This window comes from Cryptomeria japonica, chromosome 4 (assembly GCF_030272615.1).
Source record: "Cryptomeria japonica chromosome 4, Sugi_1.0, whole genome shotgun sequence".
NCBI classification, from domain to species: Eukaryota; Viridiplantae; Streptophyta; class Pinopsida; order Cupressales; family Cupressaceae; genus Cryptomeria; species Cryptomeria japonica.
This window is the reverse complement of record NC_081408.1, coordinates 369,407,106-369,551,284: the sequence shown is the minus strand read 5'-3', so window position 1 is coordinate 369,551,284 and position 144,179 is coordinate 369,407,106. Positions and strand designations below refer to the sequence as shown.

At 36.6% G+C, this 144,179-nt stretch overlaps 2 protein-coding genes across 6 annotated transcripts; both read left to right on the top strand.

Annotated features, from left to right (window-relative positions):
- The first annotated feature begins 16,440 nt into the window (after positions 1–16,440).
- On the top strand, positions 16,441–17,178 carry LOC131047786 (uncharacterized). The gene has a single exon (XM_057981572.2). It carries the CDS (start codon positions 16,441–16,443, stop codon positions 17,176–17,178), a length of 738 nt encoding a protein of 245 aa, XP_057837555.2.
- A 27,607-nt stretch (positions 17,179–44,785) lies between these two features.
- Positions 44,786–120,075, top strand: LOC131047225 (thioredoxin-like 3-2, chloroplastic). Of its 5 annotated transcripts, none has more exons than XM_057981095.2 (5): positions 44,786–45,468; positions 60,947–61,021; positions 61,169–61,235; positions 119,494–119,511; positions 119,669–120,075. In XM_057981095.2, exons 1-5 carry the CDS (start codon positions 45,146–45,148, stop codon positions 119,693–119,695), a joined length of 510 nt encoding a protein of 169 aa, XP_057837078.2. In that variant the 5' UTR covers positions 44,786–45,145; the 3' UTR covers positions 119,696–120,075. The 5 variants fall into 5 exon arrangements, with proteins under 5 accessions (XP_057837078.2, XP_057837091.1, XP_057837084.1 ...); XM_057981101.2 differs by having other exon boundaries at positions 44,791–45,468; positions 119,659–119,761; XM_057981088.2 differs by having other exon boundaries at positions 44,793–45,468; positions 119,737–120,075.
- Positions 120,076–144,179: the final 24,104 nt, after the last annotated feature.

The window sequence follows — 144,179 nt, the reverse complement described above, 5'->3', positions numbered from 1 at the left end:
TGCGGCAGCCATTACTGAAGAAGTGCTTTCACAAATTCGAACTGTTTATTCCTATGTTGGGGAGTCTAAGGCCATGGCATCTTATTCAAAGATGTTAAAATTTATAGTTAAGTTGGAGTACCAAGAAGGACTGGTTAAGGGTGTTGGAATGGGTGCTATAATGGCCGTATCTTATAGTTCGTGGGCTCTACTTTGCTAGTATGGAGGGATCCTAACGAGGAAAGGCATTTATAAACCTGCAGATATGTTGCTTTTGTCAAGCTCCAATGATGAGGGACTCTGCGACATAGAGACATCCAATCTTGATGGTGAGTCAAATCTTAAAACGCGAAGGGCTCTAGAGAATACTTGGAAGTATGCTACTCCATATGAAGCCCAAAATTTTAGAGGGGAAATTCACTGTGAGCATCCAAATGATTCGTTGTATACTTTCACGGGAAACCTTGTAATGGATGAAGAAACATTTCCTATTTCAACTGAACAAATCTTGCTAAGAGGCTGCAGCTTACAAAACACCAGTTGGATTATTGGAATTGTGACTTTTACAGGACATGAAACAAAGGTCATGATGAATGCCTTGAATGTTCCTTCAAAGAGAAGTAGATTGGATAAGAAGATTGATATACTCATATATTTCCTGTTTGGGATGCTTTTCGTGATGTCAATGATTGGGGGAATATCTTGTGTTCTTTTTATTAATCCCCAACTCTAGTACCTAGAGCTTCAGATCGATATGGAAGATATCTTCAGTGCAAGCCCCAAAGCTATGATAATAAAATTTTTCCAAAGCACTCAATTCATCAACAAGGATCTAAATATGTACCATGAGGAGACAAATATGGGAGCACAAGCAAGGACATCAAACTTAAATGATGATGGAGTGACAGTCGCTTCCATGGATGTGCTTGTTTCAAAGGTAGGAGTATTGATGTCTGGAAGCCAACGAGAGGAGCGATATGAAGTTCTTGAGAAACGATTGAATGAACTTGGGTTGCCATTGGGCCATCGTGCATTTTCTGACTGTCATGCAATTTTGCAACAGAACCAAATTTTCACCTTTCACAAACATTGAAGACTATCATGTACATGCCAAAGTAAAAACGATGTTTTCTCCCAGCAATTGGACCAATCTGGCAATCAGTTTCTTTTTGTGGGTTTCGTAATGATGCAATTGTCACTGTTGAATATAAGAAGTGGAGAATCAACACAGTTTGCTAGCATGGTGTTCGGAATATGGAGGGAGGATGAGAAACTTTCAACCAAATCGCACTGGCAAATGAAACTTCCAGGTAGTCACTCAGAGAATTCTTAAAAGTGCAGACACAGGCTTAACATCATTATCCCACATGTACTGGGAAATGTTCTTTTTTAATGTTTATATGCAAAAGCGCACAGTAACATAATGTCTAAGCCTCAAAGGCTTTTGACACAAGATGCCCATGGGCGCTCAAGGCGGGCCCACACGCACGAGCACACTTCCCAAGGCGAAGGAAGAATTGACTGGACGAAGACAAAGTGGACCCCATGCAGGCATGCTTCTCGAGGCAAAGAGGTGAAATTTTGCAGACGAAGGCCAGGTTAACGAGCGAGCATGTTCGAGAGAGATCAACGGCTCGCGCTATTTCGCTAAGGAAGATGCACGAAGTTTAAACCCCGCGAAATAGCGAGAGTGAACGAGAGCCGTCCACGTGGCACGTAGGTGGCGGGTACAGTCAGCAGTTTAGCAGCGGGTGCGGGTCCCGGTGAGGTGGCAGTCCAGTGGCGATGACGTGGCGGCCAGGTGGCAGTGACGAGGCAAATGACAGGGCGATGATGAGGTGTCATCCCAGGTGGCGTCTGGTCAACCCCATCGACCAATCAGATCCCGCCACGTGGCAAGGCGTCAGAGCACAAATGGAGGCAAAAATTTAAATTTAAAATTGTTTATTATATAGTTTAGACTATATTAATAAATGAAAAATTTAAATGTTTAAGCATATTAGGGAATTAATTCGCCCAGGACTTAATTTTTGGCCAAGGTATAAAGTGTTATATATTTTCGGAAAGCTCTCGGAGCGAGGAATCCGATTATGAAGTTAATTTGGACAAATGTGGGATATTTTAGAAGCAGTTTCCATGGGAACAAAATTCAGTTAGAGAGGAGAGACACTTGGCAGTTTTCAGTTGTGGATTTGTTTTTCTTCCTTCCTCTTTTTATTCCCCATTCTTCTCAGTTGTAAGGGTTCCAGAATTCTGTGAGGAAGTGCTCCAGTTTTCATGGCTTCCATTTTCTGAAATTCTTGACCCAAACTTGTAAAGTTCTATGGATCTATTCAGGGTATAGAGGCTACATTGCAGGATGACAGATTGTTTTCTAGTTGCAGGTTTTACTTGTGTCGGGCATGAGTAAATTTCCCATGATATTGTCTCTGTGATATGTTTTTTCATTATTATGAATTCAATCCTCAAGGAGGATGAAATTTGTCATCTCAAGGAGATTGTGTGACTGTTGTAGGTATCCTTCAAGGAAGGTTTTAAATTCTATAGTCAGTCATAAATGATGAAATATATTTCCAGATATGATAAAATTGTGAATGAATCAAATAGTGCATTAATATAAGGTATTGATGCATGAATATCTTGTTTAAGGAAAATAAGCTTGCATCTATGATTCATATTTGTAGTTATGTCTGTGACTCTGTTGCCCAATGAACAAGGCACTGGTCTTGCAAGTTTGGGGATGTTTTCAGATATACATTTTAAAAGATAAATCTATTTTCCCTTCATGTTTAGGGGTGTTTGTATTCCATTCTTTCCAAGCTCTGTTTCATCCTATTGTTTATACAGATCTAGCCAATCTGTAATGTTTCCTAACCTGTTGAGCTTGTGAAATGATCTATCTACTTAATGTTGATGCAGTTACGTGTCTGTAATTGTTGTATTTAGTGCATCAAGAGGGTGTCCCCCCCTAGGTCTAGCAGAACCTGAAGTGCAGGAGGATCAATTAGGATCCTATGTTATGTTGTCCAAGCCCTGATGTGTTTTGTAGACTGAAATTGTTCATTTCATAGAAAGATTTGCAGTTGTTCTTGGGTTATCACTTTTGGTGAACAACACATTCTTCGAACGTGTTTTTCCAAATGCCACACCTCCATTCGGCCTCTAGCTATCCCGTTCACCACAATCTGAGAGTCTCCCTCCATATGGAGTTTCTTCACTCCCATTTTCTTGGCCATTAGAATGGCCTCTAAAGCCGCTTGGCATTCAGCCTCATTATTCGATCCATCCACCAATCTTTTTGCTCCTATGGCTAGTATGTTACCACAATCATCCTGGGCTATTACCCCGACTCCATAAACCCCTGGATTTCCCCTCAAAGCACCATTAAAATTTACCTTAGTCCAACCCTTATCTAGCGGGTCCCACTCCTGTCTTCCTTCACCCATCCTCTGAGGATTAACCCTCAAAAGCCCATTAGCAGGCCTTAATTAAATTTATTTTACCCTCATTAATATTTTGGAATATAAAGGTTAATTTTGTTAAAATTGAGAAAATTAGAAATTAAATGAGGAAGAGGCATTTTGTTTTTTCTAAATTAGAAATAAATTGTGTAAAAGTATTTTTATTTTAAAAATGAGATTTCTGGTCAAAAAAACTTTGCCATTTAACCTAGGGTTGGAAAAATATTTTGGGAGAAAATGATTTTTGGAAAAATATGGCCGGGAGACATTTTGGAAGATGTTTTGCTGGAGAAATTTTGGGGGAAAACTTTTATGGAAGAGAAGAATTGATCTGAAGCTTGCAAGTTGGGCTCTCCTTCAATCTCTCCAGGATTGCAGAATAAGGTAGGTTTCTGGTTTACTTCTGGGTTTATTTGCTAAATAGAGATTTATGGATCTTGAAGTTTTCTGGTTGTTTTTGTGATAAACTCCAGATTAAAAGTTTGATTGTTATAAAATTTGTTATATCCCCATTGAATTTTCTCTTATTAAGTTTCATATTGGAAATTTAGTTGAAGTTTGGCATATTGGGGAATAGATCTGTGAGAAATAATTTCATGCTCAAATATGGCTTTGTTTGAAAAATATTTGTTTATTTGGATGGTTATTCAACAAATATTTACTATTTAGAAAACCATGGTATTCTGGAAAATTTGGGTTGTCTCTCTGTGTAAGACTGTGAATAAATCAACTGGGGTTTCATATCCTTTCAAATTTTTAAGAGAAAAAAATTAATTATATATTTAAAAAATAAAAAAATAAAAATTTGAATGATATAAATCTCTGCGAATGCCAAAGACTGGGTATTTTGTGTGTTTTTAAAAATAAAAAATAAAAAATAAATAAATTACTTTACCCCCCCATGTGGCAGGGTTTTCCCCCACCACGTGGAAGGGTAGCTCCTGCTACCTTCGGGTAGCATCGCTACCATTTGGTAGCGGCTGCTACCCTATGGTAGCAATGCTACCATTTGGTAGCGACTGCTACCTTCGAGTAGCAGTGCTACCAAAGGGTAACGCCTGCTACCATTGGGTAGCAGCGGTATCAATGGGTAGCAGCACTGCCAAGACAGCAGCCTCCACTCCTCGTGCTGGGACGTGGGTCCCACATTGGCCTCTTTTTGCTAATTTTAAATAAAATTAAACTTTAGTTTATTTAAAGGTTTTTAATATTAATTATTAAAAAGGTTTTAAATAGTATATTGATATAATGATTAAATTATTAATTTGTATATATTTTATTAATTATAAACTTATATATATATATATAAGTTTATATTTAATTTGTATTTATGTTCGTAGATACATATCTATGAAAGGGCATTACCTGATTTTTGAAAGGTTAAAATTAGGTATTTCTGTTTGAGAGAAATAGAAATGCTTATCTATATTAGTTTCTTTTAATCTGAATTTTCATATTTTGAAAAGTGTAACTCAGTTCTGGGAAAAGATAAGCTTAGATAATTGTTTCGTTCAAGTATGGAATAATGATTTTATTTTGGAAATTAAATATCAAATTTTGGGTTAATTAATTTATATTTAATTATATCTTTATATGTTGTGCATATAATTACAATTATATTATTGTGTTACAGCTTGCAAACTCATGAGGAAGTATTCAAGTTATTTTATGTTGCAACGAACTTAAGGGAGTTAGATAACCATGAATGATCTGTACCTAGATAAGGTAGACAAACTGCAATCAAACTTAGATCCTTTAGAAAACTGGATCAATTTTTAATGTTTAATCAATAGGAAAGAAGATTGTCTTTCCCAATCTATGCCTATGCATGTTTAATTTTTTGTATTCGCATTTGCTTAAGAAATGGCAAGTCTTTGATTTTGTTTGTTGGATCATGTCATAAGTTTGAATTGGGTACCTGTTTCTATCCTCGATCTCGAGTTTTGACTGTTGTCTTGTGGTGGTGTTGTAACTGGTCATGTCCCTTATGCGGGTGTTGAATGTTGGTTTGTGGTTGACCATAGCTGGTCAGGTCTCTAGTTAGAGTACCATCAGCCAGTACACCTTGTATGAAGTCTTGTTTAACTGAGTAGGTATTCCTACCATGTTGAACTCTGTTTACTTGACCTTGTGTATTCCTTGGTTTAGGAGTTCGTTTGAGTATAGTCTAGTGTCATTTGGGAAAGTGGCTTTCGATTGGGGGCCGCGTCCAAAGTGGTTGTTGGGTAACCCATCGAAAGTGTGTCTAAATAAGTGATAATCTAATAGCATATTAGAGAGTTAGTTAATGAATCACTAAGTAAGACAATTGTGCCTCACGCATGGGATGAGTGCTAGCATAGACTCGGCATGCAGTGAGAAGGCCTGAAATGGCAAACCGTCAACATTGTCTTCACGAAATGTTGTGTTGGGTCCACCTGAGGCTTGGATGGGCCAGAGGTTCAAAATAGGTTGTCAGGGTAAACCAGTGGATGGGGCCAGAACCTATGAAGACTTGCCATGGTAACCATACCAGGTTATGTGATGACACTTGTCCCTTATGTTCGCTAGTGTGTTGTGTTGTTGTCTTGATAGGAGCATTGTTGAGCAGTTGTCCTGATGTTTATGCCTCATGAGAACCTGATATCATGTTAGACCTTGGCTTGCAAAGATTTAGTTTCGTTGATGCTCCAATTGATCTTTTGTTATTGCTTCTTATTATGTTCAGTTGGATCCTTTCCTATTAAGGGATCATTCATGTATTTATTTGACCAATAGGGTCGTATGTATTGTTGGTTATGTTCGTCTTGATGGGATGATTGTAAATGATGTGAACCTTATGTATTCTTCTCTATTATTTAATTATCAGAGGGGTCTTGCAATTGAGCAAACCCGAAGATGTAGCCCACTAGGGGTGAACTCCAATATCAATTTGGTGTTATGTGATGCTTATGTTCTTATGTTTCCTTTTTAGTGTAGCATGTATGGATGGAATTATGTTAGAATGTATAATCTGGATTAGATGAAGTTAATCTTAAAAGCATGGATGTAGTCATCTTATTAAATGCAGTAATTTGGATCATGAAAGAATGTAGATTAGAATAATGGAATGTATTCAATTATTGATAATGCAATTAAGTATGCATGGAAAGTAATCATTAGTTAGGATGAAATTTAAGTATGTTATGAAATTAGATGCATGACTTAAGTTTTAATGAAAGTTTGAACGTAATGTATGGTTAAATTTTATTGGATGAACCTCAATCATGTTATCTATACTTTTAACCTCAATGGATGAACCTTATCATGTTATCTATATTTTTATCTTTACCTAAATAAATTTATCCTTGTTTAAAGTATTATCTTGTCATTAAGGTAATCAGCTTAATTGGATTAATTAGTGTGAGTTGAGTTAATTGTTGAATTAAGTAATCACGTTGGGAAACTCTTTAGGTGTTAATTGAAGTCTTCCGCTGTGTAATCTGAACTTTGATAACTCATTGTATCATCATGTTGTGTTTAATTTTTTTTTAAAATTATTTGCACTCTATTCTTGTGTTTTAGCTTTATCCCTTCGGGATTTCCTAGCGGGTCATTACAGCTTTTTAGGCAATAGTAGGTTCATTTCCTGCCCTGGAAAACTCTGCCTTCTCCTCTGCCAATTCCTACTCTTCCTATACTGAGAGTTGCCACCCTGCTGGCCCTGAAACTACTTCGGTCTCGGCGGCTGCTACTGCTGACCACCCTTAGCGGGTACCTGAGGACCCCTAAAAGGTGCAGCAGTCTAGGACTGATTCCCTCTCACTCTAGACCTACTGAAAGGAACACTCCCAATCTGCACTCCAGACTGACTGCCCTGCGCACGACCAAGATTCTACTACACCAGCCTGGCTTTTGCCACATCTACCTCTACTGAAGCAGGCTCAAACACTCTCACTCCTCAACTAATGCGGTCATTTAGACCCCTCAAGAAGTGCTGAACAAGCATCGCCTCATCGTTGCCAATACTGGCATATTGTTTCAGCTCATAGAACCTGTGCTCAAACTAATCCATTGACAAACCAAACTGGCACAAAGCATAGAACTCGTCTTCTCGCGACTGCCTCCACTAAGGTGAGAGAAATCGTGCCTTGAATCTCTCCAAAAAGATCTCCCATGATACGGTGTTAATGCTCACACCGATCCTCTCCTCCTCTAATCACCACCAGATGGATGTGAAACCCTCGAGACGCATGATAGTGCATCTCGCCTTGGTGTTGCTACCATATGGATACATGGCGAAACACCGATATAAATTGATAAGCCAGGTCTCTGCCTTAAGACCAGTACCTTTACCGTCAAAGAAAGGAGGGTCAGGCCTCATCAAGTTCCTCATGTGACCCATGATAGCTAGATCCTGGTCCACTGGGACCACTAATCCTAGGAGATCTCTCTCTCTCTCTCTCTCTCTCTCTCTCTCTAGAACCTGCTGATGTGACTCCTCAACCTGAGCATGGAGGGGATGATCAACCTTAGGTCTAGGGCCTAGTCTAGCTAGAACCTCCTGAAACATCTATCGCAACTCTTCCCTTTCGGGAACCTGCTCTCCTGCATGTTTCTCATCCTGATGAACAGATTGATCCTAATCCACACTTGTAGTGGTGGTGGTGAAGGACTATGACGGTCATAAACTTGACCCCGTCCCCCACCTCTACCTCTATTGCGACCACCAACACGACCACTACCCTTGGTTGTCCTAGCCATGACCTAACACTGCACAAGAGATAAAGGTTCAGATCTACAACAAGGATAAAACAAGGAAATCACAACCACTAAGACCCAATCAAAAGGTCTAGCTGAATGGGCTCACTACAAACCCAGAGTACCCAGTGTTGAAACATGGGCTCTGATACCAAATGTAATGCCCATGCCAGGAACCCTAAAGGAATACCACATCTAAGGGTGAAATAAAATTTTTTTAAAGTATAAATCATATTAAGTGCATAAATTACTACAATAGCACTATAATAACACAAGTGGAAGACTTACACCAGAATTCCTTAAAGGGTTACCAACGAAGAATAAAACTAAAAGTTAAATTCCATAGTTCTGATTAATCCAATTAACCATCAATTACTCAAAGAACATAATAATCCATGAGCAATAACAGATACACCATTAAAGATTGAAAGGATACAATATAATTTCTCTTCAACAAAGCATTTACACCAATCATATAGAAATTTGATACATAACATCCAAAACTTAGGATTACATTGATCTTCCAATACATGGCTCTCAATACATTCAGAGTTTACAACTTAACCAAATACAAGGTTACATAAATTCATTGATACAATTGACCACATAGGTCTCCAAATAAAAATCTCCAATATGAGATAGAGCATGAATCACGAACCACATGAACACCTATGAAGCCAATCCTCGCATGAAGGTATGAACAAGAACATCCGATGGGAAGTGGCACTACCACTCGACCATGTAATTCCCAAAATGGAATCACCCCACCATGCTAGGAGATAGTAGAGGACCCTCAAGCAGGCATAAGCATGACATGGTCGACACAACAATACGACTCCATGACAACACAATATGACTCTACAATATTCCAGGTGACTCAACATCACAATACTCAAGTGACTCAACATCGCAATATACAAGTGACTCTACATCACAATACACAAGTGACTCGACATCACAATACACAAGTGACTCGACATCACAATACACAAGTGATCCTAAAGAGAGAGTGTCATCACATAGCTTATGATGGTTACCATGGTAGGCCTCCATAGGTCCCGACCCCCATCCTAGGTTATCCTGGTAAGCTTTCCCGAACCTCTGGCTCCAACTAAGTCTCATGTTACCAACCCTTCATGAAGACAAGGTGATTGGTTTGCCATTCCAGGCCTTTCCACTACATCTTGAGCATATACGAGCATTCAACCATGCACGAGGTACAATATCTTTTATAATGTTATTATCTACCCACTTCAGGCACGGCCCCCACTCAAAAGCCACTCTCTCAAAGGACACTAAGAAAAAATAGTCACTCCTCGAGGACCCTATGGCGAAGCAGACGACCATAACACCAATATCCAAATACAAGTAGTCAAATCAAGTACATACTGACTCTTGGTTAACCATAAAGAAAGACACTACATGGTTAAGGCAACGAGATCATCATCCATCACTTGATCAAAAGGTACCAAGTACGCCACAATAGGACGACTGAACCACAGACGAGAAATAACTACAAATAATACTCTTTGCAAGGAAATCTAGTTTCACTAAGTCCGCGCTCAGACAATCTTTGAGAAAACAATATCATAAACACTTGCAAATACCATTGATTGAAACTTCAATAAAAAAAACCTCTATTTAATGCGTCATTCGAAAACATCATTCATTTCAATATAATTTCCAATTCAATATTTCAACAAGAATAAAATCCATATTAAATATTCAACCGAATAAAATATGAATTAATAATAAATATTTAATCCATTTCCCAAAATACATCCAAATTTACCAATTTGAATTAATAATTCCAAAACCTTGATTTCAATAAATAAATTTATTAAATAAAAATAAAAATCACTTTATAACTACCATTAACATTTAATATTAAATCTAACTTAAATTTCATAGTGTTTAATAAAATAAATTAACGACACGTTAAATCATACCGCGAAGGGTAAACGACATGCGGTGGGACCAAGCCCCTACCCGTGGGTAGTGTTGTTGCCAGTGGTAGCAGACACTGCCTGCCGGTAGTGCTACTACCACATAGAATCCATATCGACTGGTAGTGCTACTACCACGTAGCAGCCCTACCGACCGGTAGTGTTGCTACCTATGGGTAGCAAGACACTATCGTCCCATGTGGTGGGGCTTAGCCCGCCATGTGGGCAAGGATTATTCTACTAAAAAATAAATTTCCTATTTCTATTTAAACAATTAAATCATAAAATAAAACCTCCCCTGTTCATCGTTTTCACGAGAGCACATGCATAGTATAAAAATCCAAAAATATGAAAGGATTATTTACCAATAAGGTAAATGGTGAATTAATAACACACAAGAGCCCCAATTATAAGGATATTGGGCAATAATAGAAGAATTTGAAAGATAGGAGAAGAATTAGACCAATTTCTTCACTTCCATTACATAGGAAGAATTCATTGCATCTTGCAAGAGCAAATAACCAATTTTTGCCAACATAAGCCCCAAATCTTGGGCAAATAGATACTAGAAAACACACAGCAAACTAAATCTAATTCTTTCTATTCCAAATAGAAGAGATAATTCAAGAACTTGATTTTCAAGAACAAATAACAAACAACAAATAGAAAGATGAACCATTTCTTTCCCATATGCAAACATTTGATATGAATTCAACAAAATAATCAATAACAAACACTCTTTCTTTCATTTCCATCATTCAACAAGAATTTATATGGAGATTTTCATTTTTCCAACACACAGGAGGCAACTAAAACATTCAAAATTAAATTGCAAAAACAAGAAGAGGTTATCCAACCTTCAATCAAACCAAGAAGCAAATTGATGGAAGAATCCCAATCTTGCTAACCAAATCCAACTCCAGCTCCTCTTCCAAAATAGTTTTCCAAATTTCTCCTTCAAAATTTTGCCTCTCCTCTTCCCGTGAACTTCCAGGATTATATGGGAAAATAATATTTCAACCTAAACTTTCTAGGTTAAAAGTTTTCTCCACCAATCATATTAAACTATTTAAAAAGTAAAAACAATCAAATTTACCTTTTTCCATAAACAATTATTTTCCAACAAAATAAAATACAAAAGTCAATTGGAAAGGTAAAAGGAAAAGCTTTTATTTTTATTTCATTTTTTATTTCTACATGATAATTTATTTCCACATAATCATTTCACATTTAAATGGCAAGGCAAATACTTATTTTCTTTCACAATATATTAATGCAACTCGATACAATAAAATAAGCCAATTTAACCATTTAATTCTAGCAATTCATTAATTTAATTAAATCAATAGACTGAAGAGAATAATAATCAACTAATTACGCCAACACAAAATAGCATCATCCACTCAATTAAATAACTAGATACATGCAAAACAAGGAATGCTCAAACGACGACTCACAAGACGACAATACCAAAGCACTATGACTCGCATATTGGTCAAACAGAAAAGACGAACCGACTGACAACACTCACACGAGTGTAACTATGGGTCAAGTTAGGGTTCAACAACTATCTCCTCCACTCCCATCGGACATATAAGGCACGCTCAGACCTGTGAAACCAGGTGGAGTCGATACCCCGTACCTACCAGGTACTAGTACCTGCAATGTCTTGCACCAAAGAACCACACGTGCATATAGACAAATATATAAATAGACACAAAACGCACACCGACGAAGGAGAATCGTGACACTCCCTGTCTCACCGGAGTGACTGAAGGAAAATCATCCCCTCGCATCCCATACACTTGCAAACACACAACATATAAATAACACATCGCATATATATAAAGTAAAAGTGTTAGTTCATGATAATGATCCATAAAATAACATTAATCATAAGCACTGAGATACTGCATAAAAGCATACACCACAAATCCATATAAAGAATGAAATAACATCGCATAAAGTCTAAATCAATATACAATAATGTTCCACTGAATAGTCAACTGAAGTCAAACATAGATACAAAAAGAGTTTGATCGAGGAGGGGTACTACACCACTTCCATCAGATCAGTAAGGTACACTCAGACCTATGAAGCCAGGTGGAAACGATACCCCCTACCTACACGACACTTGTACCTACAATTCCCTGCGTCAACGAACCACATGTGCATATATATACAACCACATAAAACACACCGGTGAAGGAGAATTGTGACGTTCCATGTCTCACCAAAGTGAGTGAAGGAAAATCATCTCCTCACACCCCATACACTTACAAAAATGAAACATGTATATAACTCATCGTGCGTATAAAATGAATATGTCAGTCCATTTTAGTAATCCAATAAAATCGCATTTAAACATCAATAAGGAAATATTGCATGAAAAACATACACTGCAACTCAAATTAAAGCATATCACAACATTACATAAAGTCTAAGTAAATATCACAATATAATTTATCCACTGAAAAAGTCAACTAAAGTCAACACGAGTCTAAAAAGTCTGATCGAGGAAGGGGTACTACAGTGGGGAAAGTGGACCATGCCCCCCTCGCCATTAATAGCAATTTTTAAATAAAGAAACAACTGTCGATAAGTTATAAAAAAAATCAATTTTTATTTTATATATATATATATATATATATATGATGTTTTATTAAATTCGCCTAATTGAATTATATAGGGGATAAATAATTTGAAAACGATTAAACACAAGGGAATGAATTTTTTTTTTCCAGAGAACTAATTAAACACAGAAAATTAATCTAAGAGATGATTAAATTTAGTGAGTAAATTTAAGGGGAAAACAAAATTAATACATCAGAGACAAATTTTATCAGGGGTATAGATATACAAAGAGTTAAGTATTCACGGGGATAATTTTTTTTTAAGATGGAACTTCTCAGGTTAAATGTACACACAAAGAGATATCCCCAGAAATATATATAAATTTACACAGAGATAATTACATCTCAGGGAATAAATTGTTTGGAGAAATAAGTTTACACAAGGAAACTATTCATAGAGGATTAAATAATAATCACAGGAAATAAATTGTTGGAGAAATAAATTTACTAGAGGATTAAGTATTGAGGGATAAATAATCTAAGGAGGTAAAACATTTTAAAGGAAAAATAATTTAGAGAGAAATATTTATTCTAAAAGATGAACAATCACAGTGAGAAGAATTGATTAGAGAAATAATTTACTCAGTAACCAGAGAGTTGGACAATTATTTCACAGAGAATTAATTTTGCATGTTCACTGAGGATTCATTCACAAAGTGTTTATTCTCAGAGGGTCTAATTACAGAGAGTTATTCTCATAGATTTTAATAGAATAAGTGTTGGATAAAAAAAAGGGTTCATGAGAGGTAAATTTCTCGGGGAGATAAAAATGTTTATTAACAAGAGGTAGACTTCACATAGAGGTGAATAATATTTATTCAACATATTGGAAATAAATATCATATAGATGCTTAATCTATTCCCAAAAATCTGTTTTTTTAATCATTTTTCTTAAAATTTCTAGAAAAGCAAAAAGTAAAAAAAAGATATGTTTTTCTTTCTTTTCCACTAAAATAAAAATATGTGTATGCAACATTGAAAGGAACCTCTATCAAATGCGTTTTTCTATTGATAATAGCTTTTCTTATTTGATTAATCTATCTAATTAATTAAGAGATGATTTCTTGCATTTCTCTATTGATGATAGATTTTCTTATTTGATTAATCTATCTAAATCTTTCTTTTTATTATTTTATTATTATTATTTATTTTTCTTAAAGAAAATTAATATACATATATTCCTAATAAATCTCATTCTTTTATTATTATATATATATTTTTTAAACAAAAAAAAAAATCTTGAAAAGAATAGAATCCAAAGCAAGAAAATAAGAGCGTTTAAAAATGTTTCTCATTTTCAAATTTTTATCCCCTTATTGTATATAAATTTTCACTATCAAAACATATACAAATCCACTATAGAAAAATCCATGCAAGTAGAATTCTTTCTCTTTTTCTTTTAAGTACATAAAATTTCTTCTTCTTTTTTTCAAAACAAGAAATAGACAAGGAACCTGGATCGATGTAATCACTTGATGTTGAATCACCTCCAAATATTCCTAAGTATCCTTTTTCAATTATTCCTTCAATCTTGGTAAGATCTCCTCAAAACTTGAAGAAAACAAAAAAACAAAAAAAAACAATCTCCTACAATACAATTATCTACAAAAATCTTCCTACTTCTAACATGTTTTTTTTTTTCAAGAACTCAAGAAATTACTTTTCATCAAAAATGTCATAGCCCCCTTTTTGAAAGTTAACATACATTATATAGAAAGATGCATCATTTTCCACTATCAAGAGAATTAATGCATTTTAAAGATTCTTTTCCAAAAATTGATCTATGCAAAATTAATTACCGACAAAGTGGGGGTTACATGCAAGATAGTGGAATTTTGAAATCTACTTCTAGAAGCTTCTCATTTTCTCCTACGACATGTGCTCAATTGGAATTTTACATAAATAATTAATTTGCCCATAGAATTTATGATTTTCAAGTGTGTGTCTCTCCATCATTTAATTCCTTTTATTAAAAATAATTTCAACCTTAATAAATAAAACACTTCTAACAATATTCACAAAATAATATGAAATATAGTAACAATAGTAGCGATTTTTTTATCAAGATAGAGAAATAGGGTTATGACACCTTTCGAAGTGCTGCATTTCAGTGCTCCCTCTTGATGGTGTTATGATTTCCACTCCATGTTCAATTTTCTTGGTAGGACATTCATCTCCCTACTTGTTGCTCCAAAATTAGAGTTTGGAGAGGACTTTCCTACTCCTTGTCCTGAGTTTGTTGATTTTGAGTATGGGTTTTCTTTTATTATGACTCAAATAAGGAAGAAAAGTATTCTAAAGTGCCTCTCAAGCCAAAGGGTGTTTGTCATTCTAAATCCAACACTGAAATTTTATCGTTATTTATGATAAACTTACTACAGCTATTATTTTTTACTACTATTTGTTCACCAACTTTATTGTAAAAGAGTTAGGTTCCTTTTAAAAACACACTTAATTAATAAAAATGACTAAATATTTTAATTTTTAAATATGTCTAACTAACTTGAACAAATATTTTAAACTTTATAAACTTAATATAAATATTTAATATGTGTCTCTTTAAATATATTATTTCAATAAAATTAAAATTAATGTTTTAACAAAATAATTATTAATCTATTAATTTAAATAAATAATATTTTAAAATTTTGATTTGAACCCAATTCAACTTTATATATTTTCTAATTTCATCATCAAAAATTTAAAAAAAAAACATATTACAACATTAAAAGAAATCCCTAATAATAAAATAATAAACTTTAAAAAAATTATATAAAATAATATTTTTTTAAAACTACATCCCAAATATGGATAGAACGATACAAGTAGCGACGATACAACAAGTGAGGGTTCAACAATTGGAAATAACTATCAACCTCTGTCATTCGCAAATGCAAAGTTAACCTAAATATCCAAGGAATGTCTTTGAACTCTTACTCAAGAACCATAAAAAAATATCTATTACTTTTATTTTAATATGGCTTAAGCCTATATTAGGCCAAAACCTCCGACATGGTCACAACCTATGTAGGAGGCCGCAAACCCTTAAAATGGGGGAGGCATTTAATAAGTTGAAAAAAATATTATTATTATTAAAAGACACTTTCTTCATTTATTATGAATTTTGTAGTTAGAATATTAATTTATTTATATATATATAATTATAATTTACTCACATATAATCAAATAAATGGCAAAGCGGAGCAGGTTCACGGGCTTTCGGAGGCATGAGGGTTTTACTTACAGAAAAGACGTAGAGAGGAGATGGCCTTTCAAGAGAAGTCACGGCCACGGATGGAAGGCGTCTAGTCGACAATCCCAGCGACCAGGCTCTTGGGCATGGAAGGCTCCGAGGAATGTCGTGCCCTGGAACCGAAGGCAAGAAGTGGACCCCAATTCACCATGGAGACAAAAGGCAAGTTCCTTCGCGGATATCGTGATCTCGGAACCGGTCCAAAAGTGGACTTCAGATTGGTGCAGGAGAAGTTTTGGCGGCCAAAGATTTCCACAGAAGCGGCGAAGACCCTAAAGGTAAACCCTAATGCCGAAATAAATAGATTTATGACATTTGAACTTTCAAATGAGGCCTGTAAAGAATCTCTCGACTTTCTTAAAAATAAAGGCCTTTTTGTTAAATGGGTTGGGAAATGGCCGGCTTTTTCCAAATTTAGGAACTGGTGTGACTAGATCTGAGGGGAAGGCATGGACTTAAGAACATTTGGCAATGGGTATTATTTAGTAGTCTGCCCATCAACTCAGGATAGAGACTGGATTTTAGACAATGGCCCCTTTTTTATTGAAGGAAAAGGTTTAAACATTTCTGTCTGGTCCCCAAACTTTAATCCATTTGAAGCCACAATAGAAAAAACCCTCATTTGGATTAAGCTTCCGGGGCTACCACAAGAGTATAAGGATGCGGAAACCCTGAAACAAATAGGTAACCATTTGGGGGAATTCGTAAAGTCAGAAGAGCTTGTTGACCCATCAGATTTCAGTATGATTTCTAGATTATGTGTAAATTGGCAGACAGTTCATAACCTGCCAGACACACTCGAGATTAAAATAGGGATGAGAATATGGAAACAAAAGATAGAGTTAGAGGAAGAAATGGAATCTTGTGTGAAATGCCCCAACAGAATGCATCCTCTGAGTTTTTGCAATCCAGACACAAAAGGAAAAGAGAACATGCAACATCATCTAGAAAAGGAGATTATTAGATTGATAGAAGGTTTTTATGGTGAAAGTGAGTGGATAGAAAAAGATTGGGAGATAAACTCATCTGGAAAATATTATGGATATGGTGAAAAAGGGGCACAGATGGACAGTATAGAATATCAAAAAGTTATCATTGATGAGACTTTTATGGTAGAGGCTCAATCCGTTGCTCATATTAACAGGAAAAGGTCTCAGAGAAAGGCAGGGAAGAATGCTTCCTCCTAAACACTGGGATGTAAGGAAGTTTGGTAGAGATGGACACTCAGGAAGGCGGTTGGAGGGAGACGACTTCAAGAGAGGAGGGCAGCAAACATCACCCTCAGGAAAACAAGGCCCCTCTACAAGAGGAGAACACATCAAACTCCCTAATGTGCATGATAAATGACAAGACTACAAAACAAGGGACAACGTTAACTAATCTCTCACCCAATGCAACGAACTTAATGGAGGACAGCATAGTCCGACCCAATCAGGAAATTGAATCATATTCAGAACAAATGCAATCTATGGGCAACTCAGAAAAGACAGGAAGAAGTTTAGACCCTCCAGGGGAAGAACCAATATTCAAGGATATCCAGATATCCCCAATCAGAAATCTAAACAACTCTTTTGAAGGGGTAGAGGATAGTGGTGGAAATTTTATTGGATCAGATTACGACTATGAATCCTCAGGATTTCAGGATGAAATGGATGAGCTAGATCTGACAGCAGAAGAAGGAGTACTAGAGAAGCGATCTTTGGAAACCACTCTATCCCTCCAAACCAAAGCTCAAGTTGGGGAGAAAAAGAAAAGAGGTTGAAAGTCTCAAAAATTCAAACTGGAATTAGTGGGTAATGCAGCAGGCCAAAGCAAATTGAGATCAGGAAAAGGCTATGCCTTTTCCCGAGGGCAATGAAGACCCTCTCGTGGAATGTCAGGGGCTGCAATGCCCCTGACAAGATTCACTTGATCAAGCGATGTCTTGGTCAAGTGATGTCTTGATCAAGTGAGACCGGATATTCTTCTCTTACAAGAAACAAAGATCAAAGAGGAGGATTTTAGTTTATTTTCTAGGAAATTTCAATCATGGAACTGTAGTTTGGTAGGAGATCAATGCGCTTCTGGAGCTCTAGTCTTGCTCTGGAAGGGTTCAACTGTTGATGTGACTGTTGTTAGGGCCACTCGCTGGTGGCAATGGCTGAAAATTGAATCAATACAATTGCAGACAAGTTTCTTCCTCTTCAACATCTATGGGCCAATTAACTCAAATCTGAAAAAGCAAGTGTGGAGTGAGTTATTTGAAATTTTGTCTAATAACAAGGAAAATGTTTTTATTCTAGGAGGTGATTTCAATGCACTAATCAGACCTTCAGACAATAAAGGGGGCATGGAGTGGAACAAGCAGAGTCAAAGAGATTTCAGCTCCTTTGTCACAAGTTCAGGTCTAATTGAAATCCCTTTTAAAATGGGAGAATTCACATGGACCAACAGGAGGAGTGGATTCCTAAATATCGCTGAAAAATTAGATAGGTTTTTCATAGCAGGAGATTGGTCGAAGAGTCACTGGACCAGCAATGCGGAGATCTTACCTTTCACAGGATCAGACCATTATCCAATATGTCTAAGCTTGCAGGATGATAGTGCTCCAGAGCGGTGTCCCTTTAAATTTGAGGCAATGTGGCTTTGGGATGGCAACATCAAAAATCTCATAGACCAATGGTGGCAACACAAGCCAGAAAACCCAGGTAATAAAGCTTTCACTTTTAGAAATATATTCAAAGACAAGATTATTTTAGAGAAAGATCTAAAAAACTTACATGAGCAAATTGTTAACAATGGAATGGATGAAGACCTGTATAAACGAGAAAAATCTCTCAATAACCAATATGCAAAAGTATTAGCTAGGGAGGATATTTATTGGAACAAAAATCAAGAGAAACCTGGTTGAAGGAGGGTGACAGAAACACAAAATTCTTCCATGCCTCAGTTAAAGTAAAAAGGGCTGACAACAAGATCTTCTCAATTAAAAACCGAAGTGGAAACATACTCACCGATCAAAAACAAATTAATCAGGCAGCAATATAGCATTTCTTTGAGATTTTCAACAGGGTAGACAATTAGGTGGAACACATGCCTCACATTCTAGAGGTCATTCCCCCATGCATAATGGAGGAACACAACAAAAGGTTAATGGAGAAGGTTTCAATGGAAGAGGTTAAAAAGGTTGTCTTTAGCTTAGGAGCAGACAAATCACCTGGGTCGGATGGTTTTTTTGCTCTGTTCTTTCAAAAGTTTTAGGACATATTGGCGGATGATATTCATGGAGTCATAGAGGAATCAAGGAGGGGAGGATTCATGTTAAAAGACTTCAATAACACCTTCATAGCTTTGATTCCAAAAAAGGCAGAAATCAACTCTTTCAATGACTTTCGCCCAGTTTCACTCTGTAATTCCATTTATAAAATCATTACAAAAGTGATTTCCAATAGGTTAAAACCAATTTTAGACCTAGTGATCTCGAATGAACAGAGTGGATTCGCACCAGGCAAGTCTATTTTTGAAGGTATTATTCTGGCCCATGAAGCTGTTTGCTCCATTAGGAGAGCTAAGTCAGAGAAGATGATGGTTAAGGTTGACATTAAGAAAGCCTATGATGAGGTCAATCAGGACTTTCTGATAAAAGTCCTTCAGAGGTTTGGTTTCAGTGAAGCTTGGGTCTCCTAGGTCAAAAGTTGCATTAGCTCCCCGAGATTCTCAGTCCTTGTAAATGGCAGCCCCCAAGGTTTTTTCGAATCTAAAAAAGGTTTAAGACAAGGAGATCCTCTATCACCGTTCTTATTCATAATAATGGCAGAAGTGCTCGGACGTCTTATCTCGAAAAAATGGGAATTAGGTGTGTGGAAGGGGGTCCGAATAGCAGTTGGAGTAAACCCCTTAACACATCTACAATTTGCAAATGACACCTTCCTAGCAGGAGATGCATCGTCTAGGGAAGGAAGGGTCATGAAAGAAACCCTAGATCTCTATGAATCAACCTCAGGTCAAAAAGTCAATTGGCACAAGTTTGAGATTTTTTTCTTTAACTGCAAACCTGGCAAACAAAGGGATATATGCAGACTCATGGGAATGAGAGTGGGATCCTTACAAGGCAAATATTTAGGAATACCCTTCTTTGGTGGAGCAAACAGGTCAAAGTTGTGGAAGAAACTAATAGATAGCTGCATTAATAAAATGGAAGGGTGGAAAAGTAGATGGCTAACTTCAGCAGGCAAAATTTTAATGTTGAAAACAGTTGTGTCAGCCATCCCTATTTACTCCATGATGTGCCTTAAAATCCCGAAAAAGGTCATCAACTCTATTCAACAAAAGATGAGGAATTTTTTTTGGAATGGGGCAAATGATCAAGAAAAAATCCCACTTTTGGCATAGGATAAAGTTTGTCAAGCCAAGGAAAGAGGAGGGGCTGGTCTGAGGGACTGGCAAAAAATGAACAGTGCCCTAGGAGCAAAACTGGTCTGGAATATATACTCAAACTCAAATCAGATGTGGGTTAAAGTGTTGAGAGCAAAGTATCTTGATTCTGCAGAGGATCACACAATCTTCACGATTTGAAACCCTCCCAAAGGGTCAACAATTTGGAACTTCATCTTGGAGAGTCGCAAGGTTGTAACAGATCATCTAACATGGCAAATTGGGAATGGGACTAAGGCCAAATTTTGGGAGGACTCTTGGGCAAGACTATCGGCTTTGAGAGAGCTAGAAGATTTCACAGAGGCAAAGGAAGTGTTAATGCAGTTATAAAGTAAAGGACTACATGCAGAGTTCTGAGGGTGACCTAGGAAAAGAATGGCATTGGAAAGCTTTATCCTCAATAGGCATATCTGCTCAGCAGCAACAAAGACTAAGAAATGTGTTGAATCAGAGGAAGGTTTTCCTCACAGGGAAGGAAGATAAGGTGATTTAGTGTGGGGCTAAGGATGGTAAGTATTCAGTCAAACTGGGATATCAACTGATAGAAGGTAGGGAGGAGGCTCCCTCAAAAACATGGACCCTTTTCTGGAGTAAAGAATGCCTCCCAAAAGCAAGTGCTTTTGCATGGTTGGCAACGAAAGGCAGAATCCTAACAGGGGAAAGAAGGAAGAGACTTGGCTTGGAGGGACCTTCAAAGTGTGTTATGTGCAATCAGGCAGAAGAATCAGTGGACCATTTGCTCTTAACTTGTAAAGTAGCTCAGAAATGTTGGTTCGAACTTCAGAGGAATTTAAATTGGCAGGGGCTACTTCAATGCTCAATAAAAGAGGTTTTTGAGAGCTGGCCAAAACAACCAAGGAAGTCAACCCTCTCATGTGTTTGGAAAATAAGCCCATCTATAGTTGTTTGGGAGATTTGGAAGGAAAGAAACCAAAGAATATTTCAAGACAAGATAGAGGATGAGAATAGATTGTTATCAAGAATCAATAGAGCTATTGAAGAGGTGGTGGGATCAATAGCTTCACAATCCTTCTCATTATCCAAACCCTTTTCTTTAATGGACAGAATTATTCAAAAAGCATAGTCCGGAATCAAAATCAGACATGGATCAACATCAACAAGTAAGAGAAATAAGGGAAACTTAGAAAAGGTCCAATGGAAACCACCTGAGAAGGGGTGGGTAAAAGTAAATTTTGATGGAGCAGCACAACAATCTAGGCAGTTAGCAGGGGCCGGATTTGCATTATGGGATGACAATGGAAATCTTTTAAAATATGGAGCTAAAAGACTTCAAAGGAGCACCAACAATGAAGCAAAAGCCCAAGCAGCCCTACTAGGTATAGAATTAGCAAAAAAAGAAGGGGTTAGAAACCTGCACTTAGAAGGAGATTCCTTGATCATAATTCAAGCAATTATGAATGGGGAAAGAAGTGCTTGGCATCTTCAAGGCCTCTTAGCAATAATATTAGACAAAATTAACTATTTTGAAAAATTCAAAATCAGTCATATTAGAAGGGCGGGTAATCATACAGCGGACAGTTTATCCAAATGGGCCTTGTCTTTTGATGTTGAAGGTATTTTGAAAATGGACGACTTTTAGGAATCATCACTTTTTGGGGAGATGACAAGTTAATGATTGGAGAGAGGGATTGGAAGGAGTGATATCAAGTAGGATGACATCAATCTCATATGAGACTCTGTGAGTGGAACGGCCGAAATGAAAGTTCGCACAAGGGAAGCCCCGCAATCTCAATAAAAACACATAAAGGAAAAAGCTCAAAGCGGCGACAATTCAGGAAAGTAGCATTAATAATGATGAGTGACCCCTCGACACGCATGAAATAACATTAGTGTTTGGATTGCATAAGTAGAGTTTAAATGTTTCTAACAGGGCTTTTGAAGAAACATGCGGATGCATTATCAGATGGTTAACATGCCATGCTCATAAATAGGGTAAATGCGGGGTTTAAATCAAGAGATGCAATGTTTGCAGCGACTATGGAGAAATAAATTAGGGTGAAAGTTTTAGAGTAGCGACAGCCATGAAGGAAATAGGGTAAGGAGGAGCTGCCACCATGGAAGCAACGTTTATAGTCACCACTAAAAAACAGCAAAAAGGATTAAAAGGGGCAGTGAGCAGGGATAGAATGGCAGAGCTCCTCCGTTTTAAAGAAGAGGAAATGATAAACACTATGCTAAAGGTGGTCTGCCCCTTTTTTTATGGAGAATGTGGCGCGTTGGAAGGTAAACTTGGATATCATATCAATGGTGATAGCATGGGGCTTAGAACTTGGAGAAGACATTGACGCGGTGAAATGGGTTGCAACATCAATTTTTGATGATGCTATGTTGGAAGGGCTCGATTCCATCCCGGAATGGGCAGTGCCCGAGGTAGGATTTGATTACTCAGAAGGGTTTGCAGAGGCTAAAGACGCTGAAGAGTTTGGACTGGTTCCCTTTGTTTGCTGGATAGGGAAGGCAGATAAGGAAGGTTATGTGCTGGAAAAGGCGAAAGCATGGGAGAACCTGAAGAGGTTGATTCAGCAACATGAGATGGAAGAAAATGACTTGGTCATAGCATGGCCAAAGGCTCCCCCTAAAGGAAAGCACAGAGGATTGAGGAAGCGAAGGATATTCCAAGGCAATTGGCTGCAGCTGAAGAACCTTAGCGGATATCCGACTAGAGATTGATGAAGGCGAAGGGCTTGGTGGGTGTTATTTTTTGTTAAGTAATGAAAGCTATTTTTTAAGATCAAATAGGGATTACAAGAGTAACATTATCAATGTAAACCCGTTATGGGTCTGATTAGTAGAATTAGATATCAATAATAGGATCATATATCATCCTATGGGTTTCGGGGGAGATGACTTGGTGTGTGGTTTTTTTGTTATTTTGGTGGTGTTATGGTTGTAAATGCCCGAAGCGCGAGGCTCTTGCAGGTTTATAAGTTTAAATATCAGGCTAACTGGACATATGAAAGCCTGAAATTTTGATGATGTATGAAAGATATTATATAATAAAATAAAATATTATTACCGACCAAAAAAAAAAATTATAATTTCAATTTTATCTTGACTTAAAATACTTAGAATATTAATTATATATATATATATATATATATATATATATATATATATATATATATATATATATATATATATATATATATATATATATATATATATATATATATATATATATATATATATATATATATATATATATATATATATATATATATATATATATATATATATAATTATCCTCTTTAGATTTAAGAAATCCTTTCATATATTTTTCAATTGTATCCAATCATTAAGATTCTTATTCTTTTCAAAAGAAACACTAGATTTTCAAGATCATTTCCCTTCTTCGTTGAATCAAGCTCCTACTTCCAAAGTCCTTCCTTCAAGCTTCTTCCTACTAAAATCAAAGAAATCTCTTCCAAAAAAACCTATATACTCTATTCTTCATTCATTAAAAATTCTCACAAAATTTCTCCAAAATTAAAACTAACTCCTTAAAAAAAATCAAAACTTGTTCACACCTTTTTTCAAAACTAAGACTAACTTCATAACATGAAATTCATTACATGCTTGTATGTATTTCTTTAACCTCCTTATATACAAACTAGATGAATATTTTTTTGTTTTAAAACTAATTAATATTGTTGGAAGTTTTCATTTGAAATCAACTTTTCCCTAATATTAAGTTTCACTTCTATGGAAATTTCCTAAAGATAAAACTCCCACATTTTGACAATTGTCTAGAGATAAAAATTAAACTTCTATTTGTTCGTGAAGGATAAACTCTCACTTCTTTGACAATTTTTCTAAAGATAAAAATTCAACCTTTATTTGTTTGTTTGTGATAAGCATGCAATGAATATGCAACTTCTAATTGTTTTTTATATTATGAGCAACAAAAACAAGGGTGTTGTCCCTTATACAACCACAACCCAAAGGCATCAAAGTTAAACAACAAAATCAGAGCACAGTCACAGTTATTCAATAGTAACCATAACTAACCGGAAGGAAACCATAAACTATAGTAACTATCTACCATAATAACATATAAAGTTTATCAAAGGAGTCCAGCTCCTAGAAACAAAAAAATAGTAAAAGGAAAGACAACTAAATAGCTAGACATTTCAAGATTTTTTAACCCCTTGGCCAACTTGCAACATGGTGTTGTTCCAGTCCTCAGTTAGGAACTTGAACATAACCCTATGAATGAGCTCTTCACCCGCTACGTCACCGAGAACTTTTTCTTGCATAAGACAAAGGGAAGTAGAAAAGTTGTTCATGACTCTGAGGCCAAACTTGCAAATACTCCCCATCTTCGATTCTAACTCATTTAGCATGTCTTTAAGTCTGCAAAGCTCCTCCCTCATCTCCCTCAACTCTTTCTCAATCTTCTAGCATCCCCTATAGTTCTCATCCATAATGTTCATCTTCTTGTCCTCTTCCATCACCACCTCTTCTTTCTTGTTGTCTTGTGTAGGCCCCTCCTGTTCAGCCCAACTATTGTTGACTAACTTTTTAGGATTGTCTTCTAGATTTTCAAGGTTTCCTTCTAAATTCTTAGGGTTCTCATCCAGTTGTTCCCCTCCACCATTAACAACTTCTAAATATAATAATAGATATTTCCTCCCTTCTTCTTTTTTAATTCCGTTTTTAAATATTTTGAGATTTAATAAATGATATGCCATGTATAAATTATTTTATTTATTTATTTATAGATTTGGTCTACCTTTTAAATGTTTAATAAAATTTTTCCAATTATTTGTTTTAATTTTGTTTAATTAAATTTTATTTTCTTTGTTTAATTTTACATAATCACATTAATAATAATTATTATTTTTTTATATGCAAGAAAATTCTTCATTCCACTCCATAATTTATACCTAAAAACACTATCAAAAGCTTTTTAAAATTTGACAAAACAACAATAAGCTTCTCATTCCCATTTTTTTAATATTCATAATGATTCTATAATCAATTATCCAATGCTTTGATGTGAAATCTACATACCAATTAATTTTTTCTTCTTTTTCTTCCAATCACTTTCTAACTTTGTGCTCAACCATAGTACTTCGAAACACTTTCCAAACAAAAAGAATTGATCATAATTTATAGACGAGTAATAATGGAACAATGGTGATTGAATATACAAGTCTGAGCACTCAAGAAACCAAATTTTGATTTTAAATACAAAGCCTCTAAGGTTCTTGGAAGAGAAAATTGCTACAAAAAAGCCTTTTTCTCGATCTATGAAAAATACTCCATTTGCTCCCTACCAGTGGTCACCTACCCATTTGAACAAATTTTTTTTTATTAGGAGTGAGATTCTAAAGTATACAAATTATTGCTTGTTCCCATATATCTTGAATTTGTGGCTTCAATGTCTCTTTAGAGAAGGTTACTTTTAGATTCTCTTTAAGGATTTTTTTCCCTATGGGCATTTTGTTGGGGAGCTCTACTTTGGTCTGGGTGTTTTGGCCTTTTGGAATCCATTGACATTTCTTTTTAAGAACCCTTAGCTACTTCCTTTGGAAGGTCTTGAAGCTTTCTCTACCCTAATGTTTCCTTTGTAAGGTCTTGTTGTTTTCCCTACGATGGTGCTTCCTCTAGAAAGGATTTATGCTTGCTATATGTTGCCCTATATTTTTTCTTTTTGTATTGAAGGGAGACCCATCTCTATTTTGAATGTATCGAGGGGTAAAGACAAAACCCTCATTTTCTAAAGGAACCCCGTTAGTGTTATGTGGTCCCTTAGAGTGAACAATAGGTCCATGTGAATGGTTTTCACTAGGATAATAAGATGTTTTTGGCCAACTAATCTAAAATGTTTGACACTTCTTTAGGATAAGTGGGTTAAAAGGTGTACCCGAGGGGCAAGGGGGGAGGATGGAAATTGAATTCAAAAATGTTGTAGGGAAGCACCGAAAAATGTCAAATGTTTGATAGTGATTATGATGATGCGAATTTTGATTTTGAAAAAGTTCTAGGGAAACACCGAGAAATGCCAAATGCTTGATAGTGATTATGATTACACAAGTTTTGATGTAGCCCAAACACTATGCAAGACACTACCAAAACCTACAATCCATTTGTCTTCCTAGTTGAGTAGATTCTAGTTGTTTTGCAAGTCCATAATTTAAAATTATTTTTTTACGTTTCTCCCACCCAAGCTCCATCAGGCTACCAATTTGTCATTCTTATAAATCAAAAGGATCAAATAAATGAAAAATCAACATAAAAGGGTCAAATAAATATACAATATTTTCAAATTTTATTTCTAGTCCTATCTTCCTTATGGCTCATGTTCATACTTTTTTAAGAAAGATAATATTTGGTAAGATTTAGGTAAATCAAAGTAATAAATAATATTAATTATACTACAAAATATAAATTCACAACATACAAATTTACATGGTTAACCCAATGTGGGCAATATCCATAGAGAAACAATTGTCCATTTTCTTCTATTATCTAGCAAAAAAATTATAATATCATACCTTTTCACATTCCACAATCACTTATTTATCAAGCCTTTTTTGCAGTTTACAAAGGTTGGCTTACATACCAAAATGACAACATACTCCTTTATTAAATAATAGGCAATTTTGGCTTTGAGGGAGTTATCCTTAAGCCTTGAACTATGGGTGTTGCCCCTAGTGGCTTTGGGTGAGGGTGTTGTCCCTAGATCCCTACTCTTGGCCTTGCCTCTAGGCCCCTTCCAAGGGGATACACTCTCTAGGGCCTACAAGAAGGTATTTTCTCCCCTGCACTACCCCATAATTAATTTGAGGGGAAAACATGGTTGTGAATGTCACCAAAATTTAAGCCCAACTACATGACCAATCTCCACATACCAATAGATGGCATGAACTCCAATTATAGTCCTTTTGTCAATCCCACAAATATGGTTCATATGATGCAACCATTAAATTTATAAAAAATATATTGAAGGTAGAACTATGATAACAACCACAAATATGTCTAATACCATTGCAAAAGCTGAAAACATAAGAGACTCCTTCAACCCCAGATTTGAGAAAATAGAGAAAGATCTACTGGAAAGGAAAAATCTTGCTGATGCTAATGATCAAACTATCTCGGGTACCGCTAGTAAAGTCATCAAAATTGAGGAGTGCCTGAAGAGTATTGCTAAACAGAGTTTAAGCATCCTGAAGATTTTTGCTAGCAACACTAATACTCTCATCAGCAAACTGGACGAAGAGAAGGAGACCCCGGATATTGACCCGGACACTGAAGGCACAGGGGATGCTCAAGGACCCAGAACCCAAACTAGAGGCAAAAAGAAAGAAAAGAAACCTAACAAGGACCTGGAAGATCTCAAAGTTGTTGGGGCCACCTATGACCAGTTGGTGAAAAAGGTGGAGGACCTGCTGAAGACTATAGTTGTGTAGTGATTTCCTTGTTTCTTTGTTGTTTTTATCTTTAGCTGTCTTTTTGGTTTGCTATCTTTTTTGCTAGTCATTTTGTAAGCGGTTTATAAGCTCTGGACTTTTTATTGTCTTATCTTAATCTCCTTTGATAAAGGTTTCAGGTCCTGAAAACCTGTTTTTCTTAATTAATTAGAACAACCACAAATATGTCAATATGCAGACAAGGAAACCTAAATCCATTTTTTTTGCCAGTCATTTTGTAAGCGGTTTATAAGCTCTGGACTATTTATTGTCTTATCATAATCTCCTTTGTTAAAGGTTTTGGGTCCTGAAAACCTGTTTTTCTTAATTAACCAGAACAACCACAAATATGTCGATATGCAGACATGGAAACCTAAATCCATTTAATAATTTTAATCAACCCTTATAAGTATCACATCTACAACTTGTATATATACTCTTCTTTCCATGTAAAGCAGCCATTAAGATCAATATATTGTTGATGAATGATATGTTGAATCAAATTCTCTTTCTTTAACAAAAAAAGATATTAGGAAGCTATGCAAGTTTACAACGTTGTACAAAGAAAAAATTTAAATGACAACTTGTAGCATCCTAAATTGTACTCCCTTACAATTTAGTCCACATTTTGGGCCCTCACCTTAGTGTGTGTCCCCCAATGCCTAATTAAGTCTTGATTATGCCTTCATCATGCAAATATGGCTTCATTTTCATTTCATGCATCACATGGCCCATTAGCCCAGCCCCAAAATAGGGTAGGACTAGGGCATGGCGCTCTGGTCCTCATTCAGACAAGGGCACCACGCTCTGATCCTCCTTAATTGGGCCCTCTCTTGGCCCCCTCTTACATTCTCAAATTTGAGCAGGAAACCCCTCCCTGTGTCGGACTATGTCAAAAAAGAAATACATTTTTCGACAGGCAAGTATATAAGGAGGTTTTCCCCTCTCATTTGATCACCATGTCATAAGCATACAGGGGAAAAATTATAATCATCAAGAATTAAAGCATTCATCATCAAGCATTTCTAGAGGTCTTCAAGGCTACAATCTTCATCATCAATTGTGGAGCAACATTACATCATTCATATGAAAGCATGTGTGTGATTAGGGTTTGGTCATGTTCATACCATTTCATACAACACATTTGATTACATTTAAGAAGAAAAGTATCATTATCAGTCATTGCAGATCTAAGGTATATCTTTCAATTATTTATTTCAGTATTTACAATATTTCAATCAAGGTTAATTCCTTAATTGGGGTTTGACTTAGGCAAGCTAGTATTCCCAACCTATTTCCCTTTCTTTCTATGTGCAGGAAATAGGTACGGAGTTGTGATCCTCATAATCAACATTATTTGCATAGATGAATCAACCCCTTTTGGTGTGGGAAAATTTAGAAGGACCAAAGCAACAGGTGCTCCGGTCCTGACATTTTTGGAGGTTTTTCAAGGATCGGGTCTAAATCTGCTTATATTTCTCAGATCCAGGTGCATGCCTCAATTTGACAACTGCAGCTCACTATTTTTGCATTTTTACCTTCATTTTCAATACTTTTCCCAAATTTCAGCAATTCAACTCACAAAAGAGGGTAAACAAATTAAAAACCCCTTGAATCTGATTAGTATTCAGTCCTTATCAATACTGGTTTGTGATTAAATCTATTGGATCCACCCCTCTTTTGAATGTGATACAAAATTAATGGTTTTTACTACATCCAATGGTGGAAATCCTAAATTTTTCACCATCACACAACTTATCCTCGTTTACATTTCCCATAGTGGTGTGTGTTTCTCTAGATGAATATCACCGAGTTTGTCCTCCTCATTTGATGACATTCCATAAGATTCAATATTGATCTTGGGTTTTGATGATTGATGTGAATTTGCATTACCACCCAACTTTGATTGCTCGTTTGTTTCATGTGTACCTTTTGCACAACTAATTGACATGCTTGACACATGTGATGCAATACCATAAACACTCAATTAGAAACATCATTTGTACCATAAGGAGGCATGTATGAACAACGTCCAAGTAACCTAGATACAAGTTATATTTTTGTTAGTTGTCATTATTATACATTAAATCAACTAATGGTTCCAATTACTTAATTACTATTGTCCTTTGAATTTATAAGTTGTACATGTTTACCTTTCTAACATATATTTTTAATGTCATAAATTGTAACCCTACACAATTTACACCACCTTTTGTGTCCCTACTTTAGTGTGTCCCATCTTAGCTCTCACCTAGGTCCATTTCTAGCCTTTTTACATCAAAATTGATGCCATATTTTTGCACAGTAATCTAAATGTTGGCATTGGGTTGTGTGCCCTTGATTTCCCACTTTTTTGCCCTATATTTAGTGGACAAGATTGCTTGTGGTTCCCTTATCTAGACAGGGGTTCTCGGGGTGTCCCTGTCCTCCTTAAACCGAACCTATTTCAAATATGTTGGTGCACTTCCCCTTCCTGATGATTTTGGATCTTGATGTCTCTATTTGCGCATTGGAAGTTAGCATAATTGGTAAATTATCCTAGTGTAATAGGATGAAAAGCAAGAATTAGGGTTTCACCAAGTAAAATAATAAATGTAATCACAAATGTTGAATTAGTGGCATGACAAACACATGGACATGAAAAACCCTAATCACACACACATGCTTGCATGAAGATTGATGTAACTTTGCTCCACAATGCTTGAAAGATGAATATGCAGCCTTGAATCTTTGAATATGCTTGATGATGAATTCTTCATGGATGCACAAATACTTTAGGTAGCTCATGGATGTCAAAATGAATTGATAGGATGTCTTTATATAGGGTTCCTTATTTAAATTACTGATTAGGCCAACCTCCAATGGTCATGTGTAGCCTTGGGGATCGAAAACCATCAGAGAGGTAAAGGACCAACCCCATTTCAAATTAGGGCTTGTTTGAGGGGGACTAAGGTGTTTTGGAGTACCCTTGTCCAGACTAGGGTGCTCCACGCCCTGGTCCTCCAGCAAAAAGGACAACTACAAAGAGAAATGGGGGAAGAACCTCCAAGATGCGGCCTACCAAATGTTGTTCATGACATAAAAGTTGGAGACTAGGGTCAAACCAGACCTAGAGAGGTGATGGAGATAGGACACACTAAAGTAGGAGCACAAACATGAGGTGTGAATTGGACCAGTTACAATTTATGATGCCACATTTATCCCCCACTTTAACAAGAGTATGTGCCTACACAAATATTCATAGTAAAGTAGAAAGATGAGAGAGAGGATCAAGATTAAGATCACAAGGAGATAAGACATCATTGATTTTTAGAAACCAAGCCCCCAATCTTAGGATCTTAACTCACATAATCTCATGCAAGGACACACACAACAAGATAAAGACAAGGACATACACAAAACGATAAAGACAAAAAAACAATCAAAGACAAAAGACAAACAACACAAAAAGGGCTCCAAGTCAAAGAGACCTCAATAATAAAAATGTCTTAGCTACTAATATCATTCTCGAAATGTTATCACAAAAACACAAGAGATCACTTAAAAAGAGAAAGAGCATGCATCAAATGATGAATCATGATCCACAAATAGAAAAGTTATGAGCTCACGGGGAAGAGAAAAGAGAGGACATGGATGTCATGGGCTAGCAAGTTGTGTTATGCTAGGTGATCCATGTTGGGGAGGAGAGTTTGAATAATCTAGCCGTGTTTTGCTAGTTCCACTTATCCTACTGCATACGTTGTTGTCTAGTTTCAATAATTAATCATCTCATATAAAAATTTGTTTTGTCTAGTTTTGAGCATGCAATAACTTGTATAATACATGAAATAAATATGAAAATGTGTCTGGTTTTAGGAACATCTTGTATAAGACTTTCTTTCATATAGTTTCGAGCATGTGTACCATGTATAAGGCATATATATGTCTAGTTTTAGGAACATCTCATATAAAAAAAAATTGTCTAGTTTCGAGAATGTGTGCCTCATATAAGACATAAAAATGTTGCATCTAGTTTCGGTCATGAAGCATTTAGATAAGACTTTGTTTTGTCTAATTTTGAGTCTGAAAGACCTGTATAAGACATGCAAAATATAGTACAAAGAGGGTGATATGCAATGCCCCCCACCCCCCCTTAAGATGTCAATTATGTCCTATGTTGATGTCTTAAGGAAGCTAGAAACAAGGATACACACCTTCCACACCAAGGAGATATCCTTTTAGGCAACAATGTTCATAAATCCAAGCTAAAGAGGCATCACTCTTATATGCAAGGAAAATATAGTTGAAAAAGAGATATCTTGCAACAAGTGTAAAGGGAATCCTTGGAGGAGAAGAGATCTTTGCTCAAAGACATCTACCTCCAAGAGGATATTTTTGAACAAAAATAACATCATCGACCAAAAGAGAGGAAGGAGAAAAAGAATGCATACCTTCTCTCTATTTCTAGGTGAAAGGTATTTTTGATGAAGGATGACATACTTTTGACCCAAAGCAAAGGGTTTCTTTATATGAGATATACATTGCCAAGTGTAGAAGAGGTTGTAGTCAAGATTACACACCTCTTACATAAGAGATAATATTTGAGAAAACAAATGACTTCACACAAGGAATAACATTGTATCATAAGAAACACCACTCAAAAAAGGAAAAGTGGATCCTTAGAAAGGATAGGAAAGATCAATGCCCCCCAAGAATAAGGACAATGAGAAGGATTACATTTAACCTCCAAAGAGAAATTATACATAAGAAGATGCACCACTTCAAACAAAGAAAGGTCCTAACAAGGAACGCACATGTACTCACATGAAGGAATACTAAATGCAAGAAAAAACATCAAGATATGCACAATGCAACTCTAAAGAATAGGTAATATTGGAAAAGGAGAGATAATTGAATCTACTATCCTTGCCCCTAAAGCAAGGATACAAGGAAGAATTATGTTTCTACCCCAAGATGATTGTTATTGAAAAATCATCACCACTCATGACAAAGAGTCCTTAATGAAGTTAACTACTAGTGTCATAGGGTGAGGAGCAATATGATAGGATGAATAGAGTGCTAAGGTACTACCTCTTCACGAAGAAAAAGTGCAAGATCAATTGTAAGAGCTATGCAATCTCAATCATATTGATCTTGGAAAAATGTTTTAAAGGCTCTACAATTTCCAAGAGAATGAGGATAACTACGATGAAAAAGATAATGCTCATTGTCTTCCTTATTATTACAATTGTGATTAAGTTTAATAAAGGGAAAAACAACATTATTATCATGCTACAGTCTCCAAAAGATTCTTGTAGCTAATTTCTCTTGATCATCAATAGGAGTAGCTCTTGTCTCTTGAGATGTAGGACCAAGGTTTCTAGAGGGAGGAGGATTGTCTTCTATGATTTTGATAGTTCCATTATTAACGAGTCCTTGTATTCCCTTTTGAAAATAAAGAAAATTATTGGCATGATGATTGTGGGTTTGATGATATAAGCAAAAAAGGATTGTTTGAGGAAGAAGCACCTTTAAATGGATGATAGAGTTTATGTTTTACAAAACACCCCTTAACATTTTTCACCCTAAGGAGATCATCCATAGGTGAATAATGAGGATGTCCTAGCCCTTCTGTACTAGCTTGTGAAGGAGGGTTTATAGGGACTTTGATTACTTGTTCGTATTTTCCAAGTCCTTGTCCATTATAGCCTTGTTTCAAGGTTATGTTATAACCACTCCTATAATAACTTTTCGATTGTGAGAAAGAAGGAATATTGTCATGAATTTATTTAAAATTTATAGTGTAAGGGAACATGGAAGGATGAAAGGGATAATTAGATGAAGAAGGAATATCCTTTGTAGAAAGATTCTCCTTTCTATCAACATTATTCATATCCTCTTTGATAGGTTGGGAAGAAAGGTCCTTATCATCTAAGGCTTCATTTTTGTTTAATGTTATGTGAGGAGATAGGTTATGAATAAAATGAATAACATAATCTTTCCTACAAATGTTTCGATGGTTAAGATAAGCTCTAGGAGAATAAGGAGTATCTAAAGAGATTGATTAACCAACATTTTGATATTGCCCCCCTTGCACTAGAGTATGCATATGAGGAGAAGATGGTGTCATGTTGCTCTTCAATGCTTGCTCTCCATTTAAGAGATCATTGATAGGAGTATTGAATCTTTCCTCATTCACACTAGATACCCTAGGAGAGGTACAAGTGTTAACTTTGTCAATGTCATTTCTAGGATTATCATTGTCTACAAAAGGCTTTATGTGATCTACACATGTCACGCATGCTCTTGAAAATGTCATCATAAAATAACATAAAACATGGATAAAAGCTTTGAGATATGATTTGCAAGTAGGAAATATCTTTGAAACCCTAAAGATACAGTATGCAAAAGTACTATGAATGAAAAGAAGCAACGTAAAGTGAAAAAAACTATTATCCAAAACATTATTTTAATAAATATAAGTAAAAAGCAATGCAATCATTTATAAAATGGAAAGCAAATTAGACTTATTAAATTCCATTATGAATGCCTAAAATCAAATAATCAAATCTGAAAATGCAACTAAAAAATTATGCAACCCATAAGTCATATTTAGTGAACTAAATTAGGGATTTTATGAATTTAACCTCTAAATTTATGTAATTATGATCTATGAGTGAAAAATTTATTGTTTAATGCCTAAAACTCAGATTTAAGATGAAAAATTAGAAATAAGAATGAAAGATGTTGGGCTGACCAAAATGTAATGCGGTGAAAATTACAAATTAGGGTTTCACCAAGTAAATCCACTAAATAACTCAAATAACACAATATACATTGAAAGAAGAATGAACCTAATAGATCTAGGCTCAATCCCAATAGGGAAAGGGTTGAGATTCTAATTGGATTCAACTGGATGGAATTGATTATTCTCTTTCTTAGTTGAATTTGGAATGTAATTATGAAATTAGGGAAAAATGAGGGATAATTAAAGTAGATTGACGAATATGAAATGCTAGAGATGTCCCACATAGCCACAGACTGAGATTTGGGAGAAAGAATAGATTTAGAACCTATTCCCAGAAGTTCAATTTGAGTTTTTGGGACCAGGTGGCACAGATCCACCTTGGTCCTCCGAATTTTCCACCATCAAAAGTTGAACCTATTCATCATCGCCAACATTGCTAGAATTTTTGAGTAAAGATCCTGCCCTATTTCCTGCACACAAAAATAAAGGGAAAGTTTTTTGTTTTTTTTTTGGAAAAAGTGGCAAGCCACTGATATATATATTAATAAGATAACTGATTCAAGAGCTCAATAGGGAAAAAATCAGGAAGAAAACCCTATGTCCTTCCTCAGATACAATGAAAAGAGAAGTCAAGGCTATAAGAAGGGATCCCCCAAAGATCAAAAGGGAAAAAAGGGCTTGCCCATAGTACAAACCTCATAGAGGCTAAAGTTGAGAGTACTGGGACAAGACAAATCTAGAAGAAACCTTAAAAAACTACCCCCACAACCAGATATCATGAAAACTTGGGGAGCAGGATTTTGGTTACCAGAACATAGTAAAGCTACCACAACCAGTTGTCGGTTGTATTATATCAAAACTTTAATACCGACATTCCTTTCGTATTAATCAGTTCAAAGAGCCTCTATTACCAGTACTACCCAGTTGGTTAACAAAATGTCTCTACTACCGGTTCTATTGTACCGGTGGAAATAAAAGAAGAGACCAAGTAAAGCTGCCACAACCGGTTGCCGGATGTATCATACCAGAATTTTAATACCAGAATGCTTGTCATATTAACCAGTTCAAAAGGAGCCTCCATTACTGGTTCAACCCAGCTGGTAACAAAATGTCTCTACTACCGGTTCTGTTGAACTGGTGAAAATAAACGAAGAGACCAACACCTGTTACCTGGGATAGTTAATATTGTTGATAGGGGTTTTCCTAATAAAAACCCTGATTTCAGAATTAACCTTGAATGAATTAATGCAAATATTGAAATAATTGTTAAGGAGATATACCTCAGATCTACAATTATTGATGATGATGCAATGCTCCTTGAATGATATCACAAATGTCAAATGTAATGACATCTCAAACACATAGACATGAAAAAACTTAATCACACACACATGCTTACATAAAGATTGATGTAAATTTTCTTTGTAATGCTTGAATGATGAATATGCAACCTTGAATCTTTGAAAATGCTTGATAATGAATGCTTCATAGATTCACAAATACTTTAGGTAGCTCATGGATGTCAAAATGAATTGATATGATGTCTTTATATAGGGTTCCTTAGGTAAATTATCAATTAGGCCAACCTCCAATGATCATGTACCATGAAGAGGTAAAGGATCTATCCCATTTCAAATTGGGGTCTGTTTGAGGGTAATGAGGGCATTTTTCTCTAGCAAACATGACCACTACAAAGATAAGTGGGGGAAGGACCTCCAATATAGGGCCCACCAAATGTTGTTCATGACATCAAAGTTGGAGAATAGGGTCAAACTGGACCTAGAGAGGGGATGTAGATAGGACATGTTAAAGTAGGAACACAAACATGAGGTGTAAATTGGACTGATTGCAATTTATGATGATACACTTGGGAATCCTATATAAGAGCATTCCTTTAGTTCATTTTGACATCCACCTACATCCATTCATTCACATTATTTCAGAAGCATCTATCATCAAGCAGTCAAAAAGCATCAAGGCGACATTTTATCCCACCATATCCTTCCAACATTTTCAAGCATCATGGAGCAACAAAACTACATCAATCTTTATGCAAGCATGTGTTTATGACTGAATCTTATATGTTACATCATGTTATTGCATCAACACTCATGATTACATAAAAAGAGAATTGCATCATCAACCATTATCAATCACAACAGATCTAAGGTGTATCATTCAACATTTACTTCAATATTTCCATTTATAATTTTAATTCAATTCAAGGGTTAATTCCAAACTTGAGGTTTGACTTAAGAAAACCCCTATAAAAACACCATGTCCCCTCTTTTTGTGTGCATGAGATAGATCTAGAAGCTACAAACGAAGAATCCAATAGAGGAGATGATGATTAGGTATGCCATTTACAAGAGAAAAAAGTGGAGGATAGGGTCGCCAGGCACCACCTTGTCCAACAATTTTTTGATGAATTTCTAGGAAGAGATATGAGTGACATTCTAATTCTGAAATTTTCTTGTTCGTCTACATTGAACGGTTGGAGGACATGCACCCCAAGCCACCTTGTCCTATACTTTCGGGCTAGTTTTTAGACACAAGTTCCTCTTTGTGCCCTTACCTCAGATCTAGCTCCATGTTTGCATACTGCATCCATAGCTCACTGTTTATGTTATTTTACACCAATTTTACATCATTTACCCTAGATTTAACATTCAATTTCAATTCCCTTAGGCACCTTTGACTCAAACAATGAGAGTGTGAAGTATAATTAGCAAATTCCATTCCATTTGGGGTTGAAGCTATTAATTAACTCACTCTTTCATGTTTGGTAGTCCTTCTGAAAATAAGTGGATTCATATCCAATTGTTTGGATATCTATTTCACCACCAAAACAATATCTTTTGGGCCTTAAGTGTTGTTTGAGTATGCTATTAGTCTTCATGTGTTTTGCATCCTTTGATGCAAATTTATAAGATTTATCATCCTCCTCTATGTATTGTCTATGCTCAACAACTTATTTTTCTTTCTCTATACAAAGCTTCTTATTTGTCTCTTCCTCCATTGCCTTCCTCTTACACTCATATTCATCCTATTTCAATATATGTAGTGTTTAGCTAATATAATCATATAATTAATTCCATTATTGATGGGAGAAATATAAATATACAAAATTAAAAAAATAAAATAATTTAAGGTGTTGGGATTTGGGGTTAGGGATGCATCATAACTCATGCTAAAAGTATGCATGGAAAAGGATAAATGAGACTCTAGTTTTGAAAAATAACAATATGAAAGGGATTGGGAGTTTGAGATTAGGGATGACTCATAATCTTTATCTCAAAACATGATGGACAAAGAAAATTTGCAAGTTTGACTCTTAAAGATATATAAGAGAAAAACTTAAAGAGTTAGAAATTAGAGAGATACTATACCTTATGCACAAGGGATGCAAATAAGAGGATGATTGAAACTCCAAGTAAAGCATTAGAGTTGAAGGTTATAGGAAAAGGCATCCTGGTAAGGTAAACTTCACAACTTCAACAAATACAAAGGAAAAGTTAAGGTTGAAGGAAATGTATGATGGAAAGGAAAATATTCAACTTTTGACAAGAAATGGAGCAAAGGTGGGTTTTGGAGGAAAGGTACATTAGGAGGGGAAACCTAAAAACTCTAAAAATCCAAAAAGTCGTAGAAACTAAAGGAAAAGACTAGAGACATATTTACACTATTATGTTTTTTAGCTTTTTCACTTTTCAACATATGAGGGACATGTGGGGGATGAAACAAAACAACACTTATGTAACATTTAACGAAGGGGACCAGATGAAGATTTCTGAGATTAGCTCTCTATGTTGAGTAAACTGGGGCCTAAATGTACAAATAGGTAAATACTGAAACACAATTGGACATAGTCAAGTTGGGTACCAACAACCATATCTTTACAAAAGTGTTCAAGGGCGACAAATGCTTTTATAACCCTTGGGAAAATATAGTAATTAAAATAAGATCATCTACATACAAGAGAAACTTGACAACAAATTCTTCTAGGGGAACAACATTCCCCCTTCCGATTAAACTATTCTTCAAGTTTGCCAATATAAAAGCTAAAGAGAGTAGAAGATAATAGGGAACCTTTCTTAACTTCAATGTTGCTCCTAAAACTTTTTAATGAACCTCCATGAATTCTATTTTTTTATGTGAACCTTTTCATAAAGCCTAAAGACAATTATTCTAAGTTGTATTGGGATACTAAGAACTTTCATTCTACTCTATAATTTATATGTAAAAACTTTGTCAATTTATTTTTGAATTTGACAAAACAACAACGTTGGAGTAAATAGCACATTTATCTAATTATTTATTAATTGGGTCCTTTATTACTTTTTCACTTAAGATAAACTTAGATGCTTTTTTGTTATTTAGAGTTTGCTTTTCTAGCATTAGTTCTAGCTATAGTTGATATTAATTTAGCTCATACTTTTTGCATTAAATAGTTATCCTAATTTTAGCATTAGGATTTTGTACCTAGGGTTTCATTCAGCCTTTTATAAGGATTCATTCATTCATTGTAATTGTATCTCTAATATTGTTTCTGCAATAATATATAATTCACTGGTTGTTATAGAGCATACAATCTTTGCTTGATCTCTTTTGTGTGATAGGTGTTTTGCTTGTAGAAGAATCTTGGCTCCTATGGTTGATCATCAACTTTTGCATGGTATCATAGCATATTTGTCAAGTTCACATCTACATGCTTGAGGTATCCAACTTGGGGTGATTTCCTTGTGCACATTGGGCTCAAATGGAGCTTGTCATCACGTTAGCAACATCCCAAAATCCTAAGATTGACTATTGTTTCATCAAAATTTGAGTAGTTGAAGTTTTGGGTTAATTTGGTTGATGGCACAAAAATCAAGGCAAAATCTAGAGGTAGCTAACGGATATAAGCACTTTGGCATGAAACAAAGGTCATCATCACACTTAGAGAGGTCGGGAACTCTAAAATAGTTTGTCAAATCATCAAAATTTGACAAGTTGACTCTACGGCAAGAAAATTTAGGCCACATGGAAATCTATGTGGATGTATGAAAATTCATACAATTCATATAGTTTTACAGTAGTTGTAGGGGGCTAAAAAAGTATGTAGGTTTCAGAAAAAAATTAAGCGCTTAAAATTTTGTGCAAATTTTCATTAATTTTTTTGTCAAAAGTTTTATAAAGTAATGGGTGAGAATGTTTGTTTGAAAAACATTTTTGAATGCCTTGCGTTAGGCTTGTACATACTTGTGCACGCATGTACTGCCCTTGTAGCACTTGCATCAACACTTAGATCAACACCCCCTCTCCATTTTTGGTGGCTTCCCTATTACTATTGGCCCCCTAAATTTGGTGATACACTTCTATTTTGGTGAAGGCACAAGGAATCTTCATAGATTCCACAAAATATTCAGTGAGGAGAATTCTTTTGGCAACTTGATTTTTTTTTTTTTGGCGAGAGGCATTTGTTTTGGTGAAGGGGAATATTCTATTGACATCAACATTTGGTCAATCCCTTGACCCACTTTAGCCCACCTAGGTGTGTTTTTTGGCCATAACTTCGTCATATGGAGTCAAAATTAGGCAAACAAGATATTGTCAAAAAGTTAGTTCTAACACTGATCTCAATTTACAGGTGGTTTTGCATCAATTTTTTTGTACCAAGCCTCTAAAATTAGCCTTTATTTTTGTTCTTTTGGGGCCATATCTTGCACATCGAGACTCCGTTTTCTAAAACTAGACATTGTTGGAAAGCTCTTAGAGTCCTCTATCTAGATCTTAGGTCCTTTTTCACAAAATATTTATCAGGTACTTAGAGATCTTGATCTTGTCCTTTTTGGGTTCTTTCTTGGAAAACATGCAAATTAGTTGATTTTTTTGTGATTCAAGTGAAAAAAAATTAGCATTGAGAGGATATGTATTGCTACATCGATCCATTTTTGTACTTTTTTCATAATTTATCATGGATCCAAATCATATTTCTCCCCTTATTCCATTCATCTACTATGGTTGGAAAAAACAAATGGAGATTCACCTGAAGCATTTGGGTTTATATGCAGGACCATGGGTATAGAAGTTGAGCCTATAGCTCTTGTTGAGAAGAGAAAGTGGTTCAATAGGTGTGATGAGGCTTTTGAAATATTATGCATGTTCATGTCTCTAGATCTTCTCTTTCATGTTAAGTCTTGTAGTACACCTAATCAGATCTAGACTACATAGTCTTTCTTTGGAAGCAAGATGTGCTGAGGGGTTTTCAATCAGAGAATGAGCTTATTAGCTTGAATCTTAATTTTTTTGACAACATCGAGGACTTCTTCACCAAAATCAAGTCTCTCAAATTATAATTGAAGTAGTGCAAAATTGAGGAGGACTCTTAGTTGATTGTCTCTATCCTTGCCAACCTTGGTCCTGATTATTTAGTTTTTGTTTCTACATTTTATGCCACTAAAGATGCCCTTGGTACTCATTTCACCATGCCTTCACTTGATGAGTTTTCTTTTGAACTCACTCGAGAGAAAACCAAGTTGGTTCAAATGGGTCAATTGAATTCTTCCAAATCATGGGCTCTCGTTACTTCTTAGGGCACCACAAGATCATAATGTTTCACATGGTAGAGGCAAGAAAAAGAAACACACAAATTTTAAGTCACACGATCAGCCCAAGGACACACAATCACACAATTCTTCAGGTTCTTCTTCCTCTACTAAGAGGTCATCATCGAAGATGGATAAAACAAAGTCTGCATATTTCACTAAAACAAGACACGATGAGCATCAATGTCATGCAAATAATATTGATGAGCTGACACATCTTCTGCAAAAGCACAATATTCAACCACTTCGGGATCTTCATCTAGTACATCTTCTTCTACCACATCAGGATTTGGAGATTACGGGTCTTCTATGGCATGTGGTGAAGACAAGATGAAGGGACATGCTCTCTTTGCATCTACACATTAGTCCTCCAAGTGGCTTCTTGATTTAGGAGCCTCACATCATATGACATCATCAACGGGTATGTTCTCTTCTTTTGAGCATCATGCATTTCCACAGATTTTGATGAATAATAACACTTACATGAGTGTTAATGGGAGTGGTTCTATTAGGTTGATGGTGGCACATTCAATAATGTTCTTTGTGTCCCTTCATTATCTTCCAACCTTCTTTCCATCTACCGGATTACTAATAGTGGGACAGACAAGATAGTTGAGTTCACCCCTGATTTATTGCTTATTAGAGATCTGCATAGTAGAGAGCTTGTTGGATTTGGCAATGTTGATCATGCATCACAATTGTATGAGTTCTCTCATTTTTCTCCTATTGAGCATATAGTTCCATTGATTTTTCCTCTCTCTCATACATTGAGAGTGGATTAGAAATATAAGGAGAGGTTTGATCACTTGAACCTATGTGTGATCTAGTCATCCATAGTGGTTCCTAAGATTTGTGTTGATCCTCCTCCACTTCCTACTGCTTCAAATATTAGTTCAATTTAGTAGGTTGATTGTTCCCTTCCAGTTTCAGTAGAGTAGAATGAATACTTGACAGATATTGCAACATTGTTTGATACATCACACACTCTAGACATTTTAGCATTGTTTGATACATCACATGCTCCAAACAATGGGGACATGATTGAGGACATTCCATTCCTCTTTGATGGCAATTTGAGCATTCATGTTATCCCATTTTTAGTGCCTTCAAAGGTTGTCCATTAGGTATCTTTTCAATAGTTTGGATTGGCTTTACTTGATTTGGAATCTTTTGATTCAGATAGTTGAGCAGTCTTTCATGACATACATCATGAGATTATTCCTTCCATCTCCTTACATGGAGTTGCTTCTATCTTGGCCACTTGATTTGTTTCTTCCTAAGGGGAGGAACATGGTTTACTACTCTTGGCTGTTCATTAGCATACATCCTTGAGCCTTAATCTTCGGCTTTGGAGCTTCTCATTATAGGGGGATGCATCATCTCTTCTTTTCTCTCCTATGGGGGATTCTTGATTGTACTTTTGTGATCGATTCAGTACTTGGGGGGACATCTTGAGTCCTTTATGCTTGTCACATGTACTTTCTTTTTCAAATTTTCTCTCTTTTGGGGACGGGTTTTCTCCCTCTAGGTTTTCTCATTTTCTTTGTTTGTGAGAGTTGCATTGGTTTGTACATGAGTACCTGATCATGCCTAGTTGTCGAGACTCATTCATGTATGCATTTCACATTTATCTTTAGCTCTTTAGCTTATCCCAAACTTAATCTTAAGGGGTGGTGTTAGAGTAATTAGGACATTTATCTAATTGTTTATTAATTAGGTCATTTATTACTTTTTCACTTAAGCTAAACTTATGTGCTTTTTGTTATCTAGAATTTTCTCTTCCAGTATTAGTTCTAGTTGTAGTTGAGCTTAATTTAGCTCCCACTTTGCATTGCTTTAGTTCTCCTAATTTTAGCATTAAGGTTTTGCACTTAGGGATTCATTCATCCTTATATAAGGATTCATTAACATTCATTGTAATTGTATCTCCAATATTGTTTGTGTAATAATACAAAATTCTCTAGTTGTTATAGAGCATGTAATCTTTGCTTTGACTCTTTTGTGTGATAGGTGTTTCACTTATAGATGAATCTTGGCTCCTATGGTTGATAATCAACTTCTACAAACAATAAGCTTCTCACTACCAATTTTTCAATAATACACTTCATAATTATTCTATATTCAATTGTCAAATGCTTTGATGTAAAATCCTATTGACTTCTTTTTCTTTTTCTTCTAATCACTTTCTAATTTTGTGTTCAAACCATAGTACTTCCAAACACTTCCCAAACAAAAAAGTATTGATCACAATGTATACATGGGTAATAATGGAACTAATCAAGGTTACATGCCTTTGAACTACTATAATTTAAGTTTTGCCTATGGTACTCAAGAGGAGCTCAAGGAGTGCATAGAGGAAATGCACAATCACAACCTTCTGGTTTGTGTTGAAGACAAACTGATATTGGAACCAAAGACTATTCTTAATGTACGAGAAAAGAGGCTAAGAAACAAAACTATCGAGTAGGACCTTGTTAATGGAAAAGCCTACCCATTGAAGATGCAACTTGGGAGGGAGTTGAGATATTTGATCATCCAAGTCTAAAGTTGCTTGAGGACAAGCAAATTTGGGAAGGGAGGAATGTCATGCCCCTGAACTAATAACCTTCATCAACACAATCACAACAGGCAATAAAATTGTCTTACATAGTAAGACATCGCAATTTCATGACATCGGATCCTATAACCAATTGCCTTAACCCATATTAGATTCACTTAGCAATCAAGGAATGAAATGAATGAGTTGTTTAAGTGGATCGAATTAATCCACCTAGATTTGTCAACCAATTAATTAGTTAATTAATTTAATAAGATTATGAAGGGGCAACAATTAACCAAAGGAAGGTGTCTTTTCACAAATGACACTAACCCTTGGGAAGGAGCACAACCTCTCAGCATTTGAGGGAGGATATAATACATCATTCCAACACCCAAGGGAGACATAAGAAGATTTTGATTTTCACACCACTCTCAGCAAAATTGGGCTACACACCAGTGGTATCGTTTCTTGTGCACATACATGTAATTGATGACCATTTATGCATAAGGGTATCTGCATATTTATGCATATTCATCATATTGATATTCTACATATTTTAATTGGATACTATTGTTTTAGATATCCTTGTTAGGCAATATATTATCTTCATACCTGTTATAATAAATATGAATTATGAGATATTGTTGTTGTTTTATTATAGATGTTACTAGTGAGACTGAAGGGGTACATAGGGTGCCGCCTTTAGACCTATGAAAGATAGACCACTAAGACACCCTATTGTGACAACCCTCATGCTCTCTATCATAATGAATTGATATATACATCATGAGGCATGAAACAAAGATGACATGATTAGAAAAAATGGTGATTATATGGTGTTGGCCTCAATGAGATCTGCCCTTGAGCCTAATTTAGAGGGTCTCTCGGGCACCCTATCTAGTCACCCTCTTCTATGCTCTCTATGACTGATTTCTCACAATATCTTACATGTGTATGATTTGTGTTTCCTAATTAATGGATATATTTAATAAAATATGGTTATCATATGTTTCCTAACTTACTTACAGGTTTCAGTCAAGGCAATCAGGTATCTCTAACCCTTATCCCCCCTTCAATAAGGGTAGAAAGAGAACATCAGGGCTGTCGTAATGGAAAGAGGCATTGGTGTAGGGGTGTGATAGAGGAACATACTGGAAGGGCTAGATGAATGAAACCATAATAAGATTCTCATGTTCAAGAGCCCAACAGTGGTGATTGGACGGCCCCACCCTTAATCCATCTTTTCCTGAACATCCCTTCCTTCAGTGTGGGTCTCGCTTCTCTACTTGCTGGTGGTGAGGATAGAGAAATGTTTGTACGTGTGTGTAATTGGAAAGATTGTCAACATCCCCACTTTTAGACGCTTTCGTTCAAAATAGCCTTAAGGAGCTCGTCAGAGATTTCATGTACTACCTCCCCCGAAGTATGAGAACTTTGTGTTAGGTATGATATATGATCATGGCTTTGTCTGCAATTAACAAGTCCCCCGTACCGTGCTCACAAATCCCACGCGGAGCAATACCGGTTAATCCTCATCCAACGGTTCTAAAACAATGTATAAACAGTCGTGTTATGCAAAACAAGATACCCATTATACAAAGTTGTGCTAGAGGAGGGAGGAATCGTGCCAGAGATGTGAAGGTTGCAGCTCTGTACGAAATTGAAGATGTGGATATACCAACGTCGATTGAAATGCAGCCCATCACCTCCGAGGAGCAATTTGATCAAGTGATAACTCAAGCTCGACAACGTTCACAGCCTGTTATAATTGACTGGTGATTTCCATGGCACTTTTCTTCTGGGCTAGTGTCTTTTTATCAAACCAAACTTGAGGCCTTATGTTAACTTCATTTCCCCTTCTTTTCCTTCAATTTAATTTCATTCTTTGAATAATTTGTTTTTGGCAAAATCTTCCTACTGTAAAAACATATATACGTTTTATGGGCTAATATTTTTGAAAAATGTATACTCCACATGGAGGCATCCACAACTCCAGAACCCAGTTCCTATCACCATGGCATTTTTGCATTCAAATATTATATTAATAATTTTCCAGGTATCGCGGACAATTGCATCTTCCTCTCTCATTAAAAGGGAGCCTATGTAGACCCCTTCATGGCCTATGCTGTAGTTTTTCTGTTTGTATATCTCGGGGAGTTTAATTCAATGTATAGGCTGTATACAAATTTGGGTAAGTTAATGTTTTTTCTTCTTCTTTGATCATCCCATAAGAAATTCCTCATTAATGGAGATCTAATTGTTCTGCTTCTCTGCATGGTGTGATAGAGTTGGTTTTGTCTAGTGCTGTTAGGTTTTCAAGTGTGGGTTGTCTAAGATCTTGTGTAGTCATCTTATTTTTACACAGATCTCTGTTCTCTGTGGCCTAGTAGAATGCATAGTGACCGTGTTTGAGAAGTTCAACAGGCTTGAGATGGGCGTGTCTACCCAAATTTCAGAATTAAAAAAAGTTAGGAAAAATCTAAAATAATTTTTAAAAACTATAGTGCAAAAAGAACTATGAATTGATTATGAATGGGTTAATTGGCACAGGAAAATAGTAAACCAGTGAATCTAACAGCACCAATCCTTTCACACACAGTTTGTTGTGGGCTTTAATGGACCATTTGAGCCTCTTCCTGTGGTGGGATAAATTTCAGCATTGACACCTCCTCTCTCTGCGAGTCTGCCCTGTATTTGATTAGTTTTACATCTGTGATAGTTCCTGCACAACCAATCAGCTATTTTCGTTCATTTTTTTAAATAATGCATCTTTTGCTTTTTTGATTCTTTTTACATAAAAATTATTTCGTTCATTTCCACTATCATCGTCATTCAAGAATTACAATCCAGTTGCTTAAATAAGCCTTATAGAACATCGTGGAACTTAATAAGCATTACTGCAATGCAACCCTACTACACTCAGCCTGTCAGATGTGTAACTTACAATGTGAACTGTATGATCACGTAGGAAAACATATAAGCAATCGAAAAGTTATAGATTGAATGCCATTTCGACGAAGTGATGGAAAAATAAATGTTTGAGCTTCTATTTAGGGTGCTTGAAGTTCAAATTTTGTCTTTTATCGGGTGTCTTTGGCAGTTCTAAACTGACCCCCACGCACTCTTGTAATGTCACCAAACTGGTTTCACCATGAAATATTTTTTTTTTTCGTAATTTTCTGATTACTGGAAACAAGAACAAAGTTAAAAGTAAAATAGCAAATTCAATTGAAATTAAATGCTGATATAAAATCCTTTCGTTATTTTCTGAAAGCTTGCAAACTGAAATAACATGAAATGCAGATAACTATAGCAAACTATGACAATATGAAACTCCTCTTCATATTATAATATTCAGATTTAAGTTTTAACAACAACATTGCATGGACAACCAACATCACTCTTATTGCATATGGAAATATAATTTGGAACTTACAAAATCTTCACAAGGAATCTTACAGTGCCAACCTATGGTGCTGCAAATATTAAATAATATGGTGTAGTATCCTTGTCAGGTGCTACAGCAACTCAGAACCCCATTTGTCACTCCAACATTGTGTGATAAACCTGTGGCTGGGCAGAATGTATGGTGCGGCAGACTTGTAGGTACTTTCTGAACTGTATCGGCTGGCTTTAAGGTTCTGGTCAGCGCCTGTAGTCTCATTATACCCTTCCAAGGTGGATGGACATATAGTGGATGCCACAACAGTCAAAATGTAAGGTGCAACCTGTGCACAGCAGTCTGTAGATACTTCTGAATGGCAATAACTTATGCTGCTGTGGCAATCAGCACATTAAAATTTTCATAACTCTACCGCGATCCTTATATCATCAATCAATAACTACTCCCAAATGAAGCATAACAGGGTTGTGTTCTGATGGTAGACTGGTGCAGCTCCAAGGTCAGCAACAACAGCAAACATATAGATAAAACTCTCCTCTAATAGCTTCTCTCACCGTTTGCAATGTGTAATGAATGGTGCGGCTGGACAATGGTTAGATGCAGTTTATGAAATGAACAATTGTCTATAGGAATAAACTTTGAAAAATTGACAAACAATGGCACTATAGCTGAACAGCTACAATTCTCCAATATATGCTTGCAAATACCAATTACTCTAATCTGAAAATTTGAAGATAACTTGCCAAAAATCAGCTCCAATGGAACTCTTGAATTTCAATTGCCCTCGATGGAGATGAGGATTTTTGTCCTCAAATCTGGTGATAGAAATCCAAGAGGGTTTTCGTCTGCTCAGATCTTCTAACAGCCAAGGGTTTTTGTCCTCGGATGTGAAAATTGAACGTGTAATAATACCACTCCCAATATGCTCTGAATTTTCAATCACGATCTGATATCTGGCTGTTTATATCAAGCTCTGATTGCAATTTGGTGTTTGAACTTGCATACACATTACATACCAAAACAATGCATAGGGAAAAACAGAGCTTTCAACTTCAACATATGATCGAACCGTTTGCATGATGTATAGGTTCAGATATAATATGAATTCTCAATTATTTTTCCAACTGAACTTTAATAGAGATAATTACTTGTGATAATCAGAAATGCTGTAAAGAGGAAAGAGTTTAGAAGATACAAGACAGTGTATTTATTTCTGACCTTCCAATGGCAGGTTCTAGTGCTCAGAAGTACACATAATGGTTCCACCAAGGAACTGCGGTTCCCCTAATATTCACAGTCAGCTACTTCACATTCATAAATTCATTAAAACATGGTCTAGATTTGCTGTGACGTCCAGATGGAAGACACAAGAAAACCACATGCCATGACACAAGGAGTCTGTTGATGAGTGTTTTGTGGCACCTTACAACACAATAAAATACTGAGTATCTTATCCTCTCTTGAACAAAATCTCCTCAAATGCTAAATTATGTGTTCAAACGAGTTGACTGGTTTATACTGTTAGGTCTTGATGTGTGGATAACTCAATGGTTTGATGTGATATTGCTGGGTACACAAAGGAACTTAGGTTTGGGTTTGGTGGAGTAGAGAAGTTGTTCAGAGGAATTGATGTAGTCAATGGATCTCGAGTTCGGTAATTCCTTTGATAAACTCTAGGTCCTGGATTTCCCGATGACTATTGAAATGCTTGCACTTGTGCCTTCAACTAGGACACTGTTGTTGAGTGGTGGAAAAACATAATCTGAATTCTCAGCAGGTCCATTTGTTGAAGCAGGTGGGAATTGGGAGCCTGATGGTGCCATTGGTCTATTAGCAGATTCAGGAGGGAATCTTCCATTTTGCCCTTGTGCTAGATCATCATCATACTCTGGAGGAAATTTAAAATCTTCGATGATCAAGGCTTGATCATATCTCACTGTGGGGACCAATTCATATCCTGTTGTAGGAGGTTTCTCTTGGGTCTCCGCGCTGCACATTTCCTTTTGAAATATGTCAGCAGCCATCTTGAATTCTGGGCATTGAATTTCTGAATGCTGATTTGTGTTATGTAGTCTACACCAACTTGATAAGGCTGCTCCTACTAAAAACACCTTTTCCGTGGGTCGGTTCTTTTGACTTGGTGGATTATCCAATGGTGACGACACACTTCCATTGTTGGGTGTGGTGTTCCATGCTCTCCTTTGAAATCCTTGATTGTTACCTCGAAAACCTTGGTTATTGCTTTGGAATCCTTGATAACTTCTTTGCATGCTCTGGATTTGATTATTTTGATTCCTCAAATATGTCATGTCGGCGAACAGCTTCTTGACTTGTTCAATCAATTCTTTCATTTCATCCTTTTCTTCTTGAGTCTTTGATGATTGTGCTGTGTTCTGAAGGTAAACCAGATGTGATGGCTGTGCTTGGGAGAGTGATACTCCTGGATGAAGCACTAGCTGATTAGATGGTGTTGCCATCGGATAAGTAGGTTGGGGAATTGCATTCATAACTGCTGTTTGTTGGCTTAAGGCTTGAGTGGAACCCTGAATTTGATCATGTGCTATTGGTGGCCCCATGTGAATTAGTGGTCCAGTAATATTCTGACCTAGTCCTTTGCTTACTTCAATAGCTTTGGCTTATGCTGCGCTCAAATCTGTTGGAGTAGGATGAGATCTCACAAACATAGTGGAGAGATGATCTAAGGCCGAATGATATATCTTCCTAGCATCAATGACAAGGTAGGGGTGACATAACCTTGTGTAAGCTTTATGGAACTGATTGTTAAATGAGTTAATTGGTTCGTGCTCCTGTCTTTTAACTTCCACGAATTGTCTATACAACTCAGAAGGGGTGATTGGAATGCTGAATTTTTCGGTGAATGCATTTTTTAATCACTCCTATGTTCTTATGGAGCCTGTGGCCAAGTGAATGAACCAATAGAATGCTTCTTCTCCCAAGGAATATGGGAAGAGCCTTCAGGCAACATTTCCATACTCAATTTGCCTATTGTGTAGGGTGTCGGGTGTCTTCAAAAATCTTAATGTGGTCTTCAGCCATCCTATTCAGATCATTCACATTAGGTATGGTGCAAAAGTTCTCAGGATTCTTTGTCATGTCATGATAAATACATAAATTCTAGTGGAGATGGGTTGGTAACCGACCATGTAGCACCATTTGGAGCAGCCATTGTGGGAATTGCCTGAATGCTTGGTTGAGAGCTTGACTGAGAACTTGATTGAGAACTTGACGAGTCTGAACTTGTTTGACCTACTGATTGTACTGACCAATGAAGCAATAGTCTGCAAAAAATCGCGATTATACCCGATTAATCCTGAATCTTGGAGCTAGTCGATTTATTCCCTGAAAAAATCCCGATCCATGAAAAAATTGTTGACCAAGCATTGACCCAATTTTCAAAGATTTTTTGCATTTAAATCACGTTAAAATCATGTTAAAAAGCCCAAAAATGGCAAAAAAGTGAAAAAAATCATTGCGAAAACTTGCAAAACCCTAGAAAATCGCGTGAATCTACTGAATTGCTTAGAAATAGGGTTGGTCTGAGACAAAATCAGAGTCAATGTGGAATCAACGTTGAAAAAGTTTGTTATTTGGTCCATTTTCGGGGGGTTCATCATTCCCCACACTTCACTTGTTCAAACCCACGAGCTCAACGACTTGACAAAGTAAGAAAGCCCACGAGCTCAATGGCCTAGTAGGGGTTTGAACCTTGGTGGCTACCTCACCAATGGAGTTTTTCTACCACAACACTAAACGTTCAAAGACATTTTTAATATATGTAGATATAGATATATGATTTTTAATTTATAATTGATATAGTTAATTTTTGCTCAAACAAAGACATACAATTCATTATGTGAGCAATATATCTAAACTGCTCCATGAAATAAATCTGAATGACAATAAACAAGCTTACATAGTTGTAATTAAAGAGCTTCCTCCAATACACAATCATTAAAATTTGTCTCTACCTAAAATAGTAGTTGCAAGCTAGGTATTGCCAAAACCAGTGGCTTGCTAATCTTTTACTTCAGCTAAAAAAATGCCTTTTGTTGAATTCTACCCCATAAAAGACTCACCAATTGCCATCAGGGAATCTAAAGCATTGTAACTATGGAATATGATTTGATAAGCTTTCTCAAATATTGAACTACCCCTAGAAAACTCCTTGCCTCAATCAGAATGAAAGTCTTGGATCACTTCAAAATGGCTTCCACTTTTACTAAATTCCTAACGATTGTTGGATCTCTGTCTGATAAATTTTGATCTCAACTACTTCATAGAGTTAGCTAATCTTTGATCTCAGACTTAGACAACTATTTGGTGTATTTGGTGACTGCCCTTTTAAAAAGTTAAATGAATATTTGCCTATGTAATCAGCAATATGAATATAAACAACAAACATCTATTTTCTACAATTCATGGGTTAAACTCCTTGTCTCAATCACAATGAAAGTCTTGGATCACTTCAAAATGGCTTCCGCTTTTACTAAATTCCTAACAATAGTTGGATCTCTGTCTGATAAGTTTTGATCTCAGCTACTTCATAGACTTAGCTAATACCCCTAGAAAACTCATTGTCTCAATCACAATGAAAGTCTTGGATCACTTCAAAATGGCTTCCACTTTTACTAAATTACTAACAATAGTTGGATCTTAGTCTGATAAATTTTGATCTTAGCTATTTCATAGACTTAGCTAATCTTTGACCTCAGACTTAGACAACTATTTGGTGTATTTGGTGACTGCCCTTTTAAAAAGTTAAATGAATATTTTTGCCTATGTAATCAGCAACATGAATATAAACAACAAAATCTATTTTCTACAATTCATGGGTTAAACTCTATTTTATTTACTCTCTATATCTCTATGCTATGGAAATGCCCTTAAGTTTTTAAAAAAAAGTAGTTTGTGTCTATTTTTCTACAAATTTTTACGATTTTTAAAATCCAATTTCTTACCCATTTTTTCAAAAAATCTTATACTTTTGGTTTGCCTATTTTTTCCCCAAATGATTTTTGTTACTATGATATAAAGCATTGCAATTGTGGAATATGATTTGATAAACTTTCTAAAATATTGAATTAACCCTACAAAACTCCTTGCCTCAATCACAATGAAATTCTTGGAGCACTTCAAAATGGCTTTCACTTTTACTATTTGTTTGTTAACTTTTGATCTCAGTTACTTCATAGACTTAGTTAATATTTGATCTGACTTAGACAACTATTTGGTGTATTTGGTGACTGCCCTCTTAAAAAGTTAACTGATTATTTGCCTATGTAATCAGTAATATGAATATAAACAACAAAAAATAATTTTCTACAATTCACGGGTTAAACTCTATTTTATTTGCTCTTTATATCTCTTTGCTATGGAAATGCCCTGAAGTTATTTAAAAAAATAGTTTTTGTCTCTTTTTCTACAATTTTTTCTGTTTTTATTTTTAAATCTGATTTTTTCCCCTTTTTTTGCCGATTTTTTCCTGATTTTTTCAAAAAATCTTGTACTTTTGGTTTGCCGATTTTTCCCCTAAACGATTTTTGCTACTATGGTACCAACTGCTTGAATACTTGCTTGAACTTGATGTTGAAGTGGTGAAGTTTGGAATAAGCTTGTGATATCTTCTCCACTTGGTACTTGCTCACTTTCTTCCCACGTCTTGGCTTTGAGATAAATTTTAATTCAGCTAGTTCTTTTGATCCTGGTGTAGACCTTAGTATTCTTTGATGCCTTTCTGGTGAAAAAGAATTGATGTGATCCAGGCTCCAGCATTGCTTCCTTTAATCTATTGAGGACGTGTAGGAGGTTGTGGATTCCTTTGGATGATCACTCGCGGGAATGGTTCATTTGCTCTTTCGAAAACCACTTGAGGTCGCTAGGCTATCTCTTCTTCTTCCTCCAAAACAGAGCTTACTCACATATACTTAGCTGGGTTCCTTCTAACTTTCCGAGCGAGTGTGTTCAATTGCGAAAGGATGTCTTCTTGTTTGTCCCACAATCTAAAATTTGGTTGCAAAACTGGGAAAATGTCTTGATGTGGCAAAACCATCTTAGATCATAGTGAACATTTGGTTATTGCAAATACTTGGATTGATATTTCTCCTTTGAGTGTAAGGGCAGTCCTCCTAGCACCAATTCTGTTGATGACTGTTTTGTGACACCTTACAACACAAAATAAAATATTCAAGATCTTATCCTCTCTTGAACAAAATCTCCTCAAATGCTAAACTTCGTGATCAAACGAGGTGACTACAAGGTTTATATTATCAGGTCTTGACGTGTGGATAACTCAATGGTTTGATGTGATATTGCTGGGTACACAAAGGGACTTATATTTTGCTTTAGGATTGATCAACTTGAGGAATACTAGCTTTAGGAATGCAATCACCATGATTTGAATAACTTATGATTTGGCAATATGAGATTTTGTATTAATTTTAAGAAGATTCTGAAATAAAATACAAAAGAGGTAAGGATTTAGAAATCTAGCTCTAACACTATCAATGAAAGAAATTGATGACAACTTAGTGAAACCAAACCACACTTGGCTTCATTGTTAGGAACAATTACGCAAAGATGGTTCAAATCTTCTAAGGAATACGAATGATGTTCGAATCACCAACACACACATTAATCCCAAAAGCACTGCAAATTAATGAGGAATAAGCAATCGAAGTTAAGTACTTGAGAGTTCAGGCCAACCAAGCACTATAACTTGCAATCAACAAATGGTATGAACTTGTAGGTTTCACCATCAATTATCAACAATGTCATCCATTTAACTATCAAACTTTTACTTAAGCATATCTACTTTAACTTGAGAAGTAAAGAACCATACAAATACTCCAAGATCTCATATAGAATCACCCAACTTCAATGATTTATATCAATTTTGGCAGCATCAAAGTAATAATTCTCCAAAGCGCTCTCTTACAAATGAAAAGAGGAGGGTTAAAATAAAAGTCTCTATTACAAGCAAAGATCCAGATTAATTTGGAATGAATGGCCGAGATCATCCCAAAATTAGGGTTTATAAAAAATCACTAAATGCAATACAACAAAAATGTAATATCATCCTCATCACCAACTACGAGGAGTGAGAGCCAATGAGAAAATTAGATGACACTTAATCATCTAACAAACTGTCTTCTAGAATCTGGTTGTCCTTATCCCTTTCCTTGATGGCATATTCAATGAATCTAGTCATCACTAATTCAAGCTCTTTCATTGTGACACTTGGCAGGACATCATTTTGAAGCTCTATCACGTCCGATCTTTCTGTACAGGCATCAAAGTCGTTCTGCCAATCAGCTTCTAGTTTCTAAAAATTGCTTATGTAGATAATGAGAGAAAGAAGATCATCCAACCGCTTTCTTTTGATGGATTCCAGCTCTCAGAAATAAACAACTTTCTGCCTCTCTTTCAATTCTTCTAAGTTCAAACCACTTGTGGTAGTAACTTCTTGACCCAATAATTCCTCAATTGATATAAGAATCCTTGATTGTATTTCCCTAATCGATCCTTCCATCTCAATGCAATCTTCCTTGGCTCGATCAAATGCTGATTTCTTCATGACCAAGGAACAATACCAATGATTGAAATCATATATATCTCCTTCTTCAATCACTCCTTCTTGGATCAATGTTGGCATAGGAATCCTTTTCAATACCTTGAGGTGTGGAACTGTCTTATCTTGAACCGTTTGGAAATTTTCCCACACTTCTTCCAAACTTTGTATTCTGTTCATGCATATCATTGTCTTATCATATACTTGGATGAATCTAGCTAGGAATTCTTCCACTTGCTTTGAAATACCTTAAATCCATTCCTTCACTTCCTAATTTGTACTCCTCATTGCTTCAGAACTATCAAATGATTCCCGAGGAATAGAGATTGGTGGGACAAATATATGATCCTCTTGCCTCATTGGCTTCATCAAGCATTGTATGAACTCTTTCAATCTCATGTTTTCCAATTCCGATCTTTCTTTCTTCTCTTTGACTTTGTCCAACCTTGCCTCAATTGCCCTGGCGGTATCATTGAGTTCTTGAAATTCTTGTTTATTTGTTGATGGTCCAACGTCAAGTGTCTTAAGTTTTAACTTCATAGTCCATTGGAGTATTTTCTTCTCTAGACTTATCAATCATTGGAATTGCCACCTGCAAGATGCGTGATTCTGTACTGTCTCTAGTAATTTGGGAGAATTTCTTAGCCTTTTTTTGTTCCTTAGCTTTATCAATTCGAGCTAGGAATTCATGTAAATTCTCAATTGGCTGAATTTCCTCCACTGTCTTCTTCTTCAAGTTGTTTTTCAACCAATCAGGAACTGTGGACAATTCCATTCCATCCTCAAGCTGATTATCATCATTAAGTCCTCTCAAGGCTTGTTGTTGGATTCTCCCAAATCCTCTCCAATATTTGTTTTAAAATGATGCACGGTTTGAGAAGCCGGACCTTGTTCCTAATCATCATGATGTACTAATTGCGATGATATGTGTTCGTCATGATTGCCTTGAGGTAGCACCTCTGTTTTGGATTCTTGTCTTGATTCATTTCCTGCATCATGCAGATTAATCTCTCTTATGGATGAAGTGCTCATGGTGGGTTGAGTAGTATTGGACTTTTGCTTCTTACGTCTTGATTTTTGGTTGGCAACCTCCTTGCCTTTTGCTTGTGAATCTTCTACCATATCCTTCGTCTTTCTGGAAACCTGAATTTCTCCTTCACTGTTTACCTCTTCATTACTTCTCATCATTTCATCTTTATCAGAGGAAGATTCATTATCTTCCATTTTTCCATACGTTAAAGGAACACCTTGTTTCCTTAGCATGTTGATCTACTTGTCTACCCATTCTCTTGAGTAATCAATCACTTCTCTCATCAATGTGTTTAAGCTTGTCATTTTTGGTTGTGACCAACTTGGCATTGGAACAGGTTTATCTTTCTCTTGCCTCATATTGAGGATGTATGTGATTTCCATTGTCTTTCACTTGATCGGGAATTGAAAAGAGATTACATTTTCTCATGAAGTCCACGGACATTGTTGACCATATCTTCCTTCTAACTCCAAATTCATCAATGAGGTTTGCCCAGTAGTCCCCTAGATCAATTCTGTGCTTGTATCTCTTTCCTTCAGCTGTGAGTATCTTATGAAAAGGATCAAAATGAGTTCTGGACTTGTATGTTCCAAGTTGATAGAATTGTAACTCTGTATTGGCTGTTTCTGCTACCAAAGTTGTAGGGCATATCTCTAACATTTTCCCAAGTGTGACAAGGAAGTTTACACTGGGTCTATGTCTCTCCTTCTGGATGAAATCAAACTCAGACAATTGTCTCACTACCTTAAGCAATACCAATTTGTCTGTGAATATTCACGGTAATTTATAACTTTGATGACTTTCACGCATCAGATAGCTATATGCCAAACTTCAGTGTGCTTTTAATGGGATACACTGTATATAGGAGCTCTGGGCATACACAAAGAATGAAGTGTTCTCTCCAGATTTAACCCACACTAAACCAAGACGATATGCCAACACTACCAATACATGTGCCATGCCTAGCCTGATAATGATTTCCAGAATGGAGCCCTCCTGATAATTATTTTCTGTTGGGATTAATGCTGACGTGCATACTCACTGAGACCCCCTTCTCTTTACTCTGGTTGGTGATAATATTGGTGTATTGAGGCTGGACCCTTGATACGAATAATTGACAAATTGGCTTTATTTGAAACTATTAAATAATTGAAAATATTTACTAGACTCACAGATGTAGATATTTATAAGCCTGGAATACCAGGCAGAACATCTTATTTCCCTTTAATTTTGATAAAGAATGACCCCCAAAGGATTATCAGAAATCATTGCAATATTAAAATTGGATCTTCATAGACAAACAAATACCTCATTGATCTCCAGGAGACAATACGTTAATTCCAAGTGAAGAATCAGTGTGATCCCTCCACACCATCTAGAGCAGATCTTTCACTACTGAAAATGGATTTCTTAGGCACATCCCAAGAAGACAAATTTGAGAAACTACTCAAATCCAAACTGACAAAAATATGAAATCATTCCATATCTTTCATCAAATCCAAGTTCCTTTTATAATATCTTTTGATAGTTCCCGGACAGTCACTAGCATTAATTAATTGACTTTAATTAATCTCCAGTTTTTAAAGTCACTTGATTTAACAATTATTTATTATTACCTTTTAATTTCTCATTAGGTAATTGTTGATGGGTGTTTTATGACCACACCAACACATAATAAAGTGCCAAAGGACACTCTATCCTCTCTTGAGTAAAGACCCCTCACATGCTAAGATTGCAAAGATCACAAAGGTGACTCCAAGGTTCCTATTGTGAACTTGCGACTTTATGTTGGATATGAGCTTGTTTGGCTTGATGTAATATGCTGGTAACACAAAAGGACTTATGTTTGGATCATTCTTTCATTTCTTTGCTATGGTTGGAACTTGATCATTTGATATTGCAATTTCGTGATGCCTCTCTCTTCGAACAAACCGGAAATATACTGCAAGTAAAAGGGGAAAGGGTTAGAGAATCTATTCTACTCCTAAGGGCAATGATATCAATGGATAATGCTCCAATGGACGAATTCCAAATAACCAAGTCCTGCTTCGCCAAGATCAACTACAACTCCACAAGAACTGGTGCAATTTTCACATCAAGAAAGTGCATTTGAATACCCAAAACTATGCAATCGAAACAACCATCCACAATTGAACTTAGCACAAATTTAGTGGCTCAGGCTAACTTTAAATTGCAACTTAGAATCAATAAGATGCAAAAAGTATGAACCATGGAAATTCATCAAACACCATTACATTCTCCATTGAAATCAAAGCACTTATCTAACAATTTTGTGAAATTGGAAGAACTCCATGCAACAATATGAAATGAGCAAAAAACCGTTATAACTTCATTCAAATCAAGATTTCTTCCTTCAAGTCTTACAATTATGTCTTATACTTCTACCACTCTACTTCTACTCTAAGAGTGAGAGCTCTCTACTTGAACTAATGAGCTATCTAATGAATTACAAATGAGAAGGCAAGAACTTTATATAGCTCCTCCCACAAATGAACGACCAAGATTGATTTGAAATCAAGGGTCGAGATTACAAGATGGAACCCTAATCAGGGTTTTACTAACAATAGCTTATGTGGCATAGAAAAGTGGGGCCAAGCCGACCAATGAGAAAATTACATTTAGGGACACTTGTCCTTATTTCAAATATAAACCAATAATAAAATATTATCAGCACCTTCCAGAAGCTCTCTTGGATAAGTCGGGTTCATTGAATCTGGTCATGTCAACTTGGAAACATGTGAGTGGCCAGTGAAGGTGAGTAGGTACCACGCCAGCATGTTGGGTGCCATGTAGACTCGGTAACTCATCATTGGCAATATTCTCAAATTGCATCATTTTGGGATCAAGGTTCTAACTTTGATTAACTTTTCTGAAACTCTCTCCTTGATCATCTTCTTACTTCCATGTACTTGCTTGGGAATTCACCTTCTTGAAATGGATTGGATTTCCTTCTCGATAATTCTGCCATTCTTGAAATCTTTCACACTTGAACTTTCTTACTTTTGATTTTGGATATCCGGAGGAAATTCTTCCTTCTACATTTGTACTTGAACTTGGATCCTTGAGGTATTGAACCTTAAATGCCTTGAATTGGATTGTCTTGAATTGAATAGAATTCAGCTGCTAGTGAAGCATGGATTGTCTTGGATAGAATGCAATTCAGGGGTAGAGGAGGAATTTCTATCATGAGCGCAAATCCACCTCTGTGAAGGATTTTTCCCATACTCAGCCAAATTTTGGCTATTCAATTTCTTTCCTTCAGCACAAATCCACCTTTGTGAAGGATTTTTCCCATACTTAGCCAAGTTTTGGCTATTCAATTTCATTCCTTTGGTGCAAATCCACCTCTGAAGGATTTTTCCCATACTTAGTCAAATTTGGCTATTCAATTTCATTCCTTCATGTAGACCTTTCAATACAGTCAAATTCACATTAGTTCATCGTTCTGCTAGTGAATTCCTTGTTCTATCATTGCAATCTCTTCCTTGGACGATGATGTCATCCACTCAACGAAGTCCTCTTCTCAGCATCCAAAGTCTTGTTCTCGCATCAGTCTTGAAAAGACAAGAAAATGTTGTAATCTTACAAGTATCAATCAATTCATAAGTTAACAAAATGCAAAGTTCAAAGGATAATCAATAAACACAATGTAGTTTGAAAATACTTTGAAAATCCTAATTCTCGACTTGACGTCAACTGTCAAGGCTGTATACTCTTTAAAATCCATTCCATACTTAGGCATTTCATTACCTCCAAAGGCCAAAATCCAGACCAACAAGACCTTATAACTTATTCTTTAGGGTTGGGAGATGACATTGACCACAAAAGACTTGGTTTATTCGGCGAAAGAGGGGGTCCCCATTTGTAATGGGCCGATGTGTGAAAACGTCACAACAGTAATAATATTAATAATTTATTTAATTCCCCCATTTTTTAGACTTTAGGAATTAAATAATATCTTATTTTTCAAACTTGTCAGAATGGGGAAATTACAACAAGGCTCAAATGTTGAATTGCAAAATGGAGATAGGATAATCCACAATGAATCCAAGTGCCCTTTTTTGAAGCTCTCCAACGTTAGCCTATGAATTGAAATTTCCCTCCAAAATTACATAAAAACATTTTTATTATTAAGTGTTTAAAAACACTTTTCTAATAATTGAAATAATATCATCTAAGTTATTGAGTGTGCTCCTTTGGGCTCCTGATCTTGTATCAAGCGGGGCACGAGCCCTCCAACGAGAGTGGGTATGGTTTGCCTAGGCTCTGTCCAAGCAACCTAGGGTGCTTGGGCGGGGAAGGACCCATAGTGAATCTAGGGTGCTTGGGTGGGACCCTAACCCAAGATGCTCTTGAGTGAATCCAAGGGCCGTCCAAACCAAAAGGAAAAGAATAATTATTTTTTAAAAACATTTTTATAAACAAAAATGTGCCAAATACTTAATTTTGCCATGAAGTGATAAAATAGTGAAAATGGCATGCAACGTGAAGGTTTGTGCGGTCTCAAAGACCTTAATTTGGACTTAGTGGCAAATGCTTTATCTCTTGACCCCCCTACCTTGTATTGCGATAGGGAACGTGTCAAGGGTGTTGCCCCTCAACCTCGTTGGGGTTGTGCCCCCAAACTCCCATGGGGGGCATTGCTCCTTGAACCCCACTAGGGTGTGTTGCCCCCAAACCCCCATGAGGGCCACTGCCCCTCGACCTGATTGGGAACATTGCCGCTAAACTCCCATGAGGGTTGTTGCCCCTCAATCCCATTGGGGTCTCCTCTTTTAGCTTCCACTAGTTATTGTGATCTCTTGTCATATAAGAAACTTGATTACAATCAAGGAGGTTTGGGAGTGGAGAATAAAATTGACAACTTAGGCGATTATTTTTATGAGCACCATAATATCATACTATCAAACATTTAAATGTCATCATTATTATAAAATATAATATTATATGATATATCAAATGTATTTGCAATTCTGTATATTTTTAAATTTTTGTGTGCACACACTTTTTGTTTGGCCAATTCTGCATCATGGAATAAGTGGAAACATGTCTCAAATACTTAAATAGTCCTATAAAGGACAAACTATAAAGTAAATCTATTGTCTTAATTAACTAAACTGAATTACAGCATGCTTTTACGATCCAATTCTGATAGTATGCATCAATATATGTATGGACCCATAGCTTACACAGGCATCTTGTGGTTTCTAGGATGGCAACATGGTGCAGAAAATGTATATATTTAAAGCCTAAATTGGAGAAACTAGCAGCTGAATTCTATCCAAGGTATGCATGTTTTATATCTTAGTTTTGTTGTTTCTTGTTTGCTTGAGAATTATGATATAATCACAACAACCTTGTCTTAGGTGATTCTATAAGATGATTATTAGTGCTTCTGTTTAAACTGTTCATGTTTATTGTGCGTGTTTGCAGAGTTAAGTTCTACTATATAAATGTTAATTCTGTACCACAAGCACTTGTAAACCGTGCCAATGTTGTTGTAAGTTTCTCTTTAAACATCACTTGTTTAATTTTTTTGAATTTGAAATTAAGTGTTATTTGAAATAGTTAATTTAATGACTTTCCCGCATGCTTATTATTAAGTTTTAAACTATCCAGTTTTCAGTGAACCCCAAAAAATTGTTTCTTGGAGGCTGAGTACTTCTTTCCATGCCCCATAAATATTTCTGGTTTCCTTAAGCCTATGAAAACCTCATCTTGGGTAGACAGAGACTTAAAAAACATTTCTTGAAAGCTTGAAGTGTTTTTGTGTGGGTAGAATACATTTCATACACGAAACTTGATTTTGTCTCTTTCTCTTTTCTTGTCATACATTAAAGCTAACTGGTCTCGAACTCCACCAACTTGCTAGAGTCACAAAACATAAAGGAAACTACATTAAGGCTTTAAGCACTTAGCCATACTTCAAAAAATAGAGAAAGAACTTGTAAAGCAGCAAGTGCAGATTGGAGAGCCCTAGCAGACAGCCCGCTTAGAAGACTTGAGCTGTAGAACCCATCAGAGACTGAACAATCAACGAAGTCTGGGTAGAATAATTTTGGAGATGGTCATTGTTTTCATGAAGTATTTTATGTCTGATTCACTCATGCAGTTCTGATACATTTATTCCTGAGATTTAAATGAAAAATGTTTTCTGTCCACCAAAGCTTTTTATGACATCACCAACAACATTTTCTGCCATTTCCTGTTTCCTACATAATGCTACAAGTTTATGCCATTAACATATTATAGCTATCCCTGTTTCTTGAATTCCTAGTATCCATATTTGACTCTTGGATCAGCAGTGTTTTTTGGTAACTATATCATATCACTTCCTAAATCTTTCATAATGACACAGTGTCCCATATGGTCTGCTGTTGGTCTTCTTGTTCATGCACACTCTGACCTTGTGATATTCTGTTAACCTGTTTCACAGATGTCTGCATGTCTTCAAATTTCATGATCTGCATTTGCAGAAAGTAACCTAACTTCCTCATCCTAGAAGTACCAGTGATTGTTGGTACTGCTTTTTATTTTTGCCTTTGCCATGCTTCTGTTTTCTGCCAAAACCAACCATAAAGTTATCTGCATCCTGTTGCCTTAGTTTTTGGCACTCCTATTTCAAAATCTTCATTTTGTTCTATTAATGGCTAAGTCTATGTCTAGGGGTCTTATGAGTCTCGTAGTGCTATAATTTCATTAAGTCCCTGTAAAATCATCCAACACTCCGTCATTTTATTTGACTTGAGACTTTTACACGAATATCATGACCACTGTTGGGTCTTGACGGGGTTCTCACAACCTTTCTTGTTTCCGACAATGTTTATTGTCTTCACATTGTTCATTGAGAGTTCTTCGAAGTTGAAATCTTTCAAAGCGTTGGTCATAGTGCTGGTTTTCACAACTTCTTCAGGAACTGCCAAGGTTTTCAAAACTTGGTATCTTTCCGAAAGAGTTTCTCTTCAAATTAAAAGCTTCAGAAAGAACTTAAGTTTTCTTCACATGGTGGACCGCTCACTTGGTTTCAATACCATTGTCGGGAGCTGACAAGGTTTTCATGAATCATAACCTTGTCGAGCTCCGACACTGAACCAAGAACTTCAATTTTCTCAATTGAAGGAAAACAAGAAACAAGTTTTGTGAGTTGTGACAACTCTAATGGATGCCAACGAGGTTCTCACAACCTTGTTTGTGGTGAACACATAACTTACTCGAAGGCTCGTGAAGGAAGGGAAGAAACAAAGGGAGAGGAAAGGAAAAATAAAGAAGATAAAGTGGTGGCCAACTGAGGTTTTGAAACCAATGTTGGACTCCGACAAGGTTTCGATAACCTAGCTAAGTCCCAACTCTTTATTCCAAAAGACAATTTTGAAAGTTGGTGCCTACGGAAGCTATCTACCATGCATTAATTGCTGTCAGAGCTGAGGTAGATGGATTAAATGCAAGGGAATTTTAAGAGTAAAGCAATCAAATTTGGTCATTTTGAAAGCATGTGCAAGCGAGATTTGAGGGTTTTTGAGAGCACGAAGAGCAGAGTTGTGGCAAAGGATTGATAATGACAAAAAGTAGAATTTCTTTTCAGATTGTCCAAGATTAAGTGAACATTCCTGATCCTCCAGTAGTTGCTCTTGTTGCTCGTATTGAGCAATTTTCTAAAAAATTCTCAAAGCTAAAGTCGGGTATCCTAGGTGGCACTTTGCCAAAATTTTCCCAGATTTAGAAGGTAGAAGTCTGAGCTAAATTTAGGGAAAATGAAGTACAAATACTTGGGGTATGATCTTGTGATCTTCAATCAGCTTTTTAGAAATTATCCTTTGGATTCGAAAGTTATTTCATACTTGGTTTGTTCTGAATGAATTCTCTTGACTTGACACATCTTCTGAACCTGAAACCATCCAAAATCGTGAAAAAAGCAAAAAGCAACTTTCAAAAAGCAGCTTTCTATTTTTAGAAAAAAGCAAGTTCCTGGATTGGCCCCAAAATGCCAAAAACAAAACTTTCTAAATTTAGGAAAAAGCAAAAAGCAAATTTCCTAAAAAAGAGCAAGTTGTTAGAATTGACCCCCAAAAATTGCAATTTTAGTCCTTCGACCTATTTGAGACCATCCGTAGCGTTAAAACATTCTTTTGAATGTTCCTTCACTTTTTGACTATGACGACGACTCCAAATTTCATAAAACTTGACTCATTTCCGAGACTTAGAGACCGGAGACCAAAACCTTAAACTAAAAGCAAAACAAAAAAAGGGGGTCCTCATTTGCAATGGGGCGATGTGTGATTACGTCACAATAGGACTGAAAGGGATAAGCAGGACAAGGATAAGCTGAACTTTGAAGCATGCAATAGAAGTGCTGACAAGTTGTATGAAGTCATTGGTTGACCCCTTATCCCAACCCATTGATCAGGTGAGTTCCTCTTTCGACCCCAACTTTGTAGCTGGAAAGGAAATGGTCCAGTGACATGTAATCTAGATATACAATTCCAGTTCGGAATACCAGTACGGTCAGTCATTCTCATAGGAGTGGATAAAGGATTTGAAGGCCAAGGGGCCCCCTTTTATTGAGAGACTAAGGAATGTCTATGATAATTTGATTTTGGTAAGAAATGCCGTCAACATAGAGATAGCCAACACAAAACAAGAAGAGGCTATATGGCTACAAATAGATCTAGAGCTCAAAGAAATTGTGGACATGGGCTTGGATAAGGCTGCAACAAAAAATATTGCTCAAAATGTAATTGATACTAGGTGTATAATGTGGAGGGAGTGTATAAAATGGGAAGACTCTTTCCTTAAGTAGAATATTAAAGAACAAAACAAGCTTTTAAGAAAATGCAATAGAATGTAGACAAATATCACAAAGGAATTCATAAATATAGGATGCCAACTCAAGAAGAAGGATAATGCTAGGGATGCCACTGCAGATGAACTAGATGAACTGAAGGAAGAGTTTCAAAAGGTTGTTGATTCATTCTCAAATGAAAAAGATTTTGACAAAAGATACTCTGAAGAAGATGGCAACGATAGATTCTGCATTATCTTGGTATGACGCCATCCAGCTATTTCACCACCAAAATGGATAGTGTTTGTGCAAACAAATCTCTCTGGAAACTCAAAACTCAGAACGTGAGCACTCCTCAACACAAAGAGATTCCAATAGTAACACAGGCAATCAAAGATTACAAAGCATGCATGGCAGCAACACAATAGGTCCCAGTGGATGGAGCAAACATGGGCCAGCAGAATTAGCCTCCTCAGCATTAGTCACTCTTTTCTATTTTAAAGGTTTTAATATTTGTAAAGTTTGTTTGTATTAAAACTCTATTTTAATGATTTCTTTGAAAGAATCAATTTCAAAACTCTTTGGTAGATACACTTTAAAAAGTTATAAATATGTAATTAAAGGACTATTGAGGGGTCCTAATATTTGATTCTCGTTGCATTGCAGTGCAAGAGTGAGACACAATCAAGAAAGGATCAATAAAATTTTGCTCATTCCTAAAGTAACTTTTTGTCTGTGTGCATTTGAAAATGGATGTGATGCTTGGTATTTATTTCTAAGTCTGTGAGCTTGGGTAAATGTTTGAATATTGCTTTTCTTTGTAAATGTGATATTGAACTGCATGGTATTCATTTCCTTCTGGGGTGTAGTGAAATTTAAATATGAAAAGTTATCTATCTATCACTGGTATTCCGATCTTTGTATTGAGGTGTTGGTGGCATTCATTCTTCAAAAAGTCTTTCAGTCTTATAACTTGTGTGTTAAAACTTAAAGTTGATAATTTAAAAATCTATCTTTCTGTTTTGAACCCATTGAATGCATTTGTATCATGGGCATGGACAAATGTTAGTGCCTTTTCTACTTTTAGGTTGAAAGTATACCCCACTATTTAAATTTTAAAAATCAAAATTTTATCATAAAAGGGAGTTGTACCTTAATCAAAATTCAGAGGGAAGTTAATCAATAACTTATCCAACTGTTCGTTACTTATTTGTCTTCATTTTTGGACAAAATAGAGTCATAATAATTAAATCTTTGAGGAGATAAATCTGGAACCAACACTTCCCACCTATCCTATCCTTTGGTTATATCTGCCCTATCAGATGACCTGGTCGTTCATCTTGATCACCCAGTGAGGAGAGCATCTGTTCTTTGAAGATTAACCCTACAGATTGAATTGGATAATTGCTCTTTCTTTTGCATAGTATTTTCTCGTAGTGTTTGAATTTTGGAATACCAAACAAAATTTTAAAATCCATTTTCTCAATGATGTACCACTCTTGTTCCTGGGAATTTCCCCTGTAAGTTAAACCTATACCTTAGTTGGCAAGATAATCTACCATTTTTTAAGAAATTGTGCTTGGTGTGGATCCTTGAAATTTCATATTGACTAATGAGATTTACAACCAAAAAGTATTAGTTTTAATCAATTGAGTTTTTCTTATACTTGAGAAATTAATACTAATTTTGGTGTTACTGTCATGACCCTACCATAAGAAGAACAAGTTCAGCATAAGGAAAGTCGACTTGATGCAAAGCGTCACAATTTTCCAATCAGAAGTCTATACCAGCGAATGAATGAAGGATTAACAAGTTCGATAAGGATTAGTTAGGGCAACGATTAACTAACTCCAAGTGGTGCGATTGGTGAAAAGTCAAAGGGCATAAAAACAAGGTACAACTGTTGCAAGCAGTTGCCCTTGTGGAAGAGACATGCCTCTTCAAGGATTGAGAAGGTATAAAGGACAAAGATCAGCATTTGAAAAGGGATCATGATCGACTAAGAACAAATCACAGCAATCAGCAAACAAGGAACAATAAGAAGAATCAGAAATCATGCAAACAGCAGATACATAATTAAGATCAGATTCTCACTAATCTGATTCAGAACTGTTATGACCAGCATTTAATATGCTGAATAATTGTTCTTATGGTATATATTTAAGCTACACATTAATTGTCAATATTTATCTCAATGCATATTTGAATAGATATAAAGTGTTTATGTTTGCAATAATTTTGTGTAAAACCTCCATCATGTATGGAAGGCAAGAGGTATAGGAAAGAGGGGAACTAGATGGTTGCCATCTAAGTAGGCCACCCTAGGGATGCCCATGTTGCCTGCCCCTAGAGCCAAGAGGCAAAGATCCATTCTTGGGCTTAGGTAGGACAATCAAGAAACCCTCACTACGATCTTCTCTCTGACTCTGCAATGATGGCTATTGTATTTAGGGGAATGAGACTTAGATGGGGAAAGCAGGTACAAGCAACCCACTAAGTAGGCCACCTTGGGGGATGTCCATGTTGCCTGCCCATCAAGGCCAAGAGGGCAAGTGTCCACTTGTGGACTTAGTGTGGAAATTGCTTCGGGTGGACCTGTCATGTCTCATCCTCCAAAACCCTAATGTGTTTGAATAATATTGTAGATATTATATTAATATTGTGTGTTATGGTCTAACCCTATTAATTAGATATATACATATACATATACATATACATATATGTAACCAACATGTAACCACTTATGATGAAGACTCATTACAAGATTTGATCAAAAACATCCTAAGTGGCATTTTAAAGAACTAACTCAACTAAAACATGGAACAATAGAGGATTACATTGTTGAATTCCAAAAGGATTATATTTACAAATTTGAAGTCATATTTTACTGTTAATAAATACAAGCATAAAATGACTGTTAAAATTTTATGCATATTTATTGTAAATTTACTGTAAGTATTTTATGCATATTTATTGTAAATGACTGTAAATATATGCATAAAATTTTAACAGTCATTTTATGCTTGTATTTATTAACAGTAAAATATGACTGTAAATTTTTGTAAGTATAAGCATAAATATTAATAGTAAAATGTGACTGTTAAAACTTAATATAAGAATAAAATTTTAAAATTGCAAATAAATGGAAAATACCTGGAATTCCAGCAGCTCCGAGAAAGATGAGAAGGAAGAATGAGAAGGAAAGAAGTTGTTGTGAAATCTCCCACTGTCGTGAAATCTCGCAGTCACCCTAATCTTGCAGACACCCACTGCCGTGAAATCTCCCACTTCCATGAAATCTCGCGCGATATGCAGACCCTACCACGTCGCGCAGATATAAAGCAAAATTTTCTCTCATTTCGCGCCCTTTTTTGGCGACTTTAGGGTTTTTCGCGGGCTCCTGATTTTATGACGATTAATCGTGCGATTACTCCGCGATTTACTTGGATAAAATCGTTGACTCGATTTACTTGGATAAAATCGTTGAAAAAAGTCAATGATTAATAACCGCGGTTTTCGGAAATTAATCGCCAGTTTTGCCGATCCTCGATTAATCGGGTATAATCGCGTTTTATTGGCGATTGTTGCTTCTTTGATATTTATTATTTACAGTAATTTATTGTTAAGATTTTATGCTTATATTTACAATCATTTATATTTACTGTTAATAAATACAAATTTTAATATTTACTGTTAACATTTACTATTAATATTTACAGTAAATATTAACAGTCATAAATATTAACAGTAAATATTTACAGTCATATTAAATATTTATGCTTATTTACTGTTAATTATTAGTAATATTTGTTAATTAACAGTAAATATTTACAGTCATATTAAATATTTAATATGACCGTAAATATTTTGTTTGTAAATATTAACAGTAAATAAGCATAAATACAAATTTTACTAATAATTAACAGTAAATATTAGTAAATATTAGTAATATTAGTGTGTAAATGTTAATATTAGTAATATTAGTTTGTAAATGTTAATATTAGTAATATTAAATGTTAATATTAGTAAATATTAGTAATATTACTGTAATTATTAGTAATTTAAGAATTTTTTTTAATTAAATAGTTTAATTTTTTTACTAATTTTTGTTTAGTATTTATTGTTAAATATGTAATCTGATTGTGTTACTGTTTATTATTAGTAGATTTTGTATTTAATAGTAATTAATTGTAATCGGAATTTACATATTCATTTACAGTAACATTAAATTCATTTTTTGTTAAATATTCTTAGCTTTTAATATATGAAAATGTCATTTTCATTTAATATATATAGTCTATCATAGATTCATAATGTCATTTTCTCTAAAGTTATTAACATTTAATATACAAAAAAATGAAAATTTTAATATAAATGTCCAGTTTTCATGATGAAGCGTTAATATACACAAACCCAACCCCAGATCCCTCAAAATTTAAAAACTGAGTGTAATGCTTTTGTAGAATTGATTCTTGATCACAATGCCACGCCAAAAAGACTTTGCATGGACACATTGCACAACAATTCTTGGTAGCACGAATGTCAAGTGCAATTGGTGTCAAGATGAGATCAGTGAAGGAATTTATCGTTTCAAATGGCATTTGTCAAAAGAACGAGGAAATAACACCGAGATATGCAAAAAAATGCCCTGCAGATGTCTCGTATCAGGCAAAGCAATCTCTTGAAGGGATTGCTGAGAATAAGGCCAAAAAGGCAAGAATTGGGGTTTAACTAGGTTCTAGTTCTACAAATCCTAGGATGCACGATTCGGGTGAGGATGGTGAAGATGGGGGTTTCAAGGAATCTGGGTCGACACAATTCTATAGCACGTGGACCAAACACAGGTGGAGGAAACACTAATGCTTTCTTCCAACCGCGTACTACACTAGGATCACAAACCACTTCACTGAACAAGCAAAGAAGGTAATTGCTAGTTATTGGTACTCCTCTCACACGACATTCCATGCTTCCAGAAATCCATATTGGCAACCCATGGTAGATGCTATTGTAGCTGTAGGTCCTAGGTTTCAAGCCCCATCTTATGAATGATTGAGGGTTGGTATGTGTTGACGTGTATTTTGTACACAATCATACACAGAATAAAATACCCAAGGGTATCTTATCCTCTCTTGAATAAAATCTCTAACTGCTGAAGATATCGCAAGAAGGATCAGTTAGGGTGACTTCAATGTTCTTTTAAGTAGGGTCTCTACGTGTGGATAAGCACCAGTGGTCGTTGTGATTGCTGTGTCATCAAGGGGCCTTACGTTTCCGAAGTAGAATTTCCTAAACTAAACGAATTCTCAAAAAGATCAAAAGAGTAGGGCTTGCAAGAGATCTAGTCTAATCTAACCCTAAGAATGACTCAATGTGGACGAGACTTGGCAAGATTCTACCAACTTCAATATTGCCATAAAATAACAACTCAATTGAAATTGATGCGATCTTCTAAGGTAACAAATGATTTTCAATTCACCAAGGATCATAGACACTACCACAAAGGCACATATCCAAGATACAACAATGATTGAAGGTTTAAGTGATTCAAGTTTATCCAGTTGACCACGCAAGGCGTTCCTACAATCAGCAAGAAGCTAGTGGTTTGGAATATGAATCTCACCAAAGATCAAGCTCAACACTTAGTCCTTCAAACTTAAATACTACTTTGACTGAGAATGATTCAAGAAAGTAAACAACCATGAAGATAACCATAAGAATTGCAATAGAACACCATAACTTCAATATTTTATTGATCTCAAAGCCATCATGAACAACAATTGTTTGAAATTCCTTCTTCAAAGCTCAAGCTTGCTACAAAATACTTGCTTCTATCAAATTGCTAATCTCTAATCACTAATGCTGATATCTAATTTCTAGTTTCTAGTTCCAAAATGAAAAGAAATGAGGGTATATATAGCATCCTCAATTACAATGAACGGTCCAGATCAAAAGAAGATCAATGGCCAAGATTATGACACCTAAACCCTAATTAGGGTTTATTACAAATAGCCCCCTTTTTACTGAACAATATTAAATGCATAGCCAAATATTAAATTTGGCACGAAAATCTAGGAGACATAGACCAATGACAATTAAGGTGCCACATCATCTATAACAACCTCTCATCTAGAATCTTATTCCCTTTCCAATGCTCCTTTTTAGCATATGCAATGAATCTAGACACGATTCCTTTGATCTCAGCAATTGGAATCTCGGGAAGATTCTTCATTCGTTCCTCCAAGTGGATGACCTGATCGAAAGCCCTGAGAAGAGCAGCGTCCCATTCAGGTTCAAGTTCCTTGGTCTTCTCAATCAGGAGCATGGTAGCAAACATCTGGTCCCGTTGCTCATCTGTAATAACATTCTCATCTTTGCAAAAGATGACCTTGACTCTATCTTCTAATTCTTGCAAATCCACATCTGTCTCAACCGCAATCCTCCTGCCAAGAATAGCACATAATACTTCGAACACTTTGTCCTGGATCGGATGGATAATCTCCTCAACATGATTGCATTTAGTACTGATGTCCTCGAAGAGAACTTCCTTCATCTGGAGTAACGTCGACCACTGAAGTAAACTATGAGGTCCTCCATCCATTATCTTTTCTTGCACTAGGACCTTCCTTGATGTTTGTCTGATTACTTGCAAGACAGGAATGATAACATCTTTAGTATGAGCAAAGACAGCTACCGTTATCATCAAGTTGTGGATGACCTCAAGAACCTGAATAGCTCGGTGAATGGTCTGCATCATCCTTGGCTAGAGCATTAGGACATACCTCAACTGAATTCCCTAATATGATAGGCACAGGAACTCCATTTCCATGTTTGTGTCTGAATGCTTTCACATAAGCTGCCAACTGTCTTGTTACCTCAAGTAGCACTATTCTGTCTGTCGGATATCTTGGCAACATGTAGGGAGGTGAAGGACATCCATGAACTCTAATATATGTAAATTTTTGGAATTGGATAAACCATGCACCGTACCTCTTTACAAGTTCTTGTGCATCCTGAGATAGCCGGTTGTGAATCCCGCCTTGCAATGTCCTGGTGATGTTCATCGTGAAGGTATCATTGACTAACTTGTAGTTATTTCCTGGCGGATGATGCAAGTGAACATAGGAATCACAAACTCTGACTTCCCCGGGTCCTCTTCCAATTACCCCTCTGTGAGGTAGTCCTGCATACTCAAAGCTCCTGATCAAGGCATATATGATGTATGAACTCATGTGGAAGGACTTGGTAGCCTTCAATCTCCTTCACTGTACGTCCAAGCAATGGCTAATCATTCTAGCCCAATGGATTGTTCCTTTTCCTTGAACTATCACTTGGATGAAGTAGAACATCCACTTCTCAAAATAGAAGGCTTGAGGAGCTCCTGTGACTCGGTTGAGTAGTGTTATCAAATCTCTGTACTCCTCCTGGAAGTCGATCCTATGTGGTGTGTTCGGAATCTTGCTCAGGCGAGGACGACTCTTGAGTAACCAGTTCTTATTGATGATGCTTAGGCAAGTGTCTGGATCATCTTCATACATGGACCTGGCTCCTTCTAAGCTTTTATAAATCATATCTTTATGTTCTGGCAAGTGAAGAGCTTCACTTATAGCCTCCTCTGAAAGATAAGCAAAAGTGTCTCCTTCCTTGGACACTATCGATCTAGACTGTGGATCATAATGGCGAGCACACTCGATCATCAACTCATGGCACTGGATTGCTGGAGGGAAGCCGGCCGCCTTGATAATGCCACTTTCAATTATTCTCCTTGCGACAGGTGACGGCTTGCCAATGTAAGGGACCTCTCGAAACTTCTTCACACTGAAGTTTCCCAGGTTAGTATCTCCAATGTTGCCCCACTTAGACATGATCTTGGTCTCCAATTCTTCGTTCTTTTGATCTTCCTTCATGAGAGCTGGACGACTGGTGGATGCTCCCGCCTTTGGGGTCGCCATTGTAACACCTACACAACATTTCATAATAAGAAATAGATTTTGCAATGTATAAACATAAATTAGATTAAAGATTGAATTTAGGAAACTTCATGATAAGTCCTTGAGTTATCATTTCCTAAATACGATTGAGCTACTGGAAATTTCAAAATTTCAAAATTCAAAATTTAAGATCAATATTCAAAATTCAAGACAAGGGAAGACTTCGCCATACCTCACTTGAGAGCTAACTCTAAAAATGCAAAATAAGGAAATCGCCTAGGCAAAAAAATCGAAATTTGAAGTATCAATGCGATCCTCCTCTAGCAAAGGCGCCTTCCTTGTTAACTTCGCCAACTTGTGGGGTCTTCAATGTCTTGATGGCAAATTCGCTCCACTTGAACACAAACCAAGTTCGCACTCCCCTTTGAATGGAAATTTCGCACCTCTCCTTGATGAAATTCGCACCTTGTAATTGTCTTCTCCAAATCGCATGCAAAGGATGATTGAATGATGTTTTAAAATGCCATATCACACCCCCTTTATATAAGCGCTTACCTCCTTAATTACCTCTAGGCCGACTTTTGGAAATAAGGCAAAATAAAAACAAATTTTAAATAAAAATCAAGGCCGACTTTTTTTTTAAAAATATGGAAAATAAAACCCAAGCGCCCCAATTTATTTATTTAAAATAATAATTAATTAATTTAATGCCTTCGTATTTAATAGTTTCGATTTAAAAGACAAAATTAATTAATTAAATGTCTTGTGCGCACTTATTAAATGCCCATTTTATCGAAATTTAGCATTTGAAATAATTTGAAAATGATGTTAGCGCCAAAACATGAGAGATGTAAGGGGTACAAACCACATCGCTCTGGTCCCTGGGAGAGGGACAGGAGCGATCTAGCATTTTGCTCTTGAATTTCTCGCCTTTTACGTTCAAAATCACTTCCTCCACGTTGAAACTGGCATCTACATTGGGAATCTCGAGCTTGATCTATTCAATTTTGTAGATGAATGCCTCTTAAGATCATTATCGCCCTGGTCCCTGACTGAGGGACAGGAGCGATCTTGCATTTACCCCTTGGTCTTTGCCTCCTTAATCACTAATTTATATCACAAGGCAAGTAACAACTTTATTCTTTCATTCCACGCATAATAACTTGTCCTTTACAAAGCAAATTTGATATTTGAGTGAATATCGCCCTGGTCCTTGACTGAAGGACAGGAGTGAACTTGCCTCTTTGCTCAAGTTGGTCACCTTTTGATGTTTGGTTCCTTGCTTATCATCTTCTCAAAAACATTTTCGACCTTGTGCGACCTCGCCTTGACGTGGTTTTTGAAAGAAATGACCAGTCTAGTGAATATCGCCCTGGTCCTTGACTGAAGGACAGGAGCGAACTTTAGTCTATGGTGCAAATCCTCCATCATATTGATATCAAATTGTCTTCAAGGCGTAAAATGATGTCCTTTATTCCTTCTTGAACGTATGAAATGGGAGTGACATTCAACATTTAAGCACATTTGACTATTTCGCTCTGGTCCCTTAGTGAGGGACAGGAGCGAACTTGGATAATTTCATCAATTTTCATGGTCCTTGCAACTTTGTTCTTCTTCGAGGCGTTCCAAACATCATTGCCACCTTGTACCTTGGCTTGGAGTGGTTTAAACTTGGAGGAGAATATTAGATAGCCTTGATTTCGCCCTGGTCCTTGATTGAAGGACAGGAGCGAATTTTCACTTGTAAGCTCATTCGTGCTTTGCCAACGTTTAAAAACTATCTTCAACGGATCCGCTATGCTCCCCTTCGTTCGCCTTTGACATGGAATTCGTTTCAACTTGGCAAGAAATTTGTCTAATGAAGAAATCGCTCTGGTCCCTTGGAGAGGGACAGGGGCGCCTAGGACAATATGGGCTTCACTTGGCGTTTTACAATCTTCAAATTATCTTCAATGGGTTCGTTACGCCTCCTTTGCTTGCCTCAAACTTAACACTCACTTGATCTTTGCCCAAAACTTGTTTTATAAGGAAAATCGCTCTAGTCCCTGGGAGAGGGACGGGAGCTATCACTAAAATTCGCCCTGGTCCCTGGCAGAGGGACATGAGCGATTTTGCTTCTAGGGCCAATTTTCCTCATTATGGTACTTTCAAGTTATATTCAACTGATAAGATGTACTTCCTTTGTTCTTCTCAAATCGCGAAATCACTCAAATCCTTCAAGGACAAGGCAATTTTGGATTTCAAGCTCCGGTCCTTCAGTGAGGGACAGGAGCGATTTTTGTTCCTGGCACATTTCCTTGTTTGCAAATTTCTTCAAATTATATTCAATGGACAGAATATGCCCTCCTTTATATCTTCCAATCCAAAAATCGTCTTGATCCTGCAAGGACAGTGAAATTTTGAGAAACAAGCTCCGGTCCTTCAGTGAGGGACAGGAGCGATTTTTGTCCTTGAGGGCAAAAGTTCAACTTCTTATTGCAAACGACTCAATCCTGGCGCTCTATCATGTTGATTTCACCTTCCATTACGTCCTTGACGCTTCAATTTGATCAAAATGAGGTCAAAATGGTCTAAGTGAGTCATTTCGCCCTGGTCCCTGACTGAGGGACAGGAGCGATTTGGCCTTAAACTTTAAAAATTTGCCATTTTGAGTCTCAAAAATCTTTCAAAACCTCCAATTCGTGTTCAACTGCATCTCCTGGTGACCTTGCACAAGACAAATGAAATAAATTAATAACCAAGATGCATAAAATATCATTTTCGCCCTGGTCCCTGACTGAGGGACAGGAGCGAACTTGCTTCCACAGGCCAAAATATCAAGATTTTAGGACCTCAATCACTTCACAAGGCAAAATTAAGCTATTTCCAATGCCTAGGATCAATTATCAAAATTTCCAAAGTTTGGTCAAAATCACAAAAAATTCACAATCCCATCATCAACACTTAGGCAAAAATTCGGACTTGCATTCAAAATTCCGACTGAACCTAGACAGACTCACCTGACCCCTGACAATTTACCCTATTTCAAAATTGCATCTTACGAGAGGAAGCTCAACAATCTCTCAAAATTGGACTGGACTCTGGCTTAAAATCATCGAAACGGAAACCCCAAGGCTTAACCCTGGTCCAGACGACCGACTCACCTACTCAAAAGCAGAGAGAGAAACAGGCAAAACCGAGCAAAAAGAGGGGGTCCCCATTTTAATGGGGCGATGTGTGAAATGGTCACAACAGTATGCTAAAAGATGCAGTAGAGGATGTTCAAGATGTTGTTAAACAACATCGATTGCAGTGGGCTAGAACTGGTTGCAGCATCATGTCAGATGGTTGGACAGATAGAAGGAATCAAACTCTCATTAACTTCCTTGTCTCTTGTGAGATTGGCACTGTTTTTTTGAAATTTGTGGATGCATCTAAATGATGAAATCCACAAATGCATTGTTTGAGATGTATGACATAGTAGTTACGGATGTAGGGCCACAAAATGTGGTTCAATTTATCACAGACAATGCTGCTGCTTGTGTTGCTGCAGGGATACTTCTGACAGATAAATACCCTTCCATGTTTTTTACACCATGTGCAGCACATTGCCTTGATCTAACCCTAGAGGACATTGGAAAAATTGAATGGGTTAAGGCGGCATTTCAGAAAGCTCACAAGGTTACCAAATTTGTTTATAATCACACAAGGGTTTTGGCTATAATGCGCTCTTTCACAGGAGGCAAGGAGCTAGTTCGACTAGGAGTGACATGATTTGCAACATTTTTTCTTGCATTACAAACATTATGTGAACAAAAAGGTAATTTGAGGCGAATGTTTGTTTCAGTTGAGTGGATGGAGTCTGGTTTCACAACTCAAGCAAATGGCATAGCAGTGGCAGAGTATATGTATTCTACCACATTTTGGGAATCTATTGAACAAATTGTAGAATTTTTAGAGCCTTTAGTAAAAGTCTTGATACTAGTGGATGGGGATAAACCCCCCATGGGATATGTGTATGAGGCCATGGATAGGGCCAAGGAGGTGATAAGGAGTAAGCTGGAAAATAACAGGTATAGTTATATGCCGTTGTGGGACATAATTGATAGGAGATGGGATGGACAAATGCACACTCCTCTCCATGTTGTGGGATACTTGCTCAATCCTCTGTTATTCTATAAGACTGACTTCATGGAAATTGATGTTGAGATCAAACAAGGCTTCTTCAAGTGCATGGAAATAATGTTTCCTGACTTGGAAAAATTTGATGCGGCTACGATAGAGTTGGAAATGTACAAGCATGCTAAGGGCTTTCTCTCTTCTAGGGCTGCTATACAAAGCAAAAAGACCATTCAACCAGGTAGACTATAAACTTTTGACAATCTCTTTATTTTGCCAACATGCTCATTAAGTTTGTTAAGATTAGAAGATATTCTTAGTCTTACAATATCATCTCCATATAATGTGTTTTTTAGCTGCATGGTGGGCTTCTTTTGGAGACGAAATACCAAATTTAAGGTGGATGGCAGTGCGCATTTTGAGCCAACCATGCAACTCATCTGCTTGTGAGCGTAATTGGAGTGTGTTTGAACACATACATTCCAAGAAACACAACCGCCTATCACAACAACGACTGAATGACTTGGTATTTGTTCATCACAACCTCCGCTTGAAGATAAGGAAAACTCAAGGTGAGAATATTAATATATAGTTGCAGTTTTTGAAATTGTATTCACTATTCATTGTGTTTTTCATTTGTAAGGGAAACACTAATTTCTACATGGGCAAAATCAGGAACTATTGAGGAAGGCTTGCCAATTGACCTCGATGAGATATATCCTGAGTGTGAGTTGATTACTGCTGATGATGCTGATGATGATGACGATGTTGATGATTATGTTGTTGCTGATCGTCCGCTTGAGCCTAAAGATTTTGATCTCATGAGGCAAACCAACTTTGGTCCTGAATGGGTTGAACGAATTAGGACAAGCTCTTACCCAAGAGTTTCATCATTAGGGCCTCCTGCCCTCTAGCATGTCATTGCCTACATTTGAGATTTTGGAATTTTGTACTTAGTTTACAGGTTGACTTTGTTCAAAGTCACAAACTATATTGTAATTGACATTTTGACATCTATCACCATATAGATATTATTTATGGTGTAGTATATTTTGTGCAACGTAATCAGTGATATGAATATAAACAACGAAAATCTATTTCTTGCAATTCATGTGTTCAAGGGTCTATTTTATTTGCCTACAATATCTCTATGCTATGGAAATACCCTAAAATATATAAAAAAAGTAGTTTTTGATTGTTTTTCTGCAATTTTTTAACGTTTTTTTGTATATCCGATTTTTTCCTGATTTTTTGAAAAAATCTTATACTTTTGTTTTGCTGATTAATTCCCCAAACGATTATTGCTTCCTTGGCTTAGACACTTAAAAGGTTATAATCTTTAAATGAAATATCTCCAAAATGGACGCCCACCTTATGTCTTGAAAATGATACTTTATAAAAAATATCAATAAAGTGCATTATGGCGTCCAAAGTAAATAAGTGATTTGTTTCATAAAATTAACTTTTTCTTCTTAAGGCGTCCATCTTGCCTTATTAATAATTTACTAATAAAATATTTTCCCTCAACCATGAATTCGCTCAACATAAGCTCAGACTTGCCAAAATAGGTCCAAAAATGTTGGAAGACCAACTGCTCAAACTAACTTGCTGGAAATAGTCATCTGAATAGACCTGTTGAAACCCTGCTAAAAATAGTACTTACTAAAAATAGTAAGTGTGTCCAAATGCATTTTAACCACATTCTGAGCAGCTGTCGCAACTTACTAAAAATAGTAAGTCCAGAAAAGTCTTCAGATTCATTTGCATGTCATATCATTGTGAAGCTCTTTGAAAACCCAAAAAAACTCAGAAAAATGAGTCGTCCTCGCCCCCACTTACTAAAAATGGCAAGTTTAACAAACTCCATTGATTGCTACGCATGTACCATCATTGCGAAGCTTTTTGAAAACCCAGGAGGAATTCGGAATCAAAACTGTAAAACTCCAACATGGAAGCCACCAAAATTGCCAAACATCCTCCTAGAAAATAGGAAACCCTAATTCTGCCTCTGACTAACCAACGGGTCTCGGAATTGACTAACAGTCCCCAAAACAAACTAGAGTGGAAAAGGAGACATTACATGCCTCTAGCATAGTTCTATTTGTAGTAGCAAGAGTCATTGACTATGTTTGATTTGTTTGGAACTTTGTACTTAATTTATAGATTGATTTTATACACAGTATATTTTTTTAAAATTTTGTCAATTGTCAACATCTAATTATTTATGCACTATTTTTTTGTACAATTTATGGGTTAAACTCTCCATTTTATTTGTTCTCTATATCTATATGCTATGGAAATGCCTTTAAATTTAAAAAACAAATAGCTTTTGTCGCTTTTTTCTACATTTTGATCGGTCAAAGCTAGAATAGGCTCGTTGGTATTTTAAATCCATTTTTTTCTGATTTTTTCCAATTTAAATGTTGTTCTTTTCAAAAATCTTATACTCCTGGTTTGCCGATTTTTTCTCCAAAAGAATTTTGCTGCTATGCATATGACAACTGTTGACTTCGTGGTCAACACCTCCTTCGGGGTTCGCAACATGGCTTAACCGCCTCCCGTGGATTTGGGTAAGTCTAGTGTTTGTGACGTTCGTTGATAGCTCGAGCTTTTGGCGCAACGACAAACATACCAACGATTGGTATCAGAGCCTTGGGTCACGGGTTCAAATCCCGGGAGGTCTCCTTCATTCCGTCAGTGTGGAACCCTTAGTCGGTGCTGAGGGGGAGATTGTTGACTTGGTGGTCAGCACCTCCTTTGGGATTCGCGACATGGCCTAACCGCCTCCCATGGATCTGGGTAAGTCTGGTGTTTGTGACGTTCGTTGATAGCTCGAGCTTTTGGCGCAACGGCAAACATACCAACAACAACACCTTGAATTTGTTGACAATACCACTACTAGTGGTAGGAGGTAACAAGAATGCATTGAATAGAATAGACAACCCTAAAACTGTGTTACAGGGTTCAAGGTTGCTATTGCACTGCTATAATGTACCGCCCCAAATCCAAAACCTTGCAATTTTCACAATTTTTCCTAAGCAGACATTTCATCAAATAGTTTGCATGTAGTCATATTATGGCACATTATCATATTAACTATAACAGATTATTTCCTCAATTCTCATCTGCTGATAAAAACTCAACTTTACAAGAAATTACTGCATAACAGAATCAACAGATAATTTTTAATGATCCCCAGTCTTGCTATTATAGAATAATACTATGCTCAGAAGTTACATATGGCAGAATTTATCATTAATGAATCATTTAATATTTATAAACCAATTTGCTGATCTCTGATTAACAGCTTCATTACAATCAAAACTCCATGTGATAATTGTACGACACCCCATGCAATGGTACAACTCCCTCGTTGTGATGGTATGACAACTTTAAGGGGTCTGCAACTTCATATGGGAAGCTGCATCAGCATTAATCAACCCTAATAGGCTGTGCTTGGTGTAGAATTAAGCTCTTAACCTTTGAAAATATGTGTCAACCCCTTCTTTCTTCCCTTGGATGATTTACAACCTTTTTGGGAAGTGTACAGCCGTCCTCCTCTTTGCCACGAATCCTCCTTACAAGGCAGTGTTGACTTGAAAAGATTATATTTTGCTACATTGGATATTAGGAAAGGCCGAATGCCTTGTATTAAATTAAGCTTACCTCTTGAAATTATACGGTTCCTTTGGGGGTTAGGAATGAGGTATGACTGAGCAAGGTCTGTAATATCCCCCTTAATTTTTCCCAAATTTTTTCCACAATTACATTCAACACAACACTTGTTATGGTTAGGAAATGAAAACCAAATTCTGCTGAAAGTAACCCTCCACTTTATGATCACCGAGAACCCAATCTGGGAGGGTGAGAGCATACAGTGTCAAGGGGATCGTTAGATGCCAATAACTGAAAATGATCACAATCTTCGGGCAGCAAGCCAGTCCCTTCTGCTTATACAACGGGATAATGAAAACAATGCAATCACTTGGTGGTAAGCCAGCCAAGGACAAGCTAAAGAACTGAAGAATGCAATCACTCAACTGCTTGTTTAGCGGGAGGACTAGAAATGAAATTACAATCAACTCTACCGCTTATGCAAAGGGAGGTCAGTATTACAATATTCAAAATAGGCGGCAAAGCCAGCCTCTTCCACTTATGCAGTGGGTCTAAGAGCAATAATCCAATTAGATAGTTGTTAGTACTACTAACCAGCTTTACAATGCACAATATGAATTACAATTTAAGGGAAATCACTATTCAAAAGATAGGCGGCAAGGCCAGCCTCTTCCACTTATGCAGTGGGACAAGAAAGAACAATAGAAACTGCTGTTAGTACTACTACCAGCATTACAATATGAATCATAGCATATAAGAGTGATGAACCAAGTGCAATAACATGACCAGCAACTGCAAATGAAACCAAGTCCTTTCTCTTCACACCAATGAACTCACACACCCCAAAACCAACTCCAAACACCAAAAACTCTAATTCTTATATACTCCCAGCACGCTGAAAACACACAGACCAGCAACACCAAATCCCACTAAAACACTCACAACTCACCCAATTCTTAACCAAATGACACGAAACTGAAAGCAAATGATCACTAGGAGGTAGGCGATCATTCCTAGGACAACAAAACATGGCAAACCGACCCCAATAATTTATGCACACATTCCAAAGCACTCAGCCACATGGTACGACCAACTAAGGTACGATTTTGCAAAAATAAAATCCAAAACACCATTTTAAGCTCTATAAACTTGCAAATTGAATTGCCTAAACCATAAAGAAAGATAGATGAAATACACAAAACAAGGAGAATGACACACCGAGACTTACGACCCAAAATCCACTTCACCACACTCCGTGACTAGCAACAAGAACACACTACAACACTCCCAAAAATCAGAAATCTAATATATAAATCTGCAACATTATCTTCAATCCACTCCTCTGAATGAAGAGCAGTCTCTGGCTCGACTAGTTGTATTGCAAGCAAAAAATCAAGCTATGGCTAGGAGGTAAGCGTTCCCTGAAGCTTTCACTTTGCATTTCGGTAGCATTTCATTATAAAAGTTATTGGATACCAAAAACAAGAGCCCAACACTCTTATTTATAGACTTTGTGTCTCCAAATTCAAATTCACATTCCCTCCAAATGAACGCCAAACCCAAATGCACATTCACTTCACATTATTTTGAAATTACATTTCATTTCTCCTTTCTCCAAATCGACCTTCTCATAGGAGCAAATATACATTATAAAAATGACAATAAAATCATAATGTGGCATCCAAGGTAGATAAGTGAAATATATTATAAAATTAACTTATTTCTCCATAAGGCATCCATCTTGCCTTATTAATTTTTCACTTTATAAAGTATTTTTCCTCAACAATAAATTGCCCAATATATAATTAAGGAAATGACTTAGATATCAATATAACTTAAGCAATCCCTTTAAAATAAATCGTCCGACCTTTGCCTTAAGTTATAATTTAATTTAAAACACCATTTTTCATCAAATATTGAACCTGCCAAAACAAGCTCCAAGGATATGGGGAAACAAGTTGAGAGAATTGCCCTGCTAGAAATAGTCACTGAATTGAGCCGAAGAACCCTTGCCAAGAACAGCACCAAAAAATGCTTGGAAGACCAACTGCTCAAACTGACCTGCCGAAAATAGCCATCTGAACAGGCCTGCTGACATCCTGCTAAAAATAGATATACTAAAAATAGTACTTACTAAAAATAGTAAGTGTTTCCAAAGTGATTTTAACCACATTCTGAGCAGCCGTCGCACTTACTAAAAATAGTAAGTCCGGAAAAAGTCACCCGATGCAGATGCATGTCAAATCATCTTGAAGCTCTCTGAAAACCCAAAAGGAATCCAAAATCTAAATTGTCAAACTCCCACATACACCCCCTGAAAACACCAAATAATCCTCCTAGAAAATAGGAAACCCTAATTTATGTTCCTGATTAGCCTACAGGCCTCCGAAATAGGCTAACGGCCAACTGAACTAATCACTACGGAGAAGGGGACATTACAAGGTCTCAGTTGAAAAAATATATCATTTGACTTTTTGGTTTTTCCACAGCACACACAACACCATAATAATGATTTCTTTTCCACTTGCAAACATTGCACAATAATAATTGATCTTTCTGTTTTTGGACACACAATACTGATTCTCCAATTTATTACTTGCTGACAAATCTCGATAAATTTGTTTGTGGAATTTTGAAGCCGACAACTATCAACAAACTCCTTGCAAAATCCTATATCAATTTGCGCATATGTCACAAACTATGACCCTGAATGAATCATATAATATTGGCTAGGGAGGAATCTTTCACCATTGAAATATATCTTACCTTCGGGTTTCGTTTAAGGTGGAAGAGATGAACAACGTTTAACCTCATAGAGAAACTAGAGCTTCATAAAATATTTCGTATGAATTTCTTCTCCTCCGTTTTCCCTTTTATAAGCATTCTTGGAACTTTCTAGAATTTAAATACTTTTAATGTTAAACGTTTAGCTCCAAACAAGTGACTTTGTTTTATTATTTACTTTTTTGGCACTTTAGTCACTTAAAATTCACCTTTATAAGTAATTAATATAAGTTCTCTTTTAATTCACTTTTAGACAACTTAAATATTAATTATTTAATATTGTAATTATTTTTTGCACATCTGCTCTAAGTTGTGGAAAATACAAAAATAGCCTGGAGGTGAGTTTTGAATCCGTCAACATACTCAGAAGTGCATTGGAGATTCAACTTAATAAAAATTAGATACTTTTTAAAAATAAAATATTCCTCCAAGATTTTTGGAATGCACCTGAAATATCAAAATAGCCCTTGGAAAGAATCAACAAACTCATCTTGATCCCTTAAACACGATGCCATTATCTGAATTCCATTCCAAAAAGATTGGCACTCTATAAGAAATTTGGAGCTTCAATAGATGTTGGAAAGGCTATATAAAAAGGGGACAATACAGCTGCTACAATAACTTCCATACCTAGTTGGCAATGTGATAGAGGACATGAACAGAACTCAGTAAATACCTAGACATAAAAGGTGCAAACTATTGTGTTCCCTCCGCCTAGGAGAAAGTTTTTTAATTAGTTAAAAAAAGTAATGTTAGTATTATTATAACAACAATATTAATTATCTTAATAATAATAATATTGGTAGGTCAACCTAATCTATTTGATGGAACATTTTGGGGTTTCTTTTGACAACAAATATTACATGTCATCTTCTAATCACTATTCACACAGTTGCCATTGCTTGTAAGGATGAAAACCCTCATCATTATGGCCTTTGGTGAGGACACAAGCCCCCATCATTGATTTCCTTAGAGCAAATTCAACTCGGAATCCATACTTGCATTGGATTGAAGCTTTTTTTTGTGATTTCTTTTAGATTGTAGGAGAAGTGAGACAAGCATAGAGCATTGATGTCCATTCACTTGGAATTCAAACAACAAACTGCCACCTGCAATCCCAATTTTGAGTTCCTTGGATCAGCACCACTTAGGTCATTCTTATCACAACCTATCCCAAGCGTAGCAAGGTCAACCATCAATAAGCAGTTCAGGTTGAAGTAACTTTATTCCATTGGCGTTAGGACCATCATTTGAGGCGGCCACCATCTTCCACCTAGGCGTAACCTAAGAATTTAGGTGCATAACAATTCAACTGGTGAACCCAGATAGAGAATCTCACAACTGGTAACCTTTAGGCCACCAATCTAGCATTATTAGATCTACAGGAAAATTGAGCATAGCAGGATTGTTTGAATTTGTGTAGGCCCAGATGGTTTATACAATTTGACTAACCTATCCTTCTAAGTGACATAATTTTATGATAAAAATATTAAATGTGGCTAAGTTGTATGGATTGTGCATCTGTATCTATGAGCAATTGTTTATTGAGCAAATCTAAGTTGGTGTTTGAGAAAATTGCTATAAAATTGAACAACACAGTATACATTCTAAAACTGCATTGATTCTTTCTATTTATTTACCTAGAAGGTGTATTACAATGGTGTCGAGGCCAATAGACCTGGCAGCCTGTTGGGTAAATCTTTTGCATGCAATTGAGCCAAAGGGATCAATGGGCTTTGGAGAGGGAAAGGAAGAAATTTGAAGTTAGAGTCATAGTAGGTAGGGTCTAGAATTGGAGGCAAAGGTAAGAAGATGTCAAATCAAGATGAGGAATTGAGAGCCTTCATGCAGGTACAATAACAAATAACAGAAAGGCAGGAGTAAATGGCCAAGCAACAGGAGAAAACAACAAAAATACTCCTTGAAAAACATGAATAATTCCAACAATTCCATCATATCTACACACAATAAGGGAACACAAGGCAGTACCTTAAATTAGAATGGGTCAATAAATTATAACAGTAGGGTTCCTAGACCCACAATCCTCATTCACGCCCAAAGTTGAGTTGTCACAAGAAGAGGGAGGGCTGAATCCAACAAATAGGATTTTAACGCTTGCATAGATGCCTATTCAAGATTTGATTCAAATGTTAGGCATCAAATTCTATTTATACCAATTTTCCATGAAGTTTGTTAATTGGGGGATGTGGAGTTGTGAGGACAAGTTTTGGGGACAGGGGAACCAAGGGCCTAAGTTTGGGGACAATGGCTTGGGGAGGGGGGGAGAGGGGTGCACAGATATACATATAGTAATTGAAAAAATAGATATAAAAAGATGTATAAGAATTACATTTCGAATGAAACTTTGGCAAATTAGTAAAATAGCGAAATTGCAAATACTAAATATAAAAATATTTGAATACTACTAAAATTTGACAAATGAAAATGTCAAATTTGAGATTTCTATTATATCCAAAATATCATAAAGATGATTACAATGATTACAATGATATCAAAAATTCAAAATAGCAATATTTAGTGAAGAGAGGCCTCTAATCATCATCAAACTCCTCATCATTGGAACTACTAGATTCCTCATGGTCAAGCTCCACTAAACTAATACCAACCAGCCCTGCTTCTAGAATTTTAGCATCCTCATCAATCTATGCTGGCTTCTCTGGCTCTACATCCAATTGTGCTACTGGACTCTCTTCGTACACAAGTGTTTTGCGGTCAATGAGATACAAAGCCTATGTATAGGCACAAGCTTCTTTGCTCTCCTAGAGGTGAGTCTAATCCTCTTAAGAGAGTGGATCAAGCTATAAGTAGAACAATTCCTCTCAACAGCTGAAGAAGTAGAAACCTAAGATAGAAATCAAATGGCTAGAGTGGTAGTCAAAGAATTCAGTCCATGGCAATTTTAGCACAAAATTGGGTCCTCTTGTGCCATAGTTGCCATATCCATTTTGGCTGCTTTAGGATAACCCCTAAGAGTGGCAAATTTGGCCCACTTGGTGCAAGTCGTGCTGGCATCTAGAGGATCATAAATTGTAATATCCCCTTTTGGGATTGCCCTAAATCTTACCCTTACTATTTATTAAGTCTGCTGGCTTTCTCTCTTTATTATTTTGAAATCAGTTATGAAGTTCGATGCTCCCTTGAATGGATCGATTGATCTTCTTCTTGGATTCATCCTTCTTCAAACAATGTCTCCTTCACTTTATACCCTTTATGGAGAAAAAGGATCACATCCTTTGGTTATGAAAAGATACATCTGTTTGGCAACTGCTGCCCTTTCACTTCTAATTTAATCTTCACCTATCTCTCATTTCTCAAATCTGTCTTTATTGCTTTTCAAATCTACATATATCCCATTTAAGATCTGCATATCCTATTTTCTTCTTCCCTTCTCAAATCTTATTTCAGATCCCTCTATATACTTATGCTTTGAATCTGCTCTAGATTTCTTCTAATTCCACTTTATTCCCCTCCATTCCATTTGATCCTTCTTCCCCATTATATCTTCCAATGTGAGGGAGAGGTCACACCTCTTCATCATGTCTGCAAGAGTCACAACCTTTCAAAATTAGCACTCTTTGAAAGAGTACAACCCTTCATAATTTCTACCCTTTGAAAGAGTCACTTCTTTATTTACTTGTCATTCCTTTCTCCTTTCCTTAATCCTTCCTTGATTCACATGCTCCATTCTTTCTTCCTTTCTCCATATCTCCTCCTTCAAATGAAGTTTTCTTCTCCGTTTTATATCTCATGTTTGAGGGAGTCACAACTTTTCATTTCATGCCTTTTGACCATTCATTAAACTTAGCTAAATTTTAATTATTTTAATTTTATTCTTATTCTATTCTATTTTAATTTTATTTTTAGCATTTATTATTAAATCCTATTTCAAAAGAAGGGACATTACAGTCCACCCCACCCAAGATTGTTCGTCCTCAAGCAATGATCATGCAGTGTTCAAAATGATTCCCAATATGAAATGGTTTTGGAAACACACATGGAATAAAATTGCTAAAAACACAAAGTATGGACCAAACATGGAGCATACACATAAAAACATGAGTATATGCAGACACGGAGCATGCACAAAAATACATGTGTTGTTAGATCCCTTTTTTTTTGGAGCTATCCATTTTGAGCCAGAAACTGGGCCTAACCCCATTCTTTTGCCCACAATCCATTTTGAGCTAGAAAGTGGGCTTAACCCCAACGGCCTAATCCCATCTTGCTGGCTCGTAAGCCATTTAGAGGTAGAAGGTGGGCCTAACCTCATCTTGCTGCTTGTAAGCCATTTAGAGCCAGAAACTGGGCCTAACCCCATCTTGCTGCTCATAAGTATGCTCAAGTCTATGTTGAATAGGAATGATATTCAACAAATTGCTTCCTTTCTCTTTCCAACGCCCTTGAGCTCTTTGGCTAGTTTGCATTAACTATCTTTTGCCCCTCAGGCTGGTAGGAACGGTGCTCTGGTACCATTTGTAATGTCCCCTTTTGGGATTGCCCTAATCTTGCCCTTACTATTATCAAGTCTGTTGGCTTCCTCTCTTTATTATTCTGAAATTATTTTTGAAGTTTGATGCTCCCTTGAATGGATTGATTGATCTTCTTCTTGGTTATCAAATGATGTCTCCTTCACTTTATGCTCTTCACGGAGAAAAAGGGTCACATCCTTTGGTTATGAAAAGATACACGTGTTTGGCAACAATTGCTGCCCTTTCATTTCTTATTTAATCTTTACCTATCTCTCACTTCTCAAATCTGTCTTACTACTTTTCAATCTGCATACATCCCATTTGAGATTTGCATATCTTCTTCTAGATCTGCATATCCTATTTTCTTCTTCCCTTCTCAAATCTTATTTCAGATCCCTCTATATACTTCTATTCTGAATCTGCTCTAGATCTCCTCTAATTCCCACTTTATTCCCCTCCATTCCATTTGATCCTTCTTTCCCTTTATATCTTCCAATGTGAGAGAGAGGTCACACCTCTTCATTATGTCTACCTTTTGGCAAGGTCACAACCTTTCAAAATATGTACCTTTTGAAAGAGCACAACCCTTCATAATTTCTACCCTTTTGAAAGAGTCACTTCCCTATTTACTTCTCATTCCTTTCTTCTTCCCTTAATCCTTCCATGATTCCCATGCTCCATTCTTTCTTCCTTTCTCCATATCTCCCCCTTCAAATGAAGTTCTCTTCTCCCTTTTATATCTCATGTTTGAGGGAGTCACAACTTTTCATTTCATGCCTTTTGACCATTCATTAAACTTAACTAAATTTTAATTATTTTAATTTTATTTTTTTATATTTTAATTTAATTTTATTCTTGTTCTATTTATTTTAATTTTATTATTAAATCCTATTTCAAAAAAAGGACATTACATAAATCTTCTCAATGGCCCTAAAGAACCATGCCTTCAACTCCACATCCTATATCGGTGTAACTCTACTAGGCCTAGTCTTGTACCACTTAGGATTTAATGCATAGGCAGCCATGTGCAAGGGAGTGTTGAGCTTCTCCCATCTTCAATGAATGATTGGCTGAATATGCTCATTATAGAATGCTAATGTGGGGCTAGGTGCAGCTCATACACCTCTAGATGAAGACGAAGAAAGTGTGTATTAACTCTAGTAATGCTGCCAAAAAATTCTAGCACACAAAAGTGGCACTTCCACAACCTTGTGTCACTAGATGTCCCTGGCTTGCTTGGTTATTTGGTTGCAAACTGTCTGAGAGGAGACTTACGATCAAAAGAATCCCTAGCATACTATGCTAGTAATGCAGAGGGGCACTCTATACTTGTAGCTGGACTTGTCATGGAACTAGTTTGAGCTTTAGGTTTAGGTTCCACCACATGGTCACTCCCCTTAGCCTTAGGTGCATATTTAGATTCAACACTTTCACTATGAACCTCTACCTCATCCTCGCTCATCCCATGAGAGCTCATTGTGACATTGCAATAAACAATATAAATTCAAATTTTATAAGTTTATAATTCTTAAAGTTCCTAGTATTAGCCTAGTTTGACAAATTTGAAAATAAAATTTAAATTTCAATGTTGAATCTTGATGACAATATGAACAATGAACATTGCAATGAATCTATGAATATGCATTTGCAACCATTTGGATAGAATTATGATTAAAATTAAATTTTGAAAAAGAACTTACAATTTTTTATTTTTTATTTTTGAAAAAAGAGTCACACAATTCTACCTTGTGCTTGAAAAATATTTCCAACTTGGTATAGAGTCCCTCTTCTTCCTTTGCTTCTTGCACTTGTAGCACTTCAATCACACTCCACCCCTTCAATCACTCTTGCTCCTCTTCAACCTAGTGGTTGAAAAACTTGAAATGAAATTGTGAGTGAAAGTGAGAATTTTTGAGTGTTTAATAGAGCTTAGAGGGCATTGGGGGGGCCCATTTTCCATTAGGGCTCGACCCTTGGCAAAAAGAACGAGAATTTTTATTTTTTATTTTTTTCAATTTTTTGGCCACCAAGGGACGGGAAGCACTTGGGCTTTCTCAGGATGGTCAAGGGATGCTTGGGTGTACTCAGGACGTACTAGAGACGTCTTGACGTCTCAGCCATCTTTGTGGTGTCCTTGGCGTTCCAATGGCAGTGGCGGTTCAATAGGGGGACGTACTCGGCCTTGTCCCCACATCCCAAAGACGTCCTTGTCCCCAAAACGATAGGGAAATGTGGGGGCGTGTCCCGTGTTTGACTGATTTATACAATTCCATAATGTTAGAGGTGGATCAAGAGGGAGAAAACCTATGCAACAATTGAATAGAGATCTACAAATAGAGGGTGAGTAAATTGACTCTCCCAACTTTTGATGGCTCAGGGAAGGTCATGACATGGGCTTGGGCTCAATAACTAGATTCATATCTTTCACTTAGCCCTATGGCACAAGATGAAGCTATCAAGTTTGCTATTTTTTATTTGGATGGTACTACACATGAGTGGTGGTGTCATGGACTAATCACACAAGGACATTGTAGTATGCTAACATATTCTAATCTAACACAAAGGCGCATAGATAGATTTGTTAGGAAGGATCCCGAGGTGTATTTTAGAGAATTGACATGCTTGAGACAACATGGTTCAATGGAGGATTATAAAATAGAATTTTGATGTTATGTTGAGGAGGCTTATGTTCTTGTTTATTGAGGGACTTGTGACATTTTCACACATCGCCCCATGGCAAATGGGGACCCCCTAGTTTTTGCTTTTTAGGGTTGTGTCTTAGTGTCTTAGGGTTTGTCTTGGGCCTCTAGCCTCTGCAAATGAGTCTAGCTTTGTGAAATTTGGAGGAGTCATTAGAGTCAAAAAGTGAAGGAACGATCGAAAGAATGTTTTAATGTTATGGATTGTCTCAAATGGGACAAAAGAGTAAAATCGCAATTTCCCGGGGTCAATTCTGACAACTTGCATTTTTTTAGGAATTTTGCTTTTTTCTAAATTTAGACTTTTTTTTTTGCATTTTGGGGTCAATCCGAGAACCTGCTTTTGCAGCCTACTTTTTTTCTAAAAATAGAAAGTTGCTTTTTGCTTTTTTTGAGGTTTTGGATGGTTTCAAGTTCAGAAAATGTGTCTTGTTAGGAGAATTCATCCAGAACAAACCAAGTATGAAATAACTTTCTAATCCAAAGGATAATTTTTAAAAAGCTGATTGAAGATCACAAGAAATTGACTAAGTCTGGAACTTGGTTCGAGAAAAAATCCTTGTTTCCTTGGCAAAAATTCCTGAATTCCTTGGAAAAATTCCTTGTTTCCTTGAATTTTTTTTCTGAATTCCTTGGAAAAATTCCTTGTTTCCTTGAAATTTTTTTCTGAATTCCTTGGAAAAATTCCTTGTTTCTTTGAAAAAAAATTCCTTGTTTCCATAGAAGAATTCCAAGTTTCCATGGAAAACTTCCTTGAGCACAAGCAAAGTCCACCCAAGGCAAGTGGGAAACTTCGTCATCCATGTTGAAGTCTGCCCAAGAAGGGGTAATAAAGGGTGATTAAGTATAGTCGCTTGGAAGAGGAAAGGTTGAAAATTTTGGTTTAAGTATAAAAAATTCCTAATCCAACCTCAAGTCCGCCCTACCTCATGGTGAATCTTCCTTGCATACTTGCAAAGTCCGCCCATGCCATGGTCAAAAGTTCCTTGGCTAGCATAAAAGTCCGTCTAGGCAAAAAATTTCACAAAAAAAATTTAAAAAAATTTCAAAAAAAAGAAAAAGAAAAGCCAGAGTACAAGGAGAAATTCGCCCAACTCATGAAAGGAAAGAGTTTGATCTTGGCTAAATTGAAAAGGAAATAAAGCAAAAAGGTTTCTAGAAGCAAGCAAAGAAAGTAAATTGCAATAAGTTTTTTGTTAGGCAATTTAGGGGTGTAATTGCAGGTGTCAAGAAGTTCTAAGGAGGATACAGGGCATTCAAGGGTCAATTATCAACAGTCTCTGAGATTCTTCTCCATTCCTTGCAGGTCTGAAGCAATTGAAGGGCAAAAGTCTGAGATTTTGGCCTCCAAATTCCCTTCTTTCTTTCTAATTTCTGGTTATCAGACCAATGCATGGCTTCTCCATATCAAATTTTCGAATTCCATCCATGGAGCAGGGTTGCTTTTGTGTCTTAGAGGTGAAACCCCTTGAAGTCAGACTTTGCTTCATAATTTTTAGGCCTTTCTAAGTCTGATTTTAAGTTTTAGAATCCTTCTTGAAGTCTGATCAGACTAAATTTCAAGATTTTCATAGTTTTCTGAGTCTGATTTTGGATTTCCAGGGTGTTTATGGGGTGTGATTTTGATTTTCAGAACCTCCATTAGTTTGATTTCGACCTTTGGAGTTTCACATCAGACTAAATTTCAAGATTTTCATAGTTTTCTTAGTCTGATTTCATGTTTCTAGAGCATTCCTAGGCCTGATTTTTGATTCAGAGTTCAAAATTAGACATAAATTTCACAAATTCCTAGTTATTTTAACTCTGATTTTTGTTTCTCAGACCATATTTGATCTGATTCCAAGTCTGATTTTCAAAGTTTAATCAGAAAATCAGAGTTATTCATTCAAAATTTGTTAAGATCACATCAAGCTTATTTTGTTTAACTAGAAATTTTTCGTATTTTCAGGTACTTGATGTCAACTCAAGGAAGAGACTTCCAAGAAGGTGTTGATGAAATAAGGAACCAGTTGAAAAGATGATGGAAGAACAACATTCATGCTTCAAGCCGAAATCTGAGTACGAATGGGACAAAGAAGAAGGATTCACACTTCATGAAGACATTTGAGAAGATTAAGTCAAGACGCAATGAAATGAAGTTTTTGTTCTAATCATCTTGAATTTCCTTTGGATCAAAAGATATTGCCCAAGGCATCAACACTTCTTCATGACGAGGAATCAAATTTGCAAGGCAAGTTGAGGTGGCATTCCAGTCATCAACCAACCAATGCAAGGGTTCCAAGTCAGACATGTCTAGATGCAATGAACCGGACTCAACAAGTGGCTCCTACTTTCTCATTGGTTGTCCAAAGTGTTGTAATTTCCCATTGGCCAAAAAGAATTTTTTTTGCAAATAACCCTAATTAGGGTTTTATCTATTAATCTTGGCCATTGATCTTAAATCAATCCAGGCCGTTGCTTTGTAATGGGATGCCTATATAAATGCTCCTCTCATTTGTAAAGGGAGAGATTTCTAAGAAATTGTTGTGGTGATACTTCTTAAGTGCTAAGACATATTCATTGTTCAATTGTTGGTGAATCTTGTCTACTTTTGCAAGTTAGCATGGTTTCTTGGCTCTCCATAGAATATATTTCATTTTCAAGTTGTTAGATTGAATGAAGGATCTGATAGAGATTGGTCAATGTGGAATATAATGTTCATACTTTTGATAATTGGATGATTTTCAGTTATCGTGCAAAGTTAGCATGAACCTGTAAAAGAAACTTAGCTTCTATCGCTTTATTCATTGTTCAAGATGTTGGTGAATATGAGTGATATGAAAATCTTTTGATTTCCTCAGAAGTTTGCACCATTCTTGTGTAGTTGTTGAATTTGGCAAAGCAAGAATTGGTTTTGGATTCCACTTTTGAAATCTCCGTCTTTGGAGTTTATAGGATTAGATTAGGGTTAGAATTAGTTTCTTAAACCCTTATCCTTTTGCCTTTTTAACAAGTTTGGATAGAAGTAGGATTGAGAAGAGCTCATTGAAAATCATTCCAAAAAAATTTCAGGAATTGGCAGAATCCTTTGATTGATTCACTCCTCAAACAATTACGTAAGTCACCCTTGAGATTATCAGCATATCACAACAAACCAATTGAGACTATCTGCATGCATTTGGAACCTTGGAGTAGTCTTTATGATCACATAGTCCATCTATTTAGCACATAGAAGATTTTGATCAAGAGAGAATAGGATATCTCTAGGTATTTTATTCTGAGTTGCACGTGCATAAAAAACACAACAACGGGACTATTATAGTCACTTCAAGGCTTGGTTAGGGCTTTTGAGCCTACATCTATGCAAGAGGCTATTTAGAGGACCTTGAGCTTTGATGATACAACAACCAAGAACAAGTCATTTCTAGAAATGCATCATCAAGATAGCATAGGAGATCCTTCCACAAGGATTTAGAGAAACCCAAGACACTACCTGCTAAACTATAAGCAAGATGGAAGAATCTAAGAATGAGCTTTGGAGAAAGAGGTGTTTCACTTATATAGAGCCATGGGAGCTAGGACATAGATGTTTGAGAAAGGGTTAGGTACATCACATCGAGGTATTATCCAATGAGGATTTAGAGGTTGAGGAGTTTGAACCCGAGATTGTGGTGGATGAGATTGAGCATGAGGAGAAGGTATACAAAGTTGCTTCAGGGGGAAAACTTGAAGCACTGTTAGGAGCACCTAGATATTACCCTCTTCGAGTTAGAGGAGACCTACAAGATTGCAAGCTAATTGTTTTTGATTGATAGTGGGGTAACCCACAACTTCATTGATGAGGATTGGTGACTAAGTTGGGTTTGAAAACAAAAGATTTTGTAGGGTTCAATGTTATAGTGGCTAATGGGTTCACTATCCCATCCAATTGAAGGATTTAGTGAATGGAGTTGACTCTAAGAAGGCATAAGATGCGAGATGGCTTCTATTTGATCAACATCAGTGAGGAATTGTTTTTGGGATTGCAATGGTTGCACTCACTTGGTGAATACACATAGAATGATGAAACTATGGAGTTCAAATTCAAATCCGATGGGAAGGAGGTAGTTCTTAGTGGTCTATCCAATGTGGGCCGCATGGTTGTTTCAACTAAGAGAATGGAGAGAGATTTTCATAGGGACGAAGTAGCTTGGGCGACAAAGTGTTTGATTACAAATACATGTCCATCCAAGGATGAGAAGTCTTATCATGTTGACATTCAATCCATCTTGGATCAACTTAGCAAGGTGTTCAACATAATTCCTCTTGGTTTACCATCGGATAGGGGCTTTCAAGATGTGATTGAACTTAAGGAAGGAGCAAAACCCATCATCACTACTCCTTATTGTCGTACCAAGAGGTACAAGGAGGAGATTGAGAATATAATTAAGGAGTTGTTGGATATGGGGCACATATGTTCTAGCTCTAGCCCATTTGCTTTTTCCACAATGTTGGTCAAGAAAAAAGATGGTACTATGAGAATGTGCATTGATTATAGAGCTCTCAACAAGAAAGCAATAAAAAATTGTTATTCCACTCCCAAGTTCGATGAGTTAATAGATGAGCTTCGTGGTGCGGTATACTTCGCCAAGATTGATTTACAATTAGGGTATCATCAAATAAGGGTTAGAGATGAGGATGCATATAAAACAAATTTTATATGTCATTATGGGCATTATGAGTTCTTGGTCATGCCATTTGGGTTGACTAAGAACTCACAATGCCCAGGTTGAGGAGTTCAAGCTTGAGATTGTGGTGGATGAGATTGAGCATGAGGAGAAGGTATGAGGAGTTGCTTTAGGGGCAACACTTGTAGAACTCTTAGGAGAACCTAGATCTTACCCTCTTTGATTTAGAGGAGTCCTACAGGATCATAGGTTAATTGTTATGATTGATAGTGGGGCAACCCACAACTTCATTGATGAGGATTTGGTGACTAAGTTGGGTTTGAAAACAAAAGATTTTGTGGGTTTTAATGAAATAGTGGTGTCGCACATCAGGTGCTTCGCATACTAGAGCAACATTCATTCTATACCAAGGTATCCAAATGTGAGTTTGGTTTGATATAATGTCCCCTTTCTGTAAATGCGTTTTGGCCCTAAATCACAATTCCAAGTAAAACAAGAAATGGAATAGAGTTAGTGATATCATTTACCTGGTTGAGATCTTACAAACATTTCAAGTAATCGTTGAAACATAATCCATAAAATAGATCTTCCTTGCTAGACACAATATTTTAAATCAAAAGAATAGATCTTTCCTACCAGGGTTAGGAACATTAACTTAATCATAAGATATATCTAATTCATTAATGGAATTCAATCATAGGAGAGTTTGGATAAGGAGGCATGATAGGGTGCCTAAAACGACCCTCTACCTGAGGCCCAAGAGTGGATATACCATCCCTCTTGACCTCATGTGGCCTTTGGCCATCTCATATGAGGTGGTATACCTAGTGAGGAATCCTATAACCATTCTCCTCTTCTTGCCAGCCTTATTCTCCTCCCTATGATTGGGGTTACTTAATCCAATAGTCAACCATGGTAGAAATTTGAGGTAAAACTACAATAGGGTGTCTGAAACCTCCTTGCCTTCTGAGCCCAAGTGTGGGGCACTACTTGTACCCCTTGGCCTTGTGGGACTATTAGTCACCACCATGAGGTGGTGTGCTTAGCAGAGGACCTTATAACCGTTTCCCCACCTTGATTCCCTCACTATCTCTATCATGGTTGTCTGTAGCCTTTAAACTGACATATGAAGAATTACACATTATTGCCTATATTCCATATATAAGGGATCATATAATAATATAATATTAGATTGAATCCATATTATTCATATGTGAATAGTTATATATAGAATCACATCATATTGCCTACCACCAAATCATGAGTGTAATGCTTAGTGGTTGTATGCCTGAATTTGGCTGCCTTGTATCTGATCTCTTCTTGTTTGATGGTCTCCTTGAATGCTTGGTTTTGTCTTTTATACTCCTCCATCGAGGGTGGAGGGTTATGACCTTTCTGAAGGTTGTGACCATTGGAAGGAGATGAGTCCCTTTCTGTTTGACCTTTACCTCTTTGGAAGTAATCTCTTGCTGTTTGGTTTAATCAATATCTTAATGCATTGCTTCCTTTAGCCAATCTTTTTATTGATTAGATTAGATAGTTGTTAATAAGGGAGGGAGATCAATCTGCACGGGTAAGTATTCATCTATACACATGGTGTTTTCTTTCCATACGGCTTGCTGTGGTAATGTGGAGAATTACGATTCACGCTGAGAGAAATTGTGAAGTCTTACTTATAAGACAATTTCCTGATTGCTGATTCCCTTTGTTATTTTGTCTAACGTCATATTGGGGACATGATAGTCCACCCTTCCCAAAATTGCTTGTCCTCAAGCAATAGTTGAATGATCACAGAGTCTAATTCGTATTCCACATTTTGTTGTGCTACTCTGATATTATCATAAGTTGTAGATTTGAATTAAGACCTATATGTTTCCTCCAATTTGAATGTGAGTTATAACTATTACCAGATTTTCACCTGCAGGTTCAATCAGGTAGAGCCACTAAGTTTTTGAGAAAATGGTATATTCCATAGCCTCTCTATGTTGCATTCAATTACAAATGAAATAACCTCAAAAGAATGCAGAAAACAAAGATTGCAAAGTAAAAGCATTTCATTGATTTAAATGTTCGAAGCGTAGAAAGATTAGGCAAGTCTTTCAGAAAGAATGTAATCTTTATTAAAATGATAGAATGCATGTCTCACACAATAAGCCGTGAGACTGACCATGTTCATTCAATATGCATGATGCACATGAAAGCTAAATTATACATGAATAAGTAAATGCTAAAAATGCATGTCTAGAGGGTGACCAGTCATTGCCTGAATGACTAGCGCTTGTTGGCTGATCCATAAATCTGCTGGTATCGTCCTGCTCCTCCTTGCTTCTCAGGTCCTCAGTGCTCCTTTTTCCTGCATGATTCAATGGGCAATAAGTTAGAACTGTGTTCTAAGCAATGAAAGGTCATACACTATACATGAGCATTCACTTATACATGTATAAGTGAGTCTTGATGTGCAAAGAAAGGAGATGCATATTTTAGGTGTCCAAGAGAGATCAGGAAAATCACCATACATAGGCATATCTTATCTAATATGTTTGTTTCATGTGCAATTACGGATCCAATCATGTTCATTTTCAGCATGTGGGGTGAAATGGGCTCCCACAAGGGTTGAGCCCAACATGCTACAGGATAGAAAATGAACAAAAGAGGACAGCTCAAACATGGTTTTAACAGTAAGAAAGTAGTGGTCAGGTTGCAGCACTTAAAGGATATCAAACAAGTAGCATATGTTACATAAGCAGCCTTTGGACAGTCATTTTCATAAGGAAATATAGAGACAAAGACCACGCTATTTTGTGTGCAGGAAATACCATGAAGTGATTGTCAAAAAAGAGTAGACCACTATAGGATAAATGACGAATTGCAATGACATTAGGATGACTGTAACAGAAGTAGCAAGGCAGACTATTATGCCCAAAATGCAGTCATGAGCCAAGAGAGTAGCAGTCATGGTAAGGGCTTCTTATAACAAGTATAATGCCAAATCACAAAAGCAGTCACACAAGTAGTGGCTTCAGATAAAGAACATTCCATGGATCAGCATAGTTTAGCCAATGAACACAGTTACATAACAGTCATATGTACTGGGCAGCATACAAAAGGCTAGAAAGTCAAAATGTTTGCAGTCACTGCCCTTGATAACATATCGACTTATCATGCTAGGTAAAAGACAGTCAAGTTCATACACCACAGAGAGTATTATTACAGCAAAAGAGTGCAGTTGCAGTCGATGCATGAATAAAAATGAAAGTCATTGAGAGCATTAGATATAGTGAATGATTGAAAATGAAGCGGTTCATAGAAGAGTTCATAATGTGTAGGTAAAGCACAGTCACAAAGAAACAAAAATATCCATGAAAATGATGTATACAGTGATATTAGTCCCAGCATACTGAAGGAATCATGCACGGAGGCGCTGAATACAGTCATACCGTGAACAAAGCCCTTCGAATGTTTCTTGTGCAATCAAAACATGCAAGTAAGAAAGCAGTTCGTGTAAATGCACAGAGGGTAATATTGTGAAGGGTTTCATAATATTATATTTCGCAGAAAATAAAATCAGCAGCAAGCAGCAATTTTTATTTTTTTCATCATTTTTCAAAGGGATCTATGCTCAGAAATCGACTTTCAATTTATACAAGGAAAAAATATGCACAAATCAGACATGGCGGCACCCAGAAGCAAGGCAGAGAGAAAAGAAGATTGCAAGGCGGTACTTCTTTTAAGATTGCAGTAAAAACTCAGTCATTTCTAGTAGGCAGTGTTTTGTTTTTTACATTTCCTTCAAAGTAAGCAGCAAAAGGTCGAATTCTTTTGTACAAAAGAAAATATGCACTTGAGATCTGCAATTTTTTCTCTCAAAAGTTCGAAAAGGTCACGCTGCAGCAAGAACGAAATCTCTCATGGTGCCAACCCAACAACGTAGTGAATATACACTCAGAAAATCGCCCAAAAATAAAAATAAAAAATTCATGCCTAGCTCATTATTTTCGGTAAGGAATATGTAGAAATCAGGCCATGATCAAAAATGGCGCCCAGCTTCCAAAAATTGCGCCATAGCCAAAGGAATAAGTATCGAATGCCAAAGGAATACAAAGAAGTTCGAATGTTTCAGTTCCCAGCTCGCAAAAAAAAAATCATTTCCAGCAGCTTGAACTTGCAGTGAATCAAACATGGCGGCCAGTAATAACCAAAGCATCTTTCTTTTTCCACAAACCCTAGGTTCACGCCACAGCAAAAGAGAGGAAAAATATCGAATGAAGGAAATGATACTTTAGGGTTTTTTCTTTTCCCTTTATCCTCTTCGTAGCCTTTGGGCATTTTTGCCTTTGGTTTATTTTCATTCCTTTTCAATGCCACCCAAAATGCCTAGGGGAGGGACTCCATTTTTTACATTTATCATTTTATGTTTTCACGTATGGTATCTATCAAATAATTTATTAAATTATCACTAAGTAAATATTTATTAATAGAATAAGATAAATATCTATTAAGTGAAAATTTATAAATTACTTAATAAATGTCATACGTAAAATTACAAATTGATAAATGTAAAAAATGTAATAGGTAAATTTTCATCAAAGTGGAATTAATTTTGTCACTTTATTGAATTACCTTATTGAGATACTTGGATTCTAATATTTAAATATGTGAAAATGTTTATTAAAGTGATACAATTCATCACTTTATTAAATCAATATCTTGACTTTATTGTAAAAATGAAATAAATATAAATGTTTAGTAAAGTGATGATTTATAAGCACTTTATTAGATATTTGTTTTATTTCCATTTATTGGGAGGTCAAGGATATTTTTTGCATTTATGAAGGCTTGCAGGCCTGTCAGGAGATATTTTGGAGCCATTTATGGTGCATTTAAGAGTTTTTATGGTAGCAGCATGGGCTGGCTTGACTTTTGCTCAAGTGTGTTCCCTTTCAGATATGTTTCAGGTCTTTCCAAATAGGTTTTTTGGGTCTGCTCGCCCAGGAGGAGGTGGATTATTTTATTCATTATCTGCTTTTTGAAAGCATATATACTGGAGGACTTCATTATTTCAGGGGTTCTTACCTTTTGCTTTTGGCAGACTATAATTTTTTGAGTTCTCTCTGCAGAAAGGAAGGAGTTTGTAACCAGTTTTCAGAACAGTTTTGATAAGCTTTGTGACACCTTTTGACAGTAATACATGTTTTGCCTTCTCAGATTTCTTGTTTTTGTGTGCTCAGTCCTAATGCAGTTTCAAGTGATATCTTTCATCCTTGTGATTGTGTTGCTGTTAGCACCTTTATGCAAGAGTTTTTCTAATTATTTGCAGGTCATAGGTTGTGCTAGTTGTAAGATTAACCTCAGTTTGTGAGAAAGCTTCTTTTCTCCTGCTGAGATTATTATTTTTACATCCTTCTTATGAAGTGTTGATGCAGAGGTTATGAATTTTCTGATTTGTGCAAGGTTTCCTTTTATTACTGGTTATTTCGTGTGTTAATCAGTTTGTCCAAGTTTTCTGGTATCCATTTTGGTGTATCACCTGTTAGTTAGTAGTTTCATTTTATGTTCTCCTTCTCTTTTCTCAACAAGATCGTTAGGTTTAGGTGAATGCCAGTTAAAAAGAACCAGCTTGGTCTGGAGGTCCACTTCAGTTTTAGGTTACCCGCAACCTTGAAGTGTTCCCATGTTTCAATAGGCAGCTGAAGTTCACAACTTTAGCAAGGGTGCAGGCTTCATTGATAACAATAACCAATAGTTGGAAACTAGCAAGACTTAATTTAAGACAAGTTTTCTCTCATATTCGAGAGAAAGGATCAAGGTCATCTTGTAATAGTGTTCATTGTATTTGCAAAGACAAATTAGGTTGGTCATATGTTTGCATGTTGGATATCTTTGTGAGTTTTTCCACATATTAAGGTGAGGATAGCATTTATGTAATGTTCTATGAAGAGGTTTCAAGTTGACATATTACAATTTTCATTGTGGAGATTGGTTGGATAATCTGTTTCTAGATCTTGAGGATGTAAGTGTTGGTTCCCAAATCAACACATTGGAAAGTTCTAAGGTTATGCCAAATCCTATCTTCAAACCTCCCAATTGGTTTGTCCAACTAACAGGAGTAACCAAAATATGGTTAACTTCCTCTACACTTCAGGTTCTGCAGGACCTAGGCAGGTATACCTACTCACCAACTGATTCTTCAAGTTGATGCCCTTTATGGCAGATTAGTCACTTCTATCTGGTTTTATCTTCCATCTCAGAATGGCATAAGTTTCTAAAATAGAATGGTCTGATTACTAATTGTTTACTTATACTTTTCTTTACTCTACTCCTTACTCTTATCTCCTACTTATATTTCCCAACTGAAGCTGAAAATGTAAATGTTTTGAATTAATTAAATGTAGTTTGATAACTGATTAGTGCCTTCCCTCCTCTTGGGCCACAGAGTCACTAATTTCTAGAATTTCACGTATAACCCCTGTGAGACAATTTTTAAATCCACTGCTGGAATCGATCTGTCAACTATTCCAACCTCCAATACTACTCCACTATTTTTTTGTCACAACAGTTAGTCTAACTGAGTTTAACTTTTACTTGAAAAGACCAGCAAGACAAGAATCATAAGGATAAGAAGGTCTCAAATGAATCTTGTTTTTCCAACTGCTACAATAATGAACCGTTTTTTGTAAGGAAATTTAAGAGTACAATTACTTGCTTGAAGTAATAATCACAAGAGAACTGATATCTAGAATAAAAGATTTCCTTTAGCACATTTGAATTGAAAACACTTAGATCATTCACAGGGAATAAAATTTGCAGAGTAAAAAAGATTGTCCTCTATTGATTTTTTTTGAAAATGAACATATTACATACTTATAGCAAAGTGAGGGGTCAAGCCCCTTTAGAGAGTCTTTTAAGATAAAACTAAACATATGGTAACTAAATACTTTGATGTCTAATTAAACATAAATGAACTTTGGTTAAGTGATCAACATATCCTTGGCTCAAATTTGTATCACAATCTTCAGTGATGCTTTTGACGAAGCTCTGTACAACGAACATCTCTTCTACATAGTTGCTGGCTGTGTCTAGGTCTCCCTTTTGAGCTGCCTTCATTGCATCACGAAGATATTTCTGGCATTCTTGAACCCACACTATTTGCTCCTTCAATCTCCCATCCTTAGTTATAAGAGATGGTATCCCATGCCTTGTAATAAAGGTAAAAAACTTTGATTCCCCCATGAGTTGCTCTGCAAATCCATTGTGAGCTTTTATTAATTCCCCAATTTCTTTGATAGCAGCTAGATTCGGGTCACTTCTTTCTTGAATTGCATCAAGTACTTCCAACCGGTTATCCAACCTCTCATGCTCTATGATAGCAAGATTGTTTTTTGAGCATGTATTCCAGCACTTATCTATCCATGTCATCATAGCTTTGAACCTTTTTTGAATGAATAATAACATAACATCAATTTTAGCATCAGTCAATTGACTTCTTAACTGCTGGTTTTCTTCTTTCAGTTGATTGTTTTAATCCTTGGGCCGTGAGATTTCCCCTAGTGTTAACAAAGGTGTCTGCCTTGTTGCATTCAACTGATCTTTCAAGAGCTCAATTTCCCTAACAAACCTCTCACTCTTGGCTCTGAGAGCATCATTCTCCTTCATAATAAGCTGAGTTTGAGCTTTATTCAACTTGGCTATGTTGATTCCCAAATCGGCAGTAGCTGTAATGTCCCCTTCTCCGCAGTGATTAGTCAGTGGTCCACTGGCCTATTTTGGAGACCCGTAGGCTATCTGGAAGAGAGAATTAGGGTTTCCAACCTTTGTGGAGTTCTGCACGAGCTTTTTAGGGTTTGTCAAGAGGGAATTCTTCAGTTCTTCTTATGGTTTCCTTTTGGGTTTTCCATGAACTCCAGGGTGGCATAACATGCATTTGATTCTTTGGTGAAGTCAGATTTTACTATTTTTAGTAAGTTAGGGTTTGACTGTTTGGTTGATGCAATTCTACCTTGCTTTCCAAGCTCTTTCTTTGGGTGCGAAGATTATGTTTTTCGGAGCAGTATTTCTTGACTTACTATTTTTAGTAAGTGGTTGTGTTGAGCATTTCTATATTTAGCAGTCTCGGACAGGGTTATGACTCAGCACAATTCAGTGGTCTTCATCACACAACTTCATCCTTGATTTTGGTATTAATCAGTATTGGAGTTATAAGTTATTTAATTAAATATTAATTCCTTATCCTAAGGTTTGATATTTAATTATTTTTATTACTGATTAATTGTGTTATGGCGCATCTTAGGAAAAATATCTATCTGCCAGCAATATTGTTATTTTTCTAAGTCAATGGCATTAAAAAAGGTGGCGTTGAGAAAGATGAAAGTTTGTATTATTTTATATCGCAAAGTTGTCACCTAGGAAAAAGTTCGAACTTTGCCTAGGGAATTTTGGAAAATTAACGCCATGTCTAGGGGAGGGTATGACATGAAATAAAATTGAATTTCAATGGTTTTGGGCGCCATTTGCATTTGAATTTCAGAGGGAAAAATCTATAAATACAGGTGCTTGGCCTCTCATTTGGTATCAAATGAATTTGTATCGTTATGCTTCTGAATTGGCGACTGAAAATTTGAGCTTCGAAGTGTGGCTTCCTAGCTAAGTCTCAGTTTCGTACTTGCAAGATAGTACCTAGCTGTGTCCATTTATTCCCAGTGCTGTTGGTGAGTGAGTTGCAGATTGTGGAGTGTTCTATTTGGGATTGGAGTGTTATCTGGTTGCTGGCCGCAAGACTGCTGAAAGTGTATTTTGCTCACACCTCTTGACCAGGCGATTCCATCATTCTGGGTACCGGCTCATCCTTCCTTCCTACCACTAGCGATGCATATTGTAAGTTTTTAGCATCTTATTTTGAGTGTGGATTTTTATATTGCAAATCGAACTTCCTAAATTAGGCGTTGGGTTTTGTGAATGCATTGGGAAGTATGCAAAATAAATATGGGTGTTTCGATGACTTTCCTTGGTTTTGTTTTCATTGTAGCGGGTATAGCAATTATTTAGAATAGATTTTGGGTGAATTGGGTGAGTAATGAGAGAGTTATGAGCGTTTTAGTGAATCCATAGGCTGTTGGTTTTGCAATTCTAGCTTGCAGATTTTGATGTTAGCAGAAATTTCATGTTCTTATTTGGATATTCAGCATTACTCTCTTCTCACATTATCTTGATTATTGTAAGGTTAAGTAGTAGTACTACTAATCAATTCTGGTTTGTAACGCTCACCCCACTGAAAAGTGGAAGAGGCTGGCTTGCCGCCTATTTTCAAGTAATTTGTAATTCAGTCCTCCCACTGCATAAGTGGTCGAGCGATGTCTGAGTGTAATGGTCCTCCCGCTGCATAAGCGGTTGAGTTGAGATTGTTTTGTAAATTCAGTGCTCTCACTGAAATATCGCGGTTGAGTGATTTGTGCCTTTGTATGTTTCTCTTGGTTGGTTCACCGCCAAGTTTCTTGCATTCCCGCTGGATAAGCGGAAGGGGCTGGCTTGCCGCCCAAGCATTGTATTGTTTCCAGTTATTTGAAGCTAACAATCCCCTCAACACTGTATGCTCTCACCTTCCCACATTGGGCACTTGGTGATCAGAAAGTGGAAGGGTTGCATTTTCCAGCAAGTTTTCAGTTTGTGCTTTCTAACTTTAATAGGTTATTTGTTTGTGGATGATTATTATTGGCCTAAAAAACAAAAAAAAATAACTGGGATATTACAGTGGTATTAGAGCTGGTTTTCCTGCCAGCCTATGTGTTCAAATTGATTAGAGCACAAGTTCTCGTTGCCATCCAATTGGGTCGTGGTTTTTTGTTGCATATCAGAGTTTGGAAGAATGTCTACTACAGATAAGTCTATTTGTGAGTTAATGCAAGGATTGATTAATTTGATGAAGGATCCAGATATTAAAATGGGGTTCGTGAAGGTTCTTGCAAAATCCAAACATAAGGAAGTTTCTGAAAACAATATCTTTAATACAAAGACAAATGATGGAGTTGGTGTTTTGACACCTAACTTTGAGACAGTGCTTCATGAAGACTCTTTGGTGATGCATGCACCTACCATTGATGAGGTTGTCATTCAAGAAGAAGAAAAAACAATATTTGAGGTTGTGCATGAGGAATCTCTTAATGTTTCTTATGGAGCTAGTGACAGTGTTGAATGCACTCATGTGCCTCTAGAGGAAGAGTAGATGAAAATTGAAGATGTTAAACAAAAGGGAAAGATTAACAGATTGTTGGATGTGTTGGGTCTCAAATCAACAGATTGGATAGGTTCTAAGGAAATGCCAACTCCTATGATCAAACCCTCCAATTGACTTGGCCAACTTATAGAGTGAACCTATTTGGTTACTAACTCTCTCACTTTAGGCTCTGCAGGACCTAGGCGGGTATACCTACTCACTAGTTGTTCCTTCAACTAATGCTTTTTATAGCAGATTTAGTGTCTTAATCTGATATCTCCTATTCTCAGAATGGCATAAGTTTCTTAAACAGACTGATTTCAGATGTGTGTATTGATCTATGTATCTTACAAAAGTATATATGTTACACTTTGGCTAAATTACCTACTATACCTACTCTACTAATCCTAATGCTTAAAGGTGAAGGGTAACTGGTATGGTTAAAGGGTTTGTTTACAAATGATCAGTGCCTTTCCTCCTATTTGGGCTACAGAGTCTTATATTTCTTTAGGACTTATTGTGTAAACTTATGAGATAGTTTTTAATCCCACCACCTCTCGATGAGTCTGTCAGTTACTGTTTCTTGTGAGCTCTACTTCAATGTCTATATTGTAAACTACTTGAATGAATTTAACCCTAACTTTTAAGAGACCATCCAAGGAAGAAATACAAGGAACAATTGCAATTCGCGAGTAAATCTTTTTGATCCAAATCTACAATATAAAACACAAAATTTTACTGGAAGAACACGAATAACCTTATCCACTTTTAGATAATGTCATAAGCAACTGCCTTCTAAAAATATGTTAACTCTCAACACATATGAGAAAGAAAATGCAACTGGTTATTTTTGATAAGAAGTTTAAAAGTACAAAATTGCCTCCACCTCTTCTCTCTATCTTTTTTCTTTTCTTTTTTACATTTTACATCACACATATACATGTGTTTGAATGGTTTTCATACCCCTTTGGGTGAAAAGATACCCCCCTTTTAAATAAAAATAATTCCAAATCCCGAAATTGCCTTAGTTTATGTAATTAATTGTCACTTTACAAGTTGTTTAGGCATGTTAGAGGTATTTTAAGGCTATTTTATGGGTATATAATGGATAAATGGTCTTTAAATGATGTAAATACCCCTTTTGGTGCTTCACACTCCATTTTTTATGCCCATTATTGTGTTTATGTTATGGTTTCATATTGTGCAACAAATATAAAATATACTACTTGTACCTATTCAATATATATATGTATATATATTTAGAATTTTTCTTGCTCCTTGTCTTGGAATTTGGAATTCTAAAAATTGCAAATTTTAGGGTTCCAACAGGATGGAGATTCATGTTATGAAGCTGAAAATATTGCAGCTAATGATGAAGTTCCTAATGACTAAGAGGCTGTCCTATTTTGTGAGTTTAAAATATACCAAAATGATGACATTCAAGGGGCAGATTTAGAGGACCAATCAGAAATTGCATTTCAGAATAATGGGGTTGAAACTCGTAGTTTGAAGAATGAGCTTGACCAAATTCTTAAAGTCTTTGAGCAATGTCCTAAATTGGAATTTTCAGATTTAGGACAGCATGATTGTTGGTCTAAGTTGGAAAAAGGAAATCTTTCCCAGATCGTTGATAACCCATTGTTTGAGATGGGTAAAGTGAAAACATATGACAATCCGTTGTTTGAGTGGGAAGATGAAACATCACTTGGTTCTAGCATTGCTCTTGGTGAGAATAGCAACGTGTGGAAATTAAGAGAAGATTCAAGATCCAAGTTGGATGATACTTGGAGCTATGGTGAGCACTTTTTAACTAAACAAAGTAATCGGCCTTTTAGCACTTGGGATCTGGGTATGATGGCACCTAGCGATGACAAGGAACCTGTGTGGGATGAATTTCCCTTTGATCCTGATGAAGCTCAAAAAGCAGATTGTGTTGTAGAGTTAGAGGACCATATGGTTTTTGATGATGGAAAGTTTAAAGAGGTTCTAAAATGCAAATTTGATTCACCCATTCATGAAGTTGGTAGTAAGCAAAAAGTTGAAGATTTAGTAGAATCTGATCCTCTTCATGATATTGAGCAATTGCAGCTAGTGGGTGTTGAAGAAAAAGAGTCCTGGAGCAGCTTTGTGGGCAGTAAAGACAAGAAACAAAGTTCTGATTTTCAGTTGCAGCCAATGATTGGTACACCACCTTTAAATGTTTACGAGTGGAAGGATAAAGTCATGAGGTCCATTGAGAATGAGGTGCGAGTTCTATCTGGGTTTGATCATACACATAGTTTGATAGAAGAACTTTATTGGAAGGCTCAAATTGAAGAGAGACGGAAGGGAGTTAAGGATGAAGTTGCTCTTCCCAATCTGCAACTCATCAAAGATTGGAGACATTAAAATCAGAGTGCATACAATTAATCACAAATCGTGATTATGCCATTGAATTTGCAAAGAAGGTCCTTAGTGCTTTACAAGGAAAAGAGAGGAAACGTGAAGAGCTTACTCTTGAGCTTGAGTCAACAAAGGACATGTTAGAAAAGACTCAGTTGACTCTAATGGAGTTAGAAGATCGGTTTGCTGATTTCGAACTTGTCAGGGAGCAAGAGAATTCACAAATAACTGAAGAAATCGAACAAGTTATTGGTGAGCTTGATAGTCTTCAAGAAGAGTTTGATCTTGAGAACTTCACAAGAAAAACAAAGGTTGCATGTGCAGATTCAGATCAGCAAGATGGAAGTGAGCAAGAAGAAAGTGATGGCTTCCAAGTTCTTGAAAACCCTCTCGTTGTGCTAGATGATTTCAACATCTTTGGCATCAAGATGTTGTCAAAACACAGTTTAGAAGTCGTCCAAGGTTTCATTGCTGCAGCAAGGAGTGAAGATTTCAGATTTGTTACTCACAAAGTAGGGGAGAAAGGACCAGAACGTGGTGATTCCATGCTTGATAACCCATTTCTTGGGTTGAATAATAATAAGGCTTATACTAGTCCATTTTGGGAGTTGGATTTGAGGGCAACACTTGTTCCATACTCCAATGTTGCTGAAGCTTTCATGTTTAGGCTTCGAGGGTTCACTAGAGGAGGCATCGATTTCTTAAGTATGCTCTTGGTTCTTACTAGCACTTGGGGATGTTTGGAGTTTTCTTTTCAGTATGTTGAAGATCACTGTCAGTTAGGTGTCCAGGCTCGAGATCGTCAACATGGTCTGATGGAGCTTATTACATTTGGAAAGAAGGATCTTTGGAGGGATAAGGAACAAATTTTCAGAATTGATGGTGCTATTCCCTTCTTTACCAGCCATTTGATGGTTCCTTTTGCTCATCAACTAGTGGATTGGGAAGATATTCCGAGCAAAGGATGGTTCCATGCGGAGTTGGAGTCACTAGAGAAGATATTTCCAGCCTTGGATGTGAGCAGATGTGTTGTTTTGGATGAGGATTTCCTATGTTGCAGCAGTTGTTCATCTTCTTGGATGCTGATTTCCTTGAAATTAGATCTCAAGTCAATCATTTTAGACTTGGTGGGCTGCTGGTATACTTTTTTTCAGACTTCACAGTCTCCTGGCAGGACAGATTTATTGTCTCAAATGAGAGGTATGGCGAGTTGGGGCAATCAGTATCTGTGTATGGGAAGTGTTGAAGCTCTAAATAGTGGTTATACTTATGCCCTTTCTTCTACTTATGATTGGGACAATAAACCTTTGCTTTTTTTGGTTCTTCATTCTGAGGTTCTTGGAGTGGGAATTGTAAGAGATTTTAGAAGTCTCCATGGTTTTGTCAGAATAATTCTGGGGTGGCTTAGTAGATTCATGTGCAGTTATGAGTATGAGTTTGTCGAGCTCTTGCAAAGGAATGCTTTCCTCTTTTGCAAAAAGATTTGGAGATGTCACATTGGCATTTGTGACTCTGTTAGATACCATATGGAGACTTGCTTAGAAATTTGATTTTGAGTTGAGTAGACTATCTTCCCTATTGCCCAGGCTTGTGATAGCTAGTGGCATTGTTGATATTGATTACTCAGAGCTTTATGGGCATGAGATGTTGCACGATAGTGATGTCAGTCCTTTAAGATTTTTCAGTTTGAGTATCATGGATGGTGACATTTTGGAGTTACAAGGGAGGTTAATGCAGTTTTGGCGTGATGTTTTCACTGATGTCATCAGAGTGACACAACATCAGCATGGTGGGTTCTTCTTGAGACGGGCATGGGACCCTAGGATCGTACTTGCTTTGGTGCGGATCAGTTTAAAATTTTCGGGAGTTGTGATGGCATTGCTTGAGGACAAGCAATTTTGGGAAGGGCGGATTGTAATGTCCCCTTCTCCGCAATGATTAGTTCAGTGGTCCATTGGCCTATTCCAGAGACCCGTAGGCTATTTGGAAGAGAGAATTAGGGTTTCCAACCTTTGTGGAGTTTTGCACAAGCTTTTTAGGGTTTGTCAGGAGGGAATTCTTCAGTTCTGCTTATGGTTTCCTTCTGGGCTTTCCATGAACTCCAGGGTGGCATAACATGCATTTGATTCTTTGGTGAAGTCAGAATTTACTATTTTTAGTAAGTTAGGGTTTGGCTGTTTGGTTGATGCAGTTCTACTGAGCTTTCCAAGCTCTTTCTCTGGGTGCGAAGATTATGTTTTTCGGAGCAATATTTCTTGGCTTATATTTTTAGTAAGTGGCTGTGTTGAGCATTTCTATTTTTAGTAGTCTCGGACAGGGTCCTGACTTAGCATAGTTTAGTGGTCTTCATCGCACAGCTTCATCCTTGATTTTGGTATTAATCAGTATTGGAGTTATAAATTATTTAATTAAATATTAATTCCTTATCCTAAGGTTTGATATTTAATTATTTTTATTACTGATTAATTGTGTTATGGGGCAACTTAGGAAAAATATCTATCTGCCAGCAATATTGTTATTTTCCTAAGTCAATGGCATTAAAAAAGGCGGTGTTGAGAAATATGAAAGTTTTTATTATTTTATATCGCAAAGTTGTCACCTAGGAAAAAGTTCGAACTTTGCCTAGGGAATTTGGGAAAATTAACACCATGTCTAGGGGAGGCTATGACATGAAATAAAATTGAATTTCAATGGTTTTGGGCGCCATTTGCATTTGAATTTCAGAGGGAAAAATCTATAAATACAGGTGCTTGGCCTCTCATTTGGTATCCAATGAATTTGCATCGTTATGCTACCGAATTAGCGACTGAAAATCTGAACTTCGAAGTGTGGCTTCCTAGCTAAGTCTCAGTTTCGTACTTGCAAGATAGAACCTAGCTGTGTCCATGTATTCCCAGTGCTGTTGGTGAGTGAGTTGCAGATTGTGGAGTGTTCTATTTGGGATTGGAGTGTTTTCTGGTTGCTGGTCGCGGGACTGCTGAAAGTGTATTTTGCTCACACCTCTTGACCAAGCGATTCCATCATTTTGGGTACCGACTCATCCTTCCTTCCTACCACTGGCGATGCATATTGTAAGTTTTTAGCATCTTATTTTGAGTGTGGATTTTTATATTGCAAATCGAACTTCCCAGGTTAGGCGTTGGGTTTTGTGAATGCATTGGGAAGCGTGCAAAATAAATATGGGTGTTTCGATGACTTTCCTTGGTTTTTTTTTCATTGTAGCGGGTATAGCAATTATTTAGAACAGATTTTGAGTGAATTGGGTGAGTAATGAGAGAGTTATGAGTGTTTTAGTGAATCCATAGGCTGTTGGTTTTGCAATTCCAGCTTGCAAATTTTGATGTTAGCATAAATTTCATGTTTTTATTTGGATATTCAGCATTACTTTCTTCTCACGTTATCTTGATTATTGTAAGGTTAAGCAGTAGTACTACTAACCAATTCTGGTTTGTAACTCTCACCCCGCTGAAAAGTGGAAGAGGCTAGCTTGTCGCCTATTTTCAAGTAATTTGTAATTCAGTCCTCCCATTGCATAAGTGGTCGAGTGATGTCTGAGTGTAATGGTCCTCCTGTTGCATAAGCGGTTGAGTTGAGATTGTTTTGTAATTTCAGTCCTTCCGCTGAAATATTGCGGTTGAGTGATTTGTGCCTTTGTATGTTTCTCTTGGCTGGTTCACTGCCAAGTTTCTTGCATTCCCGTTGGATAAGTGGAAGGGGCTGGCTTGCCACCCAAGCATTGTATTGTTTCCAGTTATTTGAAGCTAACGGGTTATCTGTTTGTGGATGATTATTATTGGCCTAAAAAACAAAAACAAAAAACTGGGATATTACAGTAGCTATAAGATCTGCCTCTCCAACCTTGAAGGTCATAACATGTCCGAAAACTTTCTCAGTATCCACGATTAGAGGCTTCTTGTGTGGTGGAGACATAGCCCAAACCCGAAGTGCATGCTCATCTAGGTTGTATCTTGATCTAATGAATACTTGAGTTATCCCTTCTGGACTCAACTTGTGTTTTGCACCACTATTGTGTAGAAAACTATCAAATACCAAAGTAGACTTCTAATCCCATCGAGGAAAAATCAATACACCTGCATCTCCTAAGAGTTTCCTCCCCTTTTCAGGGGTCATTGTGCTCATTTCTTGCTCTATATCCATTCTTCAGGTCTCCAAAAGAAATCCTTCATTACTATTAGTAATGTTGTCAACAGTTTTTCTCACCGCTTTTCCTTTTAATTGATATAAAAAGGATTCAAACTCGTGTTTTAATAAATTGATCATCAGAAATAAAATGGCTATAAGCCAGCTGTCTAGAATCTACCTTAGAATGCCTAACTTCTAATTCTCTATTTATTGGCTGATATGAATCAACCCTAGAGACTGAAATCCTGTTAAGTTCTTGAGGCTGGGGTTCATCATTAGATGAACCCTCGCTAGCAGAAGAAAGGAATTCTATACTATGCATTTGTCTTATTCTGGCCTGTATGTTCATATTATACTCTTGAATAGCTCTAATGGCCTCAACCTCATCCAATTTCTCATCACATCTTCTTCGGGGCAGGGCTTGTGGGTGTACCCACTCAACTTCTGTGATCGTTTAGCATTGTCAATGAAGCCCTCTGGATCAAAATCCTTTCTTGTTGTGGCTTTGTTCATGTTGAAATGTAGTAGCTTGCCCAATATCTGGTCGTACCCCTCATTGGCAAGCACGATGAAGTCACTGAAACACAATGTTGCAGGCATGAAGGACTGCTTCTCATAGGACCTCAAATTTATAACATCAGAATAATCTAGTTGCCTCACTATTTGCAAGTAGGCTAGTCTACCAGGCACAGTTCTAGGCAGGATGAATGGAGTGTCCTCAAAGCCATAGACCCTTATTATTGTAGCATCTGAATAACAGTACCAGTCTACCCAGTTATGCTTCATTGTATCTGGGCCACCATTATCCTTTGGCCTCAAAAATTTCTTGATCTCACTTGACAAGGAATGGTCACATGAATGGTTGAACATCTTGAAAATAACCTTCGCAAAGTACTCTTGGAAATAGGCATAATTGGCCCTGGCAAACCTACTATCCCTAATGGATGTCCATAACTGAATTGGTAATGGCTGACCTTCGTGATCAAACTGTTGTATTTTTAACTCTTTCGGCCACATACCCCTTTCACATCCAAAGTACAAGACCATATGCATCAGAACCGAGTAATGTCTAAGAGATGCATCAGAGAGATCCTTAGCTTTTGTAAGAGATGTGTCAATTAACCTGTGAATCAATGCTGTATAATCAAATTTTTTAGGATGGTGGCTCTGAACATCTGCAACTATCTCCATAGGCTCAAGTGTCATAAGTCCAAGAACCTCAACTCCTAACACTTGTCCAGCAGTATAATATGTGTATTTGAAGTAATGCTTAAATAAATCCACATTAAAGGGTGGCCCCTCATCATCCGTCAATGGTACTAAATTCTTATCAACCCTCGGTTGGTATAATGGTAATCTCCACCCCTTGTAGGTGGTGTCCAACCTCCAATATTCATTGCTCAATTCCTCATAGAGAATTGGATGGTCACATATATCTTCAAAACCGAAAACCTCCTCAATTGCACTTTTGGATAACTGTACAAATGGTTTACCTTGTGGGTCACAGATAGCTTTAAGGTCTGAATTATAATGTTTGGCCAAAAGCTTGATCAGGTCTACATCCATGAACACATTAGGGACACCTATCTTCCCTAAATTCATTCCCCATGGGTTACATATGGGTTCATGATTGGTTCTTCTACGATAATGGAAGAGGAATAATTCAAATCCCCTAATATCCGTCCATATGTCCCCACACCCTAGTATTTATCTTCCAATTTGTTCATACTGGGTTTCAATTGGACTGCTCTCCTAGCTCTATCCCCTAAACCAGGCAATTGATCAATCAAGTCTTGATTCAATTTCCTCTTCTCTACCTTTGCTTTTGACTCAACTACCTTTGGTTGTTTTTGAGATTTTTCCTCCTGTGTTTTTTGTTTTTTCCCTTTGGTTCGACTGGTTTCCCCCTTTGTTCTCTTCCCTTTCGATGTCGTAGGGTTATCCATTTTAAGAATGACAAAGTACGATTCAAAACAAATTTTACAAAGTTAAGAAAAGGCCTTGACTGCTTACTTGTTATTACCTGGGTGCTATAACTCGATCCCCTGTCTCCACTTGTTCGCAGTGCTTTGTCAATTTGCTTTGTGTCTACAATTGTCTCTCTCAGAGGATTTCAACTGTGTAGCATTAATGTCACCTTCAACGACTGCTACTCAATAAATTTTGAATTTCGAATAACTTGGTTGATGTGACAATTTCATTTTATCGGTGTGACTTTATATGTCAACACATCGTCAGGACCTAAGTGATGTGTTGCCTATGGGGATGTCAATTTGTCACCTCGCTTGGCTCGGTTTGATAATTGTTAGTCTTACCGATCCAATTTTGTAACCCTTCCTCTTACCGTGCATTGCTCATCGGGTAGACTTTGCTTGATCTCTCCTACTTTTCAGATCCTCTATCCTTATGATCATCGCTGGGAGTCACAACGATCAAACGCCATCGGTGGGATCACTAATGTCGTAGTCACAAAAGAGTTTTCTGGCCGATGGTCATTCTCCTGCCGATGCATATTGTCTAGGCCTGTAGTTATTTATCATTATCTCCCTATCAGTGTGACTCTCGAACTCAGGCCACCTTTTCGTATCTCATCTCGCTCGGAACAAGTCTGGCTGATGACTCAAATCTTCATTGTTACCATGTTCGGGGAAACAAATTACCTTCAAGCCGATACCTTTTATGTTTTTGTTATCAGGATGACTTGCCTATTCGGTTTGTCTTTAATTACCTCATTCCGATATCATCTAGTCCTATCTTTTCGTTGTGACATGCATCAGAATGACTTAAGCCGATAGACATTTGTACTATTTCGTCAGTGTATCTTTCATCATCGGGTTGTCCTCTGGTATGTCACTCCGACTTCGTGCCTCATGTTGATATCAAACTCATCGATCGGACTCCTTCCGACATCCTTCCCTTATATCTTTTGTCGGGGTGACTTACGAAGTCGGTGTGGCTGCTATGGTTTCATTCCGACAGCATTAGTCTGTTTGATGCTTTATAACTCCCCTCATTATTCTTATCGGGCTGAGTCATGCCGACATGTTCATCTGTATCATTCATTGGTACAACTTTGGTGGTCAGTATGACCTTTGTGTATTCGCTCCGACCTTACCAATCTTTCGGATGTTGCATCCATCAGGATCATCTTCCCGAAAATCTCTCATGGTCGTGCATCGGTATGACATGAAGTGTTGGTGTGACTACTTTGTGCTTACTCCGAAGGAAGCATTCCCACCGATAATTCATCTTGTCCCTTTGTCGGTATGCTTTATGCTGATAGAAGTGCTGATTTGCTTTCCATGGTTCGACCTCTTATTGGCATGGCTTAAATATGGCCTTCTGAAGAGTTCCAGTGTTGTGAGCTTGAGAGACCATAGTGCGATCGGTATGACTGCAGTAGGGTCTTGCCGATTCACTTATTTTGAGGTTTTTTGGCTAAAATGAAAGCTGAGCCTGTTCATTATGCAAAGTGTTTGTATTTTAACAACTGTAGATGATTTCACACAATACCATTGAGGTTTATGAATACCAAGGTGTGTGGTAATGGAGACTCTAGGCCTGTTTGATGGTCCTGTCATGGTTATATGCTGGGCTCTACCCTTGTGGGAGCCCATTTACCCTACATATAACACATTTGTTATCTATGTTTTTTCATTAATGAACTTGTAACATTAATAACCTCATTTAATAGGTAAATAAACCATTCTTCTCAAACCGGTACCCCTAATTCAATAACGATTATTAGTGATATAAGGATGCTTTTCATGTTGACAGAGTGTAAGGATTTTATTTATGGCAAGGGTCATGAAAAATGACTACATGAAACACCTATGGAGACAATTAATTCACTGGAATTAATAGTTCCAATAGTAAGGATGCTGTAACTTCTAGATTTGTTCCTACACAAAGCTCTGTTGGTTTATTGTCCCTTTTTTCGATTGGATGCTCTTAAGATTTCCTTCATCATACCTTGTTTTCTTGTTTGGATTTCCTTTTGCTTCTTCATCGAACATTGCCTCTATTTTAAATATTTGGCTTCCCTTTCCACATATGTGCCCTAGTTCCCAATTCTCTTTGCATTTGTAACACAAGCTTTTTCTTTTAAGGTCCCTTTGGTTACATTTATGTCCAAGTGTCCATGGTTCTTTGCACTTGAGGCACGACTTTTTCTCTTGGTTTTCTCTTTGCTTACATACATGTCTAGGCTCCCATCTTCCCTTGCAATCATAGCATAGGCCTTTCCTTTGGAGTTCTACTCGGTCATCTTTAGAAGGAAATGGTCTTTTATGCTTGTCCTCCTCATAGAAGTATTTATCTTTTGATATCATCTTATTAGAGTGATCCCTTTCCTTTGTTTTGGAGGTATCAAACTGAGTGGCTTTTAGGATTGCCTTTTGGAGTAGGGTCAAAGGCGCTTACTAGGCCACGGATGTTATCCAGCAATCCTTCTATAAATAAGTAGGTGATTAACCTTATTTTTCTTGTTAATTCTTTGAAGTATCTATGGGGATGCTTTTTGTTAAACATCTCATTGAATTTTTTTGTGAAGGCATCATAGGTTTTTATGCTCCGATGGTTTTGGGTGATTAAGCCATTGTGCCACCAATCATGGGCAACCCCTTCTAGATGCAATATGGCAAATTTAATGGTGTCTTCTTCTAACATTGGCATAAGAGTTAAGTAGGTCTCTAGTTTTTGGATCCATGAATGGGTTGTGATTTTTCTCATCTCATCAAAGTCAGGGATGGTAAATTTACCTACTTTGTGTTGTAGATTTTGATTAGTTTGGTTCCTCTCCCTTCTATGAATACTTCTTGTCTCGGCCTCACAATAGATCATGAATGGAATGCTTCTCTTGACTTCAGGGTCAAGCCTTGCATATGCTTTGGCAAGTTCATTGAAGTTAGGATTGGGTGTGTTAATCTCCCCATCTTCCATGGTCCTTCCCTAGTTAAGAAGGGAGGCCGAGTTGTTTTTTGGGTTGATCCTGATGTAGTTCTGTTGTCACTTTCAGATTGGCTAGGAGTGACATCTCTTCCATTTCTTTGGTTGGGTCTAAGAGTTCATGGTGGTGTTTATGTTTTGTAGGGTTTGAAGAAGGGCTTGAGTTTGTTCATTTTTCTCCATTAAAACCCTCAATTCATGTTCTATTTGTTCACCCCTTGTGTTGTCTGGGTTTGCAATTTTCTTCTTTTCCCTTCCTAGAGCCCTCAAAGACCTTTCACTAAGTTGCATCAACTATTGTTTGTCCCTCATGCTGGCAGGAACGATGCACTGATACCGATTGTAATGTCCCCTTTTTGTACATGCCCTAGTTTTTGCCCTAAATCACAATTCCAAGTAAAACAAGAAATGGAATAGAGTTAGTGATATCATTTACATGGTTGAGATCTTGCAAACATGTCAGGCAATCATTGAAACATAATCCATAAAATAGATCTTCCTTGCTAGAAACAATATTTTAAATCAAAAGCATAGATCTTTCCTACTAGGGTTAGGAACATTAACTTAATCATAAGATATCTCTAATTCACAAATGGAATTTGGTCATAGGAGAGTTAAGATAAGGAGGCATGATAGGGTGCCAAAACGACCCTCTACCCAAGGCCCAAGAGCAGATATAACATCTCTCTTGGCCTCATGTGGCCTTCTGCCATCTCAAATGAGGTGGTGCACCTAGTGAGGAATCCTATAACTGTTCCCCTCTTCTTGCCACCCTTATTCTCCTCCCTATGATTGGGGTTCCTTAATCCAGTAGTCAACCATGGTAGAGGTTTGAGGCAAAACTACAATAGGGTGTTCGGAACATCCTTCCCTTCTAAGCCCAAGGGTTGGGCACTCCTTGCACTCCCTTGGCCTCATGGGACTATCAGTTGGAAAGAGATGCGTCCCTTTCTGTTTGACCTTTACCTCTTCGTAAGTAATCTCTTGCTGTTTGGTTTAATTAATATATTAATGTATTGCTTCCTCTAGCCAATTGTTTTATTGATTAGATCAGATCCCTGTTAATAAGGGAGGGAGATCAATCTGCACAGGTAAGTATTCATCCATACACATGGTGTTTTTCTTCCTCATGACTTCTTGTGGTAATGTGGAGAATTACGATTCATGCTGAGGGAAATTGTGAAGTCCTCCTTATTGTAAGACAATCTCCCGATTGCTGATTCCCTTTCGTATTTTATCTAATGTCATGGTGGGGACATGACATTTGACTGTAATATTATATTTGGGGCATAGGATTAGTGCCCAAGGGGTTAGTGTGAATGAGGAGATCAAGGTGATATAGAATTGGCCTAAAGCCATGACCTTGTCATAGTTGAGGGAATTTGTGGGACTTTGCTACTACTATAGGAGGTTTGTCAAAGGGTTTTCATAGCTTGCAGCCCTTTTGATGGGTTTGATGAAGAAGGGAGCCTTCTCATGGAGCGCTTCAGCACAAAGAGCTTTTGACAAGCTCAGGGAGGGGTATTGAACTCATGTCTGGTTTTCGCCATTCCATATTTTTCACTTCCTTTTGTTTTGGAATGTGATGCTTTAGGAGAGGGGATTGGAGCAATGTCGATGCAAAATAAACACCATATAGCATTTGACAGTAGGAAGCTCAAGGAAGCAGAGAGGAGCTTCTCTATTTATGACAGAGATGTTACCCATCATGTATGCACTAGCCAAATTCATACAATACTTCGCTTGTGGTAAAAATGGATCATATCAACTTGAAGTTCTTCCTTAATCAAAAGGATTTGAATGACGGACAACAAAAATTGATAAGTAAGCTACAATCCTATGATTTTGACATTGAATATGTCAAGGGAAAGAATAATGTGGTGGTTGATGCACTCTTTAGGAAATCTGACTTATATATCTGCTGATTGGAAGGTTTCTATAGCAACTGAATATGCCAAAACACATTAGCTATTGACATTTTGGATGGAAAGTTACAAGATGACAGGTATGGTGTGGTTGATAAGCTCTTCTCTATAAGGACTGTGTATTAGAATAGGAAAGATTAAATGACACAAAAAAGAAAAATAGTTAAGGAAATTCCTATCAAATCATAGTCCAACTATTGATAAATCCTTTCAATTGCCTGACAATCACTTACACTCTGCTGAGATTTGGATGTTTGAAGGCAAAAATGACAAAAGGACAGATTTTGAGGGTTTTAAGTGTTCTATACTTTTTTGGTCTGCCAGCTGAGTTATAATGCTGAACTGCAATTTCAGAAAGGACTTCTGAAGTTATTCGTGAGTTATTGATGAGTTTTGAAGGATGACTCAGCTTGTGAGCTGTTGTCAAGATACTTGTCTCTCTAGCAAACTCCTGAATACCCATGAGTCCAGCAAATACTCACACAGTTTGAGAACTAGAGTGGAACTTCCTCTTTTGTTTGTTGAAATCACACCATACAATATATTTCTCTTAATGCTTTCTGACAGGCCAGCTTATCGTTGTTGGTAATGAAGAGCAATTTAGTCTTTTCTTATTTTTTCCTTGCCCTGGAAGAAAGAATATCTTGTTTTATATCAGTTCCAAAGTAGTGTTTTCTGAAGATCGAATGCCTGTTTTATTTACAAAGATCATATATTGGCTTTATTGAGTAATTCTTGCGTTTCTCTTTGAGGATGTTGTTTTGGTGACTTAGGTTGCCACATTTTTCTTGGAGATGTTATTGGTCTTCTGGTTGTCTCAAGATAGATTCAGGTAGGTTGTGTTTGTAGGTTGGAACCTTTCACATTTCCTCAGCCTAGCAACTGCTTTTCATCGAAGTATGCATGGGAGAATGTTTTTTTGACATAAGGAACATTGGCTAACTTAAAATTTATATACATGCAACTTCTACATTGATCTAAATTTTGTTTTCTTTCAGAGTATGAATTCAGTTTTTGTAAAATCTGGAAGATACCTGCTTTAAACTTTAAAATATAATCATATGAAGAGTTGCCTGTACTTGTTACATGTATGGAATGCTGGTTGGTGATATCAGAAGATGCCAACAATTCAGGTAAAACAGAAGTTCAATATTTTGTTTGAAGTTCTTTAGCATTAGTACATGCATTTGTTGTGCATGAGCATCATAGTTGTTTCCAGTCTATTTGCTGTTGTAAATTATGTTAGCTGGAGTTATCAAAATATTTAAAAAATTGAATAGAATTTGGCAGGAGTGCACAACATATAAAAGGAAATAAAGGCTATGGACACTGAATTTCTAGTAATTTATTGCTTGTAGCTATGGAAAGATGGAAAGAAAGAAGCTGAGGTGATTGGAGGTCACAGTAAGGCGTGGTTAGTGGTTGATGAAACTCGTGAAATGATTGAAAATTTAGAAACGACTGATTTATCATGAGATTTCCAAACTTGCTTTTATTGCTTTTACATCATTAGTTCTTTGATTTATTTCCACATGTGCTAATGGCACTTGGAATGAATAACCATCGATAGACTATTTGCTACTACTTTCAAGTGTAGATGGCGTTTTAATTTTACATTAACAAAGTTCAATTATATTTCATTTGTAATCTAGGACAATATTTTAATCCCATGTGACGTAGTTCTATTTTTTGCTTCAGTTTGAGGCTCTTGTAATTGCCTTTATATATGCTTGTAATTCATTCAATAAAAGTGCACTATTGATTTTTGGTTTCATCAGAGCGGGTGATGAGCCTTTGAAAATTTCTCGTGCCCTGGTTACTTGGAAAATATTCCAGAAATTTTTTTAAGTGATCTGATTGTTGAGCGAGGGATTTTTTGAGGGTTTGCAAGGTGAATTTATTTTTCTATTAAGGAATTTTTCGTTTCTCTTTGCAAAAGTGATTTTTCGTTGGCTCTCTGGGTTTAGCGTTTGTCAAAAATTGTGGATTGTTTTTACAAGTTGCATTTTTTTAGTTTGCGATTTTCCTGCGTATGTATAGTTCGGCGTTTGTCTAAGCCACAATTTTTTCCAACGTGCATGAAAATTATTCGGCACGATTTTTTGGGGGACATGATTTTTTAGCGAGCGTTTTTTCTTGGCGGGGGCATGAATTTGTCACGTTTTTTCGGGGGTGCCGAAGGCGTGATTTCTTCTCCACATCAATTTGTTTAGTGTGCAAAGCCTGTTTTTTTTAGCTGTACAGGTTTGTAGTGGGGTTTTTTTGCCAATAATTTTTTTGGTAGCTTTTCGCGATTTTTCACCAAGTTTTTTAAGTCGTTGCAACCCAATATTTTCTTGGGTGCCGCGATTTTCTGGTCTTAATGATTTTTTCTGTGATACATATTTTCATCTTTTGCAATTAGGGTTTTCAACAGAACTTTCTGGGTGTTCACAATTTTTTTTGGGTTGTGTACCTGTTTTTTTTTTAACAAAAAATCAAAAGACTGGCATTTGTGGCTTTTGTATGATTTTCTCCAAAAATCATAATTATTTGTAAAAGGGTTTTACCCAAGGTTGCACTGAGAGTGGGGTACTTGGAGACTCCGGAGATTGGTATAGGTATTAGTACATCTATTTTTCAAAAATAGGAGATGGGGTACTTGGAGATGCCAATTTTTTAATAAATAAATTTAATAATTTATAAAAAATTTGAAAATAGGTGTATATTGTAAAACTAATTATGAAGTAAAAGGAAATTGAAGGCAATGGCCCAAACCAACAAGATTAATATTTCAACATTGCTATTATATGTGATTATATATATGATAATGTGATTATAGATTATATATATAAGAATATGAATATAAATATATTTATAAAAATGAAGAAAGAAAATGTATATCTTAGGAAAATTCCCAACTCCCAACGATCTAATATAATTCATCCCCATTGTGCATACTAGAAAGTCTACGTTAAGGAATTAAAAGAACAACAAGAAGAATATAGAAAATTTGAATATCTTTTGAGGTTTGCATCGAATTGTAAATAGTTGAATGGAAAATACTTGTCGTCTTGTTAGCTCACGTTGACTTTTGCCTTGTGTTGACTTATTTTTTCTCTTCCGTGGTGTTCATTTTCCAGCTTTTTGGTGCATTTAACTTTTAATTTTAAGGGTCTTTTTTTTTTTTTTGTGTGTGTGTGGGGGGGGGGGAGTCATCACCTTTTGCATGGGAGACAGTGAGAGTCTTCCGAAGATTGCAGTTGAAAAACTCCTGCAATTGGAGACATCTAAGGCAAGGTCTCCGATACTACGCCCGGAGACGTCTCAGTCTCCAAGACACATCCCAAGGGGTCGGAGATAGGTCTCCGTGCAACTATAGTTTTACCATTTTTCCAAAAACAAAGTTTTGAACAATTTGTCTTGGGATTCATGCTAGTTGTTCGTTGAATATTTTTGTCTGGTATTTGACAAAAAAATCAGATTTATTTTGAAGTTGGAGTTTGATCTCGTTTTTCATGCATAAGAAAATAGGAGGGATAGCATCATTGACCATCATGTTGGAAGGTAGTCAACACTTCAACGACAAGAACTACAATACTTAGAAGCAATGATGCTTTTAATTTTTGAGTACCAATGCCTTGAGCAAATTGTTCTTGGTAAAGAAACTCATCTTGCAACGGCGAGCAACGACCAAACCAAGTTTGATGAGTGTAGCCAAGAAGTTGTTATGCTGTTGAAGCTATCAGTCACTGATGATATGCTTCTAGAAGTGCCACCAGGCAAGAAAAATAATGAGATTTGGGATCACTTGAAGAATGTTCACGAGACTTTCGACAAGAGCCGAGTGTTCTTTCTGAAGAACATGTTCTCAATTATGATGGATGAGAAGATTCCACTACAGGAACATCTTATGAAGATCAAGGAAATACGCGACCAATTGGAGGCTATTGGTCGCAAGATGGAGGAAGAGGACATGGTCGTGATCACATTGAAGAGCCTACCCAAATCCTAGAAACACTTTATTGAGATGCTCAACATTACCTCCACTAATGTTGACTTGAAGTTTAATGATACGTGCAACAAGCTGTTGCAACAAGCTAGGTGGAGACAACAATTTGGTAGCAACGTTGACATGGCCAGTGTGGAACACGTGTTTACTGCCAAGGAAAAAGGCAAAGGCAAGTCCACTTAGCAGAAAGGACAACATAACCCTGAGGAGGGGGTCAAGAAGAAGATCACTTGTCACTATTGTGGTGGCCCTAGACATATCTTAGGTTCTGCAGAAAGAGGTTGGCTGATCAGAAGCCCAACCAGGGAGGGTCTCAGGAGTGGGAGGAGACTCATGACGCATAGCGTTCTGAAGAGGAATCAACTTTCTATGCTTTTTGATAATAGATTTTGTAATCAGTTGGGTGGTTGATAGAATGGCCATTAAGGGAGGATATTAGAATATTATTTTGTAATCAGTTGGGTGGTTGATAGAATGGCCATTAAGGGAGGATATTAGAATATTTTTAGTTAGCTATTAGTTTGTCTATTAATGGCCAGTTAAGGGTTTTTATTTATTGGTTTATTTTAGGCTTCTATGTTTAGAAGACGTAGTTCTATTTTTTGCTTCAGTTTTAAGCTCTTGTAATTGCCTTTATATATGCTTGTAATTCATTCAATAAAGTGCACAATTGATTTTTGGTTTCAATGTAAACTATATTCATATGATCTATATTTTTTTGATTTACTTTTTATTTATCTTGAAGAAGATCACATGTTTTCATGCTAAAATTTCTGAGTTGTATTGATCAACTTATTGGTTTTTTGGATGTTTGAATAAAACCCATCAACTTGTTTGTTTTTGTTAGTTGTTCAATTTTCTTCTTGACTATTGGCAATAGCATGCCATGGCCATTTGGTGTTTAATGGTCATGAAATAAATCAGGAAGGTACTTGTTTACCTTCATGTTAGAGAGCTTGAACTAAAATAAAATTATTTGTGAGAAGAAGAATACAAAAAATATTCAAGTTTGTAGAAAACAAGTACCATGATGCTATGACATCATATTCTCTTGATTTTGATGGCCTTGTAAAAGCGAAAATATGATATTACTTCTAATGACAAGGAAAGATTCTTTTAGCTTTTTGGTTTTACTTCAAAAGGTGATTATTTTAACATGTTAATGAGTCTTTTATGGGCAGGGTGGTATGGTTTTTGTTATGTGAATTTTTTTCCAAGATAAGATAAAGTAATGATATAACTCTTTTAGAATTCAAAAGGGAGATAAAAATAAAAAATATTATAATCCTTTGGTTTAAAGAAAGATTAATAAATAATACTAATGAGAAATTCTCTTAAAAGAGAAGAATACTTATATTTGTTTAAGGGTATTTAAAGATGAACTCTTATTGAACTTTTCCAGCTTTCCATTAGCCTCAGTGAGCTCTCTGGTAAGATCGTCATTGTGTTTTGTAAGAGTCTCTCTTAGGGATGTTGTCATTTCAAGCTCTAGCTACAAAGCCTTCTTCATGCCAATGCTCATGCAAAATTGCATTCTCTTGTTTGATCTTAGCAATCTCATGATCTCTTTCTTTGATTAGGTCTTCAACTGCCCTCCTAGCTTCCAACTCTTGGCTCATGTAGATAGTTAGGGCTTCTAACTCTCTTCTCAAATTTAGCTTCTTACTGTTAAGTTTTTCAACTTCTTTAGCTAATGCATCAATGTTAGCCTCGTCTGAAGAACTATTATCGGATATCTCTAATAGTTGTTCATTCATCTCTCTCCTTTTGACGTGTGAAACTTTAAATCTGACCCTTACGGTTTCAAGCTCTTTCTTGGTAGCATCAAGCACTCTAGCCATCTCTAAGTAGCTCATATCCCCCATGGTGGCTTTAGTGTTTCCTTCCAAGTGATTAAGCCTTAAAGAAGTTATGCTCTGATACCAATTGATAGACTTATAAAGCACTGAGGGGGGGGGGGGGGAGGAGGGGGGTGAATCAACGACAACAAAAACAATACTACTTTAAACATTGACCGATAGAGATACTTAACAAGTTTACTAAACACTATGTATGCAATCCAAAAAGATATTAAAGCATCCACAATGAGTAAAACATCCACTGTAACACGTGTTTATATGTGGAAAATCCAAATGGGAAAAACCATGGTGAGATGAGACTCACATGTTAACTATCTACAGTAATAGATAACTAATCGGTTAAGGTCTACAAAAATGCTCTGCTAGGAGCGAATTCTGTTAAAGATCCCAAAGCTCTGTTAGGAGTTATAGCCTATTAAAGGTAGTACTCTGTTAGGAGTAACCTTAGTAGAGGATTTCTGAATCCAAACTAATGGATCACCTTGTTAGAGGATTTGTACATTGAAGCTTGTTAGAGCTTACCCGGTTAGGGGATTTGACTGTTGTAGTGATTAGAAAACAATAGGTGGTGTGATCTAGAAGTAACACAACTTGCTTGAATAGATCCTCTTCTGCTCACTCAAAACTGCATCACCGACATATACTGAAATGCCTTCAATAGCTTAGCATTTCTATCTTGCATCCTTTTTGATATATCAAAATAGTTCAACATAATGTCATTATATAGACATTAGATTTCATGTCGGCTCAAGAATCATATCACAATTTCCTAAGTGCAGTGTATTTGGACAATCAAACATAACTCATCACAGATTGCCACCAAATCTGTCGGTTAGGGATAACTCATCATGACCGGTGATAACTCATCACACAATCAAAAACTACCGGTTGGAACACCAATACTGGTTAAGAGTTAACCACTATCAACATATAAACCGATTGTCCTTCATTTGCTTCTTTGATGGTTTCCGTTGAATCTTCAAGTTGGTGTCAAGCCATTCCTGCATATACCGGTTAGACACCCTCTAAACCATCTTAAACTAAACATTCAATACCGGTTGCAATACAAGTAACCTTGGAAGTAATACCGGTTTGTCTTAACTAAAATGACTATGACAATGAACACATGTGTGTATACATGTTCCATCAATGACAACACATGAAGTCATCCATTACAATCATTATCAAGCCAACATGCATTATGGAGATGCATCTTCCCAAGGGGAGCTTTCATGCCTATTTTTTTTTGTCCTGGATTGATGTTGCAACTACTCTCAGGATGAGAAATGGAGTGTGTAGTGTTGTTGTGGCCTTTGTCTTTGATGGCAAAGGGGGAGAGATTGAGAAGTTTTGAGATATTTCTGATAGGGGGAAAGATTGAGTAGTGGAGAGATTTAGTTTTTGAGAGCGAGATTGAGTAGTATTTGCAATGTTTCTGATAGAGCAGTATTGTTTTGCAGATTGATCAAGATTTTGATTTTAGTCTTGTATGGTCAAGTGTTGTCATCAATGACAAATGGGGAGATTGTTGGAAGCATGTGTTGTTGTGGTTGTCATTGATGTCAAACTTGTTTTGAATTTTTGTTAGTTCAAAATGTCTATGGTGTAGAGATATCTTGTTGTGTTGGTGTTGTAGTTGTTTTATTGGTTGTTCTGGAAGTGTTTGAGTCCGGAAAGTGTTGCTGACATTGTTTGATATTGTTATCTTTGTTGGTTATGTTTTTGGCATTATAGATATTGTAGACACCTAAAATTAATTATATTAATATTTAATTAATTTATCTTTTTCGTATAATTAATTATATTAATTATGTTAGTCTTTAAAATTAGTTAAATTATATTTTAATTAATTTTATTACCTTAGCTTATAATTAATTTATCAAAATTGATTATATCCTATTCTTCTAAAAATCATTTCAATCCCCAACCTTAGTTAATATTTCTTCTAAATCCTAACTAGTTAATTAACTAATGCCTTAATTCCTACAAATCACCCTTCTAATCCCCATTATCTAGCTTAATCGATTCTAGCTTAATCATGAGTGTCATTTCCTCCAATTTTCTATTCCCCCACTCATTCTCTCTCATGTCCCATTCTCCTAATTCACCTACTTTCTCTCTAATTCTCCATCATCTCATCTAATCATTTGCACATCCCTAATCACTAGGGATGGATCAACTCTTTGCCATAAATGGCTTTCCTATCCCACCCTCCAACCTAAAATGCCACCCACTTTTGGTCCATTCAAAGAATATCAAATCCATTGAATCTCCCTATGCCCTCTCTTCCTAAGGGATTTTTAAATCTTTTATCCTTTATTCTTCTCACACATCCTCTTTTTTAGGAATTTTTAATTCCTTTGTCCTCCCCCAAGGAATTTTATATTCCTTTCCTCTCTTCCCAAGGTACTTGGGGAACTCCTTCCCATGTACTTGAGAAGTGTGGAGACAAGAAATGCCTTTATGGAAAATCTCTTGGATCTCACACTTGTCCTCTCAAATACTCTCCCACTCACTTTCAATCCTATCCCTCCATTTCCCTTTGATCTTGGTCATCCATTTTGGGCCCCTCTAATCTATAAATTGGAGTCTCCTCCCTTCACAATCATATCCACTTTCATTGCACTCTCATGTTGCTCTTTTGAATTAAAAACCATCCATTGCATCTGCATTATGCCCAAATTTTGCCTCATATAAGCCAAATCTATCATCCATCATCCATCAAATCTATCCAATATCATCCTTTTTGTTGTGCAATGGAGAGCAATCCACATCCTTCAATCACAAGGAGCAAATCAAGTGAAGGTCTTGGGTGCATACTTTCACTTCCCACTCAATTGGAGGAGGTGAAGAATCAAGATGAAACACATTTATGTTTGAATGTTTTTATTTCTTTTAATTTTTTATTTAATACTGCATGCTTGTGGTTTTGCTAACCTTGATTTCCTCATGCTTAGATATGTTAGTTTTGTGGTCCAAAAATATATGTGTTCTTCAGATGTTGTGGTGTTGTTCATAGCTGGTTGTGATATTCTATGCTAGACCTATCTTTGGGTTTGGATATGATTTTTGGAAGGTAATTTGATGTGTTATGGGGTCTCACCTAGCGTGTAGAGATCTGGATTAGAGTTATGTGTATTGGAGGATATGTTTTGATCATTAATTGCTTATATGGATGTGTAGCGTGCTGGTATGATGTTAGTTATTTTCTAGTGATTACAAATTGAATTGATCTTTGGAAGATGTTTTTTGGTACCCTCTTTCTCTTGGAGTGGATCAGTGTATGTGTGTTTTTGGTCTGGAAGGTTTATTTTGTTTCAGGCTGACTTGGTTCAAGTTTTGATGATCTATCTTGTTTATAAATAATTGATGATGACGATGAGGGAAGAAGACGCATGGAAGAAATGATAAGAGGAAGTATGTGATGTGAAGATAATCAGAGAGATTCAGGGAAAAGAAGAAGAGTTGTGATTGAATGATATGCGAGTTATTTTGAGACTGTGGCAGAGGTGTGAGATGGAGTGTTGGTAATTGAGGTTTGAGTTGTGTGTGTTGATGTTGGTCACTTGATGCAGAGTTCAAGGACAACTATATGATCATGAGATCCTTGTTTTTAATTCATTTTTGTATCTTTCCCTATTGTAGTTAGCTTTAGGTTTTGCAAGTCCTCTTTTGTATCTTGCCCCAAGAGCAATTAACCTTGGTTTGCAAATCCGAAGCAGTGAGCTCATTCTTTGTAATCTGATATACATAGTGGATATATTTTGTGGGCAAGTGCTCACTATGGTTTTTCCCTATTTGTGTTTTCCACATAGAAAATCTTGGTGTTCATGTGTTGATTAATTGTTTATGTGTTGCATTTATTTATGTTTACACTGATTCACTCCCCCTCTCAATCCTTCCTTGGGTTCAACAGAGAAATCTACATCATCTCCATCAAATGATACATCCAACAATGCAACCTTCCAAGGGCTATCCACAAGAGGTTTCCAAGCTAATTCAATTCATAATCCAAGTCCTTTCCATGCTTCATAAATGCACGACCCAATGCCACCATATGCTCCCATTATAGAGAGCCCCATTCAAACTCTACCTTCCTCAAGTCAAAATATTGATTCCTTCCCGAAATCCCCCACACATATTCAAAATCATACCCCATGTCAAGGAGATGCTCCCGAGGAAAAAGAAATGAGTCTTGAAACAAATCAAGATCAAGATCCCAAAAATTTATCATTCAATATAATTGTTGACCAAGATCCCATCTTTCCATAATCTCATGATGATCCCATCATCCCTGTCCATCCTATCCAAGGTGATCTCTTTCCAATTTCAAGAACATAGCGTCATTTCAAAATATATTGACACTTTGCTTCCTAAGCAAGATCTTTACATACCTTTCATCCTTCTTAATGATTCCATCCAAAATCAAGACAAAAATACCCTTAAAATGGAGTCCAATGATCCCCTTCCAAGTCAAGATTAGAGTATCCCTTCACCTTCATATCTACCATAGGATCCCATCATCCCTCCAGATCCCCATCAAGATCCCTCCATACCTTCATCTCCATGTCTTAATCCTCCATGTCTCCCACAAGATTCCATTTCCCTAGATGAACCTATCATTCCTCTTATTCCACCTAAAGATCCCATCAATCCTCCAAGTCCCCCTCATGATCCCATCATCTCTACCCAAGTTGTTCATGAACCTCCTACATATCAAATGGGTTCCTCCAATTCCATTTGGTTCGGTCTACTTCACGATCCTATAATTTCTTCCATTCCATATCCACCTCAAAATGAACTCACGTCTTCTTCCTAAAGCAACAAGTATCCCATTATTCAAAACATTTATCAAGGCAAAGGGTCATTAGAATCCCTTCATATCAATTCAAATCCGTAGGTGAAGCCATTCACAAAACCACCAGTGGTGGGTGACGCACGACGCATCTAGTGGTGACATTTTTCGAAAGATGAATTTTAATTTTTTATTTATTTTTTAGTTGAAAAATTCAAATTTTATTTGGAACATTTTTTGGCGGTTTTTATTTTAAAATTTTTGTGGCGATATTACTTAGGTCACAATAAGGGTTTCAGGGGGACTATCACCAGCATACCCTACCAATTAGAGTTGATAGGGAACTGATGCACCTATAGACATGAGGATGTACTTTGCATACTGTAGGGTATCAACACCTTCTAGGGTGTTAGTACCTTGCAATATGCAGGGTACGAGCTTATAAAGTTTTTTTTTTTAATTTAATTTTTTCGTGTCTTAAAAAAAGGTGCCCCTTTTATAATGATTTTTTATTTTTTTATCTTGTAGGGAAAAAAAATAATGCAATGAGATTTATTTATTTTTTCTCTACAAATGATGCCCTAGGCCGTATGGCCTAGATTGGGGTAGTTTTATTTTGCATTTTTTTAAACTTTTCCAAAGGGGGTCAAATTTTATGTCCCTTTTTATTTCTTGGGCCTCTTGGATCCAATTGTGAGGTTTGTTTTGTCCCATGAGGTCATCTACAACAATTCTCATAGAAAACCCTCATTTGAATGCACATCCAAGAAACTCATTTGACTCAACATTTCACAAACCCAAGATTTGCCAATGACCCATTATAGCAGCAGATCCAAAACTCTCGGATTTGCAATAAAACTCTAGGAAAATCCCTCATATCCATGTATTCATTATTTAGTGCAAGCCATATATTCAAAAAACAAAGATTTACTCAACTAAGGGTTATAGAACCAAAACCATGGCTCTAATACCAAATGAATGGAAACTCGCAAACATATAATGCCAATTTCCACATAACCCAAAAGAGAAATCTATCCAAAAAAGTATTCAAAATCCACATGCAAGAGAATAGAAAACATACCCATCAAAGGTTACACAAGATATACCCTAGGAAAACCCTCAAGAGGGAAAAATCTAGTCTCTAAAAACATCCGTGCTCAATGTATTTTTAATCAATGCAATAGTAAAATACATATTTAGAGCATTGATGAATACTTCTGAAGCATCAAACCTCTCCAATGCATCCTCCATGTGTCCAAACATAAATCCACACACCCCATGCTTCTTCTTTTGAAAAAGACTCAAAAATCCAACCAACCAACCTTAGAGAACTAACCTTGTGTTTGCTTTTATATAAATAAGCTCACATAAAACTGGTAGGCCAACACTAGGGCAAATAATAAGAAATATTTAACACTTTATAATGAATTTTAGTTTGGTATATACGTGTCAATCTGGGGGTGTAAACTTGTGAAAGGTGTCCGGGCAATATGCCATCAAGGAGTGAAAGTTGGGAGATGAGTGGGGATGAATGCAACTATGAAATAAAACCTTTTGCAAATTGAAATAAAACTGACGACATAAACTGTCACTTCTTAGTAACATAAGCTATTCTATTCAAATCTGAAATAAATTATGATAGTGAATTCTGAAACAACAAATTTATCAATAAATATCAGAACAAAAGCCAAAGCAATTAATTCTACAACATGGAAATAAAATACAGATAATTAACACATCAAATGCAACGATGTAACAATGCAAACATAAACATTTGAAATTATAAAACATGAAAACATACTTTGCAGGATATGAACAAATATTTACACTTCATCGAATAGCTTGAGAGTGGGCGCCCTTCTTCCCAATCAACCGGTTGAAGAAAATGATTAGAAAACTCGCACACTTAACTCAAAACAACAATGTTGTATTTTTGAATAATACGTCTCATATATATCTTTGAAAATTTGCATATACTATATTCTACTCTCCCCAATCAACCTACTCAAATCTACGTTGGAGCTAATATATATACTCCAATATATAACAACTGGGTACAAATATAGATATTCAATTTGGACTTTTCAGTAAACAGATTGGAGATGAATGGGCTGCGTAAAACCATACATGCTGATATCAAAAATAACTTTGTTATAACAACTAAAATTAGGAAAAGAGATTTTTTGTTGGTTTCCTCCAAACTAAGAATAAGCATGTATGTACTACAGATTATTATCCCAACAGATAGCACGTGAATTATGGTTTCCTCAAGAAAGTGTGTCCTCCATACAGCTGGTAGTGCATCCTCATTGCGGTTTCATCAAATAGCTGACTATGAATTAAAAATGGATTTGTTATAACACTAAGCAATAATAAGAACTTTTCAGTTTCCCTCCTCCATTAGCTAGAAAACACAAGATTTGGTACACAGTCAACACAATAACTGAAGAGGTAAATGATGCCACCTTGGAGATTGACGTTATCTGTTAAAACGATCACATAAATAGCTTGTTGGTCAAAAAGTGATACATAATAGTTCTTGACCAAAAAGTGTCAGGAAGGTGCATTGAAGATGACAAGAAGATTTGCATTTGCAAAATATATTTCCAAGTCTCAAAATGATAATTAGTAAAAACGATCAATAATTAATTTCCATATTTTACCTCGAGACTAAATTAAATATCACTTATTAATATTTAATCATATGCAACGTAAATGGTAGAATGATATGAAAATGGAATATAGAAATGGATATGAACATGCATGAAATAGGCTAAAATATAACATAAAATGGAACATAATTTTTTCTCATCATTCCCCCCAACTTAGCATATTGTATGTCCTCGTGCAATCATTATGATCAAGAGGTCTCTGATTTGAACTTGTGGTCTTTTGGATTGATAGCCTTGGCTTTTGTTTTCGCTTTTGACTATTATACCTCATCACATTTTTTTAATCAATTCCTCTTCATAGAAAGCCTCATGGATCCACTTTGAATTATTTTGCCATCATTTGTTCATAACAAGATTCAATTTTTCAACCTTATAGTTATTCTTTCAATTTTTTTTAATATTCAATCCTCCTCAACATTTGATTTTCCTCCATTTTTTCTTTTTCACTTTCTCTTCATTTTCTTTTCATTCATTTTTCAAATTGTGTTATCTTCCACAACATCAATTCTTTCAAATGCTATACATATAGGAGGTATCATGGAAAATTATCTCCTCTTCTAGCTATGCGAAATGAGTGAAATGATGGGCAACATGAGGGATGAAATGATGTAAGGAATATGAAGGGTGAAAGGATAAGCAATATGAAATGAGTATGTAAGGTCAAATTATACGGGATGGAGTGATAAAGGATAAAGTGAAATAAAGGGTCAAAAGATAAGTAATAGGGATGGTATACCTCCCCCCAAGTTAAAAGGTTGACCATCCTCAAGAAACAAGGAGGGGATCGGTAGGGATGTTGCATATATGATCAATATAAATAATAAATATTAATAAATTGAAGAGATAAAACAATGAAAAAGAAAACTGACTATTTTACCAACTTGCATGTCCATTTATGCCTAGGTCAGGGAGCCAAAAGAACTCAGCAACTGTGAACCGCCAGCAAGGAAAGGACCAAAATTGTGACTGACACTACAACTCCATGAAAGATAATCCATCTAATGGATTTCTCCATGAAAGAACATACCACTGGTAGCTAATTCTACTTTCTGTAACACCTCAACAGAATATGTAACACTTGCTATAGGTGATCAAAGGCACAATGATCCCAACAAACTAGAGCATAGTTGCACAAGTGAGTTGAACATAATTTGCTCTCATCAAAAGCCACCAAAGTGTATCACATGAAACCATGTTACTAAAACCATGAGATTGCAAAACCATTGATCCCATATTTAATATTAGGTACTAAGTTTTCACTTTATTAATATTTTCCTTCTTTTTAAATCAAACACATTTATCCAATTTCAAACCCCACATTAAATATATTCCCCAATATTACATGCAACACACAAAGTGGCCCCAAGAATGTTAACTCATAGTGATGCAAGTACTTGTAGGCTCCCCTAGGTGCACCACACACACTAATAATTTAAACATTATACCTAATTCCTTACAATCCAAGTTATGACACCTATTTATGTTGAGAATGTTGTTTCTTGTGACTCATCATCATTCTAGTTGTTAGAGGGTTTGCACCTTCTAGTTAGGAAACACATTATATAGATGTGAACCTCACTTTAAGTATTCTTAGGGTTATTTTTTAGTTAATTGGAGGTAATTGTCCCCTCATCCTAGGTTTCATAAATTGAAGGTTTCATTGTCTAGTGGAGGTTTGTTAACTCCTAGTTAATCTACCATCCACGTGGGTTTATATGGGTGTTGTAAGAGTTATTAAATTTATTTTGGTGTGGATTAGAGATTGATGGTTCCCTTATCCTACTTTGGTGGTATGTTCACAAGAGAACTGATAAACTTATAAGGCACCGAGAGGGGGGTGGGGGGGTGAATCAGTGCAAGCAAAAACAATAACACAAATCTGATGACCACTTTAATCAACTTTAAAATCAATAGGCATGCAAGAAAGATAACCACATAAGCCAACACCAAATAAGACATGCACACCATAACACAATGACTTATATGTGGAAACCCAAATGGGAAAAACCACGGTGGGAATTAGTACCCATAAGATTTACTATCTGCAGAATATAAATCTTTGACCAGTTAAGGTCTTACAAACTTGCCCGATTAAGAGAAAACCTTGTTAGGAGTCACCCAGTGAGGTGATTTACAACTTAGCTCTGTTAGAAGCTTTACTCTGTTAGGAGTAACCTCGTTGGAGGATTTAAGCTCAATTAGTTGAGCTACTCGATTAAGGGATTTATACAATTAGGCCTGTTAGGACCTACCTGGTTAAGGGATTTTGATTGCTGCAACTATTAGAGAACAACAGTTAAATGATCTGCATGTAGCACCTCTATGCCTAATAAGATCCGCTTCAGTTTTTCTCAATACATCAACAACACAACAATACAGAGCTTCACAATTCACCCCATAATCAAATTCTCAATCTATGCTTATGATATCATAACTCATCACACCTTTTATATACATCTCAACTTAGTCAGCTAACAACCTTGGAATAATTTCCTAGGTTCAATGAATCTAGTCAATCTTGCTCAACATGCTTTACTTAAGTCAGCCACCGACATTATAACTCAAAAATAAAACATTATGTGTACCGGTTTACCGATCTTAGTGAATTTGTTCTACCAGTTAGTTGTTCTTCTTGATTGATTGCCCTGTACATCATAACTCACTCATCCTGTTGAATCTTTTGTTGCGGTATGAAACATAGCTGCCTGATACAATCTCCAACACTCCTGCAAAACCACATCACCTAACTCTTCACCAATCTCCAATACCAATCATTTGAAGTCAACACTGTCTCTATTTACCGGTGGAAGTCCTATTTGTCATTTTACTGTTTAACTATCTCTTGTACCAGTTATGCTTTACCGGTTGGCCTAAAAGACTTAGATGACTATCAAAACATAGTTGCCATCAATGACAACATAAAACAAGTCATCAATCAACCTATTACATTAAAAAAATCATCATCAAGCCAACAAGAACACCATAACGGGTTAGTACCTGATTGTAATTGTGCGTTGTCTGCCTCTCATAGGTTCATCGTGCTAGTTTCATGCCATGATTGGTAAGACTCTTATTAATGCCACATTTCTAATGGAAGTGGTGAATTCATTCTTGTGGTTAATCCCTTAGTGTTGTAGTGCTTCACACAACACTTTTGCACATGTTCTTGTGCAAGTACAACATGTTGTAGTTGTATCTTTTTTGTTTTTTCAAAAAATATATATTGTCACTTTTATCCTAAGCATATAGTTTGGGGTACTACAAGAGAAATTTTATGGTGGAATTATTTTTCCTTGAGAAAAGTTCCCATGATCTTCAATATTGTTTATCTCTCTTTGAAATTAAGATTCTTTGGCAAGAGTAATATAACTCCAATTATCATATCATAAGGTGGTACATTTACTAGTACCTAGATGAAACTATTCCATAAATATTTAAAGCTACTTTGATTTCTTTGGAAGCTACATTTATAATTACCTTTTTGCTTACAAATCTTAAAAGATTTCTTTTAAAAATACTACTCTATCCATGGAATAAAACTTGCACTATTTATTTTGAAGACATGATCTAAGGTAGATTTTCTATAAAAAAAATATTCAACATTGTAAGATAATGATAAAATAAAATTGATTCTTTGTGTAGAAAGAAAACATACTATTTTTAATATGTATTTGTTATTTACCAATGATAATATTGTTGGCAACAATAATGAGAGAAAATTGAGAGGGGGTGAATCAATTTTCACTAGATCTATAAACTTAATCACAAAAACAGATTTTATAAACTGTAGCAATAACAAAGATAAGCAAATTGATAACACAACACACAACACCAAGATTTTGATGTGGAAAACCTGGTTAAGGGAAAAACCATGGTGGGAACCTACCCACAATAAGATGATACTTTGTAGTAGTATATGAAAATATTACAATGGTGAATGCACATGCATTCAGGCACACTGCCTAGATCTCACTGCTCAAAAGATAATGACCCCAAAGGCTACAACTCTTAGGGAAGTCTCGCTGACTTACAACAAGATTTAGACTACAATCTGGAAGGAATGAACTGCAAAAATAGCATTTCCAAATGCTTGATGACAGTTTCAGTCAAGCACAATTGTCTTCTCTGCAACACCAATCTCTCCTCAATGCACTACACTGAAAGATGAATCCGTGTTCGCACATACACCACTCTCTGATAATGCAGACACAACCTTTTATACCTAGATTACATGACAATATCACCTATTTATACAATTCATCAACCTTGACAACAAGGTTGACAAAACCCTCAACTCACAATTACAAAATTAAATCACATGATACAAAGATCAACCACTAGACCAATATAATGATTTACATGACATAACATGGACCTAATTCAAGTCTCCAAACACAACACCACTGGAAATCACACCGAGATCAACCACAACACGCTACGTCACCAACAAAACCGCATAACATGAAGAACATCACCTGTTCAACAAAATCACCAAAAACTCGCACAACGATCAATGCAGATTATCAGGACAAATAGGTCACGATTAGGAAACACCAACAAACACGTTAGAATCATCAATAATAGTTGCACTAACACCACTTATCAAATCTTCATCTGTCAACGTTTGGAACTCAAGAAGACTCAAACAACAACAATTGTCACGAAGAAAGATAACTTCTAGAGCACCAAATCATGAACCATATGAAATGAAGATACACAAGACTATCCCAAACAATATCCTAAAATCTCACCTCAAGATCTGATCACACTAGAATATACCAAAGGAAATATTGAATTTCGTAAAGCACTGATCAAATAAACAAACTACAAAACTAAATCATATGATATGATCAATTAAGCTTCTCGGATCACCAAAACCACTACAAAAGAATATAATGATACTAAAGATACTCCATACACCAAATCATAATCACAATAAACCAATCTGCAATCACCGGAGCAAGAATATGTTGACATTGATGAATATTGATGAACAACAGATACCCCAACCAGTACTGAGAGGGGGGGGGGTGGTGAATCAATACAGATAAAAACTTTCTCAACAACTTAACTAGTTAAAGCAATACCAACTGGTTATCACCATTATTGAACTTAACCATGGCAATACCGGTTAAACACAGTAAGACACCAGACACCATAAGCTGATAAGTCTAAACACTTCAAATACGATCAATACTTGATAACAACTTCACCCATAAACATATGCATGTGGTATACAAGTAATACCATAACCTATAAACTCTGCATGCATAATATTTCAACCAAATACTTCATAAACATCACATGAAAAATGCATAACACATAACACATAACACATAACACACAATTTTTTCACGTGGAAACCCAAGTGGGAAAAACCACGGTGGGGATGAATACCCACAAGCTTGTTTTTGAACTCTTTTGAAGCTCGCCTTGTTAGGAGCCTAGTTTGGTTAAAGACTTTACAATAAGGTTTTGCTAGGAACCGATCCTGTTAGAGATCACCCGGTTAAGGGATGGCTATATACCCTATTAGAGGTTGAAACCCTATTAGAGGTTACCTCGCTAGAGGATTTAAAGAACTCAATGATCTTGAGTCACCTGGTTACAGGTTTTATAATAAGCCTGTTAAAGCTACCCGGTAAAGGGATTTTCCATCTGTTGAGATGATTAGAAGACAACAAGAAAAACTTCTGATCTGATAACATCACTACATGCCAAGGCAGGTCCTTTTCATTTCCTCTACTCTGCAATCACACTCTGCAGTTTTCCTCTTATTGGTCTGGCAAGTATCTCATCACTTGGATACACACATAACTTTTGCCAACAACTTTACAATAAGAAACATCATTGACCTTATAGGCAACAGTTAGGTCAGTGGCATAAACCCTAAACCCTAAGCATCTTAGGTTTACAACACAGGTTGTCCATTCCTGACCGTCTAAACACATTGCATAGAGTATTACAATTTCAAACAGATCACAAGACAATCTGCATCGTTCATTCATCACCGCACATGGGAATCAATAACCCATGACTCTTTCTTCTCATACCACTAAGAAGAATGATCATTCCTGAGGTAGACTTCAAATGCAGTCGATCTTCTCATACCTCAATCCTTCACGCGCACAAGGCTGATGTGGCACCTCGATCTCATTCACATCTCTTAGCTAACTCATCACAAAGTATCATCAGTTGCATCGCACAAGCTGGATTGCCAAACCGATAACCATAGAGTTGAGACTACCAACCGGTAGTCACACTTAGTGAAACCCTGACACTGGTTCACTACATCTATTCATGCCTCTTCATACTGGTTCACCAACTTCTTTCAATTTGCATACTTGGTTCACTTACAGTTATTGACATCAATGACAACATACATTATCATCATATCAACATGTCGGTTCATCATATGCCAATTATATCCAATAATCTCCCCCTCTGGCATTGATGGATATACTCAGTGTAGCATTGCAACTGTAGACATCATAGACCAGTGTATCTTCATCATCAGATATCTTTTCCTCCATACATCAAATATCTTCTCTGCCTTTGACAACAATGCCAAAGTGGAGGCACAAGCTTCCAAAATCTACTATGCTGCTCCCCCTAAGGAGTAGCATCCTTCAACACATCAATCCTGAAGAATTTGTCACTGTAGTACTTGACTGATGCGGAACACACAACTTTAATTGATTTCATGAAGGGGCAGAACCCCTAATTCACCTCTCAAATAGGTAAATGTAGTCTTCGGTAAGGGCTTAGTGAATATATTTGCTAGCTGCTCCTTACTGGAAACATGTTGTAGTACAACCTCCTTATTCTGAACTTTCTCTCTCAAGAAGTGATATTTAAGCTCAATGTGCTTAGTTCTAGCATGCAATACTAGATTCTTGGAAATATTTATTGCACTTGTGCTATCACAAAATATATTCATCGGTTCAGATACAGGTACCTTGAAACCTTCCAATACATGCTTCATCCAAATTGCTTGAGTGCAGTTCATAAATGCTGCCACATATTCTGCTTTAGCTGTAGATTGGGAAATACATCTCTGCTTCTTACTTGTCCATGATACTAACCTTCCTTTGAGAAAGAATGCTCCACCGATTGTGCTTTTCTGGTTGTTCACATTACCTGCCCAATCGGCATTGGTATATACCTTGAGATTATAGTCACCATTATATGGATACCACAATCCATAATCAACCGTTCCTTTCAGATATCTAAGAATCCTTTTGACAGCTACCAAGTGGGTTTCTCTTGGATATTTCTAAAAACGAGCTACCATGCCTACTACATGAGCAATATCCGGTCTGCTGTGCACCACATAGTGCAGTTTAATGATCATTGTGTAGACACTTAAAAATAATTATTTCTATTATTTTTAATTCCTAACATAGTTAATTAATTTAATTATGTTAATTCAAATTCTCCTTAATATTAATTAATTATAATTAATATTGTCACTATAGTATGTGACTGATTTATTTAATAAATCACCCCCTTTCTTTATTCTTCTAAAAATTAAATCCTCACAAATCTTCCTCTTAACTAATTAATTTCAAATAATTAGTTAACCCACATGACTCCTCCAAATCATCTTCCTAATTTATCATTAACCTAATAAAGTCTTCTAGAAACTCCCTAAACCCACTTAACATTATTCTTCTAATTTTTAATTCCCCCACTCATTCTCTCTCCTAATTAAATCCTCCTACAAATCCCATCCCACTTAATTCTTCCTCTAATCCCCTCCTAATGAGTTGTTAGTGGCTAATCATCATGATTAGCCACAAAGTCAACTCCTTGTCCCTTCCATCCAACCACTAGCTTTTAATGCTCTTTTACCAGGTGAATGTGAAATTTTCAAAATCTCACATTCTTCTAGGCATCTCACATTCTTCTAGGCATCTCCTCTCCCAAGAAATTTTTAATTCCTTCTTATTCCTCCAATCTCCATGATCATCCCTTTTAGGAGAATTTTAAATTCCTCCTCCCCATTCTTCAAGGAATGCCACATCCCTTGCTCCTCTCAAGGCACATTGGGAAGTCTTCCCAATGCACCTTTCTTTTCTCAAGGAACCTTGGGAAGTCTTCCCAATGCACCTTGAGGAGTGTGGAGACAAGAAATGCCTTTAAGGCATATCTCTTGGTCTCCACACCCTCTCTTGGGCCTTGTGTGAGCTCACAAGCAATCCTATCCCCTCATCTTGGATCCATCCTAACCATCTATTCTTTCTCTCCTCTTTCTATAAATTGAGGACTCCATCCCTTCATTCTTTATCTTCAAGCTTAGTAATCTTATGCTGCCCTTTTGAGTCCAGGGTAATCATCTTAGCACCCTTATCATGTCAAAATCATCTCCCATCCATACTTGATCATCTCATCCTTATCATCCCTCAAGATCCATCTCATTTGTACACAATATTGGAGAGCCATCTACATCAAGCAAGCAAGAGGAGCACATCAAGTGGAGCATCATCCAAGGGCATCTTCACTTCATCAAGCTCCATCTGAAGGAGAAGGTATAAGGTTTGTGAGGTATATGCATTTCATCATTGTTGTTTGTGTGTTTCAAATTATGTCTTTCAAATTCATATGTTTTTATGATTGATTTGCATTGTTTGCTAACTAAATCCTCCTCACTAGTCTTTTCCCCTCTTCATTTTGGCATGCCCGGTGGGACCCACGTCCCTAAGAACTAATGTTTTTTATGAGTTTTTGTGAGTTATGAGACACAGGTTCCAAGACAACGCGAGAGACTGCAAATCAGCACGAGCGACTTGGGTTCAGCGCGACAGAAAACCTACTTCGGCGCGAGCGCTAGCGTACCAGTGCGACTGCCTTGACATATTTTAAATTTTTCCTGCTCACTGTTTAAAATGTAATTTTTTTGCTATCTATCTATTTGTTTACTACGTGCGCAGGCGTTTTAGAGCATCTGATTTAAATCAGCGCGAGTGCTTTTATGACACTCCCGCCCAGTTTGTTTGAATTTAAATTTTAAAATTTTTACCCGCTAACTCTCACAGGTTTTTGTTTTCAGGTTTTAGCGTGAGTGCAAGTGTTTTAGCGCGAGCGCAGACGTTTCAGCGCGACAGACAGGTATAAAATCCTTCTCTGTCCTGAGTTTTCTGTCATTTTTTTTGTTTATGGGTTTTATTTAGTTCAGCGCGTACGTAGGCGCTTTGGCGCCTTTGACTGCACTTCAGCGCGTACACTATATGTGCAGTACAGTTCGAACTAACTTCCATCTTTTTAGTTTTGTAGTTTAATTCGATCGTCCAAGTTTCAAAAATAATAAAAAAAAACTACTAATTCCGTTTTTGTAGGTTGCCTAGCAGATTCAACTAAACATTGTGCTTTTTTTTTTTAAGATAGGAACCTAAATGTTAATTAATAGGGAATGAATCATTGTTTTACTTGTTTTAAGAAAAATCATAAAGGTAGGAGAGTATGCTCTCGTCTAGCTAGACGATTAGAAATCCAGACCCTCCAACATTTTCTTGTTTGATTGCATGTTTACCTCTAGCGGGCCTGCCCTCCCAACTTTCTCTTTGAGAAGGTAAGAGGGGAACGACCCAAGTGAGTACACTCGGATTTGGGGTTCCCAACTCACTATAATAAATAGGCCATTGACTACGAAAGGGTCAATGGTTGGGGCTATATGAGAGTTCACTCTCACATTGGGTGTTTAGTAGGATCCTAGAGATCTCAATCACGCTTGCGTGACTACTAAGTTCTTGGTGCTTCGTTGGGCTATAGGCCTCAATTGTGCTTGCGCAACTGCGAAGGGCAGTTCCTAACGGGAAGACTTACTAAACACCTTGTTCATAGTGGCCAAAAACCTTCTAGTCATTGGTCCAGGAGGTCGGACCTTCGAAGCCACCCATAATTTTATGGCCTTTAGTAGAGACACAAATTTCGCCATGAGGAGTTTTCATGGGAATTGATGCTTGGTTGCCCCAGAGAAGTGAGTGCCGTGGAGGGGAGCCAGGGGGGTCAAGCATCTAAGTGTCCGCTCTGGGTAGGCGTAGCTGGGAAACCAATTGGGATCCAATGACTATTGTCCTTGCCAGCCTTAAGAATGTTGTGTATGAGCATGAATGTCTTTGAGATAATATGCATTTGATCATTGTGTTTTCTTTGTTTGGTACATACTTGCCAAGAGTAGACTAAAGACACATCACTATCCCCCAAACATTTTGCAAAAAAAAAAAAAAACACTTGTCAAGACACAAACAATTGTCCAAGTCATTACCCACACAAAGTCCAAAATTGCGTTCGAACTCCATCCGTCCTATGTCTCATACGCCCAAGTAAGAAAACTAAGAGTCCATGCTCTCCATCAAGGTTTAGATTCGTCCTTTAAAACACCAACTATCGTCAAAATCAGGGTGGTCGTGTCCCTTCATATAACTTGCCATTCGAATCGATCCTCTTTTAAGTCATGTTCATGCCAAGAACAACCTAGTCATCAAGTTTCTTCTAAGTCATCACTATCACACCTCCTCAATCAATCATCCTCAAATTTCGTAAAGACTTAGCACATCAAATCAATCTCTCACCACTATCAAATCAATTATCAAAATCCAAATCCAATCATCCTTTAATCCAATTTAACCTCACATTAAGGTTGCATACCTTGTGAAGTTCCATTTAGACCTCATCATTAATCAATTGGCTCTCGTGCTTGAAGAAGAATCCTCTCTAGGTATCTTTTGCCTAATCTTTTTTGAGTCGATCAAGACTCTTAACTCACGTCTTTACTTTGCCTAGGGTCATTAGTCAACCCTTGGTGTAAGAGAGGCTTTCTAATCATCATTCCCAGGTCTAAATTCTACCCAACTTGGTCATTACCTTGCTTGTGGTTTCATTCATCACCTAAAATCCTCATCCAAGGATTAAGGTGTCGAATCCTAATCAAATCCGAGCTCTAATCCAAGAACCCCACCAATCAACAAAATCCTTTGTCATCAAAGACAAAATCCAAAATTCCACAAACATCTTGCTAAGTCCTTTCTTCAAAAATTTCCTCCTCCAAACTTTTCTAAGATTATTTGTGTATGGTCACAACTCGATCCCAAAAGAAAAAGATGGCTGAACAACAATTTGACATGCCAAACATTAGTGTCCTATATGAAGACCCCACGCAAGATCCTACACAAAATGGGCAACCTAGCAATCAAGATCAAAGCCAAAATCCTAACATGGTTATCCAAGATGAACTCTCCCCAGAAGTGCAAACTTTTCTAGCAGACTCTTATAACCAAGAGATGGTTGAAAAGTTTATCCAACACAATCCTACTGCACTTCTAAACACTCTCCTTGAAAATGGAGCTCAACTTCCACCTAAATTTGATAAATCCACTCTCGGCCAACAACCACAAGGGGATCTTACATCCACACAAAGCGCTGCACCCGCTACTCAAATTCAATCAATTGCAGCCCCATCAATCATCCAAGCTCAATCCCACCATGGTCTCCATCCCACCTTCTTCCTCTTTACCATTTGTACCACTATCAAATCCAATCTCATCCATCCTCCAACACACTTCTATACCACCTCCTTCCATTCAACCATATGTTTCTATTCCACAAACTTCCCTTCTTGTCAACAATGTCGCAAATTTTATCCGAGCCATACTCAATCCCATCACAACAGTTTGCGGATCCCAACCAACTATGACCCAAGTCCCTGCGACATCGGTCATCACATCTCACGTCCCCGCCTCCGCTGCATATCAATACATTGGTGGTGGTGCACCATCCTTGACTCATCCAATTCTTGGGGCAAATACAATTCATCATTATCAAAATCCACAACAAGACCTCATCAAGGAAATTCAAGACATGAAAAATATCATCAAGGACATGAAAGAAGAGACTAACAAGAGGAAACCTTACTCGTTTGAGGAATTTTGTTGTTGTCCTTACGACCCGTCTATATCAGTTGCACCTTACCCTCTAGGGTTTGAGATCCCTAAATTCACCAAGTATGAGGGCAAAGGAGACCCCCGCGACCATGTCCGGAAATTTCACATCTTATGTCAAGAAGTCTCCTATAGTGACCTATATCTTCGCAGACTCTTTCCCAAGAGTCTCACGGGAGACGCTCTAACATGGTTCTCATCTCTACCACGAGGCTCCATTGTCTCCTTTCTAGAATTGGCAGAGAAATTTGTGGCACACTATGCTTACAATGTCATGCCCAAACTTTTGGGCACGAACGAGATAATTTTTTTTTTAAAAATCATAACTTAATAACATTAAATTTGCTAAAATGAAATGCACTAGCATGTTTGTCTTAACTATGCGTGAGTTAACTCTGACCACTAACTCAAGTAAGTGATAATAGTTTAAATCAAATGCAGAACATTAAAAGAATTATTTATTATCTCATCGATTTTAATCAATAAATTAATTTAGCCAATTAATTGACGTAGATAAAATTAATCTCCAATAACTATTAATTGTC

What these genes read in the sequence shown, in the direction of transcription:
- LOC131047786 (XM_057981572.2), top strand. Translation starts at nt 16,441, where the DNA reads ATGGACTTAAGAACATTTGGCAATGGGTATTATTTAGTAGTCTGCCCA.
- LOC131047225 (XM_057981088.2), top strand. Translation starts at nt 45,146, where the DNA reads ATGATCATGGCTTTGTCTGCAATTAACAAGTCCCCCGTACCGTGCTCA. An exon ending in CAGCCTGTTATAATTGACTG is followed by an intron (nt 45,469 to 60,946) that starts GTGATTTCCATG and finishes TGTGGTTTCTAG; the next exon opens with GATGGCAACATGGTGCAGAA. An exon ending in GCAGCTGAATTCTATCCAAG is followed by an intron (nt 61,022 to 61,168) that starts GTATGCATGTTT and finishes GCGTGTTTGCAG; the next exon opens with AGTTAAGTTCTACTATATAA.